General features: G+C 44.2%; 13 protein-coding genes and 1 long non-coding RNA gene across 23 annotated transcripts; 8 read left to right on the top strand and 6 right to left on the bottom strand.

Moving 5' to 3' along the window:
• Positions 1 to 1,555: 1,555 nt before the first annotated feature.
• Positions 1,556 to 8,020, bottom strand: LOC130529793 (lactase/phlorizin hydrolase-like). The gene is made up of 12 exons (XM_057040367.1): positions 7,354 to 8,020; positions 6,632 to 7,280; positions 4,986 to 6,536; positions 4,629 to 4,897; positions 4,266 to 4,556; positions 3,937 to 4,135; positions 3,542 to 3,732; positions 3,330 to 3,436; positions 3,058 to 3,189; positions 2,726 to 2,949; positions 2,415 to 2,651; positions 1,556 to 2,332 (listed from the first exon to the last, which is right to left on the bottom strand). The coding sequence occupies exons 1-12, from the start codon at positions 7,990 to 7,992 to the stop codon at positions 2,082 to 2,084; spliced, it is 4,740 nt and encodes a 1,579-aa protein (XP_056896347.1). The 5' UTR covers positions 7,993 to 8,020; the 3' UTR covers positions 1,556 to 2,081.
• Positions 8,021 to 8,562: 542 nt separating this feature from the next.
• Positions 8,563 to 10,193, bottom strand: LOC130531732 (lactase/phlorizin hydrolase-like). Its single transcript, XM_057043849.1, has 2 exons — positions 9,116 to 10,193; positions 8,563 to 8,573 (listed from the first exon to the last, which is right to left on the bottom strand). Exons 1-2 carry the CDS (start codon positions 9,693 to 9,695, stop codon positions 8,563 to 8,565), a joined length of 591 nt encoding a protein of 196 aa, XP_056899829.1. The 5' UTR covers positions 9,696 to 10,193.
• An 88-nt stretch (positions 10,194 to 10,281) lies between these two features.
• LOC130529775 (lactase/phlorizin hydrolase-like) lies at positions 10,282 to 20,198 on the top strand. The gene is given in 18 exon segments (XM_057040344.1): positions 10,282 to 11,027; positions 11,264 to 11,334; positions 12,027 to 12,104; positions 12,192 to 12,291; positions 12,765 to 12,849; positions 12,932 to 13,610; positions 13,684 to 14,017; positions 14,020 to 14,331; positions 14,427 to 15,977; positions 16,068 to 16,336; positions 16,421 to 16,711; positions 16,787 to 16,985; positions 17,112 to 17,314; positions 17,414 to 17,520; positions 17,600 to 17,731; positions 17,812 to 18,035; positions 18,156 to 18,392; positions 18,991 to 20,198. Coding segments are annotated over 18 exon segments (5,772 nt in total). The 5' UTR covers positions 10,282 to 10,405; the 3' UTR covers positions 19,269 to 20,198.
• gjc4b (gap junction protein gamma 4b) lies at positions 19,714 to 25,920 on the bottom strand. Its single transcript, XM_057040352.1, has 3 exons — positions 25,748 to 25,920; positions 21,106 to 22,282; positions 19,714 to 20,981 (listed from the first exon to the last, which is right to left on the bottom strand). Exons 2-3 carry the CDS (start codon positions 22,247 to 22,249, stop codon positions 20,968 to 20,970), a joined length of 1,158 nt encoding a protein of 385 aa, XP_056896332.1. The 5' UTR covers positions 22,250 to 22,282; positions 25,748 to 25,920; the 3' UTR covers positions 19,714 to 20,967.
• Positions 25,921 to 36,621: 10,701 nt separating this feature from the next.
• On the top strand, positions 36,622 to 42,390 carry cxcr2 (chemokine (C-X-C motif) receptor 2). Of its 2 annotated transcripts, XM_057050990.1 has the most exons (4): positions 36,622 to 37,182; positions 38,393 to 38,522; positions 40,017 to 40,127; positions 40,223 to 42,390. In XM_057050990.1, the coding sequence occupies exons 2-4, from the start codon at positions 38,484 to 38,486 to the stop codon at positions 41,294 to 41,296; spliced, it is 1,224 nt and encodes a 407-aa protein (XP_056906970.1). In that variant the 5' UTR covers positions 36,622 to 37,182; positions 38,393 to 38,483; the 3' UTR covers positions 41,297 to 42,390. The 2 variants fall into 2 exon arrangements, with proteins under 2 accessions (XP_056906970.1, XP_056906960.1); XM_057050980.1 differs by lacking the exons at positions 36,622 to 37,182; positions 38,393 to 38,522 and having other exon boundaries at positions 39,434 to 40,127.
• Positions 42,391 to 42,484: 94 nt separating this feature from the next.
• On the bottom strand, positions 42,485 to 45,475 carry faima (Fas apoptotic inhibitory molecule a). The gene is made up of 5 exons (XM_057051003.1): positions 45,310 to 45,475; positions 44,585 to 44,720; positions 44,265 to 44,493; positions 43,537 to 43,586; positions 42,485 to 43,227 (listed from the first exon to the last, which is right to left on the bottom strand). Exons 1-5 carry the CDS (start codon positions 45,456 to 45,458, stop codon positions 43,078 to 43,080), a joined length of 714 nt encoding a protein of 237 aa, XP_056906983.1. The 5' UTR covers positions 45,459 to 45,475; the 3' UTR covers positions 42,485 to 43,077.
• A 13-nt stretch (positions 45,476 to 45,488) lies between these two features.
• parp9 (poly(ADP-ribose) polymerase family member 9) lies at positions 45,489 to 61,122 on the bottom strand. 3 transcript variants are annotated; one of them, XM_057050886.1, is made up of 8 exons: positions 61,031 to 61,122; positions 47,964 to 48,846; positions 47,579 to 47,794; positions 47,277 to 47,492; positions 47,092 to 47,152; positions 46,474 to 46,943; positions 46,203 to 46,362; positions 45,489 to 46,124 (listed from the first exon to the last, which is right to left on the bottom strand). In XM_057050886.1, exons 2-8 carry the CDS (start codon positions 48,831 to 48,833, stop codon positions 45,850 to 45,852), a joined length of 2,268 nt encoding a protein of 755 aa, XP_056906866.1. In that variant the 5' UTR covers positions 48,834 to 48,846; positions 61,031 to 61,122; the 3' UTR covers positions 45,489 to 45,849. The 3 variants fall into 3 exon arrangements, with proteins under 3 accessions (XP_056906866.1, XP_056906855.1, XP_056906874.1); XM_057050875.1 differs by lacking the exon at positions 61,031 to 61,122 and adding an exon at positions 49,535 to 49,675; XM_057050894.1 differs by lacking the exon at positions 61,031 to 61,122 and adding an exon at positions 49,535 to 49,675 and having other exon boundaries at positions 46,474 to 46,940.
• On the top strand, positions 49,635 to 71,368 carry parp14rs1 (poly(ADP-ribose) polymerase family member 14-related sequence 1). The gene is given in 21 exon segments (XM_057050823.1): positions 49,635 to 49,887; positions 50,497 to 50,597; positions 50,719 to 50,749; positions 50,828 to 51,097; positions 51,207 to 51,431; positions 51,538 to 51,898; positions 63,931 to 64,073; positions 64,076 to 64,829; positions 64,831 to 65,827; positions 65,925 to 66,149; positions 66,301 to 66,522; positions 66,651 to 66,699; positions 66,811 to 66,957; positions 67,050 to 67,112; positions 69,012 to 69,188; positions 69,282 to 69,488; positions 69,568 to 69,692; positions 69,695 to 70,166; positions 70,236 to 70,372; positions 70,449 to 70,623; positions 70,725 to 71,368. Coding segments are annotated over 21 exon segments (5,334 nt in total). The 5' UTR covers positions 49,635 to 49,718; the 3' UTR covers positions 71,009 to 71,368.
• On the top strand, positions 56,142 to 57,490 carry LOC130535754 (protein mono-ADP-ribosyltransferase PARP15-like). Its single transcript, XM_057051016.1, is given in 5 exon segments — positions 56,142 to 56,297; positions 56,367 to 56,503; positions 56,580 to 56,753; positions 56,855 to 57,076; positions 57,079 to 57,490. Coding segments are annotated over 3 exon segments (399 nt in total). The 5' UTR covers positions 56,142 to 56,297; positions 56,367 to 56,503; positions 56,580 to 56,635; the 3' UTR covers positions 57,138 to 57,490.
• Positions 57,936 to 58,786, top strand: LOC130535763 (extended synaptotagmin-3-like). The gene is made up of 2 exons (XM_057051029.1): positions 57,936 to 58,359; positions 58,453 to 58,786. The coding sequence occupies exons 1-2, from the start codon at positions 58,021 to 58,023 to the stop codon at positions 58,483 to 58,485; spliced, it is 372 nt and encodes a 123-aa protein (XP_056907009.1). The 5' UTR covers positions 57,936 to 58,020; the 3' UTR covers positions 58,486 to 58,786.
• Positions 59,749 to 63,797, top strand: LOC130535775 (uncharacterized). Of its 2 annotated transcripts, XR_008953201.1 has the most exons (7): positions 59,749 to 60,003; positions 60,175 to 60,237; positions 60,312 to 60,359; positions 62,855 to 62,955; positions 63,077 to 63,107; positions 63,186 to 63,455; positions 63,565 to 63,797. It is a non-coding gene; the product is annotated as an uncharacterized LOC130535775 (long non-coding RNA). The 2 variants fall into 2 exon arrangements; XR_008953200.1 differs by having other exon boundaries at positions 59,751 to 60,237.
• Positions 71,369 to 71,742: 374 nt separating the features above from the next.
• Positions 71,743 to 80,369, top strand: esyt3 (extended synaptotagmin-like protein 3). Its single transcript, XM_057051042.1, is given in 26 exon segments — positions 71,743 to 72,437; positions 73,546 to 73,587; positions 73,964 to 74,098; positions 74,199 to 74,275; positions 74,349 to 74,418; positions 74,512 to 74,562; positions 74,564 to 74,599; positions 74,670 to 74,690; positions 74,692 to 74,726; positions 74,803 to 74,923; positions 75,101 to 75,209; positions 75,212 to 75,276; positions 75,388 to 75,467; positions 75,642 to 75,690; positions 75,771 to 75,860; positions 76,030 to 76,092; positions 76,167 to 76,214; positions 77,311 to 77,382; positions 77,470 to 77,556; positions 78,126 to 78,275; positions 78,380 to 78,744; positions 78,822 to 78,920; positions 78,997 to 79,128; positions 79,222 to 79,327; positions 79,413 to 79,462; positions 79,791 to 80,369. Coding segments are annotated over 26 exon segments (2,541 nt in total). The 5' UTR covers positions 71,743 to 72,089; the 3' UTR covers positions 79,831 to 80,369.
• Positions 80,370 to 80,634: 265 nt separating this feature from the next.
• On the top strand, positions 80,635 to 86,037 carry LOC130535705 (dynein axonemal heavy chain 7-like). 2 transcript variants are annotated; one of them, XM_057050916.1, is made up of 15 exons: positions 80,635 to 81,034; positions 81,800 to 81,886; positions 81,998 to 82,097; positions 82,194 to 82,314; positions 82,409 to 82,451; positions 82,677 to 82,857; positions 82,950 to 83,022; positions 83,172 to 83,297; positions 83,485 to 83,601; positions 83,727 to 83,904; positions 83,980 to 84,159; positions 84,528 to 84,800; positions 85,011 to 85,108; positions 85,184 to 85,259; positions 85,331 to 86,037. In XM_057050916.1, exons 1-15 carry the CDS (start codon positions 80,969 to 80,971, stop codon positions 85,571 to 85,573), a joined length of 1,962 nt encoding a protein of 653 aa, XP_056906896.1. In that variant the 5' UTR covers positions 80,635 to 80,968; the 3' UTR covers positions 85,574 to 86,037. The 2 variants fall into 2 exon arrangements, with proteins under 2 accessions (XP_056906896.1, XP_056906887.1); XM_057050907.1 differs by having other exon boundaries at positions 80,637 to 81,034; positions 84,981 to 85,108.
• A 182-nt stretch (positions 86,038 to 86,219) lies between these two features.
• Positions 86,220 to 96,739, bottom strand: LOC130535719 (high-affinity choline transporter 1-like). Of its 5 annotated transcripts, none has more exons than XM_057050940.1 (10): positions 96,604 to 96,703; positions 94,034 to 94,086; positions 89,537 to 89,728; positions 89,078 to 89,191; positions 88,006 to 88,161; positions 87,775 to 87,923; positions 87,532 to 87,675; positions 87,263 to 87,416; positions 86,890 to 87,107; positions 86,220 to 86,782 (listed from the first exon to the last, which is right to left on the bottom strand). In XM_057050940.1, the coding sequence occupies exons 3-10, from the start codon at positions 89,718 to 89,720 to the stop codon at positions 86,330 to 86,332; spliced, it is 1,572 nt and encodes a 523-aa protein (XP_056906920.1). In that variant the 5' UTR covers positions 89,721 to 89,728; positions 94,034 to 94,086; positions 96,604 to 96,703; the 3' UTR covers positions 86,220 to 86,329. The 5 variants fall into 5 exon arrangements, with proteins under 5 accessions (XP_056906920.1, XP_056906948.1, XP_056906939.1 ...); XM_057050968.1 differs by having other exon boundaries at positions 93,977 to 94,086; positions 96,604 to 96,700; XM_057050959.1 differs by having other exon boundaries at positions 94,034 to 94,083; positions 96,604 to 96,671.
• Between the last annotated feature and the right edge of the window lie 10,822 nt (positions 96,740 to 107,561).

Raw genomic sequence — 107,561 nt, 5'->3', positions numbered from 1 at the left:
TATCCAAAACTGCACTTTAAAAGAATGACAGCTGGAGCTGGAGAATGTGCCGGCCTTGCCAATGTCCTTGACTCAGCTGGAAACATTCTTCAGGTATCACATTGCTATTACTGGAATGAAAACAGTTCCCTTCCATTTTGGGAAGCTCCGATTCCAACGTCCCATTCCAGCGTAGTTCTTAAACAATAATGTTTTCTTGCTCTAGCGTTTCAACTAGAGAGAACTCTTCTACTTCTTTCCTGGAAGAAGAGAACGGGTGGAAAACACTCCATCCTGTCCTGGCTTTGAGTTCCGCAAATGGAAATTTAAGCACGAACACACGACTGGAATAGAATGTCACAAAGATGGCTGTAAAATACAAGTGGCGTCCAAAAACACCGACGATCCACGGCATAGCGATCGCAATCTGCTACCTAAGTTTCCTTTTCAAAACCACAACAAGGAACAAGTGCTCCATCTGAGAGGGAAAGGACCTACCGAGGAGCAAAAAATGGCGCGCAGCAGTTTGCAATCACCATCATTCTGCCTCCATGACCCAAAGGGGAGACCTTCACCCAGCAAGCCGCTGATTAAAACATAAAATCTAATCTTCATGCCAGTGCCAAATGTGGCAGGAGGAACAGGCGTCCCGAGGCACCGAAGACATAATATGACATTTACGGTGGCACAAGAGGAAATTTAAAGAAAATGAACCGCAAATCTCTAACATAAAGCACCTGGAGAAATTGGGAACTCTGTCTGACTCTATTATCTCTGATACTCCGGTTTGGAAGGGGAGGAAATTTGGCTTTTATTGGGCTAAATGTGCATGTATGGATCTGGATGAGAGGACAAAATGAACTCCTTGTGTTCTGGACACACGCACATTAAAATGACTCCATATGCAGTTGCATTAGTTCATTAAAAAGGAGGCGCCTTTCACACTATGTGGCAGGAGCTTAGTCATGCAAGTCATCAAACTTTCATGCATGTTACCCAAGGTGACCTATAAACATGCACTGGCTCTTGCCACATGTAGGCAGACTCTGGGGTTCCACATATGGAACAGACGGCCTGTTGATGAGTGCATCAGACAAGTCGACGGGGGAGGGCATGCAGAGAAGACGCCCGCCGTGTGTTAATGTGCACATCCTGTTGAGAGGGCGCTTCGCCTGGAGACCAGGCGCAGGTATCCAGGCAGGCATGCAGAGGGGAAGCTGAGAGGGGAGCGGTTTGTGTGGCTGGTGTTACAGAAGGAAACATGCTCCAGCATGTCTGACTGGCTACACCAGTCTGTGGCGCTTGTATTTTTAGCCACGCGGCTGCGGGCGCAACAAGAGTGCTTGTTTAGATCGGAGATTGTGTCCTGAGGGTTGATGGTTCAACTCCTCACACTGTGTGTGATAGTAATCAGAACAATTGCAGCAGAAGATACCATTTCCACCCTTTCAGAACTCATATAGAAGTGCCCTCAAGGTAAAGTTCCTCAATTCCAAAGCACCTCAATGCAGCAGCAGACTGATGATGTGCAGAATCCCATCAAATTTAGAAAAGCAAGAAATCTGAAAAAAGCAGGTTATAAAACCTTTAACCTCCTTATAAAGAATTTTATATAACCAATGAGACACTGTTTTATAATTAATACATTTGGAAATGACAAGTAATAAATGACAGGTAATAAAAAAGCTAAAAGAGAGAAAAGCATCAAACAGGCAGAAAATACAACAAGCTAATACTCTAAAGTTTCAATGTTTCATTTAATTATGTTTCTCTTCAGGGTTTTTATTTATTTATAAGACGCATCTGCGGAGTAAAATATATAATTAACACATTTATAATAAATGATACACTAGCGCCATCTGCAGGTTACCATACAAACAAGTGAAGAGAATTCCTACAGTGGAGGGATTGATATTAAAACTTATTGAGCTTGTCATTTATCTGTTTTTTAATCATTAAAAGGAAGAGATTAATAATTGATTTGTGGAGATGAAAATCAACTCAATCATAATAAAAATAATCCTTTCCCCCTATTTTCATTGTGAATAGTTTTGGTGATTTAAAGTTTAAGCAAACACAAACATGTCTTTGCTGTTTTGTTCTCACATTTTATCCATTTCATAAAATTCAGCTGTAACTTCCTTTACCTTCTTTCTTGCTCTCAGAAGCTGGTAGGCAGCAAAGATTGCAAGTACAACACTCGCAAGAAGAGATGTAAAAATGATATAAAGGGCAACTTTAGCATCATAGGATGAGAGTTCTAGACCCAGGAAGTCCACCTGGTCCAGGGACGGGACAGGGGCGGTTGTTGGAACAATGATCCCTGCTTTGCTCGTGGTTGGGGCACTAGTAGCTGTTAAAGGGAAGGAAAGAAAATATTAATTTCATGTTCTAATTATTCCAACGCAATTAAAAAAATATATGTATTATTTTACCATCAGGTTCCGGAGTCAGACAGTCATGAGGCCCCAGTGCCGGGTCTGGAAAACCATTACAGTTCACAATGGACGCATAGCGAAGAGCCGAGTTTTTAGGGATGCGGGGGAAATCGGGATCGGATCGGTTCACGTAGAAAAGTCCGAATCGTTCAGAGTAGCCAGCAGCCCATTCAAAATTGTCCATTAAAGACCAGGCCGTGTAACCCCTGAGATCAACTCCATCCAGGAGCAGGGCTGACACAGCAACAATAGCAATTACATTTCCTGAAAACAATCATTCATTTGCTCATAAAACATTTTACCGGTACCTTTCAGCCCCTGGTTAATGTAGTTTTCATAAAAGTGTGTTCTGTGAATGTCATCCAGGTCCACGGCTCCTCGCTCCGAGACTCCGTTCTCTGTCACGTAGATGGGTGGGTTTCCATATTCGTCCCTGATGAACTTCAGAAGTTTCCTGAATCCGAAGGGAGTGATCTTCAGCCAGGAAGAGCCCGTCTCAATCCAGGTGCGATCATGCGTGACGCCAGTGCCTCTGGAGAGCCGTTGGGATATTAGTCCTTCACTGCTATAAAACTAAAACTGACTGATAACGCCGTTATTGATCTCATGATTTTATTCTTAATGCAACCGACAAACCTACCTGTCACCATCATAATCCTGCTGATCTCCCATATTGACCGGGAACGACAGAACTGTGGTGTAATGGTTCAGTCCAAAATAATCATGAGTCCCTTTAATGCTCTCGATTTCCTCAGGTGTGAACTCAGGAAGCCTATTTCAGAGGGAAGGAGACTCCTTCATTGAGATGTTTCTCTATGATACAGGTTCAGAGAATTATATGGGATTCAAATTTTCTGCTCCAGCGGCCAGAATATTTGCTTTTAATATCATTTTCAAACCCAGTTGTTTTACCGTGATCCAGGGAGGCCTGCAGCCAGGCTTCTTTCACGAATGATCGTCTTCATTAGTTCTGGATAATCACCATTGAAGATAGGATGAGCAAACCAGCCAATGAAGAACTGCAAAGGGAATCATACACTGATGTTAAGTCTCATTCTGTGAACTAGACTGAAGATCCAAAACACTACAAAATGTCAGCCTCGATGATTTCACCATTCAATCACCTGCAGGTAGCGCTGGGCCGCATCCACGTCCTCCTGCTTGTACGGGTTCCTCGGCTCCGCCCAGTCGGAATTGACAGTGATGGATATGACCCCACGCTGTGTAGCTCGATACTTGTCATTGTAGAGGTGCCAAGCCTCAGCATGGGCCTTGATCAGGTTGTGGGCTGCGATATACTGCCTGCCTACAATTCCTGAAACATTTGTTGCAGAGATGCAGAAAAAAGTGTCATAAATTGTAGAGTTTGCAGGCATTTCTTTTAATCATCTGCACCCAACTACCTCTAGCCTCTTTGTGTATCTAACTGTGTGTTCCTCTTCTCTTTTTTTTTGTTATGCTGCTAATGTGCTTGTAAACCGGATTTTATTTACACAGAAAACAGAGAAAGTTTGACTACCTGGAGCAAAGCTGCCATACCCATAGCCAAGGTTTGCTACAATAAAGGGTTCATTGAGAGTGATCCAGAACTTTACTCGGCTTCCTAAATGGGTAAACAAAACATCAGCATAATCTCTGAATCTTTGAACAATAGTCTCATTCTCCCAGCCTCCAACTTTCTGTAGAGCCAAGGGGAGGTCCCAGTGGTACAGGGTCACCTAAAAAACAGAGGGAATCTTCTTAAAGCTACACCTCATACATTTCAGTTTCAAATAAAAACTTGTTAATCAATTTCATTCTTCATTAAAATCAGAACATTAAATTCTCTGTAAAATCAACTCTGCTTACCTGTGGTTGAATATTAGCAGCTCTCAGGGCGTTCACTAATCTACTGTAGTAGTTCAAGCCAGCTTGGTTTATGTAATCTTTGGTGCCGTCAGGTAGTACTCTGGGCCAGGATATGGAGAAGCGGTAAAAGGTCACCTTGAGCTTCTTCAGCACCTCCACATCCTCTTCGATCTTGTTGTAACTATTGCAAGCAAAGTCACCATTGTCACTTTTGTCCGTCTTCAGAGGAGTATGAGCAAACTTATCCCAGATGCTCAGTCCTTTTCCGTGGGCCCTCCAGCCTCCTTCAATCTTTTAAGAAACACTTGTGATTCATCTGTCACCTCACCATGTTTGGAAAATGTCACGACACAATTCACCTACCTGATAAGAGGAACTTGCCGTGCTCCAGTTAAACATTTTAGGGAACTCTCCGTATAGTATTTTCTCTTCATTGGTTAAGGGAAAACCGTTGTCCTTCATGACTTTGTGATAAAAGTGGGCAGAGCGTTTGGGTGTCCTCGGCCTGTTTGGGTTAGTGAAGTCCACGTGGTGAAGTCCAAATCCTACTTTGTATCCATGGAGCCACTCAAAAGAATCCATTAAGGATGCAGCAAGATATCCTTTCAGATTTACTCCATCAAGGTTGTGAGCTGAGAAAAAGGTAGAAAAATCAATGACATCAAACGAAAAAAAGATAAAATCCCTCTTATTAAAAGCACTAATTGTATAGGTAGATACCTTTTAATGCCTCATCAATGTAGGTTTTGTAGTAAAAAACTCGTTCTAAATCATCGACTGTGGTTTTCTTATCTGTAGCGACTCCATTCTCAGTGACATAGACCTCTGGATTTCCATACTCCTCTTTGATCCAGTTCAGTAGTCTTCTCAAACCCCACGCTACCGCTCTCTGGTTGCTGATGGCAGTGGTTGGTGAATCTCCTTCCTCTGCTTCTGACAAATCCAAGTCAGACTCATAAGATGGAGGAGTAAGCTCAGCTGCAATATGAGTTACAATCTTTGTGGTGTAATGATTTACACAGAAAACATCAGCAGTTCCCTTGATGAAGCGCTTTTCGTCTTCAGTGAAGGAAGGAAGTCTTGTCTCTGAAAGTTCTTGGAGTTCACTTTTGTTTCCGACTTGCCACTTCATGGCATCAGGGTAGTCACCGTTTTTGAAAATGGGATGGGCAAACCAACCCACCTGGAACTGCAGGGCGCGGTCAGCAGCCACCACTTCACGGACAACATTAATGTCCTTTGGTTCAAACCAATCAGCATTGAGGGCGATGGACACCAGACCACCTTGGGATTTACGATACTTGTCATTGTATGTGTGATAAGCCTGTGCGTGTGCTTTTATGAGGTTGTGTGCGACTCTATAAGGGGCGGTTCCCGGATTCTTAACACTTGGTGGGAACTGTCCCAGGCCGTATCCCAACCATGCAATCGTGTGAGGCTGGTTGAATGTCATCCAAAATTTCACTCTGTCGCCAAATGTGGCAAAGCAGAAGTCGCAAAAATCCTTAAAAATGTTAATCAGTTCCTCATTTTCCCAGCCGCCTTGATCTTGCAAAGCTTGAGGGAGGTCCCAGTGGTAGAGCGTCACCATTGGCGTGATGTTAGATGCTAAAAGGCCATCGATGAGTCTGTTGTAATAGTCGACACCTTGCTGATTCAGGGAGGTCCTCTGACCATCAGGAAAGATCCTGGACCATGCCAGAGAGAATCTGTATGACTTCACCCTCAGAGCACGAAGCATATAGAGGTCTTCCTCCAGTCTGTGATAACTATCACAGGCTACATTTCCATTGGATTTGTCAGGAGTACTTCCAGGTTTCTGAGCAAATTTATCCCAGATGCTTGGTCCCTTCCCATCAGCGTTCCATCCACCTTCGATCTGGTAGGCCGAGGATGAGACTCCCCAGCTGAATCCTTCTGGGAACGTACCATAGTGGTAGATCTTCCTCTGGAAATTTGACTGATGTGAGAATTTCTCCCAGACAACCTTTGATTTAGACGGAACCTCTGAAGGTGGTAGAACATCTGCTTGGCGGGGAAGGTGCATCTCTGCACCTTTCAGGTTGTCACCTTTGTGTGGACCAAACCCATTTTGTTTGATGATCTGAGAATAGAAGTAAGCTGACTGCTTTGGGGTTCTCGGTCTGTCAGATTCATCAAAGTTGACGTGATGGAGACCAAATCTTTGGCTGTAGCCTTGTTTCCCCTCAAATCCATCCATGAGTGACTGCACCGTAAAACGTTGCATATCCACTCCGTCTAAGACAACAGCTACAAAATACACACACCAAAGAGACATTTCACTGAAATAAAAAGTTTTATGGGAGAATATAAATAACACTACCTGAAATATTGCTGACGTTTACCTTTCAAGGCCTCATTGATGTAACTTTTCATGTACTCTATTCGATGGCTGTCATTGAACGTGTCCCCGCTGTACTCAGTCGGCATGCCATTCCCAGTTATATGGATCGGCACTTTGGTGGTCTTCAAATATTCTGTGGAAATGTAATTTAGAAGTCTGCGAAGACCCCAAGGTGCAGAGAAGATCCAATCAGAAGCTGTTGAGGACCACGAAGGATCCACGTGCAACTGGAAGTCCCCCACCCCCTGAGGACCAGGGGTACAGCCACCATCACTGTTATTGACCAGCCGGGAGGTGTAGTGGGTTAACCCAAAAAAATCTGCTGTCCCACGTATTCGCTGGCTCTCTTCAGGAGTAAAAACTGGAAGTCTGGCAGGTTCAGAGTGAGGACACTCATTTCGTTTCTTTTCTACCTGAGTCTTTAGTGCAGCAGGATAATCTCCATCAACAAACACAGGGTGTGCAAACCAGCCCAGCATGGACTGCAGGTAGCGATCCGCAGCTGCTTTGTCTTCAGGTCTGGTTTGATCTTTGGGCTCAGCCCAGTCAGAATTCAGGGCAATGCCAATCTTGCCTCCTTGTGTCTTCCTGTACTTGTCATTGTAGACATGCCAGGCCTCAGCATGAGATTTCAGCATATGGTGTGTTACCTATCAACATATATATCTAGTTACTCAGGGAAATCAGGAAATAAAAACCTGTTCAGATTATTTGCGCTTTTACCTGGTAGGAGGCAACCACGTAGTCTTTGACTCCGGGTGGATGCTCGCCAGTGCCATACCCAGCATGACTGACCACCCACGGGCTGTTGAATGTGTTCCACGTCTTGACCCTGTCTCCAAACCTAGAGAAGCAGAAGTCTGCATATTCTCTGAATGCTTCAACAATGGAGGCATTGGTCCATCCACCATGGTCCTGGAGTGCTTGTGGTAGATCCCAGTGGTACAGGGTGGCAACAGGTTGGATGCCAGACTCAACGAGCGCATTGATCAACTGGTCATAGTAGACGGCGCCTTTTTCTGAGTGGCCGCCTCCATGGCCTGCTGGGAAAATACGGGCCCAGGAGATGGAAAACTGGTAGGTGTTGACATGAAGACCTCGCAGCAGATAGACGTCGTAATCCACCTTATGGTAACTGTCACAGGCCAGATCAGCGGTCTGATTGTCAAAAACATTGTTTTCGTGGCCAAAACGGTCCCAGATGGTCTCTCCCTTCCCACCTTCTGACCAGCCTCCTTCAACCTTGAAGGACTCACTGGAGGTGGCCCACTGGAATCCAGCAGGGAACGATTCATTCAGGAAAGCGTCTCGCTCTGATGAGGTCACAGTGGCAAATTTTATCCACGTTTTACAGTACGCCATTGGGCATCGTACTGTTTGTGGATTGTTTCTCTTCACGTCAGTTTGGTCTAAGGGGCTGAAGCAGGAAACATGTTGAAAAACTATTCATTTTCAAACCTGAGATGAAATTTAGAACTTTTATAACTTAATACAAGCTACAACACCTTTTTGAGAACACTTCAGCTGAAAATAACACAGGGAGCATATCAAAGCCAATGACATTTTCTCCATTTTGTAGCACTGTAAAAATCGGAGAATAGGTAGTAAGAAATAAGACATTTACAGTTTAGTAGTAATAAGGTTATTTTTCCAAATACAATAAAGAAACACCAAATGTATTGACTGTACATTACCTTTTAAAATGTTGCTATCTGACAGGAACTGATAAGGAGAACAGCCATTGATGTTGACATCATAAAATAAAATGGCTTTGTCACGGCATTTTTCCTGCAACAACATAATACTGTTTAACACCCGACATCAGACCGTTCATTTTAAAAGGTTTAAGAGATGTGAATGATCACCATTGTGTTTTGCAGTTCCTCAGCCACCCTGGTGGTACAGTTGTACTGGATTTGAAGCGATATAAAATCAGAATGTTCCTGAAATGAGGACACAGGAGACACATGACAAATATATGCTGATTTATGTGCTTCTTTTGGAACATTTTAATGATCTGAATGATGGTGTGACCTCACCAGGAGTTGGGTGTCACACATTTTTGGGGCTTCGCTGGCCTTTAGTCCAACAGATACTCCTCCATCTGGCACACATGACATGATTGATCAGTTATTGTGTGTTTTATTAAACAGAAAGGACAAACTTTCAATGATATGCAGCTCTCAGATCTCTTATCAAGACCTTTGGAACCTAAAGTAAACAGCTCTGGAGAAAATTATCATATACTGCCGAGATTAGCATATCTTATCTTTCTTTCACTTAGTAGACTATAAAATAGTTTATCATGTAGTATAGTATAGTTAATTCTGAGAAGGTTGTTTTCTTAAATTATTTAAAGACTTGGATCCTAAATTTTTGGCAAATGGCAAACAAATCTTTTATAAAGAATTATTAGATTTAGGGGTTTTAATGTTGTTATTGTTGGACCCATAATGATGCGATACATGAGAGATCAGTCTCTTACCTCGCCTTGGAAACTGCTGGTGATACTGGCGGTACACACTGGTGTGTGCATCAAGGACATTTTGCAGCTCAGCATCTCCAAACTCATCCAGTTCAGCCAGTGTTACCCAATAATGCACCAGCTGTCCAAACTCTCCAAACACAAACTCGGCATATTGTTGAAACTTGTTTACCAGCTCCCGACTCTCCCAGCCTCCATACCTCGATCTCAGACTGTCCGGCACTGAGGATCCGTGAAGAATGACCAGCGGCTGAAGGCCTGCATCCAGCAGCTCTTTCAGCAGGTTCTGGTAACAAGTGACCACAGACTGCTGTGGCTCCCTGGGGAGGCCTGTAGGGAGGATTTGAGCCCATGACAGCGGTACTTTGAAGTGAGTCACCCCTCTGCTCTGGAGGTGTTCAAAGTAGTGTCTAGAATCCAAAGGTACAGGATAACTGCAGTCAATAGTATCCAGCTTTTCACCTTTCAGGCCCTTCACCCTTTGGTCCTTTAGTGGACCTGCAAGAAACATGGTCTGATCATGTTTCCTGCACATGCACACATACACAATGAGACACACAGCAAAGAGTTTCAGTAACATGTTGTCAGAGTGTTAGGGAACTGAAGGACTAGCTGGAAGACTGACCTTTTATAGGAGGTCTGTATACAAGTTTGAACCCTCTGTTTCATAAGAGGCGCCACTGTGCACAGGTGTCACCACAGCGTGGCTATTTTACGAGGTGTTTGATAAGTGTAATTGCAACCTTGATTGCTTCAGATAAAAGGGGTAAAGAGGAGGCAAAACAGATGTATGGTACATTGAAGATGGTGTGAAAAAGAAGATTCACAAAATGTATAGACATCTGATAAACAAACAGGTGCCTATACATTTTATGAATTTCCTATGAAGCAGTCCCATTCCCATTCTACCTTGATTGTGACATATGCTATGTAAATAACGTGGAATATATTTGTGGACCTCACCTATCCCCGTTGTCTCTAGACCCCTATAAAGATATGAAGCATAGTAAGAAATGCATTGTGATCTAAGTCAAGGATGAACATTTCTTTAGGGAAGCATTTCACAGTTTTCAAGAATGTGTTCAGCGAGGATGTAGTAATCGATCAAGATGCTTAAGTCCAGAGTCTTTCGGACCATATCACATGGCTGCAATAAAAGAGTGAAAGCTGCCATACATGGATGAGATATTGATCTTCATTGTGCAACAGAGCAATTTGACAAGACTGAAGAGAGAATAAAAACAGCTTGGCAATCAGTAGATACTATCAGTCCATCTGCGTCAAGTCACCATGAAGCATCTTTGGTGGCTTGCTATTCTATGTCTTTTTTGCCAGAATGTTTGCCACAGCATTGAGGTGGGAGGAGAGGAGCTCTTCATGCTGGTTGCGGGTCCTCTGACAAAACAACTTCCAGCAAAGTCAGACAGTCCAGTAGATGATGTCTTTGACTGCAGTCATCCCAAACCTTCAGGATCCAGACAGTATTTTAAGTACCTCCAGAGCAGAGGGGTGACTCACTTCAAAGTACCGCTGTCATGGGCTCAAATCCTCCCTACAGGCCTTCCCAGGGAGCCACAGCAGTCTGTGGTCACTTGTTACCAGAACCTGCTGAAAGAGCTGCTGGATGCCGCCCTTCAGCCGCTGGTCATTCTTCATGGATCCTCAGTGCCGGACAGTCTGAGATCGAGGTATGGAGGCTGGGAGAGTCAGGAGCTGGTAAACAAGTTTCAACAATATGCTGAGTTTGCCTTCAATGCGTTCGGAGAACTGGCCCATTCCTGGGTGACCCTGAGTGAATTGGACAATGTTTGGCATGTTGGACAGCCTGCAGGTGCTCCCAGTCCTCTACAAAATGTCCTGAAGCTCAACAGAAATATTCACCAGATCTTTCATCAAAGGTTTCCCAATAGAGGTAAGACAAAGAGAGATAAGTGTAGACACTCAAAACATCTTCATTACTGCCATATCTCAATTCCACTGAGATCTATTAAATCATTTCACTGCTTTTTTTTGAAGGAGCACATTTTTCAACCAGTTAGGAATTCAAGTCCTAGTTATTTGCCACATGATACTAGAAACCCAAACCTAAAGCACCTAAAGGAGATTAATCAACTTTGTCCGGTATTTTTATTGTTTATTTTTTCACAGGGAGACTTCTGTCACTGGGGCTGAGGGCAAATGATGTCGAAATTCTTCCCCAGCTCAAAGGTTCAACTACAGTAAGCAGCAAAATCTATTCTTTAACAAGAATGCTCTTCTATGTCATAAGTAACTGCAGCACATTTAGGCTTTTTTAGACTTTTGGGCATTTGACTGGAACAAATAACTAAATATTATCAGCATAAATGTATACCTGATCATATATACTAGTACTTTTCTTCATTATCACTCATGCAAAACAGCATACTGGACAGAATTTTTTTTTCTTTATTCTTTAGTCATCTTTTTTTACATTAAAAAAATCAAACTATCAGCAGATGAAGCACTTAAACAGAAGCACAACCGTGAACTCATTATACTCCTGTGTATTAATGTGTATGAAGGGCCCGGAGTGCACAGATTTCACTGATTTACTCATTATTTAATTGGCAATATATATTTTTTTCAATTGATGAATCTCCAGATCAGGTCTAGGTGGTGCCCTTTTTTTCCTATTTTTAACAATCAACTTAAAAATGCCTATTTTTATGACAGACTGTATCTCTTATCGGACCACAGATGATAAAGCATGACATGTCAGCACACCGTTATCCAAGAGTGCCTCTGATCAGTCACACATCATCACAAAACAACGTTTATTAATATACAGCTGTTTAAGCCATTTAATGCCTCAAACATCACAAAAAGAAACGCAGCTTTAATAGAAAAAGTCCAACTCAACTGCAACTCTCTTTTCTACTAATGTGAACAGATGGATTTCTTGTCTGTGCACATAGAATTTAACTGCGCTTCTGCATCAGATTTTGCAAAGGAGCTGCAAAGGATACAGGTATAATAACCACTCAAACATGTAAAGAAACCTTTTTTATTTGTTTAAAATGTATGAACCAATGTGCACTTTTTTCCATTGTTGTAGCGCACCACTGGGGATTTGCCTATTCTGATATATACGATGACTGCTGATGGTTGCCCTGACACTGGGTCTCAGTTTGAGCTTCTTGGTAATTTGTTACAAGGTAAATATTGTTACAGTTGAAATTCTAATGGCTAGTATTTGCTATATTATGTAACTGTTCATAAAAGGTAAACGCTACTAAACTCTGCTTTCAGTTTATTGACCAGATTATGTGGTAAAATATTATCTTGGAATATGAGGAGTGATTAATACAACCTCCTTCGTGGTTGTGGGTGTAAACTTTAACAAGGAACAAAAATACATAAAAAACATGGGTATAAAGCACATGACTTTTATGTAAATTAACTTTAAAGAAGTACTTATTTTTTTTCAGATGTTTGACAAACAGAACAAAGAAAAATCTTTAGAGTGACTGATATAAAGTTTAAAAATGTAACAAAAATGACAAAGGACTCATTACAATACACACCTTTTTGCAATAATTTCCACTGTATTAAACTAGATGACATTTCCATCTGCCTGCTTTTTGACCCATTAGCTATTTTGGTGATATCAGTTTACCCTCATTTACAGTCTTGAACAACAACGACCTGAACATTGTGGGAGTTGATATAACTGATGTGTTTGGTAAGCTGTACATACAGGATGCTCCTTATAGGTAAGAGCTTATGGTCAGCTGCTGTATTTGCATTGACAGGCTGAATTTGCAACATCTTTGTTTTGTGTGTCATTCCAAGCAGTGAAGGTGTTTCAGAATACGATGAAATTGAGAGTTCTGGAAACAGTTATCGGGATGTGTGGGATAGATTTGGGCTGCGAACAACATCAGAGCGAGACGCTTTCCTGAATGAATCGTTCCCTGCTGGATTCCAGTGGGCCACCTCCAGTGAGTCCTTCAAGGTTGAAGGAGGCTGGTCAGAAGGTGGGAAGGGAGAGACCATCTGGGACCGTTTTGGCCACGAAAACAATGTTTTTGACAATCAGACCGCTGATCTGGCCTGTGACAGTTACCATAAGGTGGATTACGACGTTTATCTGCTGCGAGGTCTTCATGTCAACACCTACCAGTTTTCCATCTCCTGGGCCCGTATTTTCCCAGCAGGCCATGGAGGCGGCCACTCAGAAAAAGGCGCCGTCTACTATGACCAGTTGATCAATGCCCTTGTTGAGTCTGGCATCCAACCTGTTGCCACCCTGTACCACTGGGATCTACCACAAGCACTCCAGGACCATGGTGGATGGACCAATGCCTCCATTGTTGAAGCATTCAGGGACTATGCAGACTTCTGCTTCTCCAGGTTTGGAGACAGGGTCAAGACGTGGAACACATTCAACAGCCCGTGGGTGGTCAGTCATGCTGGGTATGGCACTGGCGAGCATCCACCCGGAGTCAAAGACTACGTGGTTGCCTCCTACCAGGTAAAAGCGCAAATAATCTGAACAGGTTTTTATTTCCTGATTTCCCTGAGTAACTAGATATATATGTTGATAGGTAACACACCATATGCTGAAATCTCATGCTGAGGCCTGGCATGTCTACAATGACAAGTACAGGAAGACACAAGGAGGCAAGGTTGGCATTGCCCTGAATTCTGACTGGGCTGAGCCCAAAGATCAAACCAGACCTGAAGACAAAGCAGCTGCGGATCGCTACCTGCAGTCCATGCTGGGCTGGTTTGCACACCCTGTGTTTGTTGATGGAGATTATCCTGCTGCACTAAAGACTCAGGTAGAAAAGAAACGAAATGAGTGTCCTCACTCTGAACCTGCCAGACTTCCAGTTTTTACTCCTGAAGAACGCCAGCGAATACGTGGGACAGCAGATTTTTTGGGTTAACCCACTACACCTCCCGGCTGGTCAATAACAGTGATGGTGGCTGTACCCCTGGTCCTCAGGGGGTGGGGGACTTCCAGTTGCACGTGGATCCTTCGTGGTCCTCAACAGCTTCTGATTGGATCTTCTCTGCACCTTGGGGTCTTCGCAGACTTCTAAATTACATTTCCACTGAATATTTGAAGACCACCAAAGTGCCGATCCATATAACTGGGAATGGCATGCCGACTGAGTACAGCGGGGACACGTTCAATGACAGCCATCGAATAGAGTACATGAAAAGTTACATCAATGAGGCCTTGAAAGGTAAACGTCAGCAATATTTCAGGTAGTGTTATTTATATTGTCCCATAAAACTTTTCATTTCAGTGAAATGTCTCTTTGGTGTGTGTATTTTGTAGCTGTTGTCTTAGACGGAGTGGATGTGCAACGTTTCACGGTGCAGTCACTCATGGATGGATTTGAGGGGAAACAAGGCTACAGCCAAAGATTTGGTCTCCATCACGTCAACTTTGATGAATCTGACAGACCGAGAACCCCAAAGCAGTCAGCTTACTTCTACTCTCAGATCATCAAACGAAATGGGTTTGGTCCACACAAAGGTGACAACCTGAAAGGTGCAGAGATGCACCTTCCCCGCCGAGCAGATGTTCTACCACCTTCAGAGGTTCCGTCTAAATCAAAGGTTGTCTGGGAGAAATTCTCACATCAGTCAAATTTCCAGAGGAAGATCTACCACTATGGTACGTTCCCAGAAGGATTCAGCTGGGGAGTCTCATCCTCGGCCTACCAGATCGAAGGTGGATGGAACGCTGATGGGAAGGGACCAAGCATCTGGGATAAATTTGCTCAGAAACCTGGAAGTACTCCCGACAAATCCAATGGAAATGTAGCCTGTGATAGTTATCACAGACTGGAGGAAGACCTCTATATGCTTCGTGCTCTGAGGGTGAAGTCATACAGATTCTCTCTGGCATGGTCCAGGATCTTTCCTGATGGTCAGAGGACCTCCCTGAATCAGCAAGGTGTCGACTATTACAACAGACTCATCGATGGCCTTTTAGCATCTAACATCACGCCAATGGTGACGCTCTACCACTGGGACCTCCCTCAAGCTTTGCAAGATCGAGGCGGCTGGGAAAATGAGGAACTGATTAACATTTTTAAGGATTTTTGCGACTTCTGCTTTGCCACATTTGGCGACAGAGTGAAATTTTGGATGACATTCAACCAGCCTCACACGATTGCATGGTTGGGATACGGCCTGGGACAGTTCCCACCAAGTGTTAAGAATCCAGGAACCGCCCCTTATAGAGTCGCACACAACCTCATAAAAGCACACGCACAGGCTTATCACACATACAATGACAAGTATCGTAAATCCCAAGGTGGTCTGGTGTCCATCGCCCTCAATGCTGATTGGTTTGAACCAAAGGACATTAATGTTGTCCGTGAAGTGGTGGCTGCTGACCGCGCCCTGCAGTTCCAGGTGGGTTGGTTTGCCCATCCCATTTTCAAAAACGGTGACTACCCTGATGCCATGAAGTGGCAAGTCGGAAACAAAAGTGAACTCCAACGCCTTCCAGAGACAAGACTTCCTTCTTTCACCGAAGAAGAAAAGCGCTTCATCAGGGGAACTGCTGATGTTTTCTGCATAAATCATTACACAACAAAGATTGCAAAGTATGCTACATTACGACTTACTCCTCCATCTTATGAGTCTGACTTGGATTTGTCAGAAGCAGAGGAAGGAGATTCACCAACCACTGCCATCAGCAACCAGAGAGCGGTAGCGTGGGGTTTGAGAAGACTACTGAACTGGATCAAAGAGGAGTATGGAAATCCAGAGGTCTATGTCACTGAGAATGGAGTCGCTACGGATAAGAAAACAAGTTGGGATGACTCTGCTCGAGTATTTTATTATAAAACCTATATAGATGAAGCATTAAAAGGTGACATTCCCAAACAGAAATTTTACATTTTTACACAATTTCCCATCATTTATTTTTAATTACATGTTTGTGTCTCTACTTTAATTACAGCATATGATCTTGATGGTGTAAATGTGAAAGGATACATAGCCACATCTCTCATGGATTCCTTTGAGTGGCGCAAGGGCTACACTGTTGGATTTGGATTGCACCACGTGGACTTCAGCAACCCAAATCGACCCAGGACACCCAAGTACTCGGCTCATTTCTATCATAGCGTTATAAAAAACAATGGTTTCCCTACACCAGACGATGAGAAGCCAGTCTATGGGCAGTTCCGCAAAGATTTTATCTGGAGTACGGCCACAGCATCGTACCAGGTAAGTGCAAACGCAGGGAACTATGCAAAACACTGCACAATTTCTAACAATTCGTCAAGTTAAACAAATGTTTTATACCTCAAGATTGAAGGGGGATGGAGAGCTGATGGGAAAGGTCTGAGCATCTGGGACAAGTTTGCTCATACTCCTCTTCGTGTGTTCAATGATGACACTGGAGACATAGCCTGCGACAGTTACAACAAAGTGGACGAAGACGTTGCCATACTGAAGCAACTTAAAGTGACCCATTATCGTTTCTCCATATCCTGGCCCAGGGTGCTCCCTGATGGCACCACCAAGCACGTTAACGAAGCCGGGCTCAACTATTACCACCGACTTGTGGACGCGCTGCTTGCTGCAAACATCCAACCTCATGTGTGTTTGGCGAAAGCAGATGAAAAGACAAAGTGCATGTTTTGCATTTCCTAACTGGTTTCCCCTTGCTAACAGATCACTCTCTATCACTGGGACCTTCCGCAAGCTCTGCAGGACATTGGAGGGTGGGAGAACGAGACAATCGTTGACAGATTCAAGGACTACGCTGATCTCATTTTTGACCGTCTAGGCCACAAAGTGAAATTTTGGATCACGATTAATGAGCCTTACAATGTTGCTAACGTGGGCCACGGCTATGGGGCCGCCGCCCCAGGTATGATTCACTGCCTTTTTATAGTTGCTTGATTGTCCTACGATTTATGATTCTCTGGTACGCTTAAAAGTCAATGCCTGATTGTGGGTTTCCTTCATTTTCTCACTGATTGTTGTGCGTGTGAAGGGATCAGTTTCCGACCAGGGACGCTGCCGTACATCGTGGGGCACCATCTTCTCAAAGCTCATGCTGAAGCCTGGCATCTCTATAATGACAAATATCGACACAAACAGAAGGGAATCATCTCCATCACCATTAATTCTGACTGGTCAGAACCCAGAAATCCATATAAGCAGGAAGACGTTGATGCCGCGAGACGCGTGGTGCAGGTGCCACAAACACATCTCACCTATTTCCTTTATTTTCCTAAATTTAACACTGTGGAGATGCAGAATGTCCTTAATACCTGTCCCGTGTCTCTTTTTTAGTTTTACATTGGCTGGTTTGCACATCCTGTCTTCAATGGAGACTACAGTGATACAATGAAGACAATTATTCGGGAAAGAAGCCTCGCAGCTAATCTTACAAAATCTCGGTATTGATAGTGAATATAGTTCTGGTTGAAACTATTAAATGACACCACGTCTGTTAATTTCGACCTTAAATTTCTCCAGACTGCCAGAGTTCACTCCAGAGGAGATTAAGAGGATCAAGGGTACCTACGATTACTTTGGCTTCAACCATTACACTACTGTTCTGGCATTTCCTGTAGACTACGGAAAGCTTCAGCATTATGACGCTGACAGGTGAGCTAGCAACACACCTGCTCCCTCATCCTGGGCTTCATTTGAGGATCTTTTAATTTTTTTTAAATCTCTCCAATCAGGGGTGCGGGAACCATTGCTGATCGCACCTGGCTGGATTCAGGATCATCCTGGCTCAAGGTTTCGCCGTTTGGGTTCCGGAGGATTTTGAATTTCATTAAAGAGGAATATGGAAATCCACCCATCATTATCACAGAAAACGGCATGTCGGAGCGCGGGCCCATTGATCTGAATGACATCCACAGGAGCTACTACTATGAGAAATACATCAACCAGGTGCTGAAAGGTAACAGCAAACCTTTACATTCCATAGCAAATTCTGCTTTTTAGGAGAGCAAATTTGGAATTATACAAACAAGGATTTGCTTTCCTTAAACTGTTAACCCCCTCCCCCTCCCCCCCATAGCTTACCTGCTGGATAATGTGGATATCCGAGGGTACACAGCCTGGTCGCTGATGGACAACCTTGAATGGGCGACGGGCTTTTCAGAGCGATTTGGGCTGTTCTACGTCAATCACTCTGACCCCAAACTGCCCAGGGTGGCCAAAGATTCTGTGTCCACCTACGCCACCATCATCACGTGTAATGGATTCCCTGACCCTGCCTTGGGACCCCATGAGTGCTTGAAACCTGGGCCTGAAGGTAAAATAACATCAGGATATCAAGGAAACTTAAAACATTGCAAATCTTTTTTCAAATGTGGCTAAGTTATGGCCCTACACTACCTGTTATCTCCTGTTGTGGGCCAGCAGGGGAGAGGTTTAAGTTGGAGAATTCGTTAACCTCTGATATGACCTTTTAGCTCCTTTAGAACAGTTGTAGCCTCACATGGTTTAAAACAGACCAAGACTGCCAAGAAAAGGGAAGAGCAAAGTAGACGTTGACACATTTTCACTTCTCCCATTCTGTGATCCTTCTGCGTGGATTTTGTAAAGTGAAGTTCCTAAAAATATATTTTCTGGTAACTCTGTGTTTGACCTTTTAATCCTGGATAGTGCTGAGTCAGGACAGACATCCCCTTCCATGAACTCGACTGCTGGTTTACTCTCGGTCATGACGCAATCGAGCAACCTAAAAAAAACAAAAACTGAATATCACAGTGATAATCAGAAAGCATTAAAAAAAAATCTAACCAAAGGATTTAATTGCTTGTTTTAGGTTTACAGGTAAAATTTTAGATTTCTATTTGTATTCAGGCCTGTACAGGTTGAATGTGATGACCTCGGGGTCTTTCCTTCAGGTACAAGTGCACCGATTACACCGAGCACACCGATTACACCGAGCCCACCGAATACACCGAGCCCACCGAATACACCGAGCCCACCGAGCCCCTCCAACACCGTCATGTTCCTGGGCATGGAGCTGTCCATCACCAATGCCGAGACCGGACTACAGACCATCTTTGCTCTTCTGGTCGTGGCCGTATTTGGAGCTCTTTGCTCCACCTTTTGTTTCTTCAAGGCTCGAAAAGGATCAAGAAAAATGAAATACGTCGAATCCCTCAAAATGGTTTCCTGATTACAAATAATTGTTTTTTTATGGTGTTTGATTTAATACTTGTGTACTCAGGGTTCATGTTTTACTGATAAAAATCTAACCAGAATCCAAAATTCTGCTGCCTCTTTCTGCCATCAAGGGTGAGATTCCACTTTCCTACGGCTGTGGTGTTACTTTGGTATTTAGGAAGTTTGAAGAGTTGGGAAAATTTGCTGAAGAAGTGCCCTCAGGTAAAACGGATTTCCATTTAATAGGCTGAAAAACCGGCACTATAAGGTTGCAGGAAGCGAGTGCATCCACCAGGGGTCACTGCAGGTTCGTTCAGGACGATATTTTAACAGCTCTAATAGCAAGTCTGGATATATTCCATTTCACATGCATATTAAACATTTTAAGCAAATAAATGTCGATGAGAAGCATTTAACATTGATAGCAGCTTTTCAAGTCAAATAAAGAGAAAATTCAATTTGCTGGAAAAAATTTATTTAAAAGTAATCACAAAGTACTATCAATACAAAAAGTATAAAAGTACAAAAAGCATTGCTCAAAAGTAACTTGAAATTACCGTATTTGAACTGGCAGTAACAGCACTGCGGCTATGATTCAGAATACAAAAGATGGCGTCTTCAAAGAGCACATTCAAGGCATTGAGTTCACATTGAAGTTACATCGTTTGCAAATGTCAGACTGGGATCAGAGATCCAAAAACCAGCACTTTCAGATCACAAACGCGAGTTTTATCAAAAATATGTAACCAACAGATGCAAGGCTCCGTGGGGAGGAGGGGGAATGTTTGCAGATCAAAGAAAATCAAGCGTCATGTAAACCAAGCTGCAGGTGGACATTTCTATAAATGTTGCATTTGACTTTAAATTGTACCTGTTTCCAGAATGCATCAGTCACAGGGCTGCAGCCAAGACAGCAGTGAACGCAAATCTTTAAAAAATAAAATAAACCACAGTGACAGAGCCTCTTCTTCCATATCACAACTATCAACTAATACAAAAATAAAGGAACAGTATCAAAAAACACATTTAAAACATTATAAGACGATATCAAAAGTTACAGGTTTGTCTTTTCAAGCATTATCCAGGTTTGTTTATTCCTTTGGACAAAGGCGCTCCAAGAGTGTTCCAGTTAGCGTCGAGGCTACCGGCTTGGGAACGTTGACCGATGCGGTGCCGACGTTGTCAAAATAAATTGGAAATTTAAAAAAATAATTCAAAGAAAAAGACTTCATTGCCTCCATCTTCAACCCAACGACGCCAGTACCTTCTAATGGATGGCGCCTTCAGTTTTGTTCAACAATTCACTTCCACATTAAAGAAAAGGTTCATTCGGGTTCAACACCCTTTCTGGTCTTGAACAAAAGCTCAAAACAAAACAGTTCCAGTTCTGGTCTAAGGCAAACTTGAGATGCATTCATTTATGGATTTCCAACAGAGTACAAAAGACTAATGGCTCTCAGAGTCAGATTTAAAAAACAACTTAAGAGAATAGCTGCCCTGAGGAAGACGTACGCGGTAACTGTCGCTGTATGATGCTAGTTTTGAAGCACTTTGGATGTTCAGACAGATTAATTGTCTCAAGTATTGCTGGGATGACGTTCCACTCCTTGTAACACTGGACAGCTTGGGCTGGCTTCATCCGCCTCAAGCAAACTCATTCACTGTACCCACACACACCCCGGTTCCCTTATGTCTGCTTGCTGGTTCTGAAGTTAGGCACGTAAACCTGTGAACAGACAGACGACACCAGTCAGCAAAAGGGATTCCTCTGAATGAATTAATACTTTACAGATCTAGAATTCCATCAAAACCCTGGCAAAGATGCGCCAACAATAAAATTAGGGTCTGACCTTTGTCACTCTGCTTCTCCTGAGCAAAGTTCAGCCGGTTCTGCTCCACCGCGGTGCCGTTGGACTCGGGGCTGCTGCTGCGCGACGGGCTGCTTTCCCCGTTCTGGTAGGCCATGTCCAGGTGCTGCTGCGCCAGTTTCAGGTGTTTACGCAGCCTCTCCAGTTCCCGTGATGAAGTCTCGTCACCAAAAGACTCCCGGCCGGAGTCTCCCAGGTTGTCCCTAAAGCCCATCTTTCCCGAAGGGTCCTTTTTCAGAGCCGTGTGGTAGCCCGGCGGAGCGGACGGCTGGCGGGAGATGGAGGACCTCTGGCTGGCGAGAGCCGAGTGGCGCGGGGTGGGAGGGCGAGGCCGGGGGGCGCAGAAGCAGTCCCGAAGACCGCTGATGCCGAGGTGGATGATCTCCAGGAGGGTGAAGAGCAAGCAAAGACCGCTGACCGCATACATGATGAGCAGGAAGATGGTTTTCTCCGTGGGACGGGAAACAAAACAGTCCACCGTGTGCGGGCAAGGGGAGCGCGTGCAAACGTACGAGGGTGCGACTTCCAGCCCGTAGAGGATGTACTGTCCAAACAGGAAGGAGACTTCGAAGATGGCCCGCGACAGCAGCTGGAACACGTAGACCTTCATCAGGCCATCGCGCTTGATCCGACGCCGCCCGTCGTGTTTCTTGCACGGCTTCTCCGTGGTCTCCTTCTCCTTCTCCTTTTCCGGTTCGATCTCTTCCAGGATCATCGGGTCCTCCTCGCCGTTGTCCTCCGCTTCCTCGTAGTCCCGGTTGGCTCCCCGGCTGACGATGGGCATCTTCTTCCTGCTGCGGGGTCGATAGTCGTCGTCGTTCATCCGGGCGATTTTGTGCATGGCGAAGCCGAGGTACATGATGGTGGGGGCGGTGATCATAATCACCTGGAAAACCCAGAAGCGAATGTGCGACAGCGGCGCGAAGGCGTCGTAGCACACGTTCTCGCAACCAGGCTGGTTTGTGTTGCACACAAACTTACTCTGTTCATCATAGTAAATAGACTCGCCCCCGACGGCCGTCAGCACGATGCGGAAGACGATGAGGAGGGTGAGCCAGATTTTGCCCACGAAGGTCGAGTGGTTGGAGATCTCGTCCAACAGGCGCGTGAGGAAACTCCAGCTCATTTTGGCTCTGGAACAGGACGGGACAGCTCAAACCTGTGCGGAAACCAGAGAGGCAGACATTAGAGAGTTGTCCAGTTGCTAACACATTTAGACAATTTTGGATTCATACACTTTCCCGTTGCCAAATAGTTACACAATCCGGACAAGTTAAATCTGAAAGTCATGTACATCTGAAGTGATTGTGCACAAAATAATCTTCCTCTTTAGAAAAACCGGTTTCAATCTGACAAGCACGTACAAACGGCCCGTTATTGAGCAACTCGGCCACAAGGCGGTGCTACTGCGCTGCTCCTCGATGAATATAAAAACCAGTGAAAGTTGCTGCAGCAGCCGTTGTGATTCTGGAGACAAGTGTTGAGATTGAACAGCCGTTATTGTACACTGAAATGATTAGTCGATCGGCTGATGTTAGATCTTAAGAAAACAGCAAAATGCCACTTTTGTTTGCTATAATCCAATCACACTGAGGCCCTTTGCCACGGTTCTCATTTCATTCCTTAAATGTTTTCTTCAGCTGCAACTGTACACGACTGCCAAATACAAGAGAAAACGGTCATAAAGAGCTAATAGTGGAAGCCATAATGAGGCAGTGAACTGCTGCGGTTTCACACCCTGTCTGGCCTCCTTCGTTAAAAACTCTGCCAAGTTATTTCCCCCTTTAACTAGGAGCCACGTAAATAACTAGGGTGTTTACTGTAAATTGGAAAAGAACACAAAAACCCCAAGATGGCATTTTGATGCTCGTTTAAGGATCGCTGGGCACCATAATGCCTCAGGCCATCTGGCACTAAAAAGCAGTCCTGTGTTGGGATCACATTCTGGCGTCTCTGGTATTAAACCAGATCAATCCACAGTACAGAGATCACATAGTGGGTGTACATGTGAAAAACACCAGTGTGGTGTCAGGTCATTTAACAGCTGCAAATGCCAATTTGCACAGCAACAAATCGGAGCGGCGTAAAGCAGAAATGGTGACACCTACCTGTCAACCGATAATCCGTTTGAGCCAAAAACCTGAAATTCTGGTACAACTGTCCCCAGGATCTGGGACATGACAATGCAATATATTCTTTCAAAAATCTGTGCACGTCAGTGTACTTTGAGTCACTGGTCAGAGACAGATGCCAGCTGTCGCAGCCCTGGTAATTACACAACACACGATGCGTAATTTGGGCAGGACTGCACGATCATGGCGCGTAATCCGATTGACGTTATGCCATTCTTAAACTACCCAATGCCAGGATGGAATGTGAAACCTCACTTAACAAATTTGCCTCTGCAGTCACACAACCTGTCACGTTACAAAAGCACTGAATAGTTGCTATTGTGACGTTGGAGGGCAGTAAAACCAGAGATGGGCGCATCACTCAAACACAATGTGTCGGTTAATAGGGTGGCAAACACTCCGCTGAAACTGAATAGGGACCCAGACCAGGTGACGCATTTAAAACGTTCCCGTCACATTCGCCTTTTGGGAAAAAACATGTGGCATTTTAACACCTTCGGGTGTAAAAATGACCCCAATAGGAAGCCAGTCAGATCACACACAACCTCCAAGATCTTCAAATGGTCTTTAGGAAGACCTATTGATCGACACCAGAGTGTAAATTGGGGTGCTGTGTGTGAACGTTAAAGAGCACACACACACACACAGCTGCACTGGTGGCAGTGTGAAGTGGCACCAATTAAGCTTGTGCTTTTCCTGTAATGCCTTCTACCCAAACTGGTTTACTCGGTCTGTACAGTTGTCTCAAACACCGATGTGAGAGGAGTGTTGCAACATTAATTTGTTTTGAGGAAGACGCAGCTCAGAAACACCTCTGGTCGGTGCAGTTCGGGTACGGTTCAGCAAAAAGCACGGAGCTCTGCAGCTGCCGGGGCTGGCTCTAGCTTTGCCTGTCTGAATAGACACCAGGGTAGCACAGGGGCTCATCTATACACTCTGGGGTCTGCAACCTCCACCACTTCTGGGTCAAAAGATGGTTCCGAGGCCCCCTATTTTGCACCAGATCCAGGATCACCGACAACATTCCGATGGAAAAGTCCTCTTTTAAACCACTTCAGAGCTTCCAGTCCACGTCAGCCTGCTGTCCAGTCCCCCACGTCAACCTCCGAAGACAAAACAAATCTTTCTTGGACAAATCTCAAGCAGCACATGGAGGAAAACACCGACGCAGAAGCACAGAACATGGGATAGGGAAGTGGAATGTTTTCACATCTGTGGGCTTTAAGGGTTCTTTGGTGCTGCTTCTATATAACGGCTCTAATTTCAGGGGCACTCCCCAGCCCTGAACAGGGAACTCGGCGTCTTTAAGAAAACAAAGAAATCCAAAGAACAGCTAATGTACACAAGTTTAATGCACAGAGACAAGTGAGCCGTTTGTGCTACCAGGTGTGCACCTGCATATTTTATAGGACAAAGAACAGTGGTGGTTGGTTGGGGGGGGGGGGGGTACCAGAAGCATTACAAACACACAAACATTTAAAGTTTAAGAACAAGTGGAATTGGGGGATATCACCTTTGCAAATCAGAGCTTGATGTCCAAGGATGACCAGTAGATGACCAGTTAATGGTGGCCCGATCTGATTAACCCCCCCCCCCCTTATTTTTTATAAACTGGTTTATAAATGCCTCTGGAGCCCTGTTTCCAGCAGCAGTGGCCTCTCCCTGGAAGAGACTTGGTCCTCCTGGACTGGCGGCCCTTTGTGGTGACTCGCCAGGATCCTGATCACGGGTCTGACTCGGATGCCCGGTGGATTTCGGGCTTTGGGGGGGCAAACTGGGGCCTAATCAAAGCGGGCGAAGCTTCTCAGGTGTGGGGAGAGAAATAAAACAGGATACACGCAAAAAATTGTGAAAGAAGAGCTGATCCATGTCCGAGAGGATCCACCTCGTGGGGCGACGCCAAGGCGCGCGTCTCGTATCAGCATTATTGGACTAAAATCGAGCCGAACGACAAAAGAAAACTATAACGGTCCTTAATTAATACACACACGTATAAATCATGAAATATTATGGTTCTTTCAGCACGCTGAAGTTGAGGATTTGCCGGGGGGAAAAACATCCCGGCGCATTCTTCCATCGTTAAGTCCAACCTCCAGGGTCAGGCCAGACAAAAATATAATTATGATTGTAAATATACCAAAGAAATAAATACAAACCCCGAAACAGACTAGAGAGAATCGAGACCAGTCTGGTTACCAATGAGCAAATTAACGCCGCTCCGGTGCCAAACGATGCGCCCAAACTTCGTTAGCAGGATCATTTTGGCTCCTTTACCAACATTAGTTCCGTTCTCCCGAGTTATTAAACGGCGTTTTTGGACTGTACTGGTTGAAAAGCAGTCAGAAATTCATCTTCTCCCACAAAGTTAAAGCCCCAACTTGAACTAACATCTCACCATTGTTAGCAGAAGCTAGAAGGCTGGACGGTGATGCTGCGTCGCCGCGATTTATTTCCGCGCTATACGCCCCCCCCCCAACAAAAATCATTTTTACCTTGGGATTTCAGGTCCTCTCTGTTAGTTGTGGCTGGCGTTGGGAGCTTTCCCCCCGTCTTTTCTGTCTTTTTAAAGCAAATGCTCCCGCTCTGTTATCAAGCCATCCAGCTCAGCTCCATTCGTGTGCTCCTCCTTCCCGAGTTATGCGCGTTGAACTGCTGGGTGAGGACAAAGAATAATCCCAGTCTCCCCTCCCCGTCCTTTATTTCTCCTCCCAGTTCGAGCCGAGCACCCCACCCCCTGTCTGCGCACTGGAGGAAAACCGTCAACGGCCAGCATTCCTGATGCAATCCCCGTTTCGCCTTTTTCCGTCCTAACTTTGACTCAGAAGCAAGTTAGAGTGCACTGCAACCTTCATTTTGGATTGAAAACATTCACATTCGATGTTAGCTTAAATACCCCGTCTACTACACCCAGTTCTCAGTTTACTTTAAACAGACAATTAGTTCAATCCCAATTAGGCCTCAATCAGTGGAGATTTCGACCAGATTCTGTCGACTAACTGCACCTGGCCATGTTTGGCACACCTTGGCATTCCCTTACATAGTCTTTGTTGGGCCGTTTCGGGTGCGTGTGAACACGTTGCAAGCGCCAGTCCCTGTTTATCTTGAATTTGCTGACAGGTTGACGCCATATGATGAGTGTTTGTTGCACAAAATGCACCCAAAGAGGCTAAATCCCTGTTTTGAGCAAGGTGACACGTGTCACAACCTGTGCTAAATGCTTGGTCTTGCGGGACCTCTCTGTTCCTTTTAAGTGTGCTAATTGTCTTCCACTTCATGCTGCTGTTGCTGTGGCAGGAATTCCAAAGCTGTTGCCAGCATTGTGCTCCATCACACGTGCCCTCCCCGCTCTTAGCATCCCATTAAAGACAATGTCGCGTTAAATCGGCATTGGGGTGAGATGCCAAAAGCTGCGTTTGAATTTGTTAAGAACTCTGCCAGCCGGTCCGTGCAGTCGTCAATCGGTGGGCTGTGACGAGACACAGTAACCTCACGCATTTTCCACTACTTCACTTTCCCCAGTGAGATTTAAATAAGCCACGTCGAGCTGCCGGTCGTGTTGAATGATCGCTGTGTTCTGGCCAGATCCCCTAAAATGTCATCCTCCTTCCTCGAACAAAAGCCCAAACAGAGCTCTGCCCTGGCACACATGCACGCCGCAGACCAAGCACCCAGGTGCCATTCCATTTTTAGTCAAACCCCGCTTGCAAGTAGCAGTTATTGTCTAATTTCTTCCACAAACTGCAGGTCAGTGGTGGAATGTGACGCCCCTCCCCCTTCTGAGGCAGCAGCCGAGCTCTATTGTGAGCCCCGATGCCTTTATTCACAGGGTGCATTGTGGGGTGTCCTGGTAAACCCCAGCCCAGGACACGAACTGGAGCCGCTGCAGATGTTGATCAGTGGGGATCGAGATGATTGATTTGGCCTTAAATGCATCTGCATGTGGGCGCAAAATGAGCATGCGTGATTATAAAGGACAATATTATGTCTGTATTCTGGAACCCAGGGCTGTTTTTCATTTCCTGGTGGCCCACGATTACTCAACAGAGGGGCCTTGGATATTCATCCGCTATGGTGTTTCGGGGTGGTCGTCCAAGTTTTTAAAAAAACAACTGCAATAAAAAAACATTAGGGGGATTTAAAATCAGGCACTTTCAACGTGCGACATGTTTTAATCGATCGTGTGGGAGGAAATGCACGTTGGCACGCTGCTGCAGTCACCGATTTCTGGCTGCTCCTCATATGACGTTGCAACATTCCTACAGAAAGAGCTTCACTAGAGACTCGCCTCAGAACCTGAACCACTGTGAATCTTCCCCTTGTCACATTTGCTGTCCTGCCCTCACACAGGACCTCTTTGCTCCTGCCCTCACACAGGACCTCTTTGCTCCCTACCCCCGTTTGCCCACACACACACACGTGCACTTTTGAAAGTTGTCTGCAACTGGATTTATCCCTCGGTGACTCTGCAAGTCCTGCTAGGACAGATGATCCCATTCACGCATTGAGGACGCCAGGATGGAAGGAACACGGACCCGTGCGGTGCCCCGGTTTCTTTACGAGGTGGTCATGTGCACATTTACCACAAAGGACCTTCTATTTATATCAATACACCCGTTTTGTTAGGTAGAGAAGGGTCAGCGGAAACCGAATGGTAAGCCTCAGTCACGCCAGTGTCTGCAGAAATGCGCGCTCCTGCTGGTTTTAACCTTTTAATTCACATTCTTGAGGCGGTCCCCGAGCCAACGCGGCCAGAAACAATGTGAGTCATTTTATTATTCCGGCCTGAGTTTACCCTGGCGACCGTCCACGATGACGTCGGAGGGATGACCATCCATTTTCAGGAAGGGGTCGCTTTAACCCGCAGCCTCGCTCTCGCTGGAAGATCGCGTAACTTTTATGAACCGCGCCTTTGGGCGTTTTAGCGTTCGCTATAGCAACCAAACTCAAAAGGACAAATTTGTCGGAAGAGTTCAGCGAAGGGGATCACGGCCCGGTGTAACGTCTTGCTTTCGCCAGGAACATAATATATTGGCATCCAAGTAGGTGCACCTGTAAGGTTTTAGGCGCTTGGACGTGGGGTGACTCAGTTCAGCGGGGGACATAGCCCATAATGCTACATTATAATTCATAGGACCAGGGGATGGCTGCGCCTCCTGCCAGCAGGACTAATACTTTCCATCTGGGTGTTGTTTAGGAAACTGTGTATCCCAAATAGAGCCTAATAAGGACCTGCTTCTGATCAGAGCGGCTCGGTTTAGCTTTGGATCAGGACATGACAAAATATTGACAAAGATGAGTTTCAGAAAGATGCGTTTTTCATCACCGGGGGGGGGGGGGGGGGGGGGCTCTTTCAGCCCAGCTGAGTTACTGCACGCTCTTCCTTCCTGCCTCTTATCCAACTTTAGGAACAGCGTGACTAAGCACGGGGGTTGGTGAAGGGGCTGGTGTGTGGGGGGGGGGTATTTGCAAGGTCACCTTGTTTTTCATGGGGGAGGTGCAGTGATGCCCTCGGGCTGCTTCAGTGTCTTGCCCTATATAGTTCCTGAAAGCTTTTTGTCTGTGGGCATGAGTTTGAGTGGATGTCATAAATCCTCAGGAAATAGACCCCCCCACACACACACCCAAGTCTGACACACTCTTAGCGCCGGTGCTCTTGAGCAATGCAGAATGAGCACAGTTGCAACAGACTGCACGTGGGCTACACAAAAGGAACCTCAATGTGTACAGGGAGGAGGGGTACACAGTTGCCGTGGAAACAGACAGCCCTACCCCCGTTTAGCAGATGGCGGTGGTGGGGGTATCGGGGGTTGGGTGTAATGATGGCGGGATCCTGAGATAATTATCTGCCTTTCTGTCCTGAAACAACAGCTCATGCGAAGCTCAGGGAAACAGGTGACGGGTGTTCACGTTCACCTGGTTGTTGACGTCTCTTCTGCTGTTGTTGCGTTTACGAAAGTGTTTAGTTGCAGCTCCAGTTTTGAATTTACATATTTACCTAATTTTTTTTCATATTTCCTTTTCTCTGCCGCATCAGTTTTAATGCAATTATTGTGAGATATCGTGACGATAAGTTAAAATTCGTTTTTTAAAATAACCGAATAGCCACAGGTGCACATATTCTCAGGAATCACTGACAAAAATGAGTAGTTTAGGTGCAATTGTTTAACTTGGTTTTTATGAGATGGATATTAAATCAATTGGTTTGAGATTTTCTGGAAGCTGGTTTAATTCTGTGTTAGTGTAAAGTAGCAAAGAGTCCAGAAAAGGTGCGAAGGAAAGCGGTCATAGAAGCTAGTCATCTCTGTGAGGGTGTCACACCCACACCGGTGGTGCCTCTCGTAAACTGGCCCAGCAGCAGCGTCTTATCTCGTAACAGAAAAATTGAGACCGTTTGACTGTTGCCTAACCACAGAGAGGCAAAGATTTTTTTTGTTTTCACTAGTTCTTTCATCCGTCACCCGGAGTTTGCCCTTTTCCACCGCAGGAGCTTCCATCCTTTACCAGGGATTTTGACAATCCTTGGCGTATTTACACCAAAATTACCCCCGGTAACCCCATACCGTCTGGGATTTTTAAGATTCCCTGGATTCTTGGGGTTGTGAGCTGAAGAAGACCGATTGGGTCTGACTGGAACTCCCCCGCAGTCTCTGCTTAATTTGGGTTGTGTTATGACCATTTGGAAACTCAAGTAAAGGAGAGGCGCAGATGGACGGCGAGGTGAGTGCGTTTGTGGGTGATTACATGTTTGTAGGTACAGATTAAGTTCCTGGAAAAAAAAAAAGAAAAGTGGCTTATTTGGCTCAATGGTTCCCCGACCTTTCTTAGACTTTTAAAAATGGCCAAATTGCTTCTCCAACTCCGCAAACACCTCAAGACCGTCTGTAGCTGCATTTCCTGAAAGCAGATACATCCATCAAACTGGTCCCAGAACTTTGGAGTGAAAGAACTAAATGTTCAAGTTATATAATTCTGCAGTGAATTTAGTTTCCCCTTCAACAGCTGCTGCTGAAACATGTAACATGGCGGAGATTATTCTGGAATGTGCTGGTCATGAGCGCTGCCGTGAGCTCTCGCCTCCGAGGAAGAATGAGCTTTCAGTCCCATCGGCACAAAACTTAAAGCGGGTGGGGGGGCGACTTTTAGGGGGAACACGCTGCAGGCCAGGGGCCAGAAGTCAGCCCTTCTCCAAGAGATAAAAGAGACTTTTCAAGGCTCAGGAAATGTGCTGAGGGTGGCCTCTTTGGCCCGGCGTCCCTGCTGCCTACCACACACATCTGGCTCCGGCACTATCCCTTTCATTAGTCGTGACGGCGCGACCAAAAACACAGCTGTTGTTCACGACTGGAAAAACAACCGAGAAAAAAATAGCATGGGAAGAGTTTATTCTTACTGGATTGGAAATGTTTTTTATCTTCCTGGATGAACGTGTCCATTTCTGCCTCTGGACGCAGTCCTTTAAGAGGATCCACGTGGAACTCTCCAGCTGCCCACATCTGGTATGGAAATTTTGTAACTGCACTCACCCCAGCTTGTTCCCCTCGTTCCAAAGCCCGACTGTGTATGTTTTAAGCCTTTAAAAGAGGCCTTCTCACCCCAGATCTGAACATGTTCAAGGAGGAATCCTGAAGTAAATGCAAATTCTCAAACTCGTTGTTATTTATTTGGTGTTTCACTCAGTTTGTCAGGACGCTCCAGAGATGGCAGCGTGACTGGAGGAAGAAACGGGCCCTAAATGCACGAAGGGTTTGCCAAGCTTTCAGGTTTAGTCGGACAGGGAGGAATTATGGTCCTAGTAAAACTGCTAAGATCACGATTAATTCAGCATGTGCCGCACTTTTCTCCGGGCGACGAGACAATCCATCAGAGGCTGGGGAAAGATGACAATACAGAGGGAACGCTGACCTTCGGTAAAAACCCCAGAGTGCTGGCGTAAGTGCGATCGGGACTCAGCTGACCATCAATCTGATTTCACTTCAGTTTTTTTCTTCTTTAATCGCCATGCTGCAGTTTCTGTCCCTGTTTACTGTGGTGGAATCCAAGTTTCAGTGGACTAAAACAGCAGAATTGTGTTGCAAAACACAACATCTTCGAGGTCGTTACACTTTGGAACGTAGCTCAGACGTGGTTCTCGTCTGGAACACATGTTTGCTCCATCTGGCCCTGCCCTCTCGTTTTTGAACAATGATGTCATCATATTCGTCTCACCACTTCTTCTTTCTGAGCAGGGTCAAAGTTGAATTCTTGGGAACCGCAGTGTGGGCTAGATGAACCATGAAACACGCTTCTCCTCATGCTCCGCACAGTCAGTCAGACGACTAAGATATTTCAAAAGCGAGGCCAGATGTCATCACGGTGGAGAGCTTTGCTGGCGACGGAGCCGACTGTCGCAGATTCCAATGTGGGATCAAATCTACCCAGAATTCAGAGGAAAATATTCTCATTTGCATTAGTGGATTTTGGTGCCCTCCCCCCCATGTGATTATCATCCCATTGTTCCCTCATTTGCAGGTAAGGAGGCACAAATGGGGTCCTGGTGTGAGAGCGTGGAAATGCACCAGTGTCTCACCTTAATGCCGTGCAGCCTCTGAAACACAAACACAAAGAATGTTACACAGATTTAAAGACCTGCTTTACCATTTACTTAATTATCTACTTAAATTAATCCCCACTTCCTTTAACCAACTAATTAACCATTAATTGAGTGCAAAGCACAAAGCCATTTATCTGATCCATCCAATCCAGGCGTATCAGTTGATCATTTAGTGTAATCCCCAAAAGTCATGGTTGGTGTTTGTGTTTTCTGACTAAAATTGTATTTACACAGCTGTAGAATAAACTGCAGGGGATAAAACATGTCGGCGTATCATGTTGAGGGTGTTGGGCTCAAATGTGTGAAATACTGCCCTCTATAGGTGCGGCGATGTCGGGGGCAAAGAGAATTCTCGCTACAGTAATTTAACTGATACTATTGCTGGGATGCTAAAGCAGCGAGAGACAGTGAGACAGAGGTGTAACACACTGTGACAAAACTGAGCTACAGCAGCATGAAAGCAGACTGGCACATGCACGATACAGGAAGTGCTACAATGAAAACATGGACAAAAATATTCTAAACTTGACCAAAGGACCCTGATCCTGGCCTTCAGCCAGGCCTTTGTGGCCCTTAATATATTATTTATATGTAATATTGCCAGAAGCAAATGTTGTTGTTTTTTTGTTTTTAAAAAAAAAAGAGTTTTAAAAGTGTTGGTGGTGGTTTTGGTTAAAACTACTATACTAAAATCCTACCAACCGTGCGCCTCACGCAGGGGTCTCGCTCGGGCCTTGAGGTCCATCTTGGTTTGTAACCAGCTTCTTCTGTCACTCGTTAACGCTGTTCAACTGAACGTGACTGATGCTTAAGACGGCCGTCGAGCCTGTTCAGCAACACTGCCCAAACGCTCGTTTCACTGCAACAACAATGGGACCATGGTTTTCTAATTAGTCATTCGCCATCCACTGGATTCAAACAGGGCCAAGTGGGTGTTTATCGAAATGTTCCTGGAACCCTGTTTCGTGCCCCATTTTTTTCTGCAGAATCAGCTCCTCTCGGTGACAACAGATGGATGGTATGTCGGGAAGGCGAAGTTAATGCAAACACAGCGCTGCTCCGTCTAGTGTAAATAGGCGGTGGTGGAGACTAACATTTGCTCAGGTACTTTTCAGGGAGGGTTTGTTGTGTGGTTCTGCTACAGGAAAAAGTCGACAGACAACAACAAGAAGGTGCCAGACGTTGACTTCAGGACCTTTGCTTAATCATCTCATTCTCTTTAAAAAAAAAAGCAAGATTTTTGTTCTTATATGGTTTAAATTAGACACTCTAATAGGTTACAAGTGTTTCATGGTCCAGTTGTTCCATTAATCTTGGTGAAATGGTTTGACGGCTCTTTTGGAAACCTCAGCAGTTTGAATGAAATGGTGAGGGTTCGAATCCCAGAAGGGGGCATGTAGATCATTGTTGTTTATCTTCTATGTGTCTTTATCTTATTTCACACTCTGAAAAGCCCTTTTTTATGTGTGAAAAGTGTGTTTAGGTTGCAGCTGTTACAAGAATTTCCTTTCTTTTGTTTGATTTGGAAGTAGTCCAACAAACATCTCTTCCCTCGTGTAGTTTAAGGGCAATAAACCACCACCTGGCAGTCGTCCACGCCTGCTTTTCTGTCTTAAAGCCACCATTCCAGAAGTTCTGCCAATACATCACAGGTGGAGCAGCCGTGCCAATGTGCAAACAGTTTTGCAATTTCAGAGAGAGACAATCGGATGATTCTTTCCAGCTACAATGTGATGATCGTAGTTCCAGCGCATCCATCCTCACCTCTGTGATTAAGGAAAAGCAGCAGCACGTACACTGCACCGAGCCCCGAATATTCAGCTGAGCGTGCAAATGCAGGAGACGTGCACGTCCACGCAGTTGACTTAAAAATGGACGACCGGTATCATCATCATCCTCATCACCATGGAGACCGCACTATGTGAAACTTTACACTAAATCCAGGTAAACTGAAAAGAGGTCCCTGCCCTGAGCTGTCGGCTGGAACGGGATTTATCAGAGGCTGTGAAAAGCTGTGGGGGGAGGGGGGGACATGACCAGAAAATGTCTAATTCAAGAGACAGATGTGTCCCAGCGGAGAATTTATGGACAAAGCCACACATGACCAGGAGTAAACAAAGTCAGGACGCATGTCCCATCAACAGCTGCCTGTTGAACAGGTACTGGAAGCATGTGAGCAGCCACAAGAAAAGTTGCTGAGTCATGATGCGCTGACATGCGCTGACACGTGACAGCGGCTTGACTCAACACTTACCCAAGAGGTTTAATAACAACCACACAGGTGCTGAATCTACACTGTTGTTGCTTATGCAACAACAAAGATCCATATTGTCCAGTGGCAACATCATTGTTGTTGACATTCATAACTATGGGATGTCCTCCCTGTATCTCACATACAGTAAGAACCCGTGGAGACGCTCTTTGTCCGTGCAGGTCATATATTTGTTCTGTATGAAGGAGGAGAGAAGGACCTTCCACTGAACACGTCTGTGTCCTGACAGGATGGACATTTCTGTCCACTGATGGGATTTGACTGGCATTTATGCCGGACGCCTGGCAGATTAAGGTTGTTTCCCTGCCACAAGATGTGTCAATAATCCACAATCTGTCAGCAAATACAGCTACTTTTGTCTGTTTGTCAAACATTTCTCCTCAAACTGCAAAATCCAGAGATTATTGAACCAAGAGCCAGATAAAGAAACAGTGGCCCAAATGCAATATTTTCGTATTTCCTGCGGGAGTTCCTTTTTCCACCGGCTTCGTCTCAGCATTTCAGTTCCCATGGAAGGTACACAAAACACAGTCAACATGTTTTGCTAGGCCAACGGTCGCATTATACATAAAGTGTATATTTTAAATACTACACCTTTGGAGGATCTAGAGAGTTGTTGACATGTTTCTCGTTCCCAAATCCACTTTTGGTGATTGGAAACTCACTGAGAGTTATTAAGTTCTCTCTGTTATGGTGCAGGGCTGCGTTTAATATCTGTCGCAGCCCAGAAACTCAAGCAGAGAATCTCAGAGCGTTCTGATCTGTTTCAGGCGAAACATTCGCATTGTTATTATAATGGGGACGATGTCTCTCAAGACTATGTCTATATATAATAGAGATATATATTATATATTATATGTAGTATATAATAGAGACTATGTCTCTCGACTGGTCTGGGAACGCCTGGGGATCCCTCCGGATGAGCTGGAAAAAGTAGCTGGGGAGAGGGAAGTCTGGGCTTCTCTTCTGAGGCTGCTGCCCCCGCGACCCGACCCAGGATAAGCGGTAGAGGATGGATGGATGGATGGATGGATGGATGGATGGATGGATGGATGGATGGATGGATGGATGCATGGATGGATGGATGGATGGATGGATGGATGGATGGATGGGTGGATGGATGGATTATAATAGGGACAGGAATCACACTGCGAGAGAGACAAAAAGTGACCAAAACCTTTTGTGTGTTGTTTCTGTTTTCTATTTTGCCTTGGCAGAGGTAATGACTTCTATGCGTGATGGATCACTAGCATAAAGTGTCTTGTTGCCTCGTATGTCTTTAAGTAGTTGGTTGAAGTTAAGCTATACCAGTAGTTTGGAAGGCAGGTGTGGCACAGGCAGCGTGCTGCTTTAAGCAAGAATCCTTTTAACTTTGATCAATGAAAAATCAAAACTCAAAACTAGTTTTGATCCTTTGATCTTTATATTGGTCCCAATCTTCTTGTGACTTTATGTGTGGGGGAGGTAACGCGTGTGAGCTCGCAGAAGCTTATTCCAACATAACAGTGAAGAAACTTCCAATGCATGTTCTGTATTTGTTTTATTGTTTAATAACATATATAAAATTTTAAAAAGCCAGAACGATGTCAGCAGATTTGTCACTGTCGAGCAAATGGAGTAAATTTGCCAAATTTAGCGAGAAAGTCGCCAACCCTGTTATCCAAAAACCCAAGAGAAAGCCAGTTTGGTCCAGTCTGTCTCAGATGACCTGACACCTCATTTCTCTGCCTTCCGCTCGGCCGTGCGTTATTTTGGGCGCGACCTAAGTGCCTGAAAACACCCCAAACAGCAACGCAGTATGATTACATTTCTCCGCTGTGGCCTGTGAGTCACGCTGTCCTCAATATAAACAGAGAAGTTCAACCCAAACGCCTTCTATTGAATGAGCTTGGGTCCCGAGTTAAGCTGACGTCTTAGTGCCTATAAATACATTTACAGAGTTGCTTCTTTTGTTTGAAGGAACATTTTTTTAACTGTTATGGTCAAGTTAACTGGATTAACCAGAGGAGCCCAGAAGACAGATGTGAGGACGTGAGTGAAAGTGCCGAGTCAGCCTTACAGAGCGGAGGTTTGTCAAACTGCGCTCATCCTCATAAAACCTCAAACCCAGCTCCCCGGCAGGGACGAAGACGGGTTTATGAGCGATAAAACACCTTCTGAAAACGAAACGCGACATCAACTTTGCTGATAAAATAGGGGGGAAAGAGGAAAACGTGTGCATGTGGGTGCAGCACCGCAGAGGCCGCAGAACTGGAAAGATCTAAAACAAGTACACACACATCATACAGCATCCCAGATACGATCTGATGGGGGTCCTGTTTTAAACCTCTGATGACAAACAGGATGGAACACATGCGTCATTCGCATCTTCATAAACACTGGGTTGATTACTCATTTAAGGTCATCCACGGTTGTGCTGGAGTCCTTTAGAGGAGGTTGAACGGCTGATTTATAAGGCTGATCTATGAGCCAGACACCCACGCCTGTGGTGCACAATGTGCTCAATGTGCAGCGGGCTGAGAGTCAGGAGTGATGGAGCGTCTGCTGCAGCCCCGCAGTCTGCAGAGAGCACCAGGAATTCTGCATCATCACCCTGTTATCTCCCACCGCACGCTTGGATTGTCTGACTAAGTGCACACATACCTGTGATCTTTACCCGGAGGGCCACTGATCGGTCTCTCTGGAGGCTTGAAAAGAGATGATTTAATGGGAGCTGCAGAGATCTGTCAGTGACGCAGCAAATCCAGGCGGTTGTATTCTTTATTTCCTTTAAAGAACGATAGTAATTTAAATACTCTGAGTAAGTGGGACTTCTGATCTTGGCCAGAAACCCTCGAGCAGAACCCATAACTCAGTTTTTGAGTGACGTCTTGTTTTCGATGCTCCATGGTCACAAGTTCTTGCAAATGTAATTAGCCTATTTACGTATCTGCTGAGGAAGAAAACTGTCTCTAGAATATGTCTCACCAATAAATTCTTTATTTCCTCGCTTGGTTGGAACTCTCGGCCCAGCGTTTGATGTGGCTCGGGACGGAAACCATCAGGTTTTTCAGCGGAAGCAGCAGGTGAAACGATCTGATTGATTTGACTGTCAGGTTTAATTTATATGGTCTGAGAATGCGCAGCATTGTAGTTTTCAATAATTTTGTTAGGAAGAAGCCACCACAGCCTCCTCACAGTAACGTGTCTTTAGATTCCCTGGTGTGTGCAGCAAACGTTCTGCTGCTGCCACCTGCTGGACATATGTGATAATACAACATGTGAAATTCAAATTGATTTATTTTGCTTTTATTGTGTAAGTTTTTCAACTCGTCAATCAAAATGTATGATGGAAAAAGTATGTGCTAAATGTGACAACTAATGAAACAACCGCTAAGATGCCTATTATCATTTTCCATCAGTACATTTTCCCCTCCTCTCCTCTCCTCTCTCTCTACCCAGCCCTCCATCAGCAGGAGGGTCCCCCTACATGAGCCTGGTCCTGCTCAAGGTTTCTTCCTGTTAAAGGGGAGTTTTTCCTTGCCTCTGTTGCTTGTTTGGGGTCAGGCCCTGGGATTCTGGAAAGCATCTAGAAACAATTTTGATTGTAAAAGACGCTATATAAATAAAAATTGATTAAATTGATTGATTGAGAAGAAATAGCTTCTTCTGCTGTTTATCATCGAACATGACAAGTTAATTTGACAATTCTTAAAAAAAAAACCCACAATAACAATAACGATAATAATGATACTTTTTTCAGTACTCGCCAGTCAAGGAGGTACTACCTGAGGGGAAAGAAGATACCATCTCCATAAAGTTGCTCAGCAGAAGGAAGCACAAAGTGCTCTCAAATCTGCCGGTAGATGTCTGCTCTGACCTTCACTTTTGGTGCTGGATGCAAAATGAAATGCAAAGTTTACTTTCATTGAAGTGAGAACTTATAGCCCGTTATATCCTGTCCTGGACGTTGCTGATGGGCAACAGTCCAGCGCGGGTTGTCCTCAGCCCAGGAAAGACGCCCTGGCGCCTTCTTTGGTTTAAGAGAGGCTTAACACCAGGACTGTCGCAGTTATAGCCCGTCCGGGACATTTTCCCCCTCCTTTAGTTCAACCTCCCGATTGTGCTCAGATTTGAACAGAATGACTGAAAAAACATCAAATTTTCAATACTTTGATTTATTGGGATGCGCTGCAGCGTTTCTGTGTTTTCAGTGAATTCAAATCAAATAATTTCAAATAATCTTTATTTATATAGTGTCTATTACAATAACAACTGTATCTTGGAGCTTTCCAGAAACCCAGGACCTGACACCCAACAAGCAACAGTGGCAGGGGAAAAAAACCCTTAACCTTGAGCAGGACCACTATCATACAGGGGGACCTGTATGATGGCCAGCTGGGCAGAGAAGGAGGAGAAGAGGGAGGTCAGTAGGCTCAGAGGTCAGCAGGTCAGAGCACTGCTATTACCAGTAGGTCATGTGCTCAATGTGCTTACAGAGCAGCCAATAAAAATGGGCTGAATATCAAAAAACATCCTGTCAGTATCGCCTCTCAGATCAGGTGCGATGATAAAAGTTTCTCAAGGCAGATGTTATCTATAACCAGCAAACTTCCCTTGAATTGCACCGTCTTGGCCACTTATGCAATTTCTTCTGTTTCTATAGAAACCAGCCAACCTGGTTCAACCAGCTTGGTTTGGAAATTGTGGTGAACCAGCCTGGGCAACGAAATAAATATATAACATCATTGTTAAAACTGTAATTATCGAGTTATTAAACACGAGCAAAGCCAAAGTCGTCACCTGGATTGAACTAACATGTTAGAACATGTTAGAACCTCCCGGGGGATAATTACTGCAGGGGCGATTATTGTTCAGCTGGCAACAAATTACTTAACCCCAACGGATGCAGCTTCTCATTTCTTAAACAACCATGATGAACAACACGTCCTGTGGGTGTGGAAAAGATGTCAGTCTGTTGGAGGAGTTAATTGTATCAAGCAGAGAAAACATCCAAGGAGATTATAACTCAGAACTGTCCAGCCATTAAAAACTGGGATTGTGGGGAACCGTCGTCTTCGAGGAAGAAGTGTGATCGGGAAAAATATCCCAACGATCGTGATCGTTGATCAATTCGCTGTTTAATAGTGAGAAAAGGAAAAAGTAAGAACATTTCCACACATACAATGTGAAGGATTGGGACTGAATAGCTGTTTAATCTTAAGAAAACCACTAATTAGTGAGGCTAATTGGGGGAAAAGGCTCTGTTTTGCTAGGAGCAGAAAGACTCTGGAGTAATGGAAGAAGGTCATGTGAGCTGATGAGTCCAGGGGCATCAGGGCAAGAAGAGAGAAGGGATGCACCCATCGGGCATATTCCAAGACGGCAACGCCAATGATTCATGGGTCTCCGGTTCAGGGTGACATCATCTTCAGATGGGGACGGACCTCAACCCCATGGAGGATCTCGGGGATGTGCTGGAGAAGCTTAGCGCAGTGATCCAAGTCTCATTTTTGTTTCTTTTACATGACTGTAAACCCGTAACTTTGACTGTAATTACAATCTCTCGTGTTTTCGTAACGCCTGTTCGGAAACCCAAAACTCCCAGTTGGACAAGAATTCAGGTTTTAACTCAGAGTTTGTTAAACCTGCTTTCTGAAAGGGGCCCCTGGACCTCACTGGGCCATTGTCCTGACGTTAGACAATGCAATTTCTGAAAAAACAAAAAGGAAAGCCCAAACACAGTGAAGACTGGAACCACACGTAGTTAACGTTAACAGTGATGTTTGTACATGGTCACTGTGAAGCCCTGGAGAATTATCTCCACAAACATCTGCCTGCTGTTGCCACTTTAACCACACCTACGCAGCTGCGTGACGTTGCTTTTTGGGGTTTTATTTCTTATTTCTTGCGGCCGCAGGCTCACTGGCTCGGGGACGGTTTACACACGAGGGAGATGAAGCTGCAGTTTCTGCTGGTTACGGCTCTCAGTTGCTTGAGACCTTCCAGCCCACAAGACGGAGCGTGGCAGGTATGAAGGAGCGACTGTTGAACCTTTCTGTTGCTACCGTTGGTGATATGTGGACAGGCGTCCAAAATGACGTGAAACTTCCTCCTGTCCCGCAGCCGCCGATGACTCCCGTCTTCAATTTTGAAGGGCTCCTGGAGGGCCTGGAAAACTCCTCCTATGATCTATACGATGACAGCTCGGTTCCGTGCAACCTGACCGTGCCTGGATTCAATAATCTGGGCCTGGCGATCACCTACGTGTTTGTCTTTGTCCTTAGCACGGTGGGCAACAGCGTGGTCATCTGCGTGGTGTGCTGCATGGCGAAGCGTCGCAGCAGCACCGACATCTACCTGACTCACCTGGCGCTGGCGGACCTCCTCTTCGGCTTCACAGTGCTGTTCTGGGGCCTGGACATCCACTACGGTTGGATCTTCGGCAACGGCATGTGCAAATTCCTGTCAGGTCTCCAGGAGGCTTCGGAGTACAGCAGCGTCTTCCTGCTGGCGTGCATCAGCGTGGACCGCCACCTCGCCATCGTGAAAGCGACACGAGTCAAGTCGCCCCGAAGGCCGGTGGTGACAGTGACGTGCGCCGCGGTGTGGCTGGTGGCCATGCTGCTGGCCCTCCCCACTGTAATCCAGAGACGGCACATGAGCACAGAGGACCTGGACCACGACATCTGCTACGAAGACACGGATGAAAACACCGACCGGTTGATCGTCGTCATGGGCGTCATTCACCAAGTGCTGGGCTTCTTCCTGCCATTGGGGATCATGACTGTCTGCTACAGCTCGACCCTAGTGACACTCTACCACAGGCACAATCGGCAAAAGCAGAAGGCCATACGCGTCATCCTGGCGGTGGTGTTCGCCTTCATCGTGTGCTGGCTGCCTTACCACGTGGTCCTGCTGATCAAGCTGCTCATTAGCAGCAGCTTAGTGCAGGAGAGGTTGTGTGAGACCAGGTACAGTTTGGAGGCGGCCTACAGGGTCACCAAGGTGCTGGCCTTTGTGCACTGCGCCGTCAATCCGGTGCTGTACGCCTTCATCGGGGTGAAGTTCCGGAACCGCCTGCTGACTGTTTGTCACAAGCAGGGCCTCATCAGCAGCACGCTGCTGGCCACTTTCAAGAAGGGCTCGGTGAGCAGCGTTGGGAGCACCCGGTCCAGGAACAGCTCCGTCACCCTGTAGTTGAATTACCAGCCAGGGAAACATCCTCACCTCCCCTCCTCGGGGCAAAAAAGAAAAAAAAGTTATGTTAACTGTTGCCTAAGACAATTGGGAAGTCTGCACATGAAGCGACCGATGTGTGTGAATGTTGAGGGACGTTCTAGAAGACGGACGGATGGACGACTAAAAGGACATATTAAAATCTATACGAATGAGGTGCATTTTAATGCTGGTTGTGTCGTTCCAACAGACACAGCAATCAGTTGTCCAGACGTTAATCTGTCTGTCTGTCTGTCTGTCTGTCTGTCTGTCTGTCTGTCTGTCTGTCTGTCTGTCTGTCTGTCTGTCTGTCTGTCTGTCTGTCTCAAAAAAGTTCTAAATGGATAACAATAAAATGTTCAGGACATGTTGATAATGTATCAAGGACGATCTGATTAAATCTAGGTGATGTTCCAGATTCTGGAGGGTCTTTGACCTTTGATCTTCCAAAGATCAAAGCCAAGGAATATTGTTGGGACCTAAAGATGCTTTTGTTACCATAAGATATTTAGTTATCTAGTCTAGTTAATATTTAGTGTTTATCTCAGTGTTAGTCTCACTACTTAAGGCTTGAGCTTGGTCTGATTTTGGATCAGCTGACAACATTCCTGTTGTCCGTTTTTGATTTTTTTTAGCAGTTTTTACCAGCACAAGTATGTTTTGCATATTTCATACCGGAACATAGCGCTTTGATGTTGTGAAAAATGTGGTTTTCCCTGACTTGTGACTGAATGTGCAAAACAGGAAGAGGTTGAGAAATGATCTCATCACAGTGAGAATAAAAATAAAAACGTGTAAATCGATGGTATTTCTTCACGCTGCTCGTGACATTCACTAATGCAATATATGTGCTTATGGATCAGTTCATTGCTATGTTTCATGTGTTCCTGATGTCTTCGCACTGGCGGTTCATTTCAATTTGGATTAATGTGATTATGCTGTGCTTCCACATTTTCTTTGTGCGCGTCATTAATGTTCTCTCTTTATAAAGGAGCCAACCAGAAAATGTAGCTAAACGAGCACAAAAAGACTTCAAATTCTCTGTATTTATGAGAAATATATAGATTATGGTCAGAGCCTCAGTTCTAAATCTGACGTCTTAAGCTATAGTTCCACGGTAAACCTGAAGAAGGAGCCAGAGACCAATGTGAATAAATTTACACGGCAAAATTGCATTAAAAAAACTTTATTTTCACAACACAAAATCCAAACAGAGACAAAAATGTATTTAAATAACAATGAAAAAAATCAATGGTTGATTCAGTAGCTTTTCTGGGGGAAGTTCTCAGTAAACCAACACCCAGTGATTTAAATTATTATTCAATTTCACAGACAATTCTAACAGTTAGAATTTAGATCTCCAAGTGGTTAATTTAGCTGCCCGTCAATAGTTCTTCCAGTCATTAACATCACATATTGGTGATTGTCAAACACAGTAAATACAGTAAGTTGGTGCTGGCAGCTGCCTGCTAAAAGCTGATTACAAATGACTAAAATCCACACAGGCCAAATAATCTGTCTCTCCTCAGCAATTCACAGTAAAAGACGACACTCAGCACAACAGCCTCGTAGTATTGGATGCTCATAGAGCGGATCAAACTAGCCGCACTGGGCTGGCTGAAGAAGCCAGATGCGTGTTAAATAGTTGGTCTCTAACGTTGACGCCGGTGGAACATGAATCGCATGTTGCCTTTTAACGGGCCTAATGCATGTATGTATATACATCCAGAGTCCAGCCACACGAGTGCCGCCGCGCCGCGCCGTCACTCCACACATTCTGCTATCTCTGCACCATCCACGATCAGGGTGTGAATGATCCCGTCTCGTCTCTTTCCGCTGCTCACAGCCTTCACGCAGCAGTTGTGGTCGCCCAGTGTGAAATGGGTTTCCGTGCCATCGTCCACAAACTCGCCCTGCAGGTGCAAACACATGAACAGCTCAGATTAGGGCATTCCATACTGCACACGTGAGCTGATCTAGTCCACTTAGACAAATCAGATCACTTACTTACTTACGTAGACTTACACTACTCGGGCCTAAATTTTACTAGAACTTTAAAATGTATTTACCATCAAAACATTCATATGTTTAACCTTTCTATACGGTATTTGGGTACTACTATACCACTGACCGAAGCCTTGATTTCATTCATGGTTAAAAAAAAAGAAAAAAGATTAATGACAGAATTGGATTCAGGGACATGACCTTGTTGTTTTACTTACTGCTGTCTCAATATTTTGGCCGTTGCACCAAACATCCATGGTGTCCTTCTCTGAAACAGGGCAGAAATTAAATGTTGACGAGTGCTGAAAAACATCATCTCAAATAACACAGCTCATAAAAGTGAAATATATGTTGACAGAACTGAGCTACAAACTGAACAATTAAGATCATAAACTTTTGATATACAGGATATCAATATAGAGGATGATTTCAATAGTCTGTGGCTTAATATAAATATACAAGTCGAAGCAGACATAAGCTACCTAAGGGTTCTACTGCCCTCTAGTGGTGATTAGAAGTACAGGACCTACAGGGATTACAACATTGACCTCACTGGAGATGATGCAGCAATGCTGAGAGGCCCAGAAATATTGTGCCGACAAGGAACCTTTATTGACATTTTTGAGTTGAACTGGATCACCTCATTGATCTTTGCATGGTTGATTATGGAGGCACGTGGTTCTCCCTGCCCGATAGTGCTGTTGCTAATGCAGGTGACGTGGCTGATCAACTGCCAGCAGCATAATTATAAGAGGATTTGACTTGATGACACAGGTGGCTGGAGATGGTGTAGGGTTTAAAGCGATTGAGGAGATTAGCTGTTGTTGCGACATATTAGTTTTTGGTTCTTCAGGAAGACATCCCTTTAAACTAAAGTATATTCTCCCAGACAATTACTCAAAAGAGATATATCGCAAATTCAGTTTAAGGTGTGGATGATACTCACCCAGAACCACCCTGCAGTCGGTGCCGTCCAAGTTGAGAATCCATGTGCTGGTGACCTTTGACCTGTTCTCCATGTACTTCTTCAAGCTCTTGCCGTTGATCTCCAGTGTGTACTCATAGGCGAAACCGCTGACGGCGTCGATGTTGATGGTCGCTTTGGTTTCCGACTTCCCCACACTGAAAGTTTCCTTCCCGACCAGTTTGAACATCCAGTCCCGTCTCAGGATCTCCTGCAGCGAGGGGAATCCATTAGCAGCTCCTCGCTGGACTGAAGCAGGCAGTCGGACTGGGGAAATATCTATAGGCTACGTGATTTCATACCTTTCCGTCAACGTAGATGACCCTCTTTCCAGTAGTCGTGCCGTGTTCAAACTCTATCCTGTGGACTCCATCACTCAGCGCCACCTCCCACACGCCGGCGAGGTCATTCGACATCCTGTCTGTTTCCAACCTGCAGCTGACCAACATAAAAAACTAGCCGGCTTAATAGCCAGGTAATTACATTCCATGTGCGCGTAACACGATTTAAAGGTGAACGGAAGTGGACAAGGGACAATGTTTTAAGACATGACGCACTTCTTCGTGGTTCTGAACGTAACAAGTAAGAAATCAGCGCATCACAAGCTAAAAATGAGCTAACGTGAATGAATCACGGCTACAAATAACAGGAAGTTTCTGCCTGTTGCACAGTTATTTCCGGTGTAGTTTACAGAATAAGAGTTTGGGGTGTTTACACAACTGGTCAAATTCATAGATTATACACGTAAATATACAAAGCAGTCTATACTTATATCCCTCATAACAGTGTTTTTACATCAGTTCTAAAAACTAACTGATACCGGGAGAAAGTTCAACAAAAAAAGCAAAAATTTATTTTAATTCCTATTCACGCGTGAACTAAAATTGCATTTAAGTTGAAATACCGGAAGTACTTGAAAGGCTATTTCCAGTTCTGATGCTACATTAGCTGTGATCGTTAATCACATTTTTATTCTGAAATATGTATTGCTTAAACGTTAATTACGATATATTATTCCTCGCCCTACCTCAAATGTCTGTAAACCTGTGGTTGAATAACCCCTTTTGTGGTAGATTTGCCAAGCAAACATGTGCGCTCAGCAGTGCCAAACAGACGGCGACACGCAGTTGCCAGGGCAACATGGGTCCGCCTGCGGGCGTATCTGACCACGCCCATCTTTTTCACGAAAAAATGACAGCAGGCATGTTATTTAAATTTGAATTTAATGTCCTCGAAGGAAAAATCAGGTACGCTTGATTTAAACAAAGATTGTACTCTATTACATTCATTTATGTGTAGTAGGGTATTATGCATAACAAATGCAGCCTTTCACCCCTTAAAAATGAAATACACTGTTAGTTTCACAAATTCTACTGGTGCAATTGTGTGTAAATTGTGTAATAAAATATTAAACATAACCCATATATGTGACTTATTGGAAGCAGTCCTGCTATCTGCATTAATAATTACTCAAACACTTAACCTTGATTTATAATCGCATTGCTCCTTTGTTTTGTGTAACACCGCGGGATGTGCTCCTAGCTCAGAATGTTCAGGTATTTGTGTATTATGTTTTCTTACAGGTGATGATGTGAAGGGGCAAAGCTTGATAGCCAGTAAATATGACAGAGATGTCACCTCCTCCACTCAGACTGTCATACCGGACCAGCGGGTCTACATCCACAGGAGGTGGCAGGATCAGGTCAGGTTTACCAGGGGCAGACTTTCCTGTCAGCACATCAGCTTCCACAAAATATATATATTCAGAAACTGCCTGACTCCAGATGTTCATGGCTGTTGACACTTTGCCAGTGAAGTAGATGCCCTGTCCCTGGGCTGGTTCTGTAGTAAGAAGTCAAACAGTTCTGTTAAAACCCATTTTCAACACCGTTGACAACAGTGCAGCACGCCAAGCATTACCATCAGGTGGCGCAAACTCTGCCTGGAATCCGATATGGCTGACCATATCACAGAAGTGTGCAGGGATGCGCTGCAGCATTCTCCCGGTTGTAAAAGATTTCATTTGGTTCTTCTTCAGGTCAAAGATCATCCTCAGTGTAGGATTCTCTACACTTTCAATCTTTAACAAAAAAAAATATTTCACAAATTCCCGCAAACAACTCGTCATACGCGAGGGTTAAGACCAAAGAAAGCAGCACAGCTAGTGTCAGAACATTTTTGTATACTGTACCTTAACAATCTCCAGGCCTGCAGACCAGAAGGTGGTCGCTAAGAAATGTGATCTGGGATTGGGAATCTCACGTCGTTCATACTGCAGGTTCGTATTTGTATAACTTGAGAGCAGCTTCGCCTCCTCGTTCACAAAATCCTTCTGGATCTTACAAAGCATGTTCTCCACCGCCAAACAGGCAACCGCTACATTTACAATGAAATCTCCATTCAAAATTAGGCGTGCCACGCCTTGGTTTAAAAACTCCTCGATGGCAACGTTATTTTGGCGGATTATTTTGGTAAGCTGCAGATATTCTTCTTCCCCAAAGTGAGTGATGAAATTGTTCTGGATCTCTCTCATCACCCGGGGATGAATGAGGATGTCAGAGAGCCACGCGTAAGCCTCTTGTCTTGATTCCTCAGAGGAACCACTCACGCTGAGCTTTGCAGTAGAATCTCCCATCCCATCGTCTTGCTGCTCAGTCACTGCTGAGAAACACAGTTTGACACAATTATTCGATATCTATTTTGATGCTAAAACCTTTGGAACTTAGACAGAGCTATGAGCGGCACTAAAGTCTGCCACAGGTTAGCATTAGCATGATTTGCATTATGTTTACAGGAAGCAGCACAATACCCTTTGTGGGTGGGGGGTTCAAAGTCTCTAGCTGGAGAGATCTCATCCGATCTTCAAAAGCCTGGAAGAAGACAGTTATCACTGGACAGATGTTTTCTCCCATGACACAGTTTGTTTTTTTATCTTCACATTGAAATCAGCAACTCAGCGACTTTAAATCTCAAGTAAGATTTCTGTCATCAAACCTTAAATGTATTGTGATCACTGGGGTATATCACAAAATAAACCTCCATCTTCTTCGAAGAATTTTTTGCAAACTCGAGCACAGCCGTTGTCATGATCTGGGCGACCTCGTCCCTCTCAAAGTTCAGGCCTCCTGTGCCGATGGCGGGAAATGAGATTGACTGGTGCGACTTTGCGGCCGCCGACTGCAGACATTCTGATACTGCATTTGAAAGAATCTGCAAAGGAAGAATAAATGGAGGGGCAGAAAAGGTGAAAAACCTGAAAGGAGGAATTCAAGCTTCCATATACAGCTACACTCTACCTGATGCGCTTTGTGATTGAACTTAGAGATGCACAACGCGTGATACACCTCTGTACAATGCAGGTTGTAGGGTCCTGTGGTGATGATACTTCCATTAGCAACCCTGGTGCTTTTAAGTTCTTCTTCCATCTTCGGGCCAGCTTTCTTCAGTATGGCCTGGGAGATTTGACCACTGTTCCAACAGTCTTTGTCTGTTGTGTTAACAATCACATCCGTCTAAGACAATTAAAAAATACAGCAAAGACTTACTGTAAACCCAGTGATGAATCATATAAGAAAATGTTAAACAAATACACCATCGTACGCACATCAAAAAGGTCAGCCAAGTTTGCGTTAGCATGATGCACTAAGACCAATATTGGGAGCAGTTAGTATTGATTCTTACCTGCTGCTCTTCAATTTGACCCTGCTTCAGTGTCAGCCGGACAGTTCCCAACTGGACAGTGTGTGTCGAGCTATGGTAGGTTTTTGCAGTCTTGTTTCCTGCTGAGCTGCTGGCTGAGTGAGTAGAAAAAATCCTTTTGCAGGCCTTCTCCATTTCGGTCACAGTTCGGTCATCGATGTTCACCAGCAGGATTTCCTTTAGATACTTAACTTGGGATTTCTCACAAAAACATCTGACAGTTCTGACTATGCTGTCGGCACACCGTGGCAAAGGGTAGCCAAACAGTCCAGAGCTTATTGCTGGGAGAGCAACTGACTTCAGACAACACTCCTCTGCTGTCCTAAGACTGTTCAAAACAGCACTCTCCAAGAGCTGTGCAGGATGATGGAAATTAGGCGGGGAGTGGCGTGATATTTTTGGGCCCACTGCATGGATAATTACTTTGCATGGTAAAAGTCCAGCGGGAAGAGCAATCGCCTCGCCTGTTTTCAAGACACCAAACTTTCTGACATATTCATCGCTGTCCTCTTGAATTTGGGGACCTCCGGCTTTAGAGAGAGCCAGAGCAATGCCACCAAAATGTTGAAGGCCTTCATTAGCCGCATTGACGACAGCATCCACAGGGAAATTGCTAAGATCTGCTTTGTGGACCGACACCTTCACCCCTGAAACGAGCGCCTCGAACCTCTTTTCCGAGACGGGGGCTGGTTTTTTAATCGGCATAACGGACCGGTAGCCTTCGGACGCCGTGCCACTGACGATGGCCACACATCCAAATTTGCTTTGAAGAATATCATTCAGAAACAATTCACAACTTTTCCAAATGGTGAATGAAGGTCCATCTAGGAGAATATCAAACGGACTGGCCATGTTTGGCAGAGATCTACAAAAAATAGTTAAAGTTAAACACCTCAACACCCATCATAAAACAAGAATATCTACAATGATTCAGCAGACATCAATTCACTGATTAGAATAAAATTCATTTTATAGTAATCGCAATCGAATTCTATAGTATAAATATATTCTATATATAAATTCCGTGTGGTGTTGTTCGCCTCCCTTCCGCTAGAGGGAGCAAAACAGTATGTAAACGTCATTTACCTAGATACAATCAAGTAGACATGGTAGAATATGTTTCTAAAATTCATAAAAGACACAGAATGGGTTACGATCACTTTATAATAAACAATTTTTAGGTGCTACTAGCCCACCCTTTAGAAATATGTGCAAATGCACTACAAGCGCAGGCCAAAATAGAAAGTAAAATTAACAATGAACCATTTGCTACTTCAAGTGACCTGCTTTATAGTTTAGTGAAGCAAACCGACATTACATCAAGAATAAAATACAAAACTTATGTAATTAGGTACGACTAGGAGTAGCTGACACTATAGTCGGTTTTCGAGAATGGCGCTGATTAAAACAAGATAGATAATAACAAGATAATAACAACTTTAGCTAAGAAAAAAGAAGACGGTTGCGTGACAATGACGCAGTACGAAACGGCACACGAATTACAAAGACTAAACAGCAGGGGGGTAAAAAAGGTGCTGGGATGTGACACTTACCGTCCCTTCGTAAAACTTAATAAAAGTAATCACGAAATGTGTGATTAGAAACGCTGGGATAACCTAAACGCCTGGAGACTCAACCCTTTCTTTACAAAACGGCGCACATAAAAACCATTTCCGTGTTCCGGAAACAAAAGTGAAAGTAAACCACGACTCCGAAATCAGACGACGAACCGCAACGATGGAAGTCTCCCACGATCTGCTGGTGGAGCTCGAAGAAAACAACATATGTCGGCTTAAAAATAAGTTACTGAGGTACTTTCAGAGCAAAAAGTCAAATGGTGGCGAGTGTGAGGTGGATTATAAAGAGGGAGACAGGACGGCTGTGTTACGCTTCCGCAGAGAGCAGGGTGAGTTTGGGCTGAAAAAGTAGAGCCTGTTTTATGTTTAGGATGTATAGTATGTATATGAATAAGAATTAAGTTTCGGAGCATAGTTTATTTTTGCGATTTTGTGATCATAATTGTAACTTTTATTTGATTTCGATTTTTTTTTATTTTATTACAACAGACCCGCACTACCGCTGCAAACAAGTGATGTCCTTTCTTTGCTCTCTGTTTATTGTGATTTGATTTGTACAACGCAACACAAACCAACCTGAACCTAACATTTTTCTAAATTTTGTCTAACCCCAACACACACAGACACACACACACAGACACACAGGTACACAAACACACACGCACACACACACATACACACACAAACACACACACATTCTTCAATGTTAACATCAGTTAAATATCAGCCTATGATTAAATTGTGCCTTTCCTCTCCTGGATTTCCCCGAGAAATAAAAAGTAAGGCTAAAGCACAATAAGGAAGTGGATTTGATATATCCACCCATTTCTGTTGCCGACATACAGAAGGCCAAGGACGAAAGTTGATGTGAGGGATAGAGTGGGGCATTAAACGTTTATACCACATGAGAGTAATCTCATTTTTATAACCACTCACAGATCAGAAAGGTGTGTTGGAGAAAGGGTCACATGAGATCACTGTGGACAAGTGTGTCCTGAAGATGACAGTGCGTCTACTCACAAACGAGGCCACAGTGCAGGTACGTGCACAATTACATCACTATAAAATGATCTATCTATCTTTCTGGGACATGTACAGTGCAAAACTGATTCCACAATATAATCATTAACTCATTTTCTTTTATTTTCCTTCACTTCCAGGCAACCTCATCTCACGCAGTCGCAGTGAAATGTAACTAACTGAAAATAAACTCATATGTGTGTCATCCTGTGATTCTTGTCTCAAAGCTTGTTTGTGTCTAATTAACAGCAGATATCGGTGACAACCAGGCGAAAAGGGAGGAGTGCGTCCCTGCGCCCGAAGGTCAGGCACACGCCGGGGGTGGAAATGACGAGCCAGCGGCCGAAGCGGCCTGCCCCACCTCGGCTCTTTTGGCAAATGTTCCAGAGAATATTCAGATTTTTTTGAAGTTGCTGGTGCACAACATTTTGAAAGATGGGGACGCCAAAAATCCAGTCTTCAGTTTTGAATTCCTCCCTGACATGACTTCAGCTGTGGTGACTTTCCAGAGTGGAAAAGGTACATTACATGCCAGGATTAATTCTTTTGCATGCCTGACTTTTAACTGCTTTTCTTCCTGAATGTACGGTTGCGTAATGAGCTTCTATTTTTGTCACTTCCATCACAGAAGCCTCCGATTTCGTGGCAAGATGCCCTCAAAACGCTTGGTTCATAAAAATTGGATTATCAGTCCAGCTTCTGGAGGTCACACACCAAGTTCTTGTTGAAGGTGCAGAAAACATCGGCGAAGAGTTCCTGGCATTGTACTTTGAGAATGCAGGTGGGGAGGTGGAGAGTGTTGTGGTGGATGAAGTTGATCAGTCCGCCATCATCACCTTTAAAGAGCAGAAAGGTATGATTTTGAGATTGGCTGAGCCCTCCGTACACTGACACATAGGAGCGATCATCAATTTTTAGAGGTTCAATTCTGAAATGTGATTGTAATTTTCACCTTGTAGCTGCTCAGAACATCTTGAAGAGGAAGCACACCATCGATGAAAAAGAGATCCAAGTGTTTGCCTTTCACAAATCGTTGGGGACCGCGCTCTACGGGCAGGAGAAGCCCCGACTGACTCTTCCGAAGGCCATCAATAAAGCCATCGACTGTGCTGTCTGGACATACATAAATTCCAATCAGGCTGCGGCGGAGAGCATCCGCAGCGCCCTGAAGGAGCACTTCTGCATTGTGAACCTTGACCGAGCGACCGTGTGCTTGAGCCCAGCGCCGACGCTGAAACAGCATAAGAACGCCAAAGCCATTATCAACCAGTGGGGGGAAAACGTGGAGGCCACTTTTGTGCAATCTGTTTCAAAGTTCAGGTGTTTAAATCTTTCTCCCCCAGCACTTCTCAACATTCTCTTTCAAGGTGGAGTGAAGGAAGAGCTGCTCAGTGTGTACCCAGAACTGAAAATATCAAAAAGGAACGATAGTCCAGATTTAATAGTCACAGGTTTGGTGGAAGAGATTGAGGAAGTACAAAAATTTATATTTAATAGAATGTCAGAATTAAAATACCAGAAATTAGACATGGATCCCTTTGTGCTTGAATTGCTCAAAGAGGAGCAAGAAGAAAAACTTACAGATATGTTTCTCAGATCTCATGGAATTAATGCAGCACTTAAGATTAGTGGAAACACTCTGCAGTTAGTCGCTGTTACCGACGGGGCTCTTGCAGATGCTGAAGACCATCTGGGAAAACTGCTGATGTCTCAGTATGTGGATGTTGAAGACAGTAACGTCCTTAAAACACCAGAATGGGATGAATACGTCCGTCAAGCAGAGAATGCTAACAATAAGCTAGCCAGCAGAATTCGGATCCGCATTAAGGATCAACAGGTTGTAGTTTCTGGACACAAGGCTGTTGTCATAAATGTTAGCAGGGAGCTTGAAGACTTTTTAAAACAGAACGCTCATGTTGAGGAAACGGTGGCGATCAAACCGGACATCATTTTGAAACACATTAAAGCCTTTGACAAGTCTCACATGGAGAAACTACAAGACAAAGTAGCTTTGTCTTACAAATATGAGGCCATATGTCTAAGTGGCTCAAGAGCTGATGTTCTGAAGAGCAAGAGTCTGGTGGAAAAGCTGGTTTCGTCTTTCATCTTTGAAACTTATGAAGTTTCTGTCCCTGGAGCCAAGAAGATGTTTGAGAATCTTGACAGTATGAACTCGCTTTTTAATGCAACCGGTTGCCTGGTTGAACTCGTGGACGGCACCAGTGGGCAGGGTAAGCCCACCAATGTACCCAAGCCCCTGTGCCAGCTTCAGACCATGGATGGAACTGAAATATTCGTCTGCAAGGCAGATATTTGCAGATACCCGGTGCATGCGGTTGTGAGCTATGCTAATCCGGATTTCAGATTTACCAGCAGTCTTCAACGAGCGCTCCTCAAGGCTGCAGGCCCCCAGTTGCAGGAAGATTGTGACCGCTTAATCCATTTGAAAGGACGACTCAAGCCTGGAGATAATGTCATAACTGCTGCCGGGGGCCAGCTTTGCTGCAGGAACATCATCCATGCGGTGGCACCTGAGTTAGATGGAGGTCAAATAATACGTGTGAAGAGAGTGGCAGAGTTGAAAAAAGCCATTAAAGGCAGCTTAGAACTTGCCGAAAAGAAGGGTTGTGTGTCCGTGGCCCTGCCCGCTCTCAGCATTACCTCAGGTTTTCTGTTCAAGTTGAGCGTAGGCACCATCATCAGAGCCGTGAGGGAGTACTTTGATGAGAGGCACAACGACATTGTGTTGAAGAGGGTTCATTTTGTGGACACCTGCGACAAAAGTGTTGCAACGATGGTGGCGGCTGTCAGAGAGCAGTTCAAAGACCACTGTGCCCCTCAGGCCTCCTCTTCCTCACCAAACCTGCCCTCTACAACCACCAGTACTTCAGCAGGGAATCAAACTCCATCCAACCCAAACTGTTTGGGTCAAGTGCAGACCAAAGAGGGCTTGAACATAACTCTTGTTGTAGGGAATATTGAAGATGCCACGGTAATTAATAATAGCGTTCTTTATTTGAAACGGTCCGATATTCTCTGCTTCTTTTCTCAGAATTTGAAAGTCTCCATTTCATTTAACGCATTTCCAGACAGACGTGACCGTGAATTCTGTGTTTAATGATCTGGATCTGAACCGAGGAGCCCTTTCAAGGGCCCTTCTCCACGCGGCTGGTCCGCAACTTCAGGACTTTTTAAAGGCCCAAAACTCAAGTGGAACCTTAGGAGAGATCATCGTGACTGAGGGATGCCAGCTGAAGAGCATGTTCGTCTATCACGCAGTCACGCCTGCCTCGTACAATGCTCAAGCAGTGCAGGTAGAGCTGTGCCGTTTAGGATTTGTCTTTACGGTAGTTTGTCTCACTCTAAAGTGAGGCCTCAAAATGGTTAACTTTAAAACGTTTGGACTTCAACTTTTGAGATTGTTTTATTCGTAAATGAAGCAACATTTAATGCTCCGGTTTCCAGGCCTTAGGTGGAATTTTCAGGGATTGCCTAAAGAAGGCAGAGGACAGCGGGATGACATCAATATCGTTCCCCTCCATCGGGACCGGAGGACTCGGCTTCCCGAAAGACCTGGCAGCCCAAATGCTGTATGATGAAATCTTAAAATTTAGTAGCAAGAGACAGACTAAAAGACTGGCGGAGGTGACGATCATCCTTTACTCTGGAGACACAGAAACTCAGCAGGTAAAGAGGATGCACTTTTGTTCCATGCTGCAGGTTTTAAATCATTGAAATCAATGAACATTACCTGTACGGCTTTCTTAGTTGTGAGAATATTAAGAAACAACTCTTAACTTTGTATCCATCTTCAGGCGTTTACTGCAGAACTGAAGAAAAAATTCTCCAAGGACACAGGTTCAGGTAGGCATTTCAGTATTTTAGGTATATAGTATGTTTCATTTCTAATATCAATGCTTAGAATTAGGCTGTTTCCTAATTTTAACATTATTGGATTTAATTTTTGTATTTTAGGTCACTTCTCTAAAATTGTCTCAAGTTCAGGCATGTATGAAACCAAAATAGGCAGCGTGACTATCCAGGCAGTCACGGGGGACATAACCAAAGAGACCACCGACGTCATCGTAAACTCCTCCAACAACACATTTTCTCTCAAGACAGGTTAAATCAAACTAGCGTTACACCAGTTTGATATGCTACGTAATATGTGTAATAACAATAGCAATAACGCAAGATATTCACTCCCTTTGTAGGAGTGTCAAAGGCTATTCTGAAAGCAGCTGGTCAGGCAGTTGAAGATGAATGCCAAAAGCTTGGTAAGAATGTTTACAGTATTTACGAGTGTTAATTTACTTTATGGCACCTTTTCATGTTTACTGTATCTAAAGAGAAAAAGATAAACTTAGATATTGTATTTGGAACTTTTTACTGCATTTTAAGTTGTCCTGAGTGCAGGTGATGTTGATGATATTGATTTTTTTAGTTTTAGCAGTCAGCAACATTACAAATTTGACACATTTAAGAGGGTCTGAGAAGGTTACAGCAGCACAGCACATGCTAATTATTTCAATTCCTGGGAATTTTTCATGAATCAATCCACATTCTGCTCCAGCTGCCAGCCCAAACGCAGGCATAATAATGACCCAACCGGGAAACCTGCAGTGTAAGAAGATCGTGCACGTGACTGGGCATACCAATGCTTTCCTGATCTCCAAAGTTGTGAAATCTGCGCTCCAGATGTGTGTGGCAAACTCGTACACTTCTGTTTCATTTCCTGCCATCGGTACAGGTGAGACTCATCAGCAGGATGTTTTGTGCTTCACCCCGGTGGGTGCAGGCTGACTCTGGGTATCATCACCTCGGTCATGTGTGTGTATTTTAGGTCAGGGCAATATTAAAGCAACCGAGGTGGCAGATGCCATGTTTGATGCCGTGATCGATGAACTGAGCCAGAACAGTTCTACTACTCTGAACACAGTCCGGATAGTCGTTTTCCAGCCACCAATGCTGAATGATTTCTACACTAGCATGCAGCAAAGAGAAGCCAGTGCTACAAAATCAGCATCCTGGTTGTCTAAAATCAAAGGTAAGAACCACACAGGCAATAATGTCGAGGTTGGGATTTCTTCAAGGTCACATCCTTATCTTTCTTCTGTAGCGTTGTTCACTAGCAGTGCAGACAAGCCACAAAAAGAAGGTGGTTTCATCAAAAGCGTGGAGGTGGAAGCTGTTTGCTTTCACATCTGTGGCAAATCACAGGCTGCCGTGGACTCCGCTAAGAAGAAGATCAACGACCTGATATCCAAAGAGCGTTCTACCAACACCATTACAAACAAGGCCATCCGCAGCCTCTCTCAAGCGGACCACCAGCGCCTGACTGACATCCAGACGACCTTGAATGTGAAGATAATGGATGAAAGCCAGAAGGGCACGCCGTCACTCACCATCGAAGGGCTTGGCAACGACGTACTAAAAGCCACCAATGAAATCCTGGAGATGCTGGGAAAAGCGAGGGAACGGGAGGACCTGAAGGTGAAGATGAAGCTGGCAGGGAGAGTGGCAGCCTGGCAGTACCAGCAGGGAAATGGGTTCCAGAGTTTTGACTCCACTGCCAACTATGAGCTGGAGGAAGCACTTGTAAACAATGTATCAAGTGTTGACATTACCATCCAAGGGCAACTCTACACGGTTCAAATGCCAAGTGGACCAGCTACTGATAAGCAGGGCAACAGCCTACAGATAAGGCGCACTGACAAAGGTATCTTACACCTTTTTGTGTGCCATGAAGCGATTCCAGATCAGGTCGATTGATGATTTGTGTCAACAGATGAAGACATACCCAATCACTGGGACGTCATGCCGGCCAACACATCGTGCCACACTGTCACCCTTGCAGCAGGGAGAGAAGAGTACAAACAAGTCGAGAGAAAGTTCCAGGCCACATGCGGGCGGACCATTATTTCGGTAGGCTACTGAGTGTTTGAGAGGTCAAGTGTTTTTCGACGACTCAACTGTAATAACTAACGTTTCTGTCCTTAAGATTGAGCGCATCCAGAACCCGTTAGTGTGGAAGACTCTGCAGATTAAGAAACGGACATGGAGCAGAAGAATGGGCATCAGAACAATGAGCGGAATCTCTTTCACGGCACCAGTGAGGAGACTATAGCCACCATCAATTCACACGGCTTTAACAGGAGTTACGCTGGGAAGAACGGTGAGGTCATCCAAAAGGCTTTTGCTAGATCTGAAATTTTGAAATAAATACACAGCAAGCATCTCAAAAACTAACTCCTGCACTGTCTGCTGCCTCTTTAGCTGCTTGTTATGGTAACGGGACGTACTTTGCTGTCAATGCTAAGTACTCGGCGCAGGACCTCTACTCCAAGCCCAATCAGAATGGTGACAAGCACATGTACCTTTGTCGGGTGCTGACGGGCGATCACACCCTTGGACAGAAAGGCATGGTGGCCCCGCCGCAAAAGACCTCCAACTCTGTTGAGTTGTTTGACAGTACTGTGGACGACCAGGCCAATCCTCAAATTTTGTGATCTTCTCTGACAACCAAGCCTATCCTGAATACTTAATTAAATTCAAATAATCTATTGCCTTATACAATCATAAAACACACAACTTCTGGATTTTCATGGTCTTCCAAATGTTTTTAGGTAATTATTAATTAATATTATTTCTATTGATGTATATCACAGGTGTATAGCTTTACTTCCTGGCTTAGTGAAGCTCTGAATGGTATGATTGTTTTCCACCATATAAAATCAAACAGTATCATCTTGTAAACTACATATGCTGATTACCCAAAAATTTTGCAAAGAGATGCAAAAACTAATGTTTGGTGCCTATTTGCTGGGTAGCATTTTGGAAATTCCTGCTGCCATTAATTGTGTGATTTTTTGGAGCAAAAGCATGAGGAACTTGAAATAAAACTGAAACTTACTCAAGTCTGCATCTTTTCTTTAAAAAAAATAACACAAACACGCAAATCACATGTAGAGTTGTATTTATACCTTGCAGGACAATGTTTATTACTGCTTTAAAGAAACAATATAAACAAAAAAGATTCTTAAGGTATCCAAACGGTCAGGAAGAAACTTAGAAGTTTTATCAAAAGCACATATGTCCTCTGGCACCACCTGCGGGTAATATGGTGGAATTACAACTCAATTATGGCGTGTGTTTGTGTCGGGGGGGGGGGGGGGTGTTAAAAGTAAACATACACAAAGTCTAATAATAAACATATTTTCTACGGAAACAGTCTGAGAGCATCTGTGGAAAGAGTTTTCCTTTTGGTTGGCGCACCACAACCTCACAGATCCCCTCCTCAAAAAATAACTAATAAAAATAAAAATCGTCAGCAAACTAAATCACAGAAATCTTCTTACTATTTTTATTTTGCTGAACTACGCGGGCGGACGGTAACCATAAGCCGGTGCTTCGCCACACACTCACATTCCTCGCTGGGGTGGATGTTCGCCGCATTCCCCACCCTCCAGCTCAGGTGCGCCCGTTTTTTGGAAGTTCAATGCGGAAGTTTTGAGAAGCTGAGCCCCTCCGCCGTCAACAGATTGTTGATGGAGCTGCTCATGTACTTCGGGAGAGCCGCGTTCCTGCTGTACCCCGTGTACCTGTCCGGGTACCTGGGCTTCAGTGTCAGCTGGGTTCTGCTCTGCATGGTCATGGTCACCTGGTGGAAGAAGAATCGCCAGTGGAAAGACAGCAGAATCGGAACCGCCATCGAGTTCGTCGACAATGAATCGCAGGTGGTCCACAAGGAGCTGCGAAGCGCCCTTCAGATGGCTTCGTGGGTGTGTACGGAACCATTGTTTGGGGTGGGGTGTGTGTGTGTGTGTGTGTGTGTGAGCTGGGCCTGAAGCTGAAGTTTTGCTGCCTTGCTCCAGGGAACGCCGGCAGCACTGCGATTCGGCTTCTGATGGAAAGATGTTGGACCAGTTTCTTGCATGATTATTACAAATGCAGATATTTCTGTTGCCGTAAAGCAGGGGTGGGGAACCTTTTTCATATCGAGGGCCATTTTAATTTTTATAAAGTCCTCCGAGGGCCATACTATTACGAACACATACCTATGGATGCAAAGAAAAAAAGACAAAAAAACCTATATAACCACTGTGTTACTAAGTCTCATGATTGCTGCATTTGAGTTTTAATTATTTATTTAACACACATGCATATGAAATCACCAAGAAAATAGAATAAAATGACAAACAAGTAAAATATGTTTCCATGATCATACAAAACAATAAAAAAAAGAGGTGCAGAGTTGAGGCAAGAGACCCGTAAGGGCCTGTTCGAGGCCTCTACTCACAAAAACTGCAATACAACAAGATAATCAAGAAAATAAATTAAAAGAAAGATAAAGACAATAATAATAACAACTAGAAAGCACTCGGAGAGCGCACAATATGCCAAGCATTCCTGGCATATTGTGATTTCCACCATAAATATTAGTCCCACATATACTTTGACTACATATTTAGATTCCTTGACCATAAAAACATACCGTTAGCCACTGGAATCATAGCAATATATGTCTTAGTTAAGTAGTTATTCACGAAAAAAAATCACACTTTGAAACAATATTACTTTGTCCGGCGCGAGCGCCTCAGCGGCGGCTACGAGGCACGTTCACGAACTCTCCTTCGTGAGGTTTCAGCTTCGTGGCTATTAATTCACTCACCACAAAACTTGCACGCGTAATATTCTCTCTGTCGGTACATGGTCGTGTGAAAGCTGCTTGTTGAGCCTCCAAACTCCGGCGAAGAGCGTTAATTTTATCCAAACTCATCGGTCCTTTCAACCCGTCAGTTTAGCGTGTTTCGCTATGCATTTTTCGTCCGTGTCAATCAGTCCAGCCCACTACGTACATCACATGCTGTGTTCACTGACCCTGACCTTGACTCGGACATAACATAACCGTCTGTTTTATCTCAGAAAACGGGAAAATATTTCCTCTTGTTACGAAAGAAATTTCAGGATACGAAAGGCAAAAATACTACCGCTGCTACTCCTCTCGCGCTCTCGGAGTTTAGCGAACGGTCCCACTGTATAAGTGCACATATAAAATATAAAAATCTTATTTCGTTGCGGACCGGTAGAAATGGTCTCGTAGGCCGTATAAGGCCCGGAGGCCGAGGGTTCCCCACCCCTGCTCTAGAGAACCGACAAATAAAAAAGTTTCTCAGTTTTCAGGAAACAACTCTTTCATTTTAGATTTAATCTAGACTTTGGAGATGTGAAGCAGGAGAAAGAAATGGACAAGGTGAGCTTTGATTTCAGTGTGGAAACACAGCGAACGGCTCATGTTGATGTTGATGAAACGCTCTTGATGTGACCTGCTGCAGTGGTTTGAGCTGGAGGGGGTCCCCTGTGGAGAAGTCCACCTAAAGCTCCAGTGGCTTTCCCTCAATACTGATCCCAGCCTGCTGACAGAGGTGAACCTTTTACTCTTTAAAATCAAATGTCCGCGTCGTAAACAAACAAATTTGGTTCCTTTGGCGCCAAACTCGCCAACTCTTTATGCTTATCTGCATTCCAAGGTCATAAATATTGAAAGACTGGAATGATTTCTGCGTGATAGAATGTGGTCGCCTCTTGTTTTTCAGTCTTCAGACGGTCTCGCCTGTGCAATGCTGGCGGTTTATCTGGACAGCGCTTCAAACGTGCCGGTAGGTGACGTCGTAGCGGGCCCACTGAGGCGGGCAGATGATGTGCTGATGTGGGGTCTTGTGTGTGCTTCCAGAAAGACCAGGATGAAATCCACAAGCAGAAGGAACAAAAAGAAGGCCAGGTAAAATCAACCCACACACACAGAAATGAAGCTTGTGATTTGATCCACAGCAGGTGCCTCCAAGGAGTTGATCTAATCTCGGGGACCCTGAGGGACCCCATGTAAGGCCTTATATGTTGGGGTTGAGTTAAAACCTGCAAACCTGCAGGCAAATAAACCAGAGACAAACTAAAATACAGTTGTTTGAGCAAAACAGTGTGTAAAAGTCATTTACCGAGATACAGTCAAGTAGACATGGTAGAATATGTTTCTAAAATTCATAAAAGACACAGAATGGGTTACGATCACTTTATAATAAACAATTTTTAGGTGCTACTAGCCCACCCTTTAGAAATATGTGCAAATGCACTACAAGCGTAGGCCAAAACAGAAAGTAAAACTAACAATGAACCATTTGCTACTTCAAGTGACCTGCTCTATTTTTTAGTGACGCAAACCGACATTACATCAAGAATAAAATACAAAACTTATGTAATTTGGTGCGACTAGGAGTAGCTGACTGATTATAGTCGCTTTTCGAGAATGGCGCTAATTAAAACATCAAGATAGTAACAACTTTAGCTAAGAAAAAAGAAGACGGTTGCGTGACAATGATTCAGTACGAAACGGCACACGAATTACAAAGACTAAACAGCAGGGGGGTAAAAAAGGTGCTGGGATGTGACACTTACCGTCCCTTCGTTAAACTTAATAAAAGTAATCAAGTAATGTGTGATTAGAAACGCTGGGATAACCTAAACGCATGGAGACTCAACCCTTTCTTTACAAAACGGCGCACATAAAAACCATTTCCGTGTTCCGGAAACAAAAGTGAAAGTAAACCACGACTCCGAAATCAGACGACGAACCGCAACGATGGAAGTCTCCCACGATCTGCTGGTGGAGCTCGAAGAAAACAACATATGTCGGCTTAAAAATAAGTTACTGAGGTACTTTCAGAGCAAAAAGTCAAATGGTGGTGAGTGTGAGGTGGATTATAAAGAGGGAGACAGGACGGCTGTGTTACGCTTCCGCAGAGAGCAGGGTGAGTTTGGGCTGAAAAAGTAGACCCTGTTTTATGTTTAGGATGTATAATAGGTATATGAATAAGAATTAAGTTTCGGGGCATAGTTTATTTTTGCGATTTTGTGATCATAATTGTACTTTTATTTTGATTTCGATAAATAGACCACAACAGGCCCACACTTCCGCTGCAAACAAGTGATGTCCTTTCTTTGCTCTCTGTTTATCGTGATTTGATTTGTACAACGCAACACAAACCAACCTGAACCTAACATTTTTCTAAATTTTGTCTAACCCTAACACAGACGCACACACACACACACACACACACACACACACACACACACACACACACACACACACACACACACACTCTTCAGTGTTAACATCCGGTAAACTCAAAACTGGAGCGGCCTTTCCACTCCTGGAATTCCCCTAGAAATAGAAAGTAAGGCTAAAGCACAATAAGGAAGTGGATTTGATATATCCACCCATTTCTGTTGCCGACATACAGAAGGCCAAGGATGAAAGTTGATGTGAGGGATGGAGTGGGGCAGTAACGTGCGGTGAGGTTCATGGCTGGTGAGGCACTGACTCCTCAAGAGTCAGATTTAGGATTGTAAGAACTGAAAAAAGCATCTTATTTCACCATTTTTCCAACAGCATATAACTACTGATAATGCTTCATATCCCATCAGCATTCCTCTTTCAGTTACACTGACAAACCAACACAAACATTTACACAGGAACATATTTGTCCTATAAAGAACTTCCTCTTATAGCTATGGATAGAGCAGCCATCTTGTGTTTGAAGAAATTCATATATTCTGCAAACAAATTAAAGTGCAGAGATGTGTGCAGCACAAATTTAATTTCTGTTATTTTTCAAACTTTAAATTCTGGTGCTTCAATTGGTGCCTATTAGAACACTGCAGCGAGAAAGCACCTGTCAGCTCGCGTACGCCCCCTCGAGTTGAGGCAGAGTACTGCCTAAGTCACCTGCTGACTTTTCTCTGCACTTTATTGTGCGATCAGCAGGAATAGTTCTCTCACACATGCATAAAAGACGTTACATAGACTGCAGAAAGTCATGGTGTATAACGACTATTTCTGTAAAGTTCATACTAGTGATATGCTGAGGAACAAAAACTGGCACACGTCATGCAACCCAGTTTGTATTGGATCATGCAGTCAGACGTGAGGCACAATTCGCCTCTGCCTCACCCAGGGTTTCTGCCCTGGATTTGATCGGAAAAACTCAAATTCGGCAATTTTTTCTCAATAAAATGGCAGAAATGTGTAGTCATACTCCAAATGCATTTTAACACATATCAGTGGAAAATATTAATATTTATTTATGTACACTTTCTTTTTTCTTTTTTTGGTCAGGGGAGGCACTGCCTCACCTCCCTCCCCTGACCGCACGTCACTGGAGTGGGGCATTAAACGTTTATCCCACATGAGAGTAATCTCATTTTTATAACCACTCACAGATCAGAAAGGTGTGTTGGAGAAAGGGTCGCATGAGATCACTGTGGACAAGTGTGTCCTGAAGATGACAGTGCGTCTACTCACAAACGAGGCCACAGTGCAGGTACGTGCACAATTACGTCAATATAAAATGATCTATCTATCTTTCTGGGACATGTACAGTGCAAAACTGATTCCACAATAAAATCATTAACACATTTTCTTTTATTTTCCTTCACTTCCAGGCAACCTCATCTCACGCAGTCGCAGTGAAATGTAACTAACTGAAAATAAACTCATATGTGTGTCATCCTGTGATTCTTGTCTCAAAGCTTGTTTGTGTCTAATTAACAGCAGAGATCGGTGACAACCAGGCGAAAAGGGAGGAGTGCGTCCCTGCGCCCGAAGGTCAGGCACACGCCGGGGGTGGAAATGACGAGCCAGCGGCCGAAGCGGCCTGCCCCACCTCGGCTCTTTTGGCAAATATTCCAGAGAATAATCAGAATTTTTTGAAGTTGCTGGTGCGCAACATTTTGAAAGATGGTGACTCCAAAAATCCAGTCTTCAGTTTTGAATTCCTCCCTGACATGACTTCAGCTGTGGTGACTTTCCAGAGTGGAAAAGGTACTTTACATGCCAGGATTAATTCTTTTGCATGCCTGACTTTTAACTGCTTTTCTTCCTGAATGTACGGTTGCGTAATGAGCTTCTACTTTTGTCACTTCCATCACAGAAGCCTCCGATTTCGTGGCAAGATGCCCTCAAAACGATAGGTTCATAAAAATGGGATTATCGGTCCAGCTTCTAGAGGTCACACACCAAGTTCTTGTTGAAGGTGCAGAAAACATCGGTGAAAAGAGACACATAGGAGCGATCATCACAGCAATTTTTAGAGGTTTAATTCTGAAATGTGATTGTAATTTTCACCTTGCAGCTGCTCAGAACATCTTGAAGAGGAAGCACACCTGATGAAAAAGAGATCCAAGTGTGCTTGAGCCCAGCCGACGCGACGAACAGCATAAGAACGCCAACCATTATCCATACAACCAGTGGGGGGAAATGTGGAGGCCACTTTTGTGCAATCTGTTTCAAAGTTCAGGTGTTTAAATCTTTCTCCAGAATCAAGGCGGGAGGGGGAGGCAGAGGCTTCTGGTGGAAGCTGTGGCTGTCTGAGGCTGTGGGGTGTGGTGTTGTTGCCTGTGGATAAAGCCAAAGGAGTCATATCAGTGGCGGGCCTGTGGATGTTGTTGAGGGAGTGGAGCAAAGTCTTTATGAAGCCATGAACAAGATCAGTAAACGCGTGCAGAGACAGAAGTTGAGCAAAACCGAAACTGTCAAAATGCCCCCAGCACTTCTCACCATTCTCTTTCAAGGTGGAGTGAAGGAAGAGCTGCTCAGTGTGTACCCAGAACTGGAAATATCAAATAGGAACGATAGTCCAGATTTAATAGTCACAGGTTTGATGGAAGAGATTGTGGAAGTACAAATACTTATATTTAATAGAATGTCAGAATTAAAATACCAGAAATTAGACATGGATCCCTTTGTGCTTGAATTGCTCAAAGAGGAGCAAGAAGAAAAACTTACAGATATGTTTCTCAGATCTCATGGAATTAATGCAGCACTTAAGATTAGTGGAAACACTCTGCAGTTAGTCGCTGTTACCGACGGGGCTCTTGTAGATGCTGAAGACCATCTGGGAAAACTGCTGATGTCTCAGTATGTGGATGTTGAAGACAGTAACGTCCTTAAAACACCAGAATGGGATGAATACGTCCGTCAAGCAGAGAATGCTAACAATAAGCTAGCCAGCAGAATTCGGATCCGCATTAAGGATCAACAGGTTGTAGTTTCTGGACACAAGGCTGTTGTCATAAATGTTAGCAGGGAGCTTGAAGACTTTTTAAAACAGAACGCTCATGTTGAGGAAACGGTGGCGATCAAACCGGACATCATTTTGAAACACATTAAAGCCTTTGACAAGTCTCACATGGAGAAACCAAGACAAAGTAGCTTTGTCTTACAAATATGAGGCCATATGTCTAAGTGGCTCAAGAGCTGATGTTCTGAAGAGCAAGAGTCTGGTGGAAAAGCTGGTTTCTTCTCTCATCTTTGAAACTTATGTAGTTTCAGTCCCTGGAGCCAAGAAGTTGTTTCAGAATCTTGACAGTATGAACTTGCTTTTCAATGCAACCGGTTGCCTGGTTGAACTCGTGGACGGCACCAGTGGGCAGGGTAAGCCCACCAACGTACCCAAGGCCCTGTGTCAGCTTCAGACCGTGGATGGAACTGAAATATTCGTCTGCAAGGCAGATATTTGCAGCTACCCGGTGCATGCGGTTGTGAGCTATGCTAATCCGGATTTCAGATTTACCAGCGGTCTTCAACGAGCGCTCCTCAAGGCTGCAGGCCCCCAGTTGCAGGAAGATTGTGACCGCTTAATCCATTTGAAAGGACGACTCAAGCCTGGAGATAATGTCATAACTGCTGCCGGGGGCCAGCTTTGCTGCAGGAACATCATCCATGCAGTGGCACCTGAGTTAGATGGAGGTCAAATAATATTTGTGAAGAGAGTGGCACAGTTGAAAAAAGCCATTAAAGGCAGCTTAGAACTTGCCGAAAAGAAGGGTTGTGTGTCCGTGGCCCTGCCCGCTCTCAGCATTACCTCAGGCTTTCTGTTAAAGTTGAGCGTAGACCCCATCATCACAGCCGTGAGGGAGTACTTTGATGAGAGGCACAACGACGTTGTGTTGAAGAGGGTTCATTTTGTGGACACCTGCGATGAAAATGTTGCAAAGATGGCGGCAGCTGTCAGAGAGCAGTTCAAAGACCACTGTGCCCCTCAGGCCTCCTCTTCCTCACCAAACCTGCCCTCTACAACCACCAGTACTTCAGCAGGGAATCAAACTCCATCCAACCCAAACTGTTTGGGTCAAGTGCAGACCAAAGAGGGCTTGAACATAACTCTTGTTGTAGGGAATATTGAAGATGCCACGGTAATTAATAATAGCGTTCTTTATTTGAAACGGTCCTATATTCTTTGCTTCTTTTCTCAGAATTTGAAAGTCTCCATTTCATTTAACGCATTTCCAGACGGACGTGACCGTGAATTCTGTGTTTAATGATCTGGATCTGAACCGAGGAGCCCTTTCAAGGGCCCTTCTTCACGCGGCTGGTCCGCAACTTCAGGACTTTTTAAAGGCCCAAAACTCAAGTGGAACCTTAGGAGAGATCATCGTGACTGAGGGATGCCAGCTGAAGAGCATGTTCGTCTATCACGCAGTCACGCCTGCCTCGTACGATGCTCAAGCAGAGAAGGTAGAGCTGTGCCGTTTAGGATTTGTCTTTACGGTAGTTTGTCTCACTCTAAAGTGAGGCCTCAAAATGGTTAACTTTAAAACGTTTGGACTTCAACTGTTGAGATTGTTTTATTCGTAAATGAAGCAACATTTAATGCTCCGGTTTCCAGGCCTTAGGTGGAATTTTCAGGGATTGCCTAAAGAAGGCAGAGGACAGCGGGATGACATCAATATCGTTCCCCTCCATCGGGACCGGAGGACTCGGCTTCCCGAAAGACCTGGCAGCCCAAATGCTGTATGATGAAATCTTAAAATTTAGTAGCAAGAGACAGACTAAAAGACTGGCGGAGGTGACAATCATCCTGTACTCTGGAGACACAGAAACTCAGCAGGTAAAGAGGATGCACTTTTGTTCCATGCTGCAGGTTTTAAATCATTGAAATCAATGAACATTACCTGTACGGCTTTCTTAGTTGTGAGAATATTAAGAAACAACTCTAAACTTTGTATCCATCTTCAGGCGTTTACTGCAGAACTGAAGAAAAAATTCTCCAAGGACACAGGTTCAGGTAGGCATTTCAGTATTTGAGGTATATAGTATTTTTCATTTCTAATATCAATGCTTAGAATTAGACTGTTTCCTAATTTTAACATTATTGGATTTAATTTTTGTATTTCAGGTCACTTCTCTAAAATCGTCTCAAGTTCGGGCATGTATGAAACCAAAATAGGCAGCGTGACTATCCAGGCAGTCACGGGGGACATAACCAAAGAGACCACCGACGTCATCGTAAACTCCTCCAACAACACATTTTCTCTCAAGACAGGTTAAATCAAGCTAGCGTTACACCAGTTTGATATGCTACGTAATATGTGTAATAACAATAGCAATAACGCAAGATATTCACTCCTTTTGTAGGAGTGTCTAAGGCTATTCTGAAAGCAGCTGGTCAGGCAGTTGAAGATGAATGCCAAAAGCTTGGTAAGAATGTTTACAGTATTTACTGTCACGGACCAGACGAGAACCCAAATGCGACACCAGAGTTTGACTGAACACCAATTTATTGTCAGAAACAGTCTTGCTGCTAGTAAGCGACGTGAGTGGGCCTGCTGCAGAGCTATAATTTCGAATGAAGCGCGAGTAGCGAACCCCAGGAATCGCTGTAGCTGCTTGCGGTACTCGGGGCGCGGCCAGTCCACAACCGCCGAGACCTTCTCCGGGTCCATCTGGATGTTCCCTGGCGCAATGATGAAGCCTAGGAAGGACACCGACGGGGCGTGGAACTGGCACTTCTCGGCTTTTACGAACAGCCGGTTGTCCAGTAGCCGCTGTAGTACTGGCCGCACATCTTTCGAGTCCTTTCGAAAAGATCAAGATGTCGTCCAGGTAGACAAAGACAAACCGGTCTAACATGTCCCGGAGTACGTCGTTAACTAAGGCCTGAAAGATGGCCGGTGCGTTGGTCAATCCAAAGGGCATTACAAGGTACTTGTAGTGGCCGGCCGGGGTGTTGAACACTGTCTTCCACTCGTTGTCCTCCCGTATGCGAACCAAGTGGTGGGCTCTCTCCCGCCGACAAGCCTGAACCCTCAGGTCCACCCGGATTGCTAAGTCAATGGCCCCATCCAGCGAGCTGGGGACATTGTAGGCCACCATTGCGTCCTTAATGTGGGCTGCTAATCCGTGCAGGAAAGTGTCCACTAACGCGGCGGGGCTCCACTGGCTTTGGCTGGCCAGGGTGCGGAAGTCAATTGAGTAATCAGACACAGACCTCTCTCCCTGACGGACCGCCAGCAGTCGACGTCTTGCAGAGGACCGAGAGTTCCCCTGCCCGAACTCCTTGCAGAGCTCAGCAGCGAAAGCGGAGAAAGTGGAGCAGGCCTCCGATTGACGCTCCCACTCGGCCGCTCCCCAGAGCCATGCCCGTCCAGTGAGATGTGAAATGGTGTATGCTACCTTGGCGGCCTCAGTAGTGAACGTACGGGGCTGCAGGGAAAAAAGCAGGGAGCAATTCACCACGAAGGCGTCGCAGGACTCCGGATTACCCTCGTAGCGCTCGGGTTCGCCAACCCGAGGTTCGGGGCCCTGCTGCAGAATTACAGGAGCTGACGCTGGTAGGGGGGAAGCAGTGGGCACCGCCGGTTCCAGGCGGGCTGACAGCCGGCCGAGCTGTCCGGAAAGTGCCGCGAACGCCTGCTCATTCGCCGCCGCGGCGTGTCACACTTTCGCAGCGGGTCACACTTTCCGTCACCGGGTTCTGGGTTCATTGTTGGCCAGATCGTACTGTCACGGACCAGACGAGAACCCAAATGCAACACCAGAGTTTGACTGAACACCGCATTATTGTCAGAAACAGGCAACAGGCAGGATTCACGGGGGAGCGAGCAGGATAGAATAGTCGGGGACGGGCAAGGTCGAGATCGAGCAGAAGGCAGACAGGGTTTACCGGGGAGCAGGCAAAACAGAATGGTCAGGAACAAGCAAGGTCGGAACCGGGCAGGCAGGCAAACAGGAAAATGCTGGAAAGTCATCTGAACACGAATAACGATCTGGCTTATTAGTGTCCTGATGCACAACAGGCCAGCGGGGCGAAGCGACTCACGGGTGAGATTGCGCGCAGCTGTGACAATTTACTAGTGTTAATTTACTTTATGGAACCTTTTCATGTTCTTTACTGTATATAAAGAGAAAAAGATAAACTTAGATATTGGAACCTGCAAGTGAGGATGAGTGAATATTGAATTTTTTCAGTTTTAGCAGTCAGCGACATTACAAATTTGACACATTTAAGAGGGTCTGAGAACGTTACAGCAGCACAGCACATGCTAATTATTTCAATTCCTGGGAATTTTTAATGAATCAATCCACATTCTGCTCCAGCTGCCAGCCCAAACGCAGGCATAATAATGACCCAACCGGGAAACCTGCAGTGTAAGAAGATCGTGCACGTGACTGGGCCGACCAAGGCTTTCCTGATCTCCAAAGTTGTGAAATCTGCACTCCAGATGTGTGTGGCAAACTCGTACACTTCTGTTTCATTTCCTGCCATCGGTACAGGTGAGATTCATCAGCAGGATGTTTTGGGCTTCACCCCGGTGGGTGCAGGTTGACTCTGGGTATCATCACCTCGGTCATGTGTGTGTATTTTAGGTCAGGGCAATATTAAAGCAACCGAGGTGGCAGATGCCATGTTTGATGCCGTGATCGATGAACTGAGCCAGAACAGTTCTACTACTCTGAACACAGTCCGGATAGTCGTTTTCCAGCCACCAATGCTGAATGATTTCTACACTAGCATGCAGCAAAGAGAAGCCAGTGCTACAAAAGTAGGACCCTGGTTTATGTCTAAAATCAAAGGTAAGAACCACACAGGCAATAATGTTGAGGTTGGAATCTCTTCAAGGTCACAGGACTCATCCTTATCTTTCTTCTGTAGCGTTCTCTAGCAGTGCAGACAAGCCACAAAAAGAAGGTGGTTTCATCAAAAGCGTGGAGGTGGAAGCTGTTTGCTTTCACATCTGTGGCAAATCACAGGCTGCTGTGGACTCCGCTAAGAAGAAGATATCAACGACCTGATATCCAAAGAGCGTTCTACCAACACCATTGCAAACAAGGCCATCCGCAGCCTCTCTCAAGCGGACCACCAGCGCCTGACTGACATCCAGACGACCTTGAATGTGAGGATAATGGATGAAAGCCAGAAGGGCACGCCGTCACTCACCATCGAAGGGCTTGGCAACGACGTACTAAAAGCCACCAATGAAATCCTGGAGATGCTGGGAAAAGCGAGGGAACGGGAGGACCTGAAGGTGAAGATGAAGCTGGCAGAGAGCATGGCAGCCTGGCAGTACCAGCAGGGAAATGGGTTCCAGAATTTTGACTCCACTGCCAACTATGAGCTGGAGGAAGCGCGTCTAACCAATGTATCGAGTGTTGACATTACCATCCAAGGGCAACTCTACACGGTTCAAATGCCAAGTGGACCAGCTACTGATAAGCAGGGCAACAGCCTACAGATAAGGCGCGCTGGCAAAGGTATCTTACACCTTTTTGTGTGCCATGAAGCGATTCCAGATCAGGTCGATTGATGATTTGTGTCAACAGATGAAGACATACCCAATCACTGGGACGTGATGCCGGCCAACACATCGTGCCACACTGTCACCCTTGCAGCAGGGAGTGAAGAGTACAAACAAGTCGAGAGAAAGTTCCAGGCCACATGCGGGCGGACCATTATTTCGGTAGGCTACTGAGTGTTTGAGAGGTCAAGTGTTTTTCGACGACTCAACTGTAATAACTAACGTTTCTGTCCTTAAGATTGAGCGCATCCAGAACCCGTTAGTGTGGAAGACTCTGCAGATTAAGAAACGGAACATGGAGCAGAAGAATGGGCATCAGAACAATGAGCGGAATCTCTTTCACGGCACCAGTGAGGAGACTATAGCCACCATCAATTCACACGGCTTTAACAGGAGTTACGCTGGGAAGAACGGTGAGGTCATCCAAAAGGCTTTTGCTAGATCTGAAATTTTGAAATAAATACACAGCAAGCATCTCAAAAACTAACTCCTGCACTGTCTGCTGCCTCTTTAGCTGCTCATTATGGTAACGGGACGTACTTTGCTGTCAATGCTAAGTACTCGGCGAATGACACCTACTCCAAGCCCAATCAGAATGGTGACAAGCACATGTACCTTTGTCGGGTGCTGACGGGCGATCACACCCGTGGACAGCAAGGCATGGTGGCCCCGCCGCAAAAGACCTCCAACTCTGTTGAGCTGTTTGACAGTGCTGTGGACAACCAGGCCAATCCTCAAATTTTTGTGATCTTCCATGACAACCAAGCCTATCCTGAATACTTAATTAAATTCAAATAATCTATTGCCTTATACAATCATAAAACACACAACTTCTGGATTTTTATGGTCTTCCAAATGTTTTTAGGTAATTATTAATTAATATTATTTCTATTGATGTATATCACAGTTGTATAGCTTTACTTCCTGGCTTAGTGAAGCTCTGAATGGTATGATTGTTTTCCACCATATAAAATCAAACAGTATCATCTTGTAAACTACATATGCTGATTATCCAAAAAATTTGCGAAGAGATGCAAAAACTAATGTTTGGTGCCTATTTGCTGGGTAGCATTTTGGAAATTCCTGCTGCCATTAATTGTGTGATTTTTTGGATTATAAAAGCATGAGGAACTTGAAATAAAACTGAAACTTACTCAAGTCTGCATCTTTTCTTTAAAAAAAATAACACAAACACGCAAATCACATGTAGAGTTGTATTTATACCTTGCAGGACAATGTTTATTACTGCTTTAAAGAAACAATATAAACAAAAAAGATTCTTAAGGTATCCAAATGGTCAGGAAGAAACTTAGAAGTTTTATCAAAAGCACATATGTCCTCTGGCACCACCTGCGGGTAATATGGAGGAATTACAACTCAATTACCGGTGGTGATGGCGTGTGTTTGTGTGTGTGTAAAAGTAAACATACACAAAGTTTAATAATAAACATATTTTCTACGGAAACAGTCTGAGAGCATCTGTGGAAAGAGTTTTCCTTTTGGTTGGCGCACCACAACCTCACAGATCCCCTCCTCAAAAAATAACTAATAAAAATTAAAATCGTCAGCAAACTAAATCACAGAAATCTTCTTACTATTTTTATTTTGCTGAACTACGCGGGGGGACGGTAACCATAAGCCGGTGCTTCGCCACACACTCACATTCCTCGCTGGGGTGGATGTTCGCCGCATTCCCCACCCTCCAGCTCAGGTGCGCCCGTCTTTTGGAAGTTCAATGCGGAAGTTTTACAACTTCACCTCCGTCTGATGGTTGTGGAACCGAAAAACCCCCACCTGTGTTGACAAGGAAGAAGCTGTAGAAGACGGGAAACAGCCTTGTGGAACTTCGGGGATCAGGTTCCAACCAGGGTTCCGCCTAATGGCAGCCGCAGGTCAGACGGACCCGAGCGAGGACGCGCTGCTCCCGGCCGGGCTGCCGACCCACGGCGGCAGCGCGGAGAAGCTGAGCCCCTCCGCCGTCAACAGATTGTTGATGGAGCTGCTCATGTACTTCGGGAGAGCCGCGTTCCTGCTGTACCCCGTGTACCTGTCCGGGTACCTGGGCTTCAGTGTCAGCTGGGTTCTGCTCTGCATGGTCATGGTCACCTGGTGGAAGAAGAATCGCCAGTGGAAAGACAGCAGAATCGGAACCGCCATCGAGTTCGTCGACAATGAATCGCAGGTGGTCCACAAGGAGCTGCGAAGCGCCCTTCAGATGGCTTCGTGGGTGTGTACGGAACCATTGTTTGGGGTGTGTGTGTGTGTGTGTGTGTGTGTGTGTGGTGTGTGTGTGTGTGTGTGTGTGTGTGTGTGAGCTGGGCCTGAAGCTGAAGTTTTGCTGCCTTGCTCCAGGGAACGCCGGCAGCACTGCGATTCGGCTTCTGATGGAAAGATGTTGGACCTGTTTCTTGCATGATTATTACAAATGCAGACATTTCTGTTGCCGTGAAGGCTCAAGCTCTCCGACACCGTGTTACCATGGCTACAATTATTATAGCACCACGTGACAGGTTGAGGACCGATTTACCGAACTTTAGAATACCTCGCTGACATTTGTAATTCCATTTTATTTTGTAGGGAAATCTAAAGATAAAGACTTAGCTCATCGTTCTGGGCACCAACCCAGTGTCTTTGGTTAATTCAGCTGGTTTCTGGGTTTTGTTGGATCGCAATACCTCCCGTATGTAGCTGCCGATCCGCGTGTTCGTTGAATGAAGACTTCGAGAAGAAAAGTACCAATTTCAAAATGTATTTGACAATAGAACCAATTCCAGATACAAATATTACAGAGCTCCGGGCCAGTTCATCACCCTAGCAACAACAGAGTTAATCGTCAGGGCACGAAGTCTGACAACCTAACTATCCCTGGGCCCAGTCCTTTATAGTCACACACATGCAAATTCACAATGTCCATGCAATCCAATCCAGATCCCCCGCTGAGATGTCCCCGTCCTCTTCCTCCAGTCCCACTTGGTGTTGGTAGAGTTCTTCTCTTCCATTGTTTTCCCAGGTGGCCAGCTCCCATTCTTCATGCAAATGTGATCATCATCAACCCCCCTGATGTCGCATTTACAATGAGTGTTTGACACCCCCTGCCTGACTGGCTCCTGCCTGACTGGCTCCTAAGATAACAGTAGAACAAACAACAATCCTGCAAATGTCTCTGTTCTTTATTTCATTTGCTAATGAGTCTACCTTGCCTAACTTCTAAGAGAAGACAGAAACATATGGTGAAACACATAACAAGATAAAGACAATTCTCAACAGTTTGCACATGCTGCTGTGTTGGTTGTGTTGAGCAGAAATTCACCTTTAATGCTTGTGACCCCCTGCAGGTTCACTTCCCTGAGGTGGAGAAGGTTGACTGGGTTAACAAGGTACAGTAATGACCTGATTTACCCGTTTTTCTATGTTTGGTGACATTATGTTGGAGGTCAGTATTCAAAATTGCTGATGTCTTTTGCATCTTTAAAAAAATAAGTATTGGCACCAGAGTGAGAATAACTGTATTAATACTGTAAATATTGACACAAAGGGATGTTTTGGATCCACTTACCTGCTGGGAGCGGGTTTCACCTGTTTGATTGCTCCCTTTCTACCTGAAGATCAGCCAAGAGAATGCTGATCTGAGCCGCTCTTTAGGATTTACAGACTAGTTTGGACACCCCCTGTTGTTCTCGGGGCTGTGAGGTGTTACCTGTAATAAATGCTGATGAGACCGTGGTACTGCTCCGCTCTGATTGCAATGTCCAGGTGTTGGAGCAGGCCTGGCCCTTCTTTGGGATGTACATGGAGAAGTTCCTGAAGGAGAACATCCAGCCGGCCGTCAGGCTCTCCAGCCCTGCGCTTAAAACCTTCGCTTTTACAAAGATCCACTTTGGAAACATCGTGAGTTCGTTTGAATCTGCAAGGAGCTGAAATGAACGCCATCTTTTCCGCGTCCGATGGCTCTAAAGATGGTTCTTTCCACCCGTGTTTCTGCTCTCAGCCGCTGAAGATTAAAGGGATGAAGGCGTACACGCACGAAGTGGACCAGCGGGAGGTGGTTCTGGACCTGGATATAAGGTGGGTAAAGACACATTTCTCCCCTCAGATCTGGTTCCCGTGCATGACCCCTGCGCTGTCCTGACCCCTGCAGTTACCTGGGCGACGTGGACATCGACGCCGTGGTGAAGGAGCCGATCACAGCTGGAGTCAAAGGCTTAAAAGTGGGCGCCTGTTGTACGAAACCGCTCCTCCTCGTAGGTGCTCGGCATGTGTTGCATGTGTTATGTGTCATGTGTTTGTGCCGATCGTTGCAGCTGACGGGGATGCTGCGCGTCATCTTGGAGCCTCTCATCGAAGAGCCGCTGCGTTGGAGGAGTCACCTTCTTTTTCATTCGCCGCCCAGTAAGCAGCGACCCATCTTGTCATCGTCCCGTCGTTGGAAGTCGTTCCTGTAACTTTTGTGTTTCCCCAGAAATTAGAAATCAACTGGACCGTGTGAGGACCAACTCTTGGACACCCCCGCCTTCAGGTGGTGTATCCGCCTGGCAGGCGCCTGAACTTTCCTCGTTTGGACCCCTGGTAAAGTCCCTCCGTCTTGCCTCCAGTTCCTTGTCTGAGGAGGCCATCATGGACATCATCGCCTCTCTCATGGTGCTGCCCAACCGCATGTGTGTGCCCCTCATAGACCAGGTCAAAGTGGACCAGATGAGATTCCCGCTACCTCGCGTACGTAACACACAGGAACCAAGTGGGATTGAAAGTTCCACCCTGGTTTATTCTGGGTCCTTCTAACGGACAGATCATCTTGCAAATGAACGTAATATTTCTTGGAATTTCGAGGGATTTCTTTAAATTAAATCTCGATTCCAAATGTGGCAATTGCTGATTTGGTCTGCTGTGCAGGGTGTGGTCAGGGTCCACTTGCTGGAGGGCAGGGACCTGGTGGCCAAAGACACGTACATGATGGGTTTAGTGAAGGGCAAGTCGGACCCTTACGCTACCATCAGAGTCGGCACCGCAATGTCAAAAGCAAGACCATCAAAGAGAATCTGCACCCCAAGTGGAATGAAGTGTACGAGGTAGAGAGCTGCCGTCTTTGACTGGTTTAATGCAGGTCTACAAGTTTCTGTTTCTAGTAAAAATTAAACACAAACACATTAAGCCAATATATTTTCTGTTTCTGTGTGTAGTTTGTTGTCCATGAAGCCTCCCAAGAGTTGGAGTTGGAGCTATATGACGAGGATACGGATAAAGATGACTTCATGGGACGGTTAGAAACCATCAAATATCATCCAAAAACTGCAGTTTGATGATTGTATTCACTGGCTGTTTTTACTGAGACGCTCATAAACATCTAGACATTAAGTGGCTTTCTCGAGACAACCGACGTGAGTTTAAAAATAAAAAAAGTTTCTCAGTTTTCAGGAAACCTCTTTCATTTTAGATTTAATCTAGACTTTGGAGATGTGAAGCAGGAGAAGGAAATGGACAAGGTGAGCTTTGATTTCAGTGAACACAGACACGCGAACGGCTCATGTTGTTGTTGAAATGCTCTTGATGTGACCTGCTGCAGTGGTTTGAGCTGGAGGGGGTCCCCCATGGAGAAGTCCACCTAAAGCTCCAGTGGCTTTCCCTCAATGCTGATCCCAGCCTGCTGACAGAGGTGAACCTTTTACTCTTTAAACAAATGTCGCGCGTCGTAAACAAACAAATGTGGTTCCTTTGGCCCCAAACTCGCCAACTCTTTATGCTTATCTGCATTCCAAGGTCATAAAATTGAAAGACTGGAATGATTTCTGCGTGATAGAATGTGGTCGCCTCTTGTTTTTCAGTCTTCAGACGGTCTCGCCTGTGCAATGCTGGCGGTTTATCTGGACAGCGCTTCAAACGTGCCGGTAGGTGACGTCGTAGCGGGCCCACTGAGGCGGGCAGATGATGTGCTGATCTGGGGTCTTGTGTGTGCTTCCAGAAAGACCCGGATGAAATCCACAAGCAGAAGAAACAAAAAGAAGGCCAGGTAAAATCAACCCACACACACAGAACCAAAGCTTGTGATTTGATCCACAGCAGGTGCCTCCAAGGAGTTGATCTAATCTCGGGGACCCTGAGGGACCCCATGTAAGGCCCTATATGCTGGGGTTGAGTTAAAACCTGCAAACCTGCAGGCAAATAAACCAGAGACAAACTAAAATACATGTAAATTTCCTCCCTATTTTAGGCTCAATCATATGTAACGTGACAACAACTGGCTGTGCTTTGTTTAGCTCCTTTCAGAGGCCTTACTTGGGTCATATTTCTTTTCCTGTTCGTTTTCCAGGTGTGTTGTTATAAGAGTAACTGGTATTTCCTGCTTGTCCAGTGCGTGCCTGTTGTTCTCTGTGGGTGTGTCCCTAACAGCTGATATTCCTCCTGTACAAAATCTCTCTTGACTGGATTGTTTTAAATTTTTCATCGTATGAAAGAAAAAATGCATGAATATGTCTTGTTAGAAATATTACTGAATAATTTCCATGACCCAAAAAGGTAGTGGCTGTTAAAAATATACATTTAATGACTACAACCGATAATATGAAAGATCTTTTATAGGTTTTAATTCAAATATGATTCCTAAACAGCATTTATTGTGTAAGAGCTCTATCTGCTGGTGATTCTGCAAAACTACAGCATTGATTTTCTGAAATGGCTGGAAAATAAAATTGAATAAAATTTTTATATATTTCCAGGTAGGAAAACAAAGAAAACTTTGTTTTGTGACTTTAACTTTAACATTCTCACGTGCTGTTAGAAAAAAATACATGTTTCAGTTTCACTGTGTGACTTAATTATAGGATGGAAATGATACCCTGATCAACCAGCATATGTTTGGAAGTCTCAGAGTTCTTTTTCTGTTGATCATTGATATTAAAATAAACGCTTTGAGGTCCTGAAAATGCAGCATATTGACACAAATGGCCGACAGATTTACCTGTACACAATGTGATATCTCACAAAAGGTATCGAAATCCGTCCTTAATGGTGCTGTTGTGTGAAGATGGAGAAAACCAGAGACTGTTGGGAGATTTTAAATAGTGTAAACCAAATAACCCTCCATCGGTGATGCATCTTATTTCCAGTTCACAAAGAGGACTGCCGCCCCCAACAGCTATGTGGAACTTTCTGTTGATGATGATGTTCAGAAAAGCAAGGTAGCGTCTGATAACCAATGACTCACCTTCCTGCGTGCTAATATGGTGTTTATCAGACTCTGCAGTGAAATGTCTTCCCTTTTATAGGTGGTGTATTCATCTAAAGACCCTGCGTGGGAGGAGGGCTTCACCTTTTTTGTGCACAGTGTCAAAAAGCAGCAGCTCTGCGTTCAGGTTCGCTGTTTAATATTGTGCATAACACAAAGTGACGTCTGCTTGGCGATGCGGCTCCTTTTGATATTTTACTGTGGCTGCAACCTCGTTTATTTGCAAAGATTACCGCAGCCCTGGTTTCTGAAAAGTCAGAGCTCTTCTGTGGCGTGCAGTTTACAGGCCGTAAAGACAGACTGAGAAGTGAAAACTTACAGGAGAGATGCAGGATTTTAAAAGCTAATAGGTGACCTCGTGTTTCCTGAATGTCTCTGCTGATTCCATTCACACAATAGAAAACAGATTGTGCTACATTTACAATTCTGACCTTTATTCACCTCTCATTTTAAAACCCAATCTATCTTAAAATGACCTCAGGCTCTTGAGCAGCTGAAGTCATATATCACCACAGCTGTATAAAGAGTGAAAAATGAATAAATACTGTATATTTATTGAGAACAGTAACCTTTAATATGATGTTAAACAATAAATCCTTCACATTTTAACTGCGTTGAATTTGACTTCTGGCGTCAAAGTCTCCACAGGTTTTATGGGGCTCTAAAACAGTCGGATTTATTGTTTTTGTGGTCCAGATCAAAGAGCACGAGAAGAAAACACTGCTTGGGACGCTGAGCTTGCCGCTGAATCGCCTCCTCAACATCTCCAACATGGCTCTGGACCAGCGGTTCCTGCTGGAGCGATCCGGCGCCAACAGCCAGATCAAGCTGAAAGTCACTCTCAGGGTGAGGGAGTGCATGAACAATGTGCAACTATGAAACTTTTAAATCCAAAAGAAAAAGAAAAGACTTAAATCTATTTAATTCCATCTTCCTCAAACACAAAACAGGTGCTTTCAGTGGAAAAACCTCCGCCCAAGGCGATTGTCAACCCTAAGCCTCCTCAACCCAACGTGGCCCCACAGACCAACCAAGGGGGCCAGCTCCTTAAACCCCCTCCCCCTGTTGCCACATCCACACCCACACTACCCACCTCCAACGCCGTCACGGCCGCTCACTTCTCAGGTACACCGTCACAGAACAGCTTGAATGGACAGTACGCGGCGTCCCACCGGGGCTCCATGATGGCCCTCGACACCTACCCCACAGCCTCTTCAGCATCAACCATGCGCAGGTTCGACTCCCACAGCCTGTTGTCGGAGAACTCCATCGCCTCGTCTCGCTTCGATGTCTCAGAAGGCGCCCCGTACCCGGAGTGAGTCTGTCGATCTGCAGGTTTCCTGCATCAGGAAGGAAAATAAATCTGAATAAAATGTGGAATCCTGGTTTTAGGGCCATCAGGAGACATCAGGGCTCCTTTGGCGAGATCCACCTGACGATACGCTACGCCACCCTGAGGAACAAACTCATCATCGTGGTTGATGCCTGCAGGTTTCTGGCGAATCTCTTTTCTGTTTGGCTCCTAAAAGGATGTGCGCAGGTCTTTATGGTCCCTCTGTTTCCTCAGGAACCTGTTCCCCTGCACCGAGAACGGCACGGACTCGTACGCCCGCCTTTATTTGCTCCCAGATCAGTCCTGGAGACATCGCAAAAAGACACATGTGAAGAAGAGGACGGTCAACCCCGTCTTCAACGAGAAGTAAGATCGATGTGCTTAATCTGCATCGCACATTTTTACTGGGAATATCTGTCGCTGATGGTCAGAGTGTTTAACAGAGTCTTCCTTTTGCAGGTTTGAATTTGATGTTTCACTCCAGGAAGTCCAAACCAGGAAGTTGGACGTGTCCGTGAAAAACAACAAGATGTTTTACAGCCGAGAGAGGAAGGACATCGGCATGGTAGGAGCAGCGTTGGCTCCATAAGGCTCAGCATCAGCAGCACAGCATGAGGAAATATTGTTTCGCGCTCTGCTCTTGTCCACAGGTACTGATTGATTTCTCAGAGATGGATGTTTCCAAAGGCGTCACGCAATGGTACGGACTCAAACTCATGCTACACGCACTTTATCCAACCACTGCAACCCTCTAAAGTTCTATGAGTCCAATTAAGATGATCTAGTTTTGGTCAACAGCCAAACGTTCACACCATCAGTCATCAGTGTCACTTAGGGGGAATCTCAGGGAATCAGAGATGAATCAAAAGGCCTTCAACACTGATATTTGCTCTTCTACGCTAAAGCTAAGCTAACCCCTTCTGTCTTGGTCTCACGTGGTTTATTCTGCGAGGAGCCTGGGTCATCGTGCTGAGAAATGCATGTCTGCAAAGTTAAAAATTAACATGTTAGTTCTCTTTTCTTTTAAGGTTTGAGCTGACCTTGCCCGGACTGAAGACCTTTGGCTAGTGTGCAGTGACTCTTGTGTTGCACCTCGAAGATCAGCTCTGTCCATCTGAATGTTCCAAACCCTGGATTCATTGTGTTGGGGTTTTGTGGATATCTTAGCTTTTGGGTTTGTGCTTCTTTTTATGTAAATAGTTTTAATGTAACATATTAAGGAAGGTAAAGAAGAGAGTATTGAGTGTTTACTGGCACAATTGAATATTTATCTGCATAAATATAACATGCAGAGGCCCAAATTTATTTATGAAAGATAAAGCTCTGTGGGAGACAATTAAAAGCTGCAAACGAAATGAGAAACTACGGATTCTGTTACCACAAATATGGATGAGGATCATCACAGCGTAATGAGTGCAATAAAGAACAGTTTAGAGGTATAATTTCAGAATTATTTGAATAACACCAATTTTAAATTCGAGAACTTTAGAAATCTTTTTCTTTGTGAGTGGCTAACTGTAATTCCAAATTAATACTATCGGCAATATTTTAAAATATCCATAACTATTGTCACACCAAACATTTTGGATTAAAGAAATTATAATAAATGTCATGTTCTGAGTTCCATTTTGCACGTAAAATCAAGAGGTATGTTTCAGTCTTATGCCAAATACAGTGTTTAACATACAGTAGATCTAAATAAATCTAAGTAAATTTCAGATTTAATCAGGTTTGTTTTCAATTTAGCAAATATGAAACACTTTGTATTTATAATACAAATAATATTAACATATGTAACATTCTTTTTTTTTAAAAAAAAGTAAAATACTGTATTTCAAGTACTGGAATGACGTTGCAAATATTGCGTTTGTAACGGTGCATTATGGGAATTGTAGTACAAGGCCCGGATTACGCGCCTTGAGTTTGACACGTTTGTTAAAAAAGTATCGGCGTTTGACCTCACTGGCCCAAGAAACTGGAAGCAAAATTCTAATTTGTGACTTGTGTCGGAGAGACATTAACATAGTTTTGTCGCTAGTTTGGTCACTTCCTTAGCAACAGCCTTAGCAACGGCACACCAACAGAGGAAAAGTCATCCTTGCGGTTTCCATTACAGAATAAAAGCAGCTTCTAAATTTACACCAAATACTGGCATTTACTTGTTCCAGATGGTGATATATGAAAACTTAATTTGGAAAAAAAAAACATGACTTCCTCTAAAAGGGAGGAAAAGAAGAATATGGATGCATTATTGCGACCCAAAGTGCAACAGGTATCTGTTTTAATTATAATAATTCTGCACACATTGAAAATATGTTTTGTCCTATTCTCAGTTTTGCATGTACAAAAACATGCTTTAACACATAGTATGTCAAATACACTTTGCTAAATGAGTTGTTCCCCATCTGGAGATTTTCGACTGTAAATTTAATGTAACTATTTCCGGCGTAAACTGAAAGCTGACTATTTCAGGAAAGATTACCTTCAATTTTGCAAGGCACCAAATCGAACTAGCCACATCCACCAATATGATTAAGGCTTCAAAGGGCTTCAAAAGGACCACCAACTTTATGCTCTTGTGTGCGATATCTCGGTGTCCTACATGCTTTACATTTACCGGACGTGACGATGCACGCTGATACACATTTCCTGTTCTCATCTCGCGACCTGGACAAGAACCGGCCTCGACCCTTGGCCCATCACAGAGTTTGACTTTACTTACGCAAAATAAAAGATCAAAGCCACTATAAATCAAAGCAACATACTGTGTTACATCTTTGTTACATTGTATTAATACTGAGATCTATATTACTGCCATCAATTAGTTTCAACCACAGTGTGCAACAACGGAAAGAAATAACAAATATCACAAGGTGCGATATCGATGACACATGTAATACAAGGCACACAAAACATGTTTATCAATCATGATATTTCTTCGTGTGAAAAGTAGGATGTATGGTTATGAGTAATACTTTTTGTCCCTGTGCGAAAATGCAGGGATGTCACGTTATAATTGCTGGTTTTGTGTTTTCAGATGCCAAAACAATATGGTGCAGATAAAGAAAAGAAGTGTGATAAAGTTCCTGAGTGCTTTAAACAGTCCCAAACACAGTTGTGTACTGTAAGTACCGGTACTCTATGAAATTGTCCTGTTTTTGGTATCTTTTACAAGTGGCTTTAAACACTTTATATCCTGAAAGTTAATACCAGGTTAATGGATGATTTATGTCAGGCTGTACAGGGCAAGGTGCATCAACCATGGCTGGATATGGCAAAAAAGTTGTTTATTCCACCTGCAATAATGCAAAAAGGCACTCGCTCCGCTAAGAAAGGTGTGTTTAGTTGATCCATGGTGCAGCTCAATCATTACGTTTAACTATCCAGAGATGATGCAGTTGATGTTTAAGCCTGTTTGTGCCAACTGAAAGGTCAGAACATGAACCAGGGCGGAAACATGACCCAGAACCAGACCTGGAGCTCAGAATCCCACAGCAGCCCCTACAGGAGAAAGCAGAGGAGCCTCTATGATGCTGTAGTTAAAAAGCTGTGGTAATTATCTACGTTTTACCCTCTATCCTGGGGTTGTGTGGAGCCCGTGTAGTGATTAACAATTGCAAACTTTGCTTGCTTTTCTTTTATTCAGCCAAAACACCGAGGAGGATGAAGGCTTTCTGCCGTACGATGGGGTAAAAGACAGCACACACTCGACCAGTAAATTGTTCCTGCATATTTTTTTGTTAAATAATCCTCTTGGTTTTGTAAGAAATAAATACATCAACTCACTCTCCAACAGTTTTTGATGCATATGGAAGACTTCTAATGATCAAAAACCATGGGATATCACTAAAAACCCAGTATAATAGTATTTTTTTTCAGTTTTGAAAGTATGTTCTATTATTGATTCCCATCAGCAATTTAAAGAGTTTATTGAGAAAGGGTTGGACTTGATAAGCATGGCTCCACTGGAGCGTTCGTCACTGAAGAACATACTGCAGATGGTTCCCACACACCTGAAAAAACTGAGCACACCACTGGAGCAGCTGCTCAGGGAGATAAATGATCAGTACTTTCTGGCTGTCAAAAGAGCAAGTGGTGCGTCCGCCATTAACATAAAAGTCTTTGGTGTTTGTGAAATGATGTCACTGGGATTCATTTGCATTTTTTGTCTTCAAATGTGATTTCAGTGGAATATACATTCAAATGCTCAAAGATAAATGAGGAGAAAAAAGCCATTGACCTGCCCCCTCATAGACTGGAGTAAGTTAAATGAACGTGCATCTTTTCCATGTCGCTGCTTTCTTTCGCAAGGTTTAAAGCAGGGTGAACTCGCCAAATCAAATATGGCGTTTCAGTGTGTTCCTGACGATTCTTGACCGATCTGCCATCTTTCAATGTGCCTTTTTAAGGCTGCAGGTGTATCCAAAACCCTGGAGGGGGGCCTTTATCGAGGCCCAGGCCCAGCTGATGGAGAGCCTTCATGCTTTCAACCCTGTCACACAAAAAACCCTCAGCCTGTGGTACGACAAATACCAGTGAGTCTGACATTATTTTGTTAAACCCTTCATTTGGGTTGATTTGGCACTATTCTGGCTTAAAAAGCAGCCATCGTGCATCTATAAGTTTAAAGCTTCTATGTTTACAGCTGGAGAGTTCGCTCTGGATGGTACACATCCCTGTAAGGTATGTTTGTGCCTTATGGCTCTGCTCATCTGCTCGCAGAGATCTCCGTGTGATCGACGTGGAGGACTTCCACAACAGAAAAGACCCCATAGAACTCTCCGTGTTTCAGACGATGGTCTCCTTTCGTGTTGATCGCGTCAAGAGAATCCTCAACAAGTGAGTCCGTACACACAGAAGTGTTACATGTATATTAAATTAACAAAGGAATGACGTGATTTTTACAGTCACTCTGCCTTTTTTCTCATATAGAAACATTATGGTCTCTTTGATTTGCTCCCCAGTTGGCTCCTCGATGTGCAAGATATCTATTACGAAGCGAGCAGAAAATTGCTTGTGCCGCTCTCGTCTGAACCGACAAATCTTCAGTCTTTCTTCAACTCTTTGGCTGTGCTGATGACCTCTCAGCTGCAGGAGTTTGCCTTGTTCTCTCTGAGGGACTACACGAGCCTCATTTCCCCGGTAGGAGACCCCGACACCTTTTAGCAGGATGACTCAAGTGGGGAACTAACATTTCAGTCTCTCTGTGTCGTGTAGTCGTCAGGGGGAGCCTACAGGCACCCTGGTTTTGTGCTGCATTTGGTTCTGAAAGACAACGAGATCCGGATTGATCCTGAATTCAGATTGTACGAGGAGGCCTTCCTGAATGTATTTGAGCTGATTCTTTCTTCTGCCGGCACGGTGCCTCGTGTGGACACCTTTCTGCTGCCTGACTGGGTGAGAAGGCAAATGTAGGAATGACAAAGTCATAGTTCAAGTTTATTAGAACAAATACCCACTCAGTAAAGTATATTCACTGATGAATCTTGGTTTTACCCTTTCATTAAAAACATTGCACGTTGCCCTACACTGCTCAGCGAAAACTGTTGCGCAATCCTGCAGCTCAGGCAGCGTTGTGTAAAAGTTCAGGTATAACTGATCCACATCAAACCATCGGATTCAAACTCACTGGTTGTGGATCAGTGAGATCTCTTTTTACTGCACTCGTGCTGTTTGCATCACTTTTTCAGTTCTTATTTTAAATGTAAAGGAAGAATTTCTATGGAAATATTTAAATATTTGTCCCCCCCACCCCCCTTTTGTAGACAGATCTTGACTTTGAAAGAAACCTGAAGCCCCAAATCCAGTCGGAGGTTGTTCAGGCACAAATGGAGGAGGTGCGCGAGGTGGTCTCGACAGAGTCCATCAAGCCCAGGGAGTGCATCACAGATTATGATAAATACGCTACGCTGGTGTCCGGAGAAGCCGAGGAGGACGTGAAGAATTTCCTCAGTCGGCCGTATACCTTTCAGGAAATACTGGCCAACATTGTCCACTATCAGAATCTGGCAGAGCAGATCCAGTACACATCAGCTGAGGTAATTAAGTGTAATTACTGCATGTTGCTATAAAGTGGGTCTTAATCATGCAAATGACGACAACTGCTGGAGGTTTATTTCTGTTTTATTTTCAGTAACTATTATTCTTTTCCCACGATGGACTATAAATTCTTAGTGATTTCAGATGTGATGTTTATTCAACATTATTCTGAGCTGTAGGTGGTTCAGTACGGTATGTTTGAGGTGCAGTCCCACAAGCTGGTCAACGCTCTAGTTGAACGGACAAAGGACCTGCAGCAGAAACTGACGGCTCGGATACTGCAGGATCATCAAGACATCAACAAGAAGTTCGTATCAACCTTCATCACAATGCCAGCTACATCAGAAACAGGGTTGTATAGCTAAGAATTGTTTCTCCTCAGGCTCTGTGATGAATTCGAGAACATCTCACGGAAGATGATCATACCATCTGACATGCAGGAGCTGATGGAGCTTAAGGTAAGGATTGAGTTGGTAAACGTTCGTGGCTCCAATGCCCAGCATAACATCGCTCCCTTTTCACCATGTAGGAATTCATCAATGAGGTGGAGACCACAGAGATGCCCGTGTTCCACCAACGATTGTTGGACTCGAACAAACAACTGCGCTTCCTGATGGACTCTGTCAGCCTGTCACCATCCCATTTGCAGCTAAATGCTCAGACCAACCAGCTGTTTGAGAGTCTGCCGCCCATCTTTGAGAAGCACAAGCACATCATGAATACTACAATCGAGCAGTATCAGAGCGGGATGAAGGGTGCGTCGCCTCCTTAGGCCTGTGTTTCAGGCGGGGTTCAGATGTGAAACTGAAACTGAATTAAACTGTCACTGAGAAGCAAAAACAAAAATAGTTCAACCCTGAGAGCTTCACATAAAAGTGGACAATTTTAAAATGTGACAAAGCCCAGCTCCATTTTAAAAGGCAAGCCAATTCAAATTGACGAAATATCTGGAGAAAACTCATTTAGATTTACCAAAAGTGAGGTGAAAAGCCAATGGAAATCAAAGGGAAATGTTCTGAAATATGATTTTTATGTACCAAAACAAGTTCCAGTACACACATCAACTTGTATCAAATTTATTTTAAACAGTTAAAATAAATGTCTTAAACCTTTGGATTTATATTAAAATCACTTTTTTTGCCAGAACTCTACTTGATGGGTGCGATACATTTTCCTTTGATTTATCCTGTCAGGTAGCATCTCATAAATGATGCGTTATAAACAGTCTATACATCAAAAAGGAGAGAATGTTTATGTCTTCCATAAAGACCACAATGTACATCTTGATGCATTTTGTCTTTTTTTGTAATTTACAGCAAAGGACAGGTGGTAGGTGAAGAGTTGTCAAAGGTCTGCTGATCACTTAAGATTACCAAGAAAAAAAGAAAGGCTACATTTTATTAAAAAAAAGTACAGTGTACTTTAATTCACATTTTATTTGTTTATTTTTTTTACATTTTATTTTATTTGTAAGACAACATCAGGTCCATTCTGACAGAAACATGTTCTTCCTCTGCTGAGATTGTGGTTACAGAGTTACCTCATGTTTTACTTTGAAAACATCCCATCGTCGTGGCAGCAACCTGTGGTTGAACATGAACTCAGCCAGACGGGAAATGACCAAGATGGTTGTGAAACTAAAGAGCATGGACACTGTCCTGACAGGCGACGACTGGGTGTAGACGCCATCGACCAGCGTGCAGCCGGGGAGACGAAGCAGAACAGGAAGGCCTATGCTGTTCTCGCCCAGCAAAATTCTAAAAGTCAGGCCAATAATGGAGCCAGCAAAGCCGCCATATCCGTTTGTCATTTGAAAGAAGAGCACAGAGATTAAATGAGGGAATATGAGCGTATAGGACAGGTCAAGTGCAAGAATCCAGAGAGTCAGCAGGCTGTTACTGGTGGAGGTCAAGGCTGTTCCAGCCACACCCACCACCACCACAGTGATGCGGATCACCCACTGCATTTCTTTGTTCGATGCCTAAAACCAAATATATCAATTTTTAAAAAAAATCCTTTTAATTGGTTTGTTTCTCCACACTGTGCCTCTTTGCTACCGCGATCATCATCTAGGAGCTGTTGTCTTACCTGTTTACGCACTATGTTCTTGTAGATGTTTGAAGAGAAAATAGACGTTGCAGACAGCATGCCGGAGTCTGCCGATGACATCACAGCAGCAGCGATAGCTCCGATTCCAACGACTGAGATGTAAGATGGAGCGAGGTTCTGCAGGGCCAGAGGCATGATGAAGGATTGTTCCCCCCTCTCATACGGAGATGGAGATCCATACAGCGTTTGGTTCCAATCTGTGCAGCGGAAACTCAAACATTGTAAATTTTCTCTCCTTTTCTCTGTGTTTTTGTAGCTGAAAAGGTGAAACTGCTGATCTTTAATTGTAAATATCAATGTTTTTTTCCACAACTGATTACCAAACGTCCTCACACATATCTGGCTTACTGACCTGTGGAAGCAGCGACAGCCCCAATCAAGACGGAAGGAATTCCCAGAATAGATACCAGAGCTGCAGCGCCAAAGCAGCAAATCTGAGCCTTTCTAGGAGAGGAAGAAGACAGAATTCTCTGGTGGAAACACTGAAATGCAAGACTACCAAGACCCTGGACAAACAGAGACAGGGAGACAAACGATAAGGACAAATAAAAGATGAAAAAGGCATCTGTCTTTACATCATGTAGCATTTAGCATGTGGTTAATAATGAATGTTCAGCTCACAATCATTAGGAACTCATCAATCCAGTTCCAGATGTTCCCTTTATTCAAAGTACCGAGCCACGGTTCTTGAAACCCCTTTTTGAAAGCGGTCTCAGTGATGCTTACAGATATTTTGCTGGTCATCAGGTAAGGGACACACAACCACTGCCAACAAATCCAGAGGCCATCAAAATGAAGCTTGTAAGGCAGATATTTTTATATAGATATTGTACATCCTGAAACAAACAACACACGGTAACTCACCAAACTGAAAAAAACTAAAGCGAGCTGGATGACATCAGTGTAGGCCACCGAATAAAGGCCTCCCATTAGTGTGTAGATAATGGCAACAACAGCGGAGATCCAAACAGAATAGCCGAAGGGCAAATCCAGTATCACACTCAGCGTTGCCCCTGTCGGTTGAACATGCAAATGCAGACGTATGGAAATGATTTTACTGCATTTACCACCCAGAGTGTTTGAAACTGGACTTACCCAAGCTAAACAGGGTGCAGGCCACCCACAGTATATCTGACATCAGAGCTGGAAGCACCAGAAAAGCACTCAGCACGTTGCCATACCTTGACTGGAATGGGTCCATCATGGTGATATACTTCCTTTCCCTCATCGGCTTGGCCATGAAGAGACCACCTGTTGCAGATATTCCTGAATTTAGGCTCCCATTAATTCACAGTGAGTAGAATGAAGCCATTTCAAGTGTTACAGAAGTTACAAACAAGTTTATGTGTCACGTTGGTCAGCACAGCTGAATCAGACTGCAAATCCCTGTTCTCAGGTTTGGTAGGAAAATTCCTCACTCTTTTTCAATTCATGGGTCACCTCTGTGAATCCTCCATCTTCTGGATCAACTAATATCCAATCCTCTCTAACAACATTTATATATCTATTTTTCAGTCTGCTGGTTCTTCTGCCCGGCACTTCAATCCTCAGCATTCTTCTAATAGATTAATTGTCCCTCTGGCCTCTGAATAAGTTCAAACCATCTCAGTCTGTCCTCTCGCTTTACCATGAACATTAACATCTACCATTTCTCCCAAAGAGACTTAGAACAGCATTAAAAATAGTGGTTCCCACACCTCTTTTTGCAGCTTTGACTACCTTTTGTGGATTAAAATCATTTCACAATATGTATAGAGAGCTCACTACTATGCAATAATACCACATACAGCTATTATTGTTTTCATAGTACATCAAACATCTTTAACCAAACTGAAAACAAGGGACATAGTCACTTTTACAGTTGAAACGTGACACTTTTAAAAAAAAAAAGATTCTGCTTTAAATTAAGACACATTGTCTATTTAAACAATACACTTAAAAAACTGTGGCAATATAAATATTACTCCCTGTATAAACACCAGCACCCTTCTAGGAGGTGCTCCCCCCAGTTTGAGAACCACTGCATAAGAAGATGGATGGAAAGATGGAGTTTAACAAGTAAAATAACCCATCTCTGCATTTAGCCACTGTGTAAATAGTGGACTAAAGACAGTTATTTTCTATCCCTGTGATATAAATGCACCATTCCCTCTTTTGTAAGACTTACCAATTACAAATGACAGCGAGTACTGAACAGGCATAAGAGCCCATATTAAACCCAATTTAGGATTGTAAACAATCTCGGCCACACCCATGATAAATCCACCTCCAACCCAGGTAGCTGCAAAAGAATGACAGACAAGCATTATGTATGCAACACGCTGGAAAACCCCATACTGTATTTAGATCTTTTTGAAACAAAATTGCAGACAATCTAAACCAATCTACAGGTCATCAAATGGCAATCTTCTGCAGGAGAATGACACTTCATGCATGTATCCTCCTCACAGTCATGCAGGCTATTGAATTTTTAGCCAATAGATTTTTGATCTGATGGTGCAGTTATTGATATCCTAATTTCTAAAGAGTCAGTAATAGACCCAAAAGGTTACATTATGGGCAGTATATTGGAACCTTTGTATTTTATTTAGGCTTTATTCTACTTAAAATCATCATAGAAGTTTACCAGTCATGGTGAAAATGCCAACAAGCCAGTCTATATTCCTGTTTCCCAAAAGCAAAGCTTCCCGTCTGTCTCCATTGCCCTTCTTCTCAGCTTTCTTGGACTTCCAGGCCGCAAACAGTCCAATTCCCAAAATCAGGATGTAGAAGACAATCACCATAATAAGACCTGGGACATTCAGAGCCATGTTGACTGCTGGAAGACAGATGGGATGAGTGAGCAATCTAAGACTGAACATTGTGACCGTGTAGAAATGAAGCCAGTGATGGATGGTGACGTTCAAAATTGTGGCAGTTTAATTAAGTTCAACCGATGATATGATCACACCATCATATTATTCATGTACGCTCTAGTGTAGGGTTCAACAACTGTCACAGTAACCTTTCCAAAAACAGCTGTCAATATATGAGTGTACATTTAATTGTTTTTTTAGCTGAAGAGTTTGATCATAGAAGTTTTTAGAATCAGAATTTATCACCAATTACTTTGGTGCACACAAGAAAATGGACTTAATTGGTGCAAAAGACAAACATATGGATTATAAATCAGAATTAGAATAAACAGGGATAAAATACAACAAATGCAAATAGAATAAAAAATGCATTTAAAGCAATAATTAAATATATACAAATATGTACACATGTGAATATAGAAATATGTATCCATACACGTGTGTATAAATAAACACATACACACACATACATACATATACAAGCAGGCTCCGTCAATCTAACAAGGATAGACAAGATGGGTTGGATTCCTGTGTAGCCTGAACCAGCCGCCAGCTGAATAGGGAACCAAGTCCTACTGCAGACACCTCCAGAGTGCAAAAGGAAGGGAGGAGCTGTTACACCACCCCCCCTCCCCCCAATAAAAAAGGAGTTCTGTCAGGAATGTAAAACATTTAGCAAACATTCACTGGCAAACCACATTCTGCAGCTCAGTAACCTTGGTACCAGAGGAAGAATTTAAAAGGGAGTGGATCAGAATTTGCCGCAGGAGAGTGTGGAAAGTGTGTGCAGAGTCTCCTGTCAGAAGGAGCTTCAACTCACACCTCTGAGAGAGCTTTGACCATGTCCCTTTGACATCATGTTCCGTGCCTCCATTATTGAGGCAGCTGACCGGTGCTGTGGCCGCAAGGTGGTTGGTGCATGTCGTGGTGGCAATGCCTGAACCCACTGGTGGACACCAGCAGTGAGGGATGCCGTCAGGCTGAAGAAGGAGTCGTATTGGGCCTTACTGGCCTGTGGGACTCCTGAGGCAGCAGATAGGTACCGGCAGGCCAAGCGGAGTGCAGCTATGGCTGTTGCCGAGGCAAAGACCCGGGCATGGGAAGAGTTCGGTGAGGTCATGGAGAACGACTTCCGGACGGCTTCGAAAAGGTTCTGGACCAACATCCGGCGTCTGAGGAAGGGGAAGCAGTGCACTGTCAACACTGTGTATAGTGGCGATGGTGTGCTGCTGACCTCAACTCGGGATGTTGTGGATCGGTGGAAGGAATACTTGGAAGACCTCCTTAATCCCACCAACATGCCTCCCAGTGAGGAAGCAGGGCCTGGGGACCTGGGGACGGGCTCTCGTATCTCTGGGGCTGAAGTTGTCGAGTCAAAAACCTCCTCGGTGGCAAGGCCCCGGGGGTGGATGAGATCCCCCCGGAGTTCTTTAAGGCTCTGGATGTTGTAGGTCTGTCGTGGTTGACTTGACTCTGCAACATTGCGTGGACATCGGGGGTAGTGCCGCTGGATTGGCAGACCGGGATGATAATCCCTGTTTTTAAGAAGGGGGACCGGAGGGTGTGTTCCAACTATAGGGGGATCACACTCCACAGCCTCCCTGGTAAGGTCTATTCAGGGGTACTGGAGAGGAGGGTCCGCCGGATAGTTGAACCTCGGATTCAAGAGGAGCAATGTGGTTTTCGTCCTTGGCGTGGAACGGTGGACCAGCTCTTGTTGTGAAATATAGCGAATTGCATTTTATGTTATAGCTATTTTAATAAAAGTAGAGTAGTTTCGTAGATAATGCGAGAAGGAATAACTGGGGTAAAGTGGACTGGGAAAACTGTATGCGAGCGTGTTTGTGGGAAGGAGGACAAAACAATAATGTGTGATATCTGCTTGGGTTAGGGTTCTCAAGGCTGTGCTCCTGTGCGTAGACCGAGAGCCGACGCGGTATGACGCGGGATTGGCGAGTGCAAGTGTGGGCAGGAGGAAATACAGTCGTGGTAGGAGAGTGGCAGTTTGAAGAAGGAGCAATAGGTGGTGGCATAGGACACTCAGGCGTAGACGTGAGGATGAGAGTGAGGATGAAGAAGGCGGCTTTGGAGGCGGAGTGAAGGCATGTGACGGGCTGACGCTCAACTGGGAGCCGCCTCCACGGCAGGCGGGGGCCTCGGGCAGTGTACAGCTGAGAGGGCCCACACTGGGGGGGGCATGGCCTCATCTGTGGTGTGTAAATTGGACATATTCATACTCAACCTGCAGTCTATATATAAATTCTGAGTAATCTACATCAGCCATTCGTCGGTCGTCCAGTGTTGATTATAACTTCGAATCAATGCTTCAATCACTACCTCTATATCTAAACATCTTAAAGCATTACAGCATAGTTGTTTATTTATATTTCAGATCTCTTTTATGGTAATGTTTTTTAATTTGATTTTATTTTGTATTTACCTTTAGCAATAAGCATAATAATCCAGAGTAGTAACACGGAGCTGGATGAGTTTATAATTGTTTAGGAGTCCTCGCGTGCATTTGGGTCATCTGAATGGAAGCATTTTACATATATGAGGAGAGCTGGACGGTTCCTCTGAGTGCAGACAACGACAGACAACGAGCAGATCTAATCACGATGAGCAGCGACTGACGGTTTAGGGTCAGGGTCATGGCCCTTCAATCAGCAAACTGCCCCATAAACAGACATAAACCTACATAGTTACAGTAGGACAAGCAGGAGAGGATGATTGTTGTTGTTGACTGCGCTAGGTTAACATCTGTGTTTTAGGCCTGTCTGGTCGCCATTACGTTGACCTACAGCTGCAGTTACCCAGCAAGCATGTCGCCTTGTGTTACTGCTGCATCGATCATGCAGCAAATACGGCAAATTGACCCGCCTTCGATCCAGAGCCCACCTAGCCGCACAGAACGCTGGCATGTTTAATCTAGAATGTGGTGTAGTGAAGTACGGAGTCCTGGCTAATGAGTGAATCTCCTGGCACCAGGGCCCTGATGTGTATTAGCAAGTTGCTATGGCAATATTTAGAGACCAACATTAGATTGTATTGATTGTAAAAATGTGTTTACTTCTCCTCGAAATGATTCATTTAAAACATTGAAGTTTAGCTGTTGTGGTGCTGTCATGTAAGGGAGTGCTGGAGTTCTGCTGATTTAGTGTCGGATAAATATAAAGTAAATGTTTGAAAAGGCCACAAGAATGCCGGCGATGCTAAAGTTAGCCAGTTGCTCAGGCTACTGCAGTTACAGGCTAAAGCTCAGTAAATATAATTACAGTATTTGTGTCGCAGGGACCCCTTGGTAAAGGTAATAGCTTCATCAGAGATGCTACATCCTCCAGCCTCACATGGTCTAATTCCCACTCTTTTATTTCATTTTTCATTCCATCCTTTGTCTCAGCCAGTGAAAAATAGCAGAAGAGGAGTTTTCTTTCCTTTCGTGTTGCTGTATTGTTAAAGAGGGCTTTTAACTGGAAACAAACACATATTTTCTCTGGATGAGGCAGCAAATTAATTTGAATTAGAAAAGAAATTAACTGACACTGTTGCGGTTTAAAACATTTTTTTCTAAACTTGACCAGTACTCTTTTCAGTGAATTCATTTATTTAACAGACAACTGTGGATATACCCCAACTAACAGCACCCTGAACAAATCAACATGTGGGACAAACTTGGTGCCATGGTACAGATATTGGAACTAAATCCATTCCCAGGATAATGCACCAACCAATTGAATGAAAGAATGAAAGTGAATGAAAGTGTCTTAACACTTTAATGTGAACTGGCAAACTTCACAGCAATGAGACCAACCCATCTCTTATGACAGTAGAGTAGTCACCCCCCCCTCTCCCCCAGAAAAAAAAAGCTGGAAAACAAACTAGCTGAGCTGAAGCTATGACAAAATGGCAACACACCCAGAAAAGAAAAATCAGTGACTTAGCTCTGACGTAGGTGTGAGCAACACACCAACCGATGTGTTTTTCCAAGAATCCTGGACAACCCCACACTTGTCACAAACCACCTCCATGAATGTGATAAAGAGGGGAAACCAAACAGAACGCCAATGAGAATGCATGAGTCTGTGGTTTGTTAGTTACAAAGCACAGGGGTGTATAGAGTGCTTGGAAGAGTGAACAATATATGGGTGTAAGTGGTGTATAGCCGTTCAAAAACCAACATTAATAATAGAAATGTTGTCTAAGTTTTTAACCTGGACAGGCTCGATCCTGGAGAGAAAGAGCGAACGCTGAGATCAGCTGGTACTTACAGCTTCCTGTGTAGCCTGAACCAGGTGCCAGCAGATTAGTGAAACGAGTCCTGCTGCGGAATAAAGGGAGGGGCTGTAACAATATATCTAAAATATGAAAATGTATACAATAAACAAGAGAAATAATACAAATATATGTACAAGAAGATGCTAATGATGGAGCTGTTGTAAAGGTGCGCAGTGCTTGATATTACAGTTAAGAACAGACTGTGGTGGCCTGCTGATATAAATATATCTTATGATTCACAATGTGCAGTGTAAGCTATGAGAAAATAAGATGGGTTACTTTAAACAGATGTAAGAGTCTGGGGGGGGGGGGGGGGGGGGATGGCAGAGGAGGAGGAACTGTTCTTGTGGTGTTCCTTGAGGGGAGGGACTCAAAGAGTTTGTGTCCAGGGTGAGAGGGATCGGCAGTGAGTTTGCTTGCACACTTCCGGGGCTTAGAAGTGTACAGGTCAAGGTTAAATTATTTAACTATCACTGTAAACTATGTTTCCTTCAAAAGATTATTATTATTAATATTAATGATGATAATTACTCATATTCGTATCCTTGCATTAGTGTTTTTTTGGCAAACAACAACAAACCCAACAACAAAAATAATGAAATCTATCAGCCACCTTTCTGCTCCCCTCTGCATTTCAAGTTGCGGTTTGATCCTGGGGCCGGCACACCTGGCTGGCCCTGAGCCACACATTATGTGTCTTTACGAGCAGAACTGGGGCGTAGTGGCTCTGCTACATACCTGCTGGTTTCTGTTACGCTTGCAACCACTCATTTGTGGCGTAGAAAAATGTACAGTTATTGAAACATTTCTTAAGATAAAAGATGTATTTGCAATTAATAATTGATGCCCTGCACATTTTAATGAAAGACAATGACAAACACACACAGACAGAGAAAGGGGCAGTGCGTTTAAATTCCAGATTAGTTTTGATTGGTGTTGCTTAGGACTTTATGAAAATAGCCTTTTATTAATCTCATGACCATATAATTAAAAGGTCTAAAATGTTAGGATCCAGGGTTCTGGATTGTTTTTTTCCTGCAGGGGTTCGTGGTAGAGCCATGCTCCTGTCACAGGTTGACGCACCTGCAGGCTATCAGCGATCAGCCGACTATCTAAAGACTGGACTCCTGCCTACCAGTGTCGGAGTATTTTGGTGTTTTTGGTCTTTTGTCTTTGGTGCGTTCCCCTGCCCGTTGGAGGGCTTCATGCCGTCCGGCTGGACTTCTGAAACGAGCTTAACCCGACTCCTGTGTTGGCTCCGCGCTGGAGCTCTCTGCGCGCACCAGAAGTTCGGAGTGTTGCTTCCCTGCAGTCCAGGAGGACTGCCGTTTTTGTGTTTGCTAAATAAAACGTGGTTTTAGACTCATCACTGCGTCCTTGCCTGCTGTTAAAACCTAGACTGTAACATAAAATCAATGATCCAAAAGCATCTGGGAGGTCCAGAGATTCGGGCAGGTGAGTAATCAGGCTGTAAGGCCAGAAGACAATCAGGTAACCATGTTGATTACTGCATGGGAGATGTCCTGAGAAGCCTGAAGCTATGTGACGCTGATCAACAGGTGTATGCTCAAGTGAGAGAGGTTTCTGTATGCATTATCTAAGCACAGTAACTATGGGATGCCACATGATAAGCTAAGACAAGGCAATCTGAAAACATCTAAAGCAAAAGTGTCAGCCGATGCGTCATCGTGTGGACTGGCATTCAGCGGGCTGTACATCAGGTTCACTCTCACCATCTGAAGAGCAGAAATGAAAAAAGATGGTTTTGGGCCACAAATGGGTCATGAGATGTTCCAAGACTGATGGGAAACCACTTCACACAGGTGACTGGTCATAAACCCTTTCTCAGGCTGCTTGAAGGACTGGATCTTCTGCCTCAAAGAACTGAGTGATTCTGAATGAGGCTCATGTGCTCTTTTTACAGCTGACGAGCTACCTTGATCACCTGTGAATGCGAACTTCTACAGACTACAACAACATAAGTGTGACCTTTTTAGCTGAACCTGTAATTTCCTCATATTGTCAAATTAAAGGACTAGGTCGAGACTGAGAATGTGTGCTCACATGAGGGGATGTGGTGTGCAGAAGGTTGGCCTGTGCACGCAGACCAGGAACCAATGACAGAAAAGTGCAGAAAATGCAAAAGACACATCCATTGTAAACGACCCCTGCCCTCTGAATGCCTAACCCAAAAACAATAGCAAAAATTGAAAGTAAATTTGACTGAGAGGCGAAAATGTAGGAATTGTAGCCGGCAAGAACGGTGTTGCTATTAGAGACTGTGGGATGTAAAAATACAAAGTCAATGAAAAATGGAACTGAAAACAAGGACACATGAAATAAATAGCTTGACTACAGATTATTAGCTTGCTAAAACTCACAAGTTAGACTTCTTACTCTAAAATTAACTACCTTTGGACAGTGCTGAGAACAATGGACCATTTTAGTAAATACACTCTAGTCAACAGTAGATCTCTTAATGAAAGAAAATAGTTATCAAAGATGCTTGCAAAATATAGACAAGCAACCAGTAAAATAACTGGCCAAAGTCATGGTTACTTACCAGTCCTTGTTAAGGGCACCAGCGGGTCTCCTGTGTCTTCTAAAATAAACACCATAGGAAACCTTTTGTGAGAGTGTGCAAGAAAGATTTGCTTAAAAGCCTCAACCCAGAATTTTTTTCTGCGGCAGACCAGTTATGCAAGTCAAAGACAGACCCATCCCACAGTTACGATGTCAGATGTGCAAATCATGATCTTCATCTAAGATTAAAAACCAGAGAGGGCAAACATTAGGACAGTAAACCATTTTCAACACTATTCAAATTTGAGCTTGTAGCCATTCAGTACCTTGGTACTCAGCTATAGAAAATACGCATATGAGTTTGAAGCAGTGTCATGTAAAGCAGTGGGACACAGTAAACACAGGAAAATTTTACTCTGGGAGAACAGAACAGAAATTAATTAATGCCAAGACCTTGCAAATAAACTAAATGCTTTTGCAAATATGTATCATGGTTTGCAAATAGAAAACACCATTCACAATATCTTGCATTTCAAATAAATACATTTTAAAAAAAATATGAAAAAAAATCTACAACTATGTTGACTAGACATTTGCACATCAAAAGAAAAAAAAAGACGTAGATGTATGAAGAGAAACAGTCATTCGCTTGGTAAGTGATTGATTGTTAGTGCTGAGAAATACCCAATTCCAGAAATGCGCAAAACACTTTCAGTCTATTCACAAGGAATTCAATCAATCCAGTCATACAAGTCAACCTAGCCAAAAACACTCCTGTTTGGCTTTTTCTTGTCATTCATGTAGAGGCAAGGGCCTCCATGTGAGGAAGGAACGAAGCAATATGTTTCCTGGAATTACAAGGTTTTGTTATAATAAATCACATAGAAGGAAAGTGAATGACAAACAATATCCACCAATCATCAACAACGACCTCATACAGAATCAGAGCTCAAATTCTACTATTTGGCCGACTGTTGTTACAGACAGGTTTTTATTCTGTTCTATGTAGAACATCCTCACCACCATAATTTGCCCCCCAATACTTTGCACATATTGTAACTCTAACTGTCGAAGAAACACAACAAGGAAAGGGTACATATTATACAATCATTATTTCAACACAATGACAGCCTGATTTTCCATTAAAATACAATTAGGTACATTTATCTGTGGAAAATAATGGCAGCTTTCTTTCACTCCTTCCCTCCTCTTCATTAGCAATCAACTCTGTGTGTGAACAGGAGTCGTAAGTGCCTGTAAATCCTGATGATAACTGGATTGCTGCCTGCTGCTATGCTGACACTCCATCTGATACCAGCCTTCGCTGTCCGAACATTCCCAGTTTTCCCAGCTTTTCAAGTTAACACAGGAGCCATGTCATCGTTGATATGAAGAGAATGGTTACTATTTGCTGGGTTAACCTAAGGGTAGCAAGCTGGGAGAGGTGGGTATCAAAAATGCCAAGCTTTGGATGGACAGGTGAGGCAGCTGTTAGCATTTTGTCCTGCTGTTTTATGGCCTTAAATACCTCGTTGGCAATTAGATATACATATGGTTCACATTGGGCTCCTTGATGATAAGAAAAAAAGGAATTAAGTTGAAATGGCATTTGAGTTTTCTTTTTACTTGGGAGAGCAACACATCTGCTGTCATCTGCTACTTTTTACTAGTACTTCATCTGTGAATTACACGTTGATGTTGATTGTGGTTTGTTATGCAAATAGACTCCAGTGTCTTGCATGGAATCATGGCCTGAGGAGTTCTGTTTCCAATTGCTAAGTGTAGCTCATGGTATTATCACTTGGGGAAGAAAAAAACATAAAAATTAGATCTAATCTTGTTTTGTCATCTTCTCCCCTGTTTTTTATTGGGTCATTTGTGAATTTGGTACCTTGCTCAAGAGTACCTTGACAGGGTTCTGAAGGTTTTCTGGCACATTCCTTGACTACCAGAACACCTTCAATGTTTTGTCTGCACTGAGGCTTGAACAGAGACTCCTCCACTTCTCAGCCCAGCCCCCAACAGACTGAGCTACCACTACTCACAATCAAACCATCTGATATATTTCTTTTGGTCCTCGGTAAAATCCGATGTGGTCAAATTCTGTTACTCCTGTCACATTTGCCAAATGACAGGTAAACCAAATCAGTTTATTCATTAATCTCCATTGCATCCAGTAATTGCTGAGCCATTTAAACACATTTTATTGGAATGTGTCAGACCCTTGCCCAAAACAAAGGGGGCACCCCAGTACCTGTTCATTCTGATATGCACCAACAGATGCTCTCCTGAGGATGTAACGTTCCACATTTTAAGGGGTTAAGCAGTGGTTGTATTCTTTTCTGTTTTTGTGTGGTTATATTCTGTGTTTGCCTAAAATACCTAATAGAAAACTGGGAGGTTTGCTTATAACTTTTACAGCGTGTGACACAGGCGCTCCTAGGCTCGGGGCATAACAGTATCCTTCCATGTGACATGATCAACCAGATTCCATTGCAAATTCAGACATGTAACAGGACAAAATTTAGATTATGATTAGAATGCTACGTGGGAATCTAGCAAAGGCACAAGGGCAGGTAAGAGGAGAAGATAGATGAAAGAGATGCAGGTCGGTGAAAGAGTAGGGAAGAATCATACTCATGAGTTAGTTCATGTAATTAGGATGCATTGGAACAAATTCCCCTTAAAACTCCAGAAAGTTTGTTAGCTCTTGGCAAGGAGTCCTAGTGGAGCTCTCTTCAACCACGTGGATCTTGAAAGGGGTCCATCTGCAACCTGCCCTCAGAAATGACATATCCCAAGAACACAACTGATGGAATGTGAGATATCAAATTTAACACATTTTATGGAGAATGTGATGACACAGATTTAAGCTTCTTTTTAAAAAAAAAAAAACAAAAAACCTTTTATTCTGTTAAGAAATAACACCATCTTATTTGGCTGGAATGAACGACGTCAAGTGTGCTCTCTTAAGTATCACACTGTCTATCAAAACCGTAGCCATGGTAACACATGAAGACATCACACCAGGGAGGGTAGAAGAAGTGTCTTAGAAGAGTTAAGAGACATTTTCAGCATAAGGTTAACAGAAGTATGATCCCACTTTGTCAAAAGAGAGGAGACCAAGCCCACAGCGACTACCAATGAGTTGCCTGTGCCACACGCATGCTGTCATCTCATTCACACCAGATGAGCTTTGAAAAGAGGTGGATGTGAGGACAGCTGGTGTAAAACACTGATTCCAGCTGCTTTTAAAATATCTAACTCCAATGAAGTGTTCCTTTATTCAAGCTGACCAACTGTGTTTAGCTGATACGACTAGCACATGTCTGTTGTCAAAGCTTTGTATTGTGTTTTTTCAGGATAAAAACACAAGATCTAGCTTCCCCCCCCCGCAGTCGATTTGTATTGATACTTCTTTTGAAGAGAATAGGTGGAACCACTGGTGGTTTCACACGGCAGCTTCACAGCATCCATCTGGGTCACCCCGACTTGTCTCCGTTCTTACACTTTGTCCTCACTTGGCAAAATTAAATGCAAATCATCCTGGCAGCAGGTTTTATTTACCTCTTTGCTCTTGTAAAATAATTCCTCTGGCTCTCTTGTCCTTGGTAGAATGGTGCCCTCTATTTAAAGTTAAGTCATGAAAAGAAAAATCCAGAGAAAGCAAAAATTAAAACAGTATAGAGGCAATTGGTGGCATACAATCAAACCAGCAGTTAATAACAAGCTAGGTCAAACAGAAAAAACATATGGTCTTAAGTAAACAGGAAGACAGGAGAACACCGGTGCAACACATTTAGGGAAAATAACAGGTGGGACACAGGTGAGAAGAATGAAGTCATCACAGGATGACTAGAGAACAGCCTATTGGAATTTGCATGGTGTTTGCCCAAGAACCAAGTGCCACCACTTGGCAATCATTTAGCTGCAAATTCTTGCGAGAGTTATGCTACACCTGTATCTTTATTCTCTGCTGCCCTGAATGTGATGTGTTTTTACACTGAAGACATTCCTTGACAAAATAATTCTCATTTGTAGTGTTTTGGTCCATCACGGTCTGCTGACGCCGGTCATTAATTGAATATTGTTGCGTCCATGCTGAAAACATTGACCTTTAATCTTGATCTACTTTTTGTTTCTCCTCTTTCCTTTCTTTGTCTCTCATTACCTGTTTTTCTCTTCTCCTTCCCTTTCACCTTGTGTCTTTTCTCCTCCACTGCAGCTCACTTTTTTCTTTCCAAAGGAGAAAGGAGATACCCAGATTCAGGATCCATTATTGATGATGATCTGTGACTGCTGAAGCTCCTGGCCCCTGATCTGGAGCTATTTAAGGTGTGACAGAGCAGAACACCTTGTGTCCTGATTAATGGAGCAGTGCCCGTCACACAGCATCAGCCCATGTGAAATCCAGTCCGTTCTTCTCAAACCACGTTGCTCGAGGACAATTTAGGCCTCTGCATTAACACGTGTGACTGGGTTGTGCGTTTGCATCTAAATAAAAGGCTGTTTAGTCTGAGTGTGAAGGTGCCACAGTGAGGGGAAAGGTTCTGGTTCGACAAAAGTGATCGCAGCAAGAAACCCGGGACATTTCTGGGCATTTTTCTGTTCTAAGGCCCCCCGCAGCTCTATATCATTTGTTTTTACACCTCTGTAAGGTAACATTTCTCAGAAATGTTTTCAGATGCAATCGTCCCTTCATACTGGTTTTACATGAAATTACCCTCTCAGCTGACAAAGCCTTCCAGTTAAGTAAAGATCCAAGTATCCGGGGCTTCACCAGAAGTTGCTTTTGGTCCCAGTAAACACATCCATCTCATGTCTCAGACCCATAGCTCTTGTTTAGTGGTTATCGATCTTACAGCACAGAGCGCTCTTGGCTTGTTGTATTTACATGGCTGAGAGGGGCTGAGCGGCGCCTATTCCTGGAGACAGATGAAGGCCTGCTGATGGAACACCTGGGAATGCCACATTTATCATCGTCATCCTTGTTACCACACATCCACAGATCATGTCCACCCCCTTGTCCCCCGTTCTCCCCTTGTTTTCTCATTGTTCTTAACTCAAAGTGAGTCCCTCTCCAAAAAGTTGCTTTCTTTGGTTGCCTTTCAAACAACCTTTAAAGTGAAACAAATATTTATTTTATCCGTCTGAATGTTGAATGCTGTTGATAGCTTAATGTATCAGGATTATCAAACATGTGACCTGTCTGTGTTTTAATATCCTGGATCTGGTTAATATAGGCTCCCTACCTGACACGTTGACAAATACTTGAATGGTCTCCTACCTGTTAATTAGAGCGTGGATCTCCTGTTGACTTAGTGCAAACATTCCCCTCATGGGAAACCATCTCATGGGATGAAGATCTGCATTCTTTATTTATACAGATGCGTTCCATTTCCAGGCAGCTGAAGGTGCAGTGAGAAGGCTTACCATTAAAATGCTCAGAGATTCCTGTTTTTCAGAGTTTGAACCGGCTTCTGGGAAACATATTTGTTTACACGGGCTGTCAAAAATAGTCCAGGGGGCTCCCCAGAGAGGACCACATGCTGCACATCAAGTGATTGGCCGCCGAAATTCCTTTAGAATTTTAGGATTTTAAACTCGCCCAGGTATTTTTGAATTGAACAAAGAACAGAAATGTGCAGGAGGTGATAGATGGTGAGAAATTGGACCAAGCGGGGTCTCATTTGGGGGAAGGCGCCCGACAGTCGGTAACAGAGGGGTCTGAGAAGGCTCCCTGGAGAGACAAAGGAATAGAGTTTCAAAGCAGAAGCTTAACCTAAGCTGCAGCAGGATCCCATCAGCTGCAAAAGGTGAGAAATGGAGACGAAACAAATCCTGACTGGAAACATGCGGCCTGTGATTTTAAAGAGTCCTTGCCTTCATTAGGTCGATATACATCGTGCTGTTAGTGATTCTTGGGATCTGAGTTTGTAACCTCACTCCCCTTCAGTCGTAGTCGCACAGAGGAGATGTTCGACTGCAACTGAAGGTCTCGCAGTATCATCCATCACCATGACTGCTCAGCTGACACACTTGGGATGAATCTGAGCTCTGGTTTAGTTTCCAAGGCTCTGTCAGTTGATCATAAATGGCTTTGATCATAAAGCAGCCTCTACACATATACGTATACTAAGGGTGGAAGTCATATGATGCCGTCACTCCCTTCACATCACTGTGGACCACATCAGTCTGCCTACCAGATGGACCGGACCACGGAGGACACCATCGACCCCGTGGATCAAGCAGCCCTCATCCAGTTGGACCACAAGGTCTTCAACGCCCATCTAGACTTCACATCCCCCTTCAGTACCATCTTACTACCACGGGTCCATAAACTGTCCCCTCTCAGACTGATCTCTGGTCCTGGACATCCTGATGTGCAGGCCGGAGCCTGACGAGGTCTTCTCTTCCAGGCTGAAGAACTTCCACCCAGAAGGTGTTGGACAATTAACCACGAGAGGTTTGCTCATATAGCGCAACACATCATTATTTTTTTTACATTTTTAGACTTTATATTCTACATCTATTTAGTCAGTGTACTATTTTTATATAATTTTATTTCTTCTAATTTGGGGCTTCTGGGTGCAACGTTCCGCTCTGTCCATGCAACATGTGATAGAATGACAGTAAGGAATCCTTGAATCCGTGAGCTGTGGATCACGAGGGCAGGGCGCTCCATCGTCTGCTCGGCTGCATTGAACTATAACAGGCACGACGGTCCAATTATTTCAGCACTGGTGTAAGGAGAAGCTGTGTGACAGGGTAAACAAAACATTCTGTCTTGTTAAATTTAGATCTTTAATAACTCCATCCTTCTTTTGCATTGAACACACACACACACACACACACACACACACACACACACACACACACGCACACACAGAGTTGTACACACTATTTACAGATGACAGTGGGTGCATGCCATGATGGAAAATCATTTGTTCTCCTCATTCACAAATTGTTTCCCAAACGAACTTGTCATTTTAAAAATTGTGCCCGCGAATGAAGCTGTCATTTTACAAATTGTGTGTGTGGCGGAGAATAAAGAGCGCAAGGAGTGATTATGACAGCCGAGGCAGCGCGCGGGCATGCACTGGAAATAGGAAACACGAGCGTGACTGCTCTTCATTCAGTTTTACATTTCCGAGATTAATTTATTCAGCTTTGCATCACATTTTCATTATCTAAACCTGCATGGGCTAACTTTACGGGACACGGACTGCCTCTTTTTTTCCTGCCCCGTTTTTAATAGAATTAAATGACAGCACACTGACTGGCCACAGCCCAGACATCTCCTTTTAGATCTTCAACAAATCAGTTTAAAACACAGCCCCTGCCACTTGATGTCAAACTCCATTATGCCTGCGAGGCTTTTGATTAAATTAATGCAACAAACAGACACTTTGATTGGATTGAAATGCACTAGAAGTGTTTTACAACCTTGAAAGCTTAGAGGTGCAGTGTGATCGCTACATTTCCGAGGAACTTTTATTTCAGTTTGGTGTTTTTTGGAGGGATAAGCATCAAACCCGGGGGTCTGGGTCAGTCACCTGTGTTTAATATAAGAACAGCCAACAGTTCCAGCCACGACGGACAGTTTGTCTTCTTGCCTCGATGATCTGTCTTCGATATCCACTGATTTCAGTGTTGCTGCAAAGCTCCGCCCACAAAATATTGCAGTACCTGCCCATGATATAAGGTGTGTCCCTCACACGAGTTTGCCTCCATTTTACAGTTCCGTCTTTTTGTTGTTGTCATGTGTGGGTGTTACCTGACATTTTATTGTAGGAAAAACACTTTTGAGTAAATTTCCGAGCTTGATGACCCAGTTTTCAGCTCATATAGGTTTTGTCTGCAGATATTTTTGCAAGCCTTTCAAAGATGCTGAGAGTTTTGAGCTTTCTCTCTTCTTCCTGCCTTTCCCTTCTTCTGCAACAAAGGCCTTGAGATGCCTCCAGAGGATACCTTTGCTTCTGCCTGGCTCCCCATATTCTGCCAGCTGTTCCTTTCATCAGGCTGAATGCTGACGCGTCAACATGTTTGTGATCACAGCCAACTCCTCACAGTCGCTCTTCTTTGTCTTTGACAGTGAATTTGATTCTTCTGCAACTTTCCCCCCTTCTCCTGTCACAATATATCATCTCCACCATGTTCTTCAACCATTTGTCTTTATAGCTGATGTTTCCTGTATTGTAATTGCGCAACCCCTGCAGTGTCTTTGATTCACACTCTATACCCTAAATGCTATTTACAATGAAAATGTCACTTCCCTTCTTGACCACCGGAATGCCAGCCTGCATATTTTTACAAGAATGCCTGAATCACTTGGAAATGTGGCTTTAAATTGCGCCTCTTTTCAAATGAATCTGCATCCCCAACTTGAAAGTAAATCATTACCTCAATCCAGTGTCTTGGGATTTAGCCTCAAACAGCTTAGCACAGCATAACATGCAACAGGATGTTATAGGATGTTTCTGTTATAGCAATGGGATTTCTTCTGCTTCTCATTTAAAAGCTTTAAAAAGTGGCCGTGGCTTTCTGTAACTGGCATTATATAAATGAAAATAAATAGATTAGCATATCCAGCTACGGTAATGTCACGGTCCTGTGTGCGCATTATGAACCGATGTCTTCTCCTATGTGCCTAACGTACTCTTTTATGCAGTTCTAAACACTTGTTCTGATGCAAAATGGAAAGAAAGTGGAGCTGGAACAGCTTTCTTCTGCCCCTGCGTGAGTTGACACCGACTTTTTTTTCTCTGAATCCTGTCTTCTGAAAGCACTGTTATTATCCCCCTCGGGGCACCGCTGCACTGATGAAGGCTTTTAAAGCCCCCTCCGATGCGTCTCAACCACCCATTACCAAAATGGTGAATTAATCAGCCTTTAAACAGCAGGAGTCATCGTGCAGTCACGAGGCTGCTACGCTCATGATAAGTCATTAGGCGCGAGGAATGTTCAACTCCAGCTGCACGTCTGCCTGTTGAACAAAGACGTAATTCCCACATGGATCCGGCCGATTTGCACGTTCACTCTTTTAAATGACTTCGACAATGTGAGCCGAATTTTAGAATTTTCTCTGCGGCAGTTGGTGTTTGGCTTGATCTCTGCAGCGCGGTACTCACCAACACGCCTGGGTTTGAGGGTAGGTTGTTTTTTTTTGGTGGGTGGATTTTTGGCCTCAGGCAAAACAAGTGAAAACATAAGTGACTGCGAGAATTCCTTCAAAAACAGTAATTAATGCCACAAATGTTAAGCCAAAGTGAGTATAAACAAAGTTACTATGAAGAGGTAATTACCGGTAGTTAAAGAACAGTGGAAAAAAAATCCCCAAATGACTAAAAAACTAGATCAATGTCCTCAATGTAAATAAACAAAAGAAATTCCAGATTCATTGTAATTCTGTTCTATTTTGGAGTCTGAGGGAAGCTCACATTAAATAAAACCCCAACACATATGTATTTAAGCACTAATAATATCAGTTAATGGCTTCCCATTCATTCCAAAGGGAAAAGATCATCATATCAAACAATGGGCACCATTTTCTGGGAATATCTTCTCATTACACGATGTGTATAGAAGACTTCGGGTAGATTTTTATTGCACGGAACATCTTTATTTCTGCTCCGGTGGGATCCTCAGAGGCAGACTCTAATTGGTCCTAATCGTTCATAACTGTCAAATGATAAACTGCCTTGGGCCTTTAATGGCACTGTTAAAGAAATAGAAGAAAATAGTGGCCAGTTCTTTTCCCATCAATACAGGTAGGTGCCCATTTTATCAGGTAATATGTGGCTGTAGACAACTTCACGAAGACACAGCGAGCAGCTTTTTGCACGCCCGTGTTCCCAGACAGGAGCACAAATATTACAAACAAAAGGCCTATACAGCATCTCTGCAGATCTCACCAGAGATGTTGCTGACAAGTTTTTAGCGATGATTAAATAAATGGAGGAGCAAACGTCTCATACTTGAAACAAAAACACACACGGACATGCTGAATATCTACAGGCTCTTCTGAAGTCCCGTGTTTATCTTGGTCCTGTAGCTTTCTGCAGGTGTCTGCAGCCACCACCCCTTTAGATTCAGGTCTTCAGCGACATAAACACACATAAGCCTACATACATATTAGCTGTAGCATTTCCATAGCCTGTATCTGCATGTATGATGGGTTGTTCCTCTCCTCTTTCTGTGCTCCCCTGTCTTCCTATATTGCCGCCACTCTTCCTCTTTTTCCCAATTGATTCCAGTGTGGTTGACGCGACGCCGGGCTGTGACCCCACACTGGCCCTGTGAGTGATTAGCATCACGAGAATCGAGCTGGTAAGTGAGTAAAGCCATGTGGGAATGGATCCGAGGCCTGTTGCAGATCTAACCACCCACACAAGGGCATGGCCAAGCAGCCAGTCACATCCCACGATGGGTTAATATCCTGGGAGCCCTCATCAGTGTTTTTAGCCCCGTGACAGTCCAATAATAACAAAGTAACATTAAGCTATCGGGAGGTCTTCTCTGAAGAACTGTCCCCGTGCACGTGTGTACAGAGAGCAGGTGTAAAAGTGCCACCTCGGTGGAATAGGAAGATCCTCCCAGCAGACTTACTATTTATATCGAGGTCTAACCCTTCTCCCAATTCCTTCTGCTTCATTAGTGAAGCGGCCTCACAGGGGAGCAATTCTTCGCCCTCTGCTTCCTTCCTGCCTGTGCAGCTCATCCAAACTCTGGCAGGAGTAATAAAGGAGCGACTCAGACCGCGAGAACACCGCTGGCGAGACGCCGACGCCGGCACGATAAGGCGGTTGTAAACAAGCCCAGATCAGAGCCGCCGTCTCATAAGTCAGATAAGAGGCCGATGATGCGGCGAGTGTGATTGTTCCCCTTGTTTAATTATGCAGGTCATTACTCACCAGGATGTGAGCACGCTCATGCACATGTGCACGAAGGAAGCAGGATCCTGAGATCAGAAGGCCTTGTACCTAATTAAAGTGCCAT

Source organism: Takifugu flavidus, chromosome 1 (assembly GCF_003711565.1).
Source record: "Takifugu flavidus isolate HTHZ2018 chromosome 1, ASM371156v2, whole genome shotgun sequence".
In the NCBI taxonomy this organism is placed as follows: Eukaryota; Metazoa; Chordata; class Actinopteri; order Tetraodontiformes; family Tetraodontidae; genus Takifugu; species Takifugu flavidus.
The sequence above is the reverse complement of the archived record's forward strand: the minus strand, read 5'-3'. Positions and strand labels throughout refer to the sequence as shown.

Excerpts from the sequence above, each read along its gene's own strand:
- LOC130529793 (XM_057040367.1), bottom strand. The coding sequence starts at position 7,992 with ATGGCGTACTGTAAAACGTGGATAAAATTTGCCACTGTGACCTCATCA. Across the intron at positions 2,652-2,725 it reads CATTAACCAGGGGCTGAAAG|CCCTGCTCCTGGATGGAGTT; the intron begins GTACCGGTAAAA and ends TTGCTGTGTCAG. Across the intron at positions 2,333-2,414 it reads TCTGACTCCGGAACCTGATG|CTACTAGTGCCCCAACCACG; the intron begins GTAAAATAATAC and ends TCCCTTTAACAG.
- LOC130531732 (XM_057043849.1), bottom strand. The coding sequence starts at position 9,695 with ATGTTACTGAAACTCTTTGCTGTGTGTCTCATTGTGTATGTGTGCATG.
- gjc4b (XM_057040352.1), bottom strand. The coding sequence starts at position 22,249 with ATGAGCTGGAGTTTCCTCACGCGCCTGTTGGACGAGATCTCCAACCAC.
- cxcr2 (XM_057050980.1), top strand. The coding sequence starts at position 39,879 with ATGTTTGTACATGGTCACTGTGAAGCCCTGGAGAATTATCTCCACAAA. Across the intron at positions 40,128-40,222 it reads CACAAGACGGAGCGTGGCAG|CCGCCGATGACTCCCGTCTT; the intron begins GTATGAAGGAGC and ends CCTGTCCCGCAG.
- faima (XM_057051003.1), bottom strand. The coding sequence starts at position 45,458 with ATGGGCGTGGTCAGATACGCCCGCAGGCGGACCCATGTTGCCCTGGCA. Across the intron at positions 44,494-44,584 it reads TCATCTACGTTGACGGAAAG|GAGATCCTGAGACGGGACTG; the intron begins GTATGAAATCAC and ends CCCTCGCTGCAG. Across the intron at positions 43,587-44,264 it reads CGACTGCAGGGTGGTTCTGG|AGAAGGACACCATGGATGTT; the intron begins GTGAGTATCATC and ends GCCCTGTTTCAG.
- parp9 (XM_057050886.1), bottom strand. The coding sequence starts at position 48,833 with ATGGCCAGTCCGTTTGATATTCTCCTAGATGGACCTTCATTCACCATT. Across the intron at positions 47,795-47,963 it reads GTCAAATTGAAGAGCAGCAG|ACGGATGTGATTGTTAACAC; the intron begins GTAAGAATCAAT and ends TAATTGTCTTAG. Across the intron at positions 47,493-47,578 it reads TCAATCACAAAGCGCATCAG|ATTCTTTCAAATGCAGTATC; the intron begins GTAGAGTGTAGC and ends CTTCCTTTGCAG.
- LOC130535763 (XM_057051029.1), top strand. The coding sequence starts at position 58,021 with ATGTTCGCCGCATTCCCCACCCTCCAGCTCAGGTGCGCCCGTTTTTTG. Across the intron at positions 58,360-58,452 it reads CCCTTCAGATGGCTTCGTGG|GGAACGCCGGCAGCACTGCG; the intron begins GTGTGTACGGAA and ends GCCTTGCTCCAG.
- LOC130535705 (XM_057050907.1), top strand. The coding sequence starts at position 80,969 with ATGACTTCCTCTAAAAGGGAGGAAAAGAAGAATATGGATGCATTATTG. Across the intron at positions 81,035-81,799 it reads TGCGACCCAAAGTGCAACAG|ATGCCAAAACAATATGGTGC; the intron begins GTATCTGTTTTA and ends TTGTGTTTTCAG. Across the intron at positions 82,452-82,676 it reads GCTTTCTGCCGTACGATGGG|CAATTTAAAGAGTTTATTGA; the intron begins GTAAAAGACAGC and ends GATTCCCATCAG.
- LOC130535719 (XM_057050930.1), bottom strand. The coding sequence starts at position 96,658 with ATGGTGTTTATTTTAGAAGACACAGGAGACCCGCTGGTGCCCTTAACA. Across the intron at positions 87,924-88,005 it reads CTGCACCCTGTTTAGCTTGG|GGGCAACGCTGAGTGTGATA; the intron begins GTAAGTCCAGTT and ends TTCAACCGACAG. Across the intron at positions 87,417-87,531 it reads TTGATGAGTTCCTAATGATT|GGTCTTGGTAGTCTTGCATT; the intron begins GTGAGCTGAACA and ends CTGTTTGTCCAG.